This window comes from Oncorhynchus gorbuscha, linkage group LG24 (genome assembly GCF_021184085.1).
Source record: "Oncorhynchus gorbuscha isolate QuinsamMale2020 ecotype Even-year linkage group LG24, OgorEven_v1.0, whole genome shotgun sequence".
Classification (NCBI taxonomy): domain Eukaryota; kingdom Metazoa; phylum Chordata; class Actinopteri; order Salmoniformes; family Salmonidae; genus Oncorhynchus; species Oncorhynchus gorbuscha.
This window is the reverse complement of record NC_060196.1, coordinates 40,315,018-40,459,196: the sequence shown is the minus strand read 5'-3', so window position 1 is coordinate 40,459,196 and position 144,179 is coordinate 40,315,018. Positions and strand designations below refer to the sequence as shown.

General features: G+C 42.0%; 5 protein-coding genes across 9 annotated transcripts in view; 2 read left to right on the top strand and 3 right to left on the bottom strand.

Moving 5' to 3' along the window:
- The window catches only part of LOC124013345 (glucocorticoid-induced transcript 1 protein-like), an 82,301-nt gene extending 10,272 nt beyond the window's left edge, over nucleotides 1-72,029 (bottom strand). For 3 of the 4 annotated variants that reach the window (XM_046327633.1, XM_046327634.1, XM_046327636.1), the window contains exons 1-2: nucleotides 71,227-72,029; nucleotides 58,529-58,683 (exon numbers count right to left, since the gene is read on the bottom strand). In XM_046327633.1, the coding sequence (XP_046183589.1) occupies nucleotides 58,529-58,683; nucleotides 71,227-71,626 (555 nt within the window). In that variant the 5' untranslated portion in view covers nucleotides 71,627-72,029. The remainder of the gene's footprint in view (nucleotides 1-58,528; nucleotides 58,684-71,226) is intronic. The other variant, XM_046327635.1, reaches the window with a different exon arrangement.
- Nucleotides 72,030-74,916: 2,887 nt separating this feature from the next.
- Nucleotides 74,917-88,595, bottom strand: LOC124012653 (UBAP1-MVB12-associated (UMA)-domain containing protein 1-like). Of its 2 annotated transcripts, XM_046326512.1 has the most exons (5): nucleotides 88,453-88,595; nucleotides 88,045-88,147; nucleotides 84,953-84,973; nucleotides 79,903-79,988; nucleotides 74,917-77,283 (listed from the first exon to the last, which is right to left on the bottom strand). In XM_046326512.1, exons 2-5 carry the CDS (start codon nucleotides 88,127-88,129, stop codon nucleotides 76,978-76,980), a joined length of 498 nt encoding a protein of 165 aa, XP_046182468.1. In that variant the 5' UTR covers nucleotides 88,130-88,147; nucleotides 88,453-88,595; the 3' UTR covers nucleotides 74,917-76,977. The 2 variants fall into 2 exon arrangements, with proteins under 2 accessions (XP_046182468.1, XP_046182469.1); XM_046326513.1 differs by lacking the exon at nucleotides 84,953-84,973.
- A 220-nt stretch (nucleotides 88,596-88,815) lies between these two features.
- On the top strand, nucleotides 88,816-90,154 carry LOC124012654 (replication protein A 14 kDa subunit-like). The gene is made up of 4 exons (XM_046326514.1): nucleotides 88,816-89,028; nucleotides 89,201-89,275; nucleotides 89,473-89,584; nucleotides 89,924-90,154. Exons 1-4 carry the CDS (start codon nucleotides 88,933-88,935, stop codon nucleotides 90,004-90,006), a joined length of 366 nt encoding a protein of 121 aa, XP_046182470.1. The 5' UTR covers nucleotides 88,816-88,932; the 3' UTR covers nucleotides 90,007-90,154.
- Nucleotides 90,155-97,159: 7,005 nt separating this feature from the next.
- Nucleotides 97,160-135,811, top strand: col28a1a (collagen, type XXVIII, alpha 1a). Its single transcript, XM_046327084.1, has 38 exons — nucleotides 97,160-97,302; nucleotides 98,087-98,233; nucleotides 98,353-98,524; nucleotides 100,371-100,497; nucleotides 100,792-101,058; nucleotides 101,289-101,309; nucleotides 101,405-101,464; nucleotides 108,534-108,587; nucleotides 108,963-109,007; nucleotides 109,105-109,131; nucleotides 109,400-109,444; nucleotides 109,729-109,773; nucleotides 111,250-111,303; nucleotides 111,415-111,483; nucleotides 111,607-111,675; nucleotides 116,366-116,434; nucleotides 116,612-116,680; nucleotides 116,948-117,016; nucleotides 117,151-117,219; nucleotides 117,343-117,411; nucleotides 117,534-117,605; nucleotides 117,828-117,896; nucleotides 121,011-121,082; nucleotides 124,322-124,390; nucleotides 124,767-124,835; nucleotides 124,957-125,025; nucleotides 125,278-125,346; nucleotides 125,517-125,585; nucleotides 127,153-127,221; nucleotides 128,396-128,464; nucleotides 128,660-128,740; nucleotides 128,832-128,867; nucleotides 128,968-129,004; nucleotides 129,297-129,523; nucleotides 129,760-130,087; nucleotides 131,865-132,007; nucleotides 132,634-132,910; nucleotides 134,884-135,811. Exons 2-38 carry the CDS (start codon nucleotides 98,113-98,115, stop codon nucleotides 135,054-135,056), a joined length of 3,519 nt encoding a protein of 1,172 aa, XP_046183040.1. The 5' UTR covers nucleotides 97,160-97,302; nucleotides 98,087-98,112; the 3' UTR covers nucleotides 135,057-135,811.
- A 547-nt stretch (nucleotides 135,812-136,358) lies between these two features.
- Nucleotides 136,359-138,819, bottom strand: LOC124012242 (glycoprotein-N-acetylgalactosamine 3-beta-galactosyltransferase 1-like). The gene is made up of 2 exons (XM_046325716.1): nucleotides 138,163-138,819; nucleotides 136,359-136,535 (listed from the first exon to the last, which is right to left on the bottom strand). The coding sequence occupies exons 1-2, from the start codon at nucleotides 138,766-138,768 to the stop codon at nucleotides 136,359-136,361; spliced, it is 783 nt and encodes a 260-aa protein (XP_046181672.1). The 5' UTR covers nucleotides 138,769-138,819.
- Nucleotides 138,820-144,179: the final 5,360 nt, after the last annotated feature.

Genomic DNA, 144,179 nt, shown 5'->3' with positions numbered 1-144,179 from the left:
TCTGCTACTGGAGCTGAGAGAGATAAAGTAGCCCTCGCTTTGACTCTTGGTTACCCCTGGTCTGCTACTGGAGCTGAGAGAGATAAAGTAGCCCTCGCTTTGACCCTGGTTACCCCTGGTCTGCTACTGGAGCTGAGAGAGATAAAGTAGCCCTCGCTTCACACCCTGGTTACCCCTGGTCTGCTACTGGAGCTGAGAGAGATAAAGTAGCCCTAGCTTCACCCCCTGGTTACCCCTGGTCTGCTACTGGAGCTGAGAGAGATAAAGTAGCCCTAGCTTCACCCCCTGGTTACCCCTGGTCTGCTACTGGAGCTGAGAGAGAGAAAGTAGCCCTAGCTTCCCCCCCTGGTTACCTCTGGTCTGCTACTGGAGCTGAGAGAGATAAAGTAGCCCTAGCTTCCTCCCTGGTTACCCCTGGTCTGCTACTGGAGCTGAGAGAGATAAAGTAGCCCTCGCTTCGCCCCTTGGTTACCCCTGGTCTGCTACTGGAGCTGAGAGAGATAAAGTAGCCCTCGCTTCGCCCCTTGGTTACCCCTGGTCTGCTACTGGAGCTGAGAGAGATAAAGTAGCCCTCGCTTCATCCCCTGGTTACCCCTGGTCTGCTACTGGAGCTGAGAGAGATAGTCGCACCTGGTTACCCCTGGTCAGCTACTGGAGCTGAGAGAGATAAAGTAGCCCTCACTTCGCCCCTTGGTTACCCCTGGTCTGCTACTGGAGCTGAGAGAGATAAAGTAGCCCTCGCTTCGTCCCCTGGCTACCTCTGGTCTGCTACTTGAGCTGAGAGAGATAAAGTAGCCCTCGCTTCGCCCCTTGGTTACCCCTGGTCTGCTACTGGAGCTGAGAGAGATAAAGTAGCCCTCGCTTCATCCCCTGGTTACCCCTGGTCTGCTACTGGAGCTGAGAGAGATAGTCGCACCTGGTTACCCCTGGCCTTCTACTTGAGCTGAGAGAGATAAAGTAGCCCTCACTTCGCCCCTTGGTTACCCCTGGTCTGCTACTGGAGCTGAGAGAGAGAAAGTAGCCCTCGCTTCGCCCCTTGGTTACCCCTGGTCTGTTACTGGAGCTGAGAGAGAAAGTAGCCCTCGCTTCGCCCCCTGGTTACCCCTGGTCTGCTACTGGAGCTGAGAGAGAGAAAGTAGCCCTCGCTTCGCCCCTTGGTTACCCCTGGTCTGTTACTGGAGCTGAGAGAGAAAGTAGCCCTCGCTTCGCCCCTTGGTTACCCCTGGTCTGTTACTGGAGCTGAGAGAGAAAGTAGCCCTCGCTTCGCCCCCTGGTTACCCCTGGTCTGCTACTGGAGCTGAGAGAGAAAGTAGCCCTCGCTTCGCCCCCTGGTTACCCCTGGTCTGCTACTGGAGCTGAGAGAGAAAGTAGCCCTCGCTTCGCCCCCTGGTTACCCCTGGTCTGCTACTGGAGCTGAGAGAGAAAGTAGCCCTCGCTTCGCCCCCTGGTTACCCCTGGTCTGCTACTGGAGCTGAGAGAGAAAGTAGCCCTCGCTTCGCCCCCTGGTTACCCCTGGTCTGCTACTGGAGCTGAGAGAGATAAAGTAGCCCTCGCTTCGCCCCCTGGTTACCCCTGGTCTGCTACTGAAGCTGAGAGAGAGAAAGTAGCCCTCGCTTCTCCCCTTGGTTACCCCTGGTCTGTTACTGGAGCTGAGAGAGAAAGTAGCCCTCGCTTCGCCCCCTGGTTACCCCTGGTCTGCTACTGGAGCTGAGAGAGAAAGTAGCCCTCGCTTCGCCCCTTGGTTACCCCTGGTCTGTTACTGGAGCTGAGAGAGAAAGTAGCCCTCGCTTCGCCCCCTGGTTACCCCTGGTCTGCTACTGGAGCTGAGAGAGAGAAAGTAGCCCTCGCTTCGCCCCCTGGTTACCCCTGGTCTGCTACTGGAGCTGAGAGAGAGAAAGTAGCCCTCGCTTCGCCCCCTGGTTACCCCTGGTCTGTTACTGGAGCTGAGAGAGAGAAAGTAGCCCTCGCTTCGCCCCCTGGTTACCCCTGGTCTGCTACTGGAGCTGAGAGAGGAGAAAAACAGAAGGAGGAAGACAAGCGTAAAAATAAATGAGAATAAAGTAAATACAATTTTCCTAGTCGCGTACAAATAAGTTATCGCGGGTGCAGAGAAATGCTTATGGTTTTTAGCAAACAGAGCAGTAACACCTAACACTAGACACAAATCCCCCAAATAAAAAGAAATATCAGAACGAGCACAGTCTGGAATACACAGCTGAAGTCAGAAGTTTACAAACACTTTTTCAACCACTCAACAAATTTCTTGTTAACAAACTGTAGTTTTGGCAAGTCGGTTAGGACATCTACTTTGTGCGTGACAGAAGTCATTTTTACATTTGTTTACAGACAAACGTGGGTCAGATGTTTACATACACGAAGTTGACTGTGCCTTTAAACAGCTTAGGAAATGTCATGGTTTTAGAAGCTTCTGATATGCTAATTGACATCATTTGAGTCAATTGGAGGTGTACCGGTGGATGTATTTCAAGGCCTACCTTCAAACTCAGTGCCTTTTGGCTTGACATCATGGGAAAATCAAAAGAAATCCGCCAAGACCCCAGAAAAAAAAATTGTAGACCTCGACAAGTCCGGTTCATCCTTAGGAGCAATTTCCAAACGCCTGAAGGTACCACGTTCATCTGTACAAAGAATAGTACACAAGTATAAACACCATGGGACCACGAAGCCATCATACTGCTCAGGAAGGAGACTCCTTCTGTCTCCTAAATATGAATGTACTTTGGTGTGAAAATCAATCCCAGAACAACAGCAAAGGACCTTGTGAAGATGCTGGAGGAAACAGGTACAAAAGTATCTATATCCACAGTAAAAACAAGCCCTATATCGACATCAGCAAGGAAGAAGCCACTGCTCCAAAACTGCCATAAAAAAAGCCAGACCCGGTTTGCAACTGCACATGGGGACAAATATCGTACTTTTTGAAGAAATGTCCTCTGGTCTGATGAAACAAAAATAGAACTGTTTGGCCATAATGACCATCGTTATGTTCGGAGGAAAAAAGGGGAAGCTTGCAAGCCGAAGAACACCATCCCAACCGTGAAGCACGGGGGTGGCAGCATCATGTTGTGGGGGTGCTTTGCTGCAGGAGGGACTGGTGCACTTCACAAAATAGATAGCTTCATGAGGGAGGAAAATGATGTGGATATATTGAAGCAACATCTCAAGATATCAGTCAGGGTTTTAAAGCTTGGTCGCAAATGGGTCTTCTAAATGGACAATGATCCCATACTTCCAAAGTTGTGACAAAATGGCTTCAGGAAAACAAAGTCAAGGTATTGGATTGGCCGTCACAAAGCCCTGACTTCAATTCTACAGAAAATTTGTGGGCAGAAATGAAAAAGCGTGTGCGAGCAATGAGGCCTACAAACCTGACTCAGTTAGACCAGCTCTGTCAGAAGGAATGGACCAACATTCACCCAACTTATTGTGGGAAGCTTGTGGAAGGCAACCCAAAACGTTTGACCCAAGTTGAACAATTTAAAGGCAATGCTACCAAATACTAATTGAGTGTATGTAAACTTCTGACCCACTGGGAATGTGATAAAGCTGAAATGAATAATTCTCTCTACTATTATTCTGACATTTCACATTCTTAAAATAAAGTGGTGTTCCTAACTGACCAAAACAGGGTATGTTTACTAGGATTAAATGTCAGGAATTGTGAAAAACTGAGTTTAAATGTATTTGGCGTATGTAAACTTCCGACTTCAACTGTATGTGTGTGTGTGTGTGTGTGTGTGTGTGTGTGTGTGTGTGTGTGTGTGTGTGTGTGTGTGTGTGTGTGTGTGTGTGTGTGTGTGTGTGTGTGTGTGTGTGTGTGTGTGTGTGTGTGTGTGTGCGTGCGTGCGTGCGTGCGTGCGTGCATGTATGTATGTATGTATGTATGTATGTGTGTGTGTGTGTATGCATGTATGCAATGTATGTATGTATATATATTAGTGATCCACTGATCAATAGATATCCATCTACGCACACACACACACACACACACACACACACACACACACACACACACACACACACACACACACACAAAGATGTCATCAAGTGGCTACTTTCAAAAATATAAAATATATACTGATTTGTTTCACACTTTTTTGGTTACTATATGATTCCATGTGTTATTTCACAATTTTGATGTCTTCATTCTACAATGTAGAAAATAGTAAAAATAAAGAAAAACCCTTGAATGAGTAGGTGTGTCCAAGCTTTTGACTGGTACTGTATACATTTCGTTTTTTGTTGTTGCTCAGAAAACATGGAGGGCCAAATAAAACCACCCCCGGACCAACTGTTGGGGAACCCTGGTCTAGAGTGTCGAGGATAGGTGGAGGGGATATGGTCCTTAACCATCTCTCAAAAGCTCTTCATGATAACAGAAGTGGGTTCCACGGGGTGATAGTAAGTTATTTCAGTTTCCTTGGCTTTCTTGGGTACAGGAACAATGGTGGACATATGGAAGCAAGTTTGGACAACAGACTGGGATATGGAGAGATAGAATATGTCTGTAAACCCTCCAGCCAGCTGGGATGCACATGCTCTGAGTACGCAGCCTGGGATGCTGTCTGAGCGGCATCCGCTTAAAATGTCTTGCATCGCCACAGAGAGTGAGAGCTCACAGTCCTCGTGAGCGGCGGTGGCACGCGTTGGCGGCTCAGTGTTTTTCTCAAAGCAGGCAAAGGTGTTTAGGTTGTCAGGGAGAAGGACGGAGTCCACAACGTGGCTGGCTTTCCCTTCATAATCCGTAATTGTCTGGAGTCCCTGCCACATTTTTTTTTTTTAATCTACCATTATTTAAATAGGCAAGTCAGTGCAGAATGCCTATTTACAATGACGACCTACCCCGACCAAACCCGGACGACGCTGGGCCAATTGGGAGTCCCATAGGGCGGCGCACAATCATGGCCGGATGTGATGCAGCCTGGATTTGAACCAGGGACTGTAATGATGCCACTTGTACTGAGATGCAGAGCCTTAGAACGCTGCGCCACCCGTGTCAATTTTCCCAGTGACCTTGTCATGGTTAAATGCAGTGGTTCACGCTTTCAGTTTTGCGCAAATCCACAGTTTTTGGTTTGGGTAAGTTCTAATTGTCAGTGTAAACAACATCCTTTATGCACATCCTAATTTTCACAGTGTAAACAACATCCTTTATGCACACCCTAATTGTCACAGTGTAAACAACATCCTTTATGCACATCCTAATTGTCACAGTGTAAACAACATCCTTTATGCACACAGAGTCAATGTATATGTTGATTCTATTCTCAGAGACAACTCAGACCATTTCCTAGTCCACGTGATCAAAATAATCTTGAAGTATAGATTCTGATTAAGTTTCTGCCTATAGGAGGGGAGGAGCAAAATTAAGGTGTGATCTGATTTGCCGAAGGGGGGGCGGGGGAGGATCTTAGAGCCATCCCAGAAGGGGGAGTAGCAATGGTCAAGAGTGCTCGATATGCGGGTAGCACAGGAGATATGTTAATACACTATATATACACACACATAAAAGTAGGTGGACACCCCTTCAAATTAGTGGATTCGGCTATTTCAGCCACACCCCTTGCTGACAAGTGTATAAAAAATATATTATATTATTATTTTTTTAAATACAAACATATATATATTTTTAAATCGAGCAAATAGCCATGCAATCTCCACAGCAAATATTGCTAGAAGAATGGCCTTACTGATTAGCTCAGTGACTTTTAACGTGGTACCGAATTTCGGCCCTGCTAGAGCTGCCCGGTCGACTCTAAGTGCTCTTATTGTGAAGTGGAAACGTCTAGGAGCAACAACGGCTTAGCCGCGAAGTGGTAGGCCATACAAGCGCACAGAACGGGACCACAGAGTGCTGAAATGCGTAAAAATTGTCTGTCCTCGGCTGCAACACTCACTACCGAGTTTCAAACTACTTCTGGAAGCACCATCAGCACAATAAATGTTTGTCGGGAGCTTCATGAAATGGATTTCCATGGCCGAGCAGCCGCACACAAGTCTGAGATCACCATGTGCAATGCCAAGCGTCAGCTGGAGTGGTGTCAAGCTTGCCGCCATTGGACACTGGAGCAGTGGAAACGCATTCTCTGGAGTGATGAATCATGCTTAACCACCTGGACAAATCTGGGTTTGGCAGATGCCATGCCTAATCACCCAACATCCGTGCCCGACCTCACTAATGCTCGTGGCTGAATGGAAGCAAGTCCCCACAGCAATCTTCCAACATCTAGTGGAATGTCTTCCTAGAAGGGGGGGGGGGGTACAACTCCATTATAATGCCAATGATTTTGGAATGAGATGTATGTAAAACAGAGTACGTTACGGTCCCTGATGTCTCTCTGGAATGAGATCCTCACCCTGACCTTGTCTATTGTCCAAGGACTGAACGTTAGAGAGTAATATACTTGGAAGCGGTGGATGGTAATAAAAGCCTCCTGCGTCTGAATAGGAGCCCACTCCTCTTCTGGAGCAGCCCCCGGGATGAATGGAACTGCCTCGGAGAGTTCAAACAAAGGATCCAATTCAGGGAAGTCGAATTTGTGATGAGTGACCACGGATGTACTATCCAAAAGTTATTTTCGAATGCATGTAATAATGTAAGAAATGTTCTGAGAAAATAATGTAAGAAATAACAGGAACTAGAAACAGGGTGACCATGTCAGGCAGCACCACCTTGTTCATTGCCGGGCTCTTTCAACACATGGTAGGCATCAAACAGGAATTAAATGGAGTGTGTGCTGCGATAAAGAATAGGCCAACTCTGTGTGTCTGCTTGAGAGAAGGCAAAGAGAGATAATAAAAGAGTGAGAAATGGAATAAAGAGAGAGAGAGAAAATAAAATCCCAAGTCCAAGAACATTGGGAAACAACAGCTCTCCAAAATGTTTTTTGTTGTTTTTTGTGTAGAATAAGTAACCTCATTTCACCTTTTTATTTTCTGCAGTTATGCCTTCATCACAGCATCCGTGAATATATACTGTAGGGGTCAATGGAAGTGCTAGGTCTATGCTGTTGCCGGAAGAGGTAGTAAATATTGTAAAATGGTGAGTTCTTCTATTAATTTGTGGAATCTTCACATTGTTGTCTTCTGTACCCAGTTCAACACCCTCACCAAGCCAGGCAGGAAACAGAGAGAGATAGCTTTGAACATAGCCTTTTCATCTCCTCTTTAAAGAGAAGAGTACACACACACACACACACACACACACCATATCCTCTCCTCTTACAGTGGACCATGTGTGACCGCATACCGTTCCCTGCCCTGCATGTGTTCAGTCGATGAACAAACACTCCAAAGGAAATTCCAGTTTTTCCGTTGGTTAGGGTTAGGGCCGTTTGGCATATGAAAAGTGTCCTTATACCACAAGCCATAAACCTTTTTCCGATGCTGAGGACGAGAGCAGGTCCGTACAGCACATGTGGATATGTCAGATTTGTCTATGCATGTGGACAAAGGAGAAGTGGAATGGACGCGTTGGTTCATATAGTAAACCGGCTGCCAGGTTGACTCCACAGTAATATGGTTTTTGAGACGATCTAGCAATTTGGCTATGGGCTGGGCTGAGGAGGTTATTAGGTCCTGGTTGCCGAGCAGTGCAGTAAACCAGAATGTAGGAGGTCATCAGGGGCTGACACGGTCATGGTTCATGTGGGGTCGAATGACATTATGAAGGGCAGCTCAGAACAGCTGAAGATGGATTTTAAAGAACTGATTGGGTCACTACTTGACACCAGCAAATGGCCCATAATATATGGCCCTCTGCCCTCCCTAAATTGTGGCATTGAATGTTTCAGCAGACTGTTATCCCTCCACAACTGGCTACAAGACTATTGCAGCTCTGTTGACAATTTTGATACCTTCTGGAAACAAAGCTCGTATTATAAAGAGGATGGCCTCCACCCAAATCATTTGGGTTCCTGGATCCTTTCACAGCATTATAAGGCTGTGTTGAGACAATGACTTATCAACGACCCAAGTCCAGTTTATTTAATCCCTAACATTGTGTCGCTGAGTTGTCATGATGCTTCAGCAAATGTACATTATCCCAAAGGTGTTGGTGGTGTGCCCTAGCAGGAAGTTCAGTGGGCAGCCCACCCTGTACTAACATAAAATAACCAGAGGATGTCTAACTGTTTTTCTTTACTGGGAAGCTAAGCAATCAAGAATCCCAGAAAAGAGTACCAAAAAATCCCATAAAAATTAAGGTTCCTGAAATGACTGTTTTTTCTCACAAATTAAATTCATATTCTGACCATCTCTGAAACTCACTTAGATAATATTTTTGATACATGGTTATAAGATCTACAGAAAAGCCAACGGTGGAGGTGTGGCTGTTTATATTCAGAACCACATTCCTGTAAAGCTTAGAGAAGATCTCATGTTAAATACTGTTGAAGTAACATGGCTACAGGTTCATCTGCCTCACCCATTCTGGTGGGAAGTTGTTATAGATCACCAAGTGCTAACAGTCAGTATCTGGATATGATGTGAAATGCTTGATAATGTATGTGATATCAATAGACAGGTATATTTTCTGGGTGATTTGACAGGCTGCTCACTCAAGGAAAAGTTTCAAACTGTAGCTAGTGCCTGCAACCTGGTTCAGGTTATCAATCAACCTACCAAGGTAGTTACAAAAAGCACAGGAATGAAATCAACAACATGTATTGATCATATCTTTATTAATGCTGCAGAAATGTGTTTGAAAACAGTATCCAAATCCATCAGATGCAGTGATCACAATATATGTAGGAAAACCAAAGTTCCAAAGTCTGGGCCTAATAGAGTGTATAAGAGGTGTTGTTAATGTAAAGAATATTTGTTGGTCCGTGGTGTGTAATGAGGAGCAACCAGATGCTGCACTTGACACATTTATGAAATTTATTATCTCAGTTACTAATAAGGATGCATCCATGAACTAAATTACTGTAAAAAATGTTAAATCCCTGTGAATTGATGAGGAATTGAAAAACTGTATGGTTGAGAGCGATGAAGCAAAATAAATGGGAAATAGGTCTAGCTGTACAACCGATTGGCAAACGTACTGCAAATTGAGAATTCAAGTGATTAAACTCAATAAAAAGAAGAAGAAACTACACTATAAACAAAGATAAATGATAAAGATTGATAGTAAAAACTTTGGAGTAACTTAAATTAAATTTTGGGCAAAAAGGCTAACTCTGCTCCATCATTCATTGAATCAGATGGCTCACTTATTACAAAACCTACTGATCTTGCCAAAGAAAAAATAATTAATGTAGTTGGCAATATTAGCAAACTTAGGCATGACATGCCAGCAACAGACACTGCACATCCAAGTATATCTGACTAAATTATGAAAGACAAGCATTGTTTTTTGAATTCTGTAAAGTAAGTGTGGAAGAGGTGATATTTTTTGTTGTTGTCTATCAACAATGACAAGCCACTGGGGTCTAACAAATTACTGGGGATAATTAGTGGATTATACTACCACTCCTATTTGCCATATCTTCAATCAGCCTGTTACCAGCAATTTGTAAACTTTCGGGAAAAATTGTTTGACCAGATACAATGCTATTTCACAATAAACAAATTTACAGACTTTCAGCATGCTTATAGGGAAGGACATTCAACAAGCACAGCACTTACACAAATTACTTATTGAGATATTGATGATGAAAAGATTGTGGGGGCTGTTTTGTTAAACTTCAGTGCGGCTTTTGACATTATCAATCATAGTCTGTTGCTGGAAAAACGTATGTGTTATGGCTTTACACCCCCTACTATACTGTGGATAAAGAGTTACCCGTCTAACAGCACACAGAGGTTGTTGTTTAATTGGAAGCCTCTCCAACAAAATCCAGATAGACTCAGGAATTCCCCAGGGCAGCTGTCTAGGTCCATTACTTTTAAAATCTTTACTAACGACATGCCACTGGCTTTGCATAAAACCAGTGTGTCTATTGTATACGGCTGACTCAACACTTTGCACGTCAGCTAGCACAGTAACTGAAATGACTGCAACAAAGAGCTGCAGTTAGTTTCAGAATGGGTGGCAAGGAATAAGTTAGTCCTAAATATTTCAAAAACTAAAAGCATTGTATTTGGAACAAATCATTCACTAAACCTCAACTAAACGTTGTAATGAATAACATGGTTGGTCAAAACATATTAACTGCCATGGTCAAAACATATTGATACAACAGTAGCTAGGATGGGGAGAAGTCTGTCCATAACAAAGCGCTGTTCTACATTCTTAACAGCACTATCAACAATGCAGGTCCTACAGGTCCTAGTTCTGTCACACCTGGACTACTGTTCAGTCGTGTGGTCAGGTGCCACAAAGAGGGACTTGTGAAAATTGCAATTGGCTCAGAACAGGGCAGCAAGTCTGGCCCTTGGATATACAGAGAGCTAAAATTAATAATATGCATGTCAATCTCTCCTGGTTCAAAGTGGAGGAGAAATTGACTTCATTACTTGTATTTGTGAGAGGTATTGACATGTTGAAAGCACCAAGCGGTCTGTTTGAACTACTTACACACAGCTCAGACACCCATGCATACTCCACAAGACATGCCACAAGAGGTCTCTTCACAGTCCACAAGTCCAGAACAGACTATGGGAGGCGCACAGTACTACATAAAGCCATGATTACATGGAACTCTATTCCACATCAACTAACTCATGCAGGCAGTAAAATTAGATTAAAAAAACTGATAAAAATATACCATATGGACCAGCGGGGTCTGTGAAGCAACACAAACATAGGCACAGACACATTCATACAAACACACGTACACATGGACTTTGTGTTGTGGATATGTGGTAGAGTAGGGGCCTGAGGGCACACACGTATTAATATGTTGTGAAATCTGTTGTGAATGTATTGTAATGTTTAACTGTCTCAATTTTGCTGGACCCCAGGAAGAGTAGCTGCTGCCTTGACAACAGTTAAATGGGGAACCATAATAAATACAAATACAAGTAATGGGATGTCATCTCTGACTCTAACTGGCACTGGCTGCGGTGGTGTCATAACCCTGCTAGCTTGCTCTCACTGTGACTGGCTACTGCACTCAATGGTGTAAAGTCCTTAAGTAAAACGACTAAAGTACTACTTCAGTAGTTGGGGCGATCAGTATTTTACAATTTATATTTTTGACAATTTTTATTTTACTACAATCCTTATATCAATAATGTACTTTTTACGCCATACATTTTCCCCGACACCCAAAAGTACTCATTAAATTTAGAATGCTTAGAAGGACAGGAAAATGGTCCAATTCACACGCTTATGAACAGAACATCCTTGGTCATCCCTATTGCTTCTGATCTAGCAGACTCACTAAACACATATGCTTAATTTGTTCATGAAGAGTGTTGGAGTGTTCCCCTGGCTTTCCATAAATTCAATAAATAAGAAAATGGTGCCATCGGATTTGCTTAATATAAGGAATTTAAAATAATTTGTACTTTTAATTCTAATAATTAAGTTTGTCATAGCAAATACTTTTAGACTTATTTAAGTAGTATTTTACTGGGTGACTTTCACTCATTTTATTTTACTCAAGTATGACAATTGGTTACTTTTTCTACCACTGACTGCACTAGACCCAGAGCAGAAAGGATAAACTAAAGGCCAAATCTACCCCTTTAACAACCAGTTTGAGGGATCCAGAATATTGGGCTGACACTGTACAATCATGTTCAACGCAGAAAGCAGAATGTCCATTAAAAGGCCTTTTCGTCCAGTTGGGAAGTAGGTTTAACCTAGGTCAGTGAAACTGGCCCAGTACACTACCTGGACCTGCACAATCAATCTTCCACGCACTTCTACTTATTGCTCTCGGTATAATCTTAGTGCTATGTGTTTGGGCATGTCGGTCATAACCTGGAAGGATGGTGTGGGTGTTGCAGGTCACAGCACTATACAGAATAGGACCAGGAAGAAGAGGGGGGAGGGAAAAATTTCCAGTTCACAGACCCAATGGCTGAGAATTACAGAATAGAACGAGGAAAGAGTGCGGAGGGGAAGAAGGAGAAAGAAAATCAGGAGGAAGAGAAAGACATGGCGGAGGAAGGGAAAATTCCAGCCGCAGCTGGACTGGCAGCAACATGGCTCTGTACAAACAGTTGACTTCATCTGACAAGCAGAAGCCATGTGTCACTCAGACAGACAGGAGCTCACATGTTCTCCACAATGACACCTTTGTGCTTCCATGACACCTAGGGCCTACTTGGTCAATACAAAAAAGCAGGCATTTAATACAGAGAGCCAGGCTGGTTAATCTATAGCAAGGCTAGACAGGCCCGCAGCTGCGTAGGTGGTAAACGTCAAAGTGACTGGCAGAAACAGGGTGTGTAGACCTGTGAAAGAGGGCAACAGAGGCTAACTCATATCTGTGTGGGTAAGTGAATCAGTGACTGAGTAGTGTACAATCTGGATTGCCACCAGTAACTTGAAAGAGCCCACTTCCCTACGGTGATGCAACGCAGGATTCAGCCACTTCATTTGATCACATTTTTTGCTGAGAATTCTCCGGCCAGCTAATAGCCTAACCACAGATCAAGAAACATTATGGTCTAAATGTTTGAATCCTGTTGATGCAGGATTATTTTGCTGTGACAATATACGTAGTCACCTCAGTCACCTCAGTATACTGGTGCAAAACAAGCATGCTTTGCAGATCAGCAAACCAGAACTAACCAGAGCTATCAATAAACCAGAGCCAACAATAAACCAGAGCTAACAATACACCAGAGCTAACCAGAGCTATCAATAAACCAGAGCTATCAATAAACCAGAGCTGTCAATAAGCCAGAGCTAACAAGAGCTATCAATAAACCAGATCTATCAATAAACCAGATCGATCAATAAACCAGAGCTAAAAATAAACCAGAGCTAACAATAAACCAGAAATAACAATAAACCAGAAATAACAATAAACCAGAAATAACAATAAACCAGAAATAACAATAAACCAGAGCTAACAATAAACCAGAGCTAACAAGAGCTATCAAAAAAACAGAGCTAACAAGAGCTATCAATAAATCAGAGCTAACAAGAGCTATCAATAAACCAGAGCTAACAAGAGCTATCAATAAACCAGAGCTAACAAGAGCTATCAATAAACCAGAGCTAACAAGAGCTATCAATAAACCAGAGCTATCAATAAACCAGAGCTAACAAGAGCTATCAATAAACCAGAGCTATCAATAAACCAGAGCTATCAATAAACCAGAGCTATCAATAAACCAGAGCTAACAAGAGCTATCAATAAACCAGAGCTATCAATAAACCAGAGCTATCAATAAACCAGAGCTAACAATAAACCAGAGCTAACAATAAACCAGAGCTAACAATAAACCAGAGCTAACAATAAACCAGAGCTAACAATAAGCCAGAGCTAACAATAAGCCAGAGCTAACAATAAGCCAGAGCTAACCAGAGCTAACAATAAACCAGAGCTAACAATAAGCCAGAGCTAACAATAAGCCCGAGCTAACAATAAGCCAGAGCTAACCAGAGCTAACAATAAGCCAGAGCTAACAATAAACCAGAGCTAACAATAAACCAGAGCTAACAATAAGCCAGAGCTAACCAGAGCTAACAATAAACCAGAGCTAACCAGAGCTAACAATAAACCAGAGCTAACAATAAGCCAGAGCTAACAATAAGCCAGAGCTAACCAGAGCTAACAATAAACCAGAGCTAACCAGAGCTAACACTAAACCAGAGCTAACAATAAACCAGAGCTAACAATAAGCCAGAGCTAACAATAAGCCAGAGCTAACCAGAGCTAACAATAAACCAGAGCTAACAATAAACCAGAGCTAACAATAAGCCAGAGCTAACAATAAGCCAGAGCTGACAATAAGCCAGAGCTAACCAGAGCTGACAATAAGCCAGAGCTAACCAGAGCTAACAATAAGCCAGAGCTAACCAGAGCTAACAATAAGCCAGAGCTAACCAGAGCTAACAATAAACCAGAGCTAACAATAAGCCAGAGCTAACAATAAACCAGAGCTAACAATAAGCCAGAGCTAACAATAAGCCAGAGCTAACAATAAGCCAGAGCTAACAATAAGCCAGAGCTAACCAGAGCTAACAATAAACCAGAGCTAACAATAAACCAGAGCTAACAATAAGCCAGAGCTAACAATAAGCCAGAGCTAACCAGAGCTAACAATAAACCAGAGCTAACAATAAACCAGAGCTAACAATAAGCCAGAGCTAACAATAAGCCAGAGCTAACCAGAGCTAACAATAAGCCAGAGCTAACCAGAGCTAACAATAAACCAGAGCTAACAATAAGCCAGAGCTAACAATATGCCAGAGCTAACCAGAGCTAACAATAAACCAGCGCTAACAATAAACCAGAGCTAACAATAAGCCAGAGCTAACAATAAGCCAGAGCTAACAATAAGCCAGAGCTAACCAGAGCTAACAATAAGCCAGAGCTAACCAGAGCTAACAATAAACCAGAGCTAACAATAAGCCAGAGCTAACAATAAGCCAGAGCTGACAATAAGCCAGAGCTAACCAGAGCTGACAATAAGCCAGAGCTAACCAGAGCTAACAATAAGCCAGAGCTAACCAGAGCTAACAATAAGCCAGAGCTAACCAGAGCTAACAATAAACCAGAGCTAACAATAAGCCAGAGCTAACAATAAACCAGAGCTAACAATAAGCCAGAGCTAACAATAAGCCAGAGCTAACAATAAGCCAGAGCTAACAATAAGCCAGAGCTAACCAGAGCTAACAATAAACCAGAGCTAACAATAAACCAGAGCTAACAATAAACCAGAGCTAACAATAAGCCAGAGCTAACCAGAGCTAACAATAAACCAGAGCTAACAATAAACCAGAGCTAACAATAAATAAACCAGAGCTAACAATAAGCCAGAGCTAACCAGAGCTAACAATAAGCCAGAGCTAACCAGAGCTAACAATAAACCAGAGCTAACAATAAGCCAGAGCTAACAATATGCCAGAGCTAACCAGAGCTAACAATAAACCAGAGCTAACAATAAACCAGAGCTAACAATAAGCCAGAGCTAACAATAAGCCAGAGCTAACAATAAGCCAGAGCTAACCAGAGCTAACAATAAACCAGAGCTAACAATAAACCAGAGCTAACAATAAGCCAGAGCTAACAATAAGCCAGAGCTAACAATAAGCCAGAGCTAACCAGAGCTAACAATAAGCCAGAGCTAACCAGAGCTAACAATAAGCCAGAGCTAACCAGAGCTAACAATAAGCCAGAGCTAACCAGAGCTAATAATAAACCAAAGCTATCAATAAACCAGAGCTAACAATAAACCAGAGCTAACAATAAACCAGAGCTAACAATAAACCAGAGCTAACAATAAACCAGAGCTAACAATAAGCCAGAGCTAACAATAAGCCAGAGCTAACCAGAGCTAACAATAAGCCAGAGCTAACCAGAGCTAACAATAAACCAGAGCTAACAATAAGCCAGAGCTAACAATATGCCAGAGCTAACCAGAGCTAACAATAAACCAGCGCTAACAATAAACCAGAGCTAACAATAAGCCAGAGCTAACAATAAGCCAGAGCTAACAATAAGCCAGAGCTAACCAGAGCTAACAATAAGCCAGAGCTAACCAGAGCTAACAATAAGCCAGAGCTAACCAGAGCTAACAATAAGCCAGAGCTAACCAGAGCTAATAATAAACCAAAGCTATCAATAAACCAGAGCTAACAATAAACCAGAGCTAACAATAAACCAGAGCTAACAATAAACCAGAGCTAACAATAAACCAGAGCTAACAATAAACCAGAGCTATCAATAAACCAGAGCTAACAAGAGCTATCAATAAACCAGAGCTAACAAGAGCTATCAATAAACCAGAGCTAACAAGAACTATCAATAAACCAGAGCTAACAAGAGCTATCAATAAACCAGAGCCATCAATAAACCAGAGCCATCAATAAACCAGAGCCATCAATAAACCAGAGCCATCAATAAACCAGAGCCATCAATAAACCAGAGCTAACAATAAACCAGAGCTAACAATAAACCAGAAATAACAATAAACCAGAAATAACAATAAACCAGAAATAACAATAAACCAGAAATAACAATAAACCTGAAATAACAATAAACCAGAGCTAACAAGAGCTATCAATAAACCAGAGCTAACAAGAGCCATCAATAAACCAGAGCTAACAAGAGCTATCAATAAACCAGAGCTATCAATAAACCAGAGCTATCAATAAACCAGAGCTATCAATAAACCAGAGCTATCAATAAACCAGAGCTGTCAATAAACCAGAGCTGTCAATAAGCCAGAGCTAACAAGAGCTATCAATAAACCAGAGCTATCAATAAACCAGAGCTAACAATAAACCAGAGCTAACAATAAACCAGAGCTAACAAGAGCTATCAAAAACACAGAGCTAACAAGAGCTATCAATAAATCAGAGCTAACAAGAGCTATCAATAAACCAGAGCTAACAAGAGCTATCAATAAATCAGAGCTAACAAGAGCTATCAATAAACCAGAGCTAACAAGAGCTATCAATAAACCAGAGCTATCAATAAACCAGAGCTAACAATAAACCAGAGCTAACAATAAGCCAGAGCTAACAATAAGCCAGAGCTAACAATAAGCCAGAGCTAACAATAAGCCAGAGCTAACAATAAGCCAGAGCTAACAATAAGCCAGAGCTAACAATAAGCCAGAGCTAACAATAAGCCAGAGCTAACCAGAGCTAACAATAAGCCAGAGCTAACAATAAACCAGAGCTAACAATAAACCAGAGCTAACAATAAGCCAGAGCTAACCAGAGCTAACAATAAACCAGAGCTAACCAGAGCTAACAATAAACATTTAACATTTACATTTAAGTCATTTAGCAGACGCTCTTATCCAGAGCGACTTACAAATTGGTGCATTCACAATAAACCACATCCAGTGGGACAGTCAGCTAACAATAGTGCATCTAAAACTAACAATAAACCAGAGGGATTACTTAACCTATCCTAGGTATTCCTTAAAGAGGTGGGCTTTCAGGTGTCAATAAACTCCGCTGTCCTGGCGTCGTGAGGGAGTTTGTTCCACCATTGGGGGGCCAGGGCAGCGAACAGTTTTGACTGGGCTGAGCGGGAGCTGTACTTCCTCAGTGGTAGGGATAGCAGGCCAGAGGTGGATGAATAAACCTTGTTTGGGTGTAGGGCCTGATCAGAGCCTGGAGGTACTGAGGTCCGTTCCACAGCTCCGTAATAAACCATGGCTAACAATAAGCCAGAGCTAACCAGAGCTAACAATAAACCAGAGCTAACCAGAGCTAACACTAAACCAGAGCTAACAATAAACCAGAGCTAACAATAAGCCAGAGCTAACAATAAGCCAGAGCTAACCAGAGCTAACAATAAGCCAGAGCTAACCAGAGCTAACAATAAGCCAGAGCTAACCAGAGCTAACAATAAGCCAGAGCTAACCAGAGCTAACAATAAGCCAGAGCTAACCAGAGCTAACAATAAACCAGAGCTAACAATAAGCCAGAGCTAACAATAAGCCAGAGCTAACAATAAGCCAGAGCTAACCAGAGCTAACAATAAACCAGAGCTAACAATAAGCCAGAGCTAACAATAAGCCAGAGCTAACAATAAGCCAGAGCTAACAATAAGCCAGAGCTAACCAGAGCTAACAATAAGCCAGAGGTAACCAGAGCTAATAATAAACCAAAGCTATCAATAAACCAGAGCTAACAATAAACCAGAGCTAACAATAAACAAGAGCTAACAATAAACCAGAGCTAACAATAAACCAGAGCTAACAAGAGCTATCAATAAACCAGAGCTAACAAGAGCTATCAATAAACCAGAGCTAACAAGAGCTATCAATAAACCAGAGCTAACAAGAACTATCAATAAACCAGAGCTAACAAGAGCTATCAATAAACCAGAGCCATCAATAAACCAGAGCCATCAATAAACCAGAGCCAACAATAAACCAGAGCTAACAATAAACCAGAGCTAACAATAAACCAGAAATAACAATAAACCAGAAATAACAATAAACCAGAAATAACAATAAACCTGAAATAACAATAAACCAGAGCTAACAAGAGCTATCAATAAACCAGAGCTACCAATAAACCAGAGCTAACAATAAACCAGAGCTAACAATAAACCAGAGCTAACAATAAACCAGAGCTAACAATAAACCAGAGCTAACAATAAACCAGAGCTAACAAGAGCTATCAATAAACCAGAGCTATCAATAAACCAGAGCTATCAATAAACCAGAGCTAACAATAAACCAGAGCTATCAATAAACCAGAGCTATCAATAAACCAGATCTATCAATAAACCAGAGCCATTAATAAACCAGAGCCAACAATAAACCAGAGCCATCAATAAACCAGAGCCAACAAGAGTTATCAATAAACCAGAGCCAACAAGAGTTATCAATAAACCAGAGCCAACAAGAGTTATCAATAAACCAGTGCTAACAATAAACCAGAGCTAACAATAAGCCAGAGCTAAAAATAAGCCAGAGCTAAAAATAAGCCAGAGCTAACAATAAGCCAGAGCTAACAATAAGCCAGAGCTAACAATAAGCCAGAGCTAACAATAAACAAGAGCTATCAATAAACCAGAGCTATCAATAAACCAGAGCTAACAATAAACCAGAGCTAACAATAAACCAGAGCTAACAATAAACAAGAGCTATCAATAAACCAGAGCTAACAAGAGCTATCAATAAACCAGAGCTAACAATAAACCAGAGCTAACAATAAACCAGAGCTCACAATAAACCAGAGCTCACAATAAACCAGAGCCATCAATAAACCAGAGCTCACAATAAACCAGAGCTCACAATAAACCAGAGCTCACAATAAACCAAAGCTAACAAGAGCTATCAATAAACCAGAGCTATCAATAAACCAGAGCTATCAATAAACCAGAGCTATCAATAAACCAGAGCTAACAATAAACCAGAGCTAACAATAAACCAGAGCTAACAATAAACCAGAGCTAACAATAAACCAGAGCTAACAATAAACCAGAGCAAACAAGAGCTAACAATAAACCAGAGCTCACAATAAACCAGAGCTCACAATAAACCAGAGCTCACAATAAACCAGAGCTCACAATAAACCAGAGCTCACAATAAACCAGAGCTCACAATAAACCAGAGCTCACAATAAACCAGAGCTCACAATAAACCAGAGCTCACAATAAACCAGAGCTCACAATAAACCAGAGCTCACAAGAGCTATCAATAAACCAGAGCTATCAATAAACCAGAGCTAACAATAAACCAGAGCTAACAATAAACCAGAGCTAACAATAAACCAGAGCCAACAATAAACCAGAGCCAACAATAAACCAGAGCCAACAATAAACCAGAGCCAACAATAAACCAGAGCCAACAATACACCAGAGCCATCAATACACCAGAGCCATCAATACACCAGAGCCATCAATAAACCAGAGCCATCAATAAACCAGAGCCATCAATAAACCAGAGCCATCAATAAACCAGAGCTCACAATAAACCAGCTCACAATAAACCAGAGCCATCAATAAACCAGAGCTCACAATAAACCAGAGCTCACAATAAACCAGAGCTCACAATAAACCAAAGCTAACAAGAGCTATCAATAAACCAGAGCTATCAATAAACCAGAGCTAACAATAAACCAGAGCTAACAATAAACCAGAGCTATCAATAAACCAGAGCTAACAATAAACCAGAGCTAACAATAAACCAGAGCTAACAATAAACCAGAGCTAACAATAAACCAGAGCTAACAATAAACCAGAGCTAACAATAAACCAGAGCTAACAATAAACCAGAGCTAACAATAAACCAGAGCTAACAATAAACCAGAGCTAACAATAAACCAGAGCCATCAATAAACCAGAGCCATCAATAAACCAGAGCCAACAATAAACCAGAGCCAACAAGAGTTATCAATAAACCAGTGCTAACAATAAACCAGAGCTAACAATAAGCCAGAGCTAAAAATAAGCCAGAGCTAACAATAAGCCAGAGCTAACAATAAGCCAGAGCTAACAATAAGCCAGAGCTAACAATGAGCCAGAGCTAACAATAAGCCAGAGCTAACAATAAACCAGAGCTAACAATAAACCAGAGCTAACAATAAACAAGAGCTATCAATAAACCAGAGCTATCAATAAACCAGAGCTAACAATAAACAAGAGCTATCAATAAACCAGAGCTAACAAGAGCTATCAATAAACCAGAGCTAACAATAAACCAGAGCTAACAATAAACCAGAGCTCACAATAAACCAGAGCTCACAATAAACCAGCTCACAATAAACCAGAGCCATCAATAAACCAGAGCTCACAATAAACCAGAGCTCACAAGAGCTATCAATAAACCAGAGCTAACAAGAGCTATCAATAAACCAGAGCTATCAATGAACCAGAGCTATCAATAAACCAGAGCTATCAATAAACCAGAGCTATCAATAAACCAGAGCTATCAATAAACCAGAGCTGTCAATAAACCAGAGCTGTCAATAAGCCAGAGCTAAAAAGAGCTATCAATAAACCAGATCTATCAATAAACCAGATCTATCAATAAACCAGATCTATCAATAAACCAGATCTATCAATAAACCAGATCTATCAATAAACCAGAGCTAACAATAAACCAGAAATAACAATAAACCAGAAATAACAATAAACCAGAAATAACAATAAACCAGAAATAACAATAAACCAGAAATAACAATAAACCAGAAATAACAATAAACCAGAGCTAACAAGAGCTATCAAAAAAACAGAGCTAACAAGAGCTATCAATAAATCAGAGCTAACAAGAGCTATCAATAAACCAGAGCTAACAAGAGCTATCAAAAAAACAGAGCTAACAAGAGCTATCAATAAATCAGAGCTAACAAGAGCTATCAATAAACCAGAGCTAACAAGAGCTATCAATAAATCAGAGCTAACAAGAGCTATCAATAAACCAGAGCTAACAAGAGCTATCAATAAACCAGAGCTATCAATAAACCAGAGCTAACAATAAACCAGAGCTAACAATAAACCAGAGCTAACAATAAGCCAGAGCTAACAATAAGCCAGAGCTAACAATAAGCCAGAGCTAACCAGAGCTAACAATAAGCCAGAGCTAACAATAAGCCAGAGCTAACAATAAGCCAGAGCTAACCAGAGCTAACAATAAGCCAGAGCTAACAATAAACCAGAGCTAACAATAAACCAGAGCTAACAATAAGCCAGAGCTAACCAGAGCTAACAATAAACCAGAGCTAACCAGAGCTAACAATAAACCAGAGCTAACAATAAGCCAGAGCTAACCAGAGCTAACAATAAACCAGAGCTAACCAGAGCTAACACTAAACCAGAGCTAACAATAAACCAGAGCTAACAATAAGCCAGAGCTAACAATAAGCCAGAGCTAACAATAAGCCAGAGCTAACCAGAGCTAACAATAAACCAGAGCTAACAATAAACTAGAGCTAACAATAAGCCAGAGCTAACAATAAGCCAGAGCTAACAATAAGCCAGAGCTAACCAGAGCTAACAATAAGCCAGAGCTAACCAGAGCTAACAATAAGCCAGAGCTAACCAGAGCTAACAATAAGCCAGAGCTAACCAGAGCTAATAATAAACCAAAGCTATCAATAAACCAGAGCTAACAATAAACCAGAGCTAACAATAAACAAGAGCTAACAATAAACCAGAGCTAACAATAAACCAGAGCTATCAATAAACCAGAGCTAACAAGAGCTATCAATAAACCAGAGCTAACAAGAGCTATCAATAAACCAGAGCTAACAAGAACTATCAATAAACCAGAGCTAACAAGAGCTATCAATAAACCAGAGCCATCAATAAACCAGAGCCATCAATAAACCAGAGCCATCAATAAACCAGAGCCAACAATAAACCAGAGCTAACAATAAACCAGAGCTAACAATAAACCAGAGCTAACAATAAACCAGAAATAACAATAAACCAGAAATAACAATAAACCAGAGCTAACAAGAGCTATCAATAAACCAGAGCTAACAAGAGCTATCAATAAACCAGAGCTATCAATAAACCAGAGCTAACAATAAACCAGAGCTAACAATAAACCAGAGCTAACAATAAACCAGAGCTAACAATAAACCAGAGCTAACAAGAGCTATCAATAAACCAGAGCTAACAATAAGCCAGAGCTAACAATAAACCAGAGCTAATAATAACCCAGAGCTAACAATAAACCAGAGCTAACAATAAACCAGAGCAAACAAGAGCTAACAATAAACCAGAGCTAACAATAAACCAGAGCTCACAATAAACCAGAGCTCACAATAAACCAGAGCTCACAATAAACCAGAGCTCACAATAAACCAGAGCTCACAATAAACCAGAGCTCACAATAAACCAGAGCTCACAATAAACCAGAGCTCACAATAAACCAGAGCTCACAAGAGCTATCAATAAACCAGAGCTAACAATAAACCAGAGCTAACAATAAACCAGAGCTAACAATAAACCAGAGCTAACAATAAACCAGAGCCAACAATAAACCAGAGCCATCAATAAACCAGAGCCAACAATAAACCAGAGCCATCAATACACCAGAGCCATCAATACACCAGAGCCATCAATACACCAGAGCCATCAATACACCAGAGCCATCAATACACCAGAGCCATCAATACACCAGAGCCATCAATACACCAGAGCCATCAATAAACCAGAGCTCACAATAAACCAGAGCTCACAATAAACCAGAGCTCACAATAAACCAAAGCTAACAAGAGCTATCAATAAACCAGAGCTATCAATAAACCAGAGCTATCAATAAACCAGAGCTAACAATAAACCAGAGCTAACAATAAACCAGAGCTAACAATAAACCAGAGCTAACAATAAACCAGAGCTAACAATAAACCAGAGCTAACAATAAACCAGAGCTAACAATAAACCAGAGCAAACAAGAGCTCACAATAAACCAGAGCTCACAATAAACCAGAGCTCACAATAAACCAGAGCTCACAATAAACCAGAGCTCACAAGAGCTATCAATAAACCAGAGCTAACAATAAACCAGAGCTAACAATAAACCAGAGCTAACAATAAACCAGAGCTAACAATAAACCAGAGCCAACAATAAACCAGAGCCAACAATAAACCAGAGCCATCAATACACCAGAGCCATCAATACACCAGAGCCATCAATACACCAGAGCCATCAATACACCAGAGCCATCAATAAACCAGAGCCATCAATAAACCAGAGCCATCAATAAACCAGAGCCATCAATAAACCAGAGCCATCAATAAACCAGAGCTAACAATACACCAGAGCTAACAATACACCAGAGCTAACAAGAGCTATCAATAAACCAGAGCTAACAATAAACCAGAGCTAACAATAAACCAGAGCTAACAATAAACCAGAGCTAACAATAAACCAGAGCTAACAATAAACCAGAGCTAACAATAAACCAGAGCTAACAATAAACCAGAGCTAACAATAAACCAGAGCTAACAATAAACCAGAGCTAACAATAAACCAGAGCTAACAATAAACCAGAGCTATCAATAAACCAGAGCTAACAATAAACCAGAGCTATCAATAAACCAGAGCTAACAATAAACCAGAGCTAACAATAAACCAGAGCTAACAATAAACCAGAGCTAACAATAAACCAGAGCCATCAATAAACCAGAGCCATCAATAAACCAGAGCCAACAATAAACCAGAGCCAACAAGAGTTATCAATAAACCAGAGCTAACAATAAACCAGAGCTAACAATAAGCCAGAGCTAACAATAAGCCAGAGCTAACAATAAGCCAGAGCTAACAATAAACCAGAGCTAACAATAAGCCAGAGCTAACAATAAACCAGAGCTAACAATAAACCAGAGCTAACAATAAGCCAGAGCTAACAATAAGCCAGAGCTAACAATAAACCAGAGCTAACAATAAACAGAGCTATCAATAAACCAGAGCTATCAATAAACAAGAGCTATCAATAAACAAGAGCTATCAATAAACCAGAGCTAACAATAAACCAGAGCTAACAATAAACCAGAGCTAACAATAAACCAGAGCTAAATAAACCAGAGCTATCAATAAACCAGAGCTCACAATAAACCAGAGCTCACAATAAACCAGAGCTCACAATAAACCAGAGCTAACAAATAAACCAGAGCTAACAATAAACCAGAGCTATCAATAAACCAGAGCTAACAATAAACCAGAGCTAACAATAAACCAGAGCTAACAATAAACCAGAGCTCACAATAAACCAGAGCTCATCAATAAACCAGAGCTCATCAATAAACCAGAGCTCAATACAATAAACCAGAGCTCAATAAACCAGAGCTAACAATAAACCAGAGCCAACAATAAACCAGAGCCAACAATAAAATAAACCAGAGCTAACAATAAACCAGAGCTAACAATAAACCAGAGCCAACAATAAACCAGAGCCATCAATAAACCAGAGCCATCAATAAACCAGAGCCATCAATAAACCAGAGCCATCAATAAACCAGAGCCATCAATAAACCAGAGCTAACAATAAACCAGAGCCATCAATAAACCAGAGCCATCAATAAACCAGAGCTCACAATAAACCAGAGCTAACAATAAACCAGAGCTCACAATAAACCAGAGCTCACAATAAACCAGAGCTCACAATAAACCAGAGCTAACAATAAACCAGAGCCAACAATAAACAGAGCTAACACCAATAAACCAGAGCTATCAATAAACCAGAGCTATCAATAAACCAGAGCTAACAATACACCAGAGCTATCAATAAACCAGAGCCAACAATAAACCAGAGCCAACAATACAAGAAACCAGAGCTAACAATAAACCAGAGCCAACAATAAACCAGAGCCAACAATAAACCAGAGCCAACAATAAACCAGAGCCAACAATAAACCAGAGCCAACAATAAACCAGAGCCAACAATACACCAGAGCCAACAATACACCAGAGCCAACAATAACCAGAGCCAACAATACACCAGAGCCAACAATACACCAGAGCAACAATAAAGAGCCAGAGCCAACAATACACCAGAGCCAACAATACACCAGAGCCAACAATACACCAGAGCCAACAATACACCAGAGCCAACAATACAAGAGCCAACAATAAACCAGAGCCATCAATACACCAGAGCCATCAATAAACCAGAGCTCAATCAATAAAGAGCCAGAGCTAACAATAAACCAGAGCTAACAATAAACCAGAGCTAACAAGAGCTATCAATAAACCAGAGCTATCAATAAACCAGAGCTATCAATAAACCAGTGCTCACAATAAACCAGAGCTCACAATAAACCAGAGCTCACAATAAACCAGAGCTAACAAGAGCTAACAATAAACCAGAGCTCACAATAAACCAGTGCTCATAAGAGCTCACAATAAACCAGCTCAAATAAACCAGAGCTCACAATAAACCAGAGCTCAATAAACCAGAGCAATAAACCAGAGCTCAACAATAAACCAGAGCTCAACAATAAACCAGAGCTCAGAGAGCTCACAATAAACCAGAGCCAGAGCTCAATAAACCAGAGCTAACAATAAACCAGAGCTAACAATAAACCAGAGCTAACAATAAACCAGAGCTAACAATAAACCAGAGCTAACAATAAACCAGAGCCAACAATAAACCAGAGCTATCAATAAACCAGAGCCAACAATAAACCAGAGCCAACAATAAACCAGAGCCATCAATAAACCAGAGCCAACAATAAACCAGAGCTCAACAATAAACCAGAGCCAACAATAAACCAGAGCCAACAATAAACCAGAGCCAACAATAAACCAGAGCCAACAATAAACCAGAGCTAACAATAAACCAGAGCCATCAATAAACCAGAGCCAACAATAAACCAGAGCTAACAATAAACCAGAGCCATCAATAAACCAGAGCTATCAATAAACCAGAGCTCACAATAAACCAGAGCTAACAATAAACCAGAGCTAACAATAAACCAGAGCTAACAATAAACCAGAGCTAACAATAAACCAGAGCTAACAATAAACCTATCAATAAACCAGAGCTAACAATAAACCAGAGCTAACAAGAGCATCAATAAACCAGAGCTAACAATAAACCAGAGCTAACAATAAACCAGAGCTAACAATAAACCAGAGCTAACAATAAACCAGAGCTAACAATAAACCAGAGCTAAACCAGAGCAACAATAAACCAGAGCTAACAATAAACCAGAGCTAACAATAAACCAGAGCTAACAATAAACCAGAGCTATCAATAAACCAGAGCTAACAATAAACCAGAGCTCACAATAAACCAGAGCTAACAATAAACCAGAGCTAACAATAAACCAGAGCTCACAATAAACCAGAGCTCAACAATAAACCAGAGCCAACAATAAACCAGAGCCATCAATAAACCAGAGCCAACAATACACCAGAGCCATCAATAAACCAGAGCCATCAATAAACCAGAGCTCAACAATAAACCAGAGCTAACAATAAACCAGAGCTCACAAGAGCTCAATAAACCAGAGCTCTCACAATAAACCAGAGCTAACAATAAACCAGAGCTAACAATAAACCAGAGCTATCAATAAACCAGAGCCATCAATAAACCAGAGCCATCAATACACCAAGCTAACAAACCAGAGCTATCAATAAACCAGAGCTATCAATAAACCAATCAATAAACCAGAGCTATCAATAAACCAGAGCTATCAATAAACCAGAGCTAACAATAAACCAGAGCTAACAATAAACCAGAGCTCACAATAAACCAGAGCTAACAATAAACCAGAGCTCACAATAAACCAGAGCTAACAAGAAACTATCAATAAACCAGAGCTCACAATAAACCAGAGCTAACAATAAACCAGAGCTAACAATAAACCAGAGCTAACAATAAACCAGAGCTAACAATAAACCAGAGCTAACAATCAAAAACCAGAGCTAACAATAAACCAGAGCTAACAATAAACCAGAGCTAACAATAAACCAGAGCTAACAATAAACCAGAGCTAACAATAAAGAGCTGTCAATAAACCAGAGCTCAACAAACCAGAGCTATCAATAAACCAGAGCTAACAATAAACCAGAGATAACAAGAGCTATCAATAAACCAGAGCTAACAATAAACCAGAGATAACAAGAGCTATCAATAAACCAGAGCTAACAATAAACCAGAGCTATCAATAAACCAGAGCTAACAATAAACCAGAGCTCAACAATAAACCAGAGCTCAACAATAAACCAGAGCTCAACAATAAACCAGAGCTACAATAAACCAGAGCTAACAATAAACCAGAGCTAATAAACAATAAACCAGAGCTCACAATAAACCAGAGCTCACAATAAACCAGAGCTCACAATAAACCAGAGCTCAGAGCTCACAATAAACCAGAGCTAACAATAAACCAGAGCTGTCAATAAACCAGAGCTCACAATAAACCAGAGCTCATCAATAAACCAGAGCTCATCAATAAACCAGAGCTCATCAATAAACCAGAGCTATCAATAAACCAGAGCTCATCAATAAACCAGAGCTCAACAATAAACCAGAGCTCAACAACAATAAACCAGAGCTAACAATAAACCAGAGCTAACAATAAACCAGAGCTAACAATAAACCAGAGCTAACAATAAACCAGAGCCAACAATAAACCAGAGCCATCAATAAACCAGAGCCATCAATAAACCAGAGCCATCAATAAACCAGAGCCATCAATAAACCAGAGCCATCAATACACCAGAGCCATCAATAAACCAGAGCCATCAATAAACCAGAGCCATCAATAAACCAGAGCCATCAATAAACCAGAGCCATCAATAAACCAGAGCTATCAATAAACCAGAGCTAACAATAAACCAGAGCTAACAATAAACCAGAGCTAACAATAACAGAGCTAAATAAACAATAAACCAGAGCTAACAATAAACCAGAGCTAACAATAAACCAGAGCTAAATAAACCAGAGCTAACAATAAACCAGAGCTAACAATAAACCAGAGCTAACAATAAACCAGAGCTAACAATAAACCAGAGCTAACAATAAACCAGAGCTAACAATAAACCAGAGCTCAACAATAAACCAGAGCTCAACAATAAACCAGAGCTCACAATAAACCAGAGCTCACAATAAACCAGAGCTCACAATAAACCAGAGCTAACAATAAACCAGAGCTATCAATAAACCAGAGCTAACAATAAACCAGAGCTAACAATAAACCAGAGCTAACAATAAACCAGAGCTAACAATAAACCAGAGCTAACAATAAACCAGAGCCAACAATAAACCAGAGCCAACAATAAACCAGAGCCAACAATAAACCAGAGCCAACAATAAACCAGAGCCAACAATAAACCAGAGCCATCAATACACCAGAGCCATCAATACACCAGAGCCATCAATACACCAGAGCCATCAATAAACCAGGGCCATCAATAAACCAGAGCCATCAATAAACCAGAGCCATCAATAAACCAGAGCTAACAATACACCAGAGCTAACAATACACCAGAGCTAACAAGAGCTATCAATAAACCAGAGCTAACAATAAACCAGAGCTAACAATAAACCAGAGCTAACAATAAACCAGAGAACTAAACCAGAGCTAACAATAAACCAGAGCTAACAATAAACCAGAGCTAACAATAAACCAGAGCTAACAATAAACCAGAGCTAACAATAAACCAGAGCTAACAATAAACCAGAGCTAACAATAAACCAGAGCTAACAATAAACCAGAGCTATCAATAAACCAGAGCTAACAATAAACCAGAGCTATCAATAAACCAGAGCTAACAATAAACCAGAGCTAACAATAAACCAGAGCTAACAATAAACCAGAGCTAACAATAAACCAGAGCCATCAATAAACCAGAGCCAACAATAAACCAGAGCCAACAATAAACCAGAGCCAACAATAAACCAGAGCCAACAATAAACCAGAGCCAACAAGAGTTATCAATAAACCAGTGCTAACAATAAGCCAGAGCTAACAATAAGCCAGAGCTAACAATAAGCCAGAGCTAACAATAAGCCAGAGCTAACAATAAGCCAGAGCTAACAATAAGCCAGAGCTAACAATAAGCCAGAGCTAACAATAAACCAGAGCTAACAATAAACAAGAGCTATCAATAAACCAGAGCTATCAATAAACCAGAGCTAACAATAAACAAGAGCTATCAATAAACCAGAGCTAACAAGAGCTATCAATAAACCAGAGCTAACAATAAACCAGAGCTAACAATAAACCAGAGCTAACAATAAACCAGAGCTCACAATAAACCAGAGCCATCAATAAACCAGAGCTCACAATAAACCAGAGCTCACAATAAACCAGAGCTCACAATAAACCAGAGCTCACAATAAACCAAAGCTAACAAGAGCTATCAATAAACCAGAGCTAACAATAAACCAGAGCTATCAATAAACCAGAGCTAACAATAAACCAGAGCAAACAAGAGCTAACAATACACCAGGGGCCTGTTGCACAAAAGTAGAATTAAGACATCCGGGATAAATGACTCAATCAATGAAGCCAAAACATGAGGCTTAATTGGTTGCACAAAGACCAAGCCAGGATGAGCAGACACGGATTCATTAAGCCAGGTGAAACCAATCCTGGATAGAGCTCACCGCTCACTCAAATAACCCACAGATCACATATTAACTGATTTACCATGGCAACTAGAGCCGCGTACTTTTCCCCGTCGGAAGCACAAATCCTCAAGGCATACGAGAGCTAAAAGATATAATTAAGAAGAAAGGCAACACCACCACAGTGATAAAGCAAAGAGAAAAAGCAAAAGTATTGCAGACCGCCAGAATGCGTAAGTAGTGCACAATACACACTCAGCTCCGCTGAAACATCACAATTACAATTCAAATATTTAATTCACATCTCCAAAAACGCAGTTGTACTGTAATTATGAAACGGTTAAATTTTTAATTGAAATGCACTGCAGATATGAGTGAAATAAACCATCACACTGTATAAAGCTATGATAAATTATTATTAAAGCCTTACATTATTATTTAACGTTACTACGCTCAGTACGGTTTAATCTTAGCCGTTGTACTCTGCTTCTTATGTTGTCCACCGTTTTTGTGTGTTTCTCCTGCTTTCATTAATGTAAAGCTGCTTTGACAGAATGAAACAATTGTGAAAAGTGCTATATAAATAAAATTTAATTGAATAAATAGATGAGCTATAATAATAATCACTTTAATTTATATAGAAAGGACCCAAGGTCACTGCACTGCAAAAATGTCTTTCTTACTTAGTATTTTTGTCTTGTTTTCAGTAAAAAAAAAATATCTAAAAAACATCTTGAATATTTTCTTGAGCAAAATTACCTAGGAAAATAAGCAAAAAAATCTGCAGTGAAACGAGAACTTTTCTAAAATTAAGTGTTTATGGAAAAAGTAAACTTATTTCAAGAGAATTTTTATTATATTGACAGATTTTTTATTTGCTTGTTTTAAGCACACATTTACTTAAAGTTTATATTGTTTGTCTAAACTATACTTATTTTGCTAGGTCATTTAGCAAATCAAGAAAATACATCTTTATTTAAGTTTAAAAAATATATATATTTTTACTGAAAACAAGACAAAAATACCAAGTATTTTTTTGCAGTGTGACTACTTAATATTCTGGCACATCAGCATGTCTTTGTTTATGAAACCATACTGAAGTACAATTTCACGAAATGCCCCGCATCTGTCATTTTAACAACTGTCCTCCTTTAAAACAACTGGTTACAATATTATGACTTGTCTTTTTTTTCCCTCTGTGGCCCTAATATTCTATCATTTTATATATAGTCTATGGGAAACTGTAAATTATCTAATGATAGCAACATCTAAAAATCATTTTTTATCCAAAATCATTGAAATTAATGATCACAAACGTTTAAATAATGACAGTGGGTCTAGTTATATGTGATAACAATGTATAGTGAGCAGTGAAATAACTATTGGTTTCCATTTGTGGTGACTGCTGACTGACATTAGGGATGAGATTAAATAGATCCTGGAATTTAGCCTGGTCTGGAGCAGGCTAGCTCCACAGAATAAATCTCCATGGTAATTTATACCATAACATATCCTCCTGCCCCCTATCCATCTTTAGTGCAACCGGATTACGGATCAATTGAGCCAGGATCACCAAGATATCCTGGCTTAATCACTTATCCCAGTTTTGTGCAACAGGCCCCAGAGCTAACAATAAACCAGAGCTCACAATAAACCAGAGCTCACAATAAACCAGAGCTCACAATAAACCAGAGCTCACAATAAACCAGAGCTCACAATAAACCAGAGCTCACAATAAACCAGAGCTCACAATAAACCAGAGCTCACAATAAACCAGAGCTCACAAGAGCTATCAATAAACCAGAGCTAACAATAAACCAGAGCTAACAATAAACCAGAGCTAACAATAAACCAGAGCCAACAATAAACCAGAGCCAACAATAAACCAGAGCCAACAATAAACCAGAGCCAACAATAAACCAGAGCCAACAATAAACCAGAGCCAACAATAAACCAGAGCCAACAATAAACCAGAGCCAACAATAAGCCAGAGCTAACAATAAGCCAGAGCTCACAATAAGCCAGAGCTCACAATAAACCAGAGCTCACAATAAACCAGAGCTCACAATAAACCAGAGCTAACAATAAACCAGAGCTAACAAGAGCTAACAATAAACCAGAGCTATCAATAAACCAGAGCTAACAATACACCAGAGCCAACAATACACCAGAGCCAACAATACACCAGAGCCAACAATACACCAGAGCCAACAATACACCAGAGCCAACAATACACCAGAGCCAACAATACACCAGAGCCAACAATACACCAGAGCCAACAATACACCAGAGCCAACAATACACCAGAGCCAACAATACACCAGAGCCAACAATACACCAGAGCCAACAATACACCAGAGCCAACAATACACCAGAGCCAACAATACACCAGAGCCAACAATACACCAGAGCCAACAATACACCAGAGCCAACAATACACCAGAGCCAACAATACACCAGAGCCAACAATACACCAGAGCCAACAATACACCAGAGCCAACAATACACCAGAGCCAACAATACACCAGAGCCAACAATACACCAGAGCCAACAATACACCAGAGCCATCAATACACCAGAGCCATCAATACACCAGAGCTAACAATACACCAGAGCTAACAATAAACCAGAGCTAACAAGAGCTATCAATAAACCAGAGCTATCAATAAACCAGAGCTATCAATAAACCAGTGCTCACAATAAACCAGAGCTCACAATAAACCAGAGCTCACAATAAACCAGAGCTAACAAGAGCTAACAATAAACCAGAGCTCACAATAAACCAGAGCTCACAATAAACCAGTGCTCACAATAAACCAGTGCTCACAATAAACCAGTGCTCACAATAAACCAGAGCTCACAATAAACCAGTGCTCACAATAAACCAGAGCTCACAATAAACCAGAGCTCACAATAAACCAGAGCTCACAATAAACCAGAGCTCACAATAAACCAGAGCTCACAATAAACCAGAGCTCACAATAAACCAGAGCTCACAATAAACCAGAGCTCACAATAAACCAGAGCTCACAATAAACCAGAGCTCACAATAAACCAGAGCTCACAATAAACCAAAGCTCACAATAAACCAAAGCTCACAATAAACCAAAGCTCACAATAAACCAGAGCCATCAATAAACCAGAGCCATCAATAAACCAGAGCCATCAATAAACCAGAGCCATCAATAAACCAGAGCCATCAATAAACCAGAGCCAACAATAAACCAGAGCCAACAATAAACCAGAGCCAACAATAAACCAGAGCTAACAATAAACCAGAGCCATCAATAAACCAGAGCCATCAATAAACCAGAGCCATCAATAAACCAGAGGCATCAATAAACCAGAGGCATCAATAAACCAGAGCCATCAATAAACCAGAGCTCACAATAAACCAGAGCCATCAATAAACCAGAGCCATCAATAAACCAGAGCTCACAATAAACCAGAGCCAACAATAAAACAGAGCTCACAATAAACCAGAGCTCACAATAAACCAGAGCTCACAATAAACCAGAGCCAACAATAAACCAGAGCTAACAATAAACCAGAGCTAACAAGAGCGATCAATAAACCAGATCTATCAATAATCCAGAGCTATCAATAAACCAGAGCTAACAAGAGCTATCAATAAACCAGAGCTAACAATAAACCAGAGCTAACAAGAGCTATCAAGAAACCAGAGCTAACAATAAACCAGAGCTAACAATAAACCAGAACTAACAATAAACCAGAACTAACAATAAACCAGAGCCAACAATACACCAGAGCCAACAATACACCAGAGCCAACAATACACCAGAGCCAACAATACACCAGAGCCAACAATACACCAGAGCCAACAATACACCAGAGCCAACAATACACCAGAGCCAACAATACACCAGAGCCAACAATACACCAGAGCCAACAATACACCAGAGCCAACAATACACCAGAGCCAACAATACACCAGAGCCAACAATACACCAGAGCCAACAATACACCAGAGCCAACAATACACCAGAGCCAACAATACACCAGAGCCATCAATACACCAGAGCCATCAATACACCAGAGCCATCAATACACCAGAGCCATCAATACACCAGAGCCATCAATACACCAGAGCCATCAATACACCAGAGCCATCAATACACCAGAGCTAACAATACACCAGAGCTAACAATAAACCAGAGCTAACAAGAGCTATCAATAAACCAGAGCTATCAATAAACCAGTGCTCACAATAAACCAGAGCTCACAATAAACCAGAGCTCACAATAAACCAGAGCTCACAATAAACCAGAGCTAACAAGAGCTAACAATAAACCAGAGCTCACAATAAACCAGTGCTCACAATAAACCAGAGCTCACAATAAACCAGTGCTCACAATAAACCAGAGCTCACAATAAACCAGAGCTCACAATAAACCAGAGCTAACAATAAACCAGAGCTAACAATAAACCAGAGCTCACAATAAACCAGAGCTCACAATAAACCAGAGCTCACAATAAACCAGAGCTCACAATAAACCAGAGCCATCAATAAACCAGAGCTAACAATAAACCACAGATAACAAGAGCTAACAATAAACCAGAGCTAACAATAAACCAGAGATAACAAGAGCTATCAATAAACCAGAGCTAACAATAAACCAGAGCTAACAATAAACCAGAGATAACAAGAGCTATCAATAAACCAGAGCTAACAATAAACCAGAGATAACAAGAGCTATCAATAAACCAGAGCTAACAATAAACCAGAGATAACAAGAGCTATCAATAAACCAGAGCTAACAATAAACCAGAGATAACAAGAGCTATCAATAAACTAGAGCTATCAATAAACCAGAGCTATCAATAAACCAGAGCTAACAATAAACCAGAGCTAACAATAAACAAGAGCCAACAATAAACAAGAGCCAACAATAAACCAGAGCTAACAATAAACCAGAGCTAACAATAAACCAGAGCTATCAATAAACCAGAGCTATCAATAAACCAGAGCTAACAATAAACCAGAGCTCACAATAAACCAGAGCTATCAATAAACCAGAGCTCACAATAAACCAGAGCTCACAATAAACCAGAGCTCACAATAAACCAGAGCCATCAATAAACCAGAGCCATCAATAAACCAGAGCCATCAATAAACCAGAGCCATCAATAAACCAGAGCCATCAATAAACCAGAGCCATCAATAAACCAGAGCCAACAATAAACCAGAGCTAACAATAAACCAGAGCTCACAAGAGCTCACAATAAACCAGAGCTCACAATAAACCAGAGCTCACAATAAACCAGAGCTCACAATAAACCAGAGCCATCAATAAACCAGAGCCATCAATAAACCAGAGCCATCAATAAACCAGAGCCATCAATAAACCAGAGCCATCAATAAACCAGAGCCATCAATAAACCAGAGCCATCAATAAACCAGAGCCATCAATAAACCAGAGCTAACAATAAACCAGAGCTAACAATAAACCAGAGCTAACAATAAACCAGAGCTAACAATAAACCACAGATAACAAGAGCTAACAATAAACCAGAGCTAACAATAAACCAGAGATAACAAGAGCTATCAATAAACCAGAGCTAACAATAAACCAGAGCTAACAATAAACCAGAGCTAACAATAAACCACAGATAACAAGAGCTAACAATAAACCAGAGCTAACAATAAACCACAGATAACAAGAGCTAACAATAAACCAGAGATAACAAGAGCCATCAATAAACCTGAGCTAACAATAAACCAGAGCTAACAATAAACCAGAGCTAACAATTAACCAGAGCTAACAATTAACCAGAGATAACAATTAACCAGAGATAACAATTAACCAGAGATAACGTCTGCTAAATGACTTAAATGTAAATGTAACAAGAGCTATCAATAAACCAGAGCTAACAATAAACCAGAGATAACAAGAGCTATCAATAAACCAGAGCTAACAATAAACCAGAGATAACAAGAGCTATCAATAAACTAGAGCTAACAATAAACCAGAGCTATCAATAAACCAGAGCTAACAATAAACAAGAGCCAACAATAAACCAGAGCCAACAATAAACCAGAGCCAACAATAAACCAGAGCCAACAATAAACCAGAGATAACAAGAGCTATCAATAAACCAGAGCTAACAAGAGCTATCAATAAACCAGAGCTATCAATAAACCAGAGCTATCAATAAACCAGAGCCAACAATAAACCAGAGCTATCAATAAACCAGAGCCAACAATAAACCAGAGCTATCAATAAACCAGAGCCAACAATAAACCAGAGCTATCAATAAACCAGAGCCATCAATAAACCAGAGCCATCAATAAACCAGAGCTAACAATAAACAAGAGCCAACAATAAACCAGAGCCAACAATAAACAAGAGCTATCAATAAACCAGAGCCAACAATAAACCAGAGCTATCAATAAACCAGAGCTATCAATAAACCAGAGCTATCAATAAACCAGAGCTATCAATAAACCAGAGCTATCAATAAACCAGAGCTATCAATAAACCAGAGCTATCAATAAACCAGAGTTATCAATAAACCAGAGTTATCAATAAACCAGAGTTATCAATAAACCAGAGCTAACAATAAACCAGAGATAACAAGAGCTATCAATAAACCAGAGCTAACAATAAACCAGAGATAACAAGAGCTAACAATAAACCAGAGCTATCAATAAACCAGAGCTATCAATAAACCAGAGCTATCAATAAACCAGAGCTATCAATAAACCAGAGCTATCAATAAACCAGAGCTATCAATAAACCAGAGCTATCAATAAACCAGAGCTAACAATAAACCAGAGCTAACAATAAACCAGAGCTAACAATAAACCAGAGCTAACAATAAACCAGAGCTAACAATAAACCAGAGCTAACAAGAGCTAACAATAAACCAGAGCTAACAATAAACCAGAGATAACAAGAGCTATCAATAAACCAGAGCTAACAATAAACCAGAGATAACAAGAGCTAACAATAAACCAGAGCTATCAATAAACCAGAGCTATCAATAAACCAGAGCTATCAATAAACCAGAGCTATCAATAAACCAGGGCTATCAATAAACCAGAGCTAACAATAAACCAGAGCTAACAATAAACCAGAGCTAACAATAAACCAGAGCTAACAATAAACCAGAGCTAACAAGAGCTAACAATAAACCAGAGCTAACAATAAACCAGAGATAACAAGAGCTAACAATAAACCAGAGCTAACAATAAACCAGAGCTAACAATAAACCAGAGCTAACAATAAACCAGAGCTAACAAGAGCTAACAATAAACCAGAGCCAACAATAAACCAGAGCCATCAATAAACCAGAGCCATCAATAAACAAGAGCCAACAATAAACCAGAGCCAACAATAAACCAGAGCTATCAATAAACAAGAGCTATCAATAAACCAGAGCTAACAATAAACCAGAGCTAACAATAAACCAGAGCTAACAATAAACCAGAGCTAACAATAAACCAGAGCTAACAATAAACCAGAGCTAACAATAAACAAGAGCTATCAATAAACCAGAGCTAACAAGAGCTATCAATAAACCAGAGCTAACAATAAACCAGAGCCCACAATAAACCAGAGCTCACAATAAACCAGAGCTCACAATAAACCAAAGCTAACAAGAGCTATCAATAAACCAGAGCTATCAATAAACCAGAGCTATCAATAAACCAGAGCTAACAATAAACCAGAGCTAACAATAAACCAGAGCTAACAATAACCCAGAGCTAACAATAAACCAGAGCTAACAATAAACCAGAGCAAACAAGAGCCAACAATAAACCAGAGCCAACAATAAACCAGAGCCAACAATAAACCAGAGCCAACAATAAACCAGAGCCATCAATACACCAGAGCCATCAATACACCAGAGCCATCAATACACCAGAGCCATCAATACACCAGAGCCATCAATAAACCAGAGCCATCAATAAACCAGAGCTCACAATAAACCAGAGCTCACAAGAGCTCACAATAAACCAAAGCTAACAAGAGCTCACAATAAACCAAAGCTAACAAGAGCTATCAATAAACCAGAGCTAACAATAAACCAGAGCTAACAATAAACCAGAGCTAACAATAAACCAGAGCTAACAATAAACCAGAGCTAACAATAAACCAGAGCTAACAATAAACCAGAGCTCACAATAAACCAGAGCTCACAATAAACCAGAGCTCACAAGAGCTATCAATAAACCAGAGCTCACAATAAACCAAAGCTAACAAGAGCTCACAATAAACCAAAGCTAACAAGAGCTATCAATAAACCAGAGCTAACAATAAACCAGAGCTAACAATAAACCAGAGCTAACAATAAACCAGAGCTATCAATAAACCAGAGCTATCAATAAACCAGAGCTATCAATAAACCAGAGCTATCAATAAACCAGAGCTATCAATAAACCAGAGCTATCAATAAACCAGAGCTATCAATAAACCAGAGCTATCAATAAACCAGAGCTATCAATAAACCAGAGCCAACAATAAACAAGAGCTATCAATAAACTAGAGCTAACAATAAACCAGAGCTATCAATAAACCAGAGCTATCAATAAACCAGAGCTATCAATAAACAAGAGCTATCAATAAACCAAAGCCATCAATAAACAAGAGCCAACAATAAACAAGAGCCAACAATAACCCAGAGCCAACAATAACCCAGAGCCAACAATAAACCAGAGCCAACAATAAACCAGAGCCAACAATAAACCAGAGCCAACAATAAACCAGAGCCAACAATAAACCAGAGCCAACAATAAACCAGAGCCAACAATAAACCAGAGCTCACAATAAACCAGAGCTCACAATAAACCAGAGCTCACAATAAACCAGAGCTCACAATAAACCAGAGCCATCAATAAACCAGAGCCAACAATAAACCAGAGCCAACAATAAACCAGAGCTATCAATAAACCAGAGCCAACAATAAACCAGAGCCAACAATAAACCAGAGCTATCAATAAACCAGAGCTATCAATAAACCAGAGCCAACAATAAACCAGAGCTATCAATAAACCAGAGCCAACAATAAACCAGAGCTATCAATAAACCAGAGCCAACAATAAACCAGAGCTATCAATAAACCAGAGCCAACAATAAACCAGAGCCATCAATAAACCAGAGCCATCAATAAACCAGAGCCATCAATAAACCAGAGCCATCAATAAACCAGAGCTAACAATAAACAAGAGCCAACAATAAACCAGAGCCAACAATAAACAAGAGCTATCAATAAACCAGAGCCAACAATAAACCAGAGCTATCAATAAACCAGAGCTATCAATAAACCAGAGCTATCAATAAACCAGAGCTATCAATAAACCAGAGCTATCAATAAACCAGAGCTATCAATAAACCAGAGCCAACAATAAACCAGAGCCAACAATAAACCAGAGTTATCAATAAACCAGAGCTAACAATAAACCAGAGATAACAAGAGCTATCAATAAACCAGAGCTAACAATAAACCAGAGATAACAAGAGCTATCAATAAACCAGAGCTATCAATAAACCAGAGCTATCAATAAACCAGAGCTATCAATAAACCAGAGCTATCAATAAACCAGAGCTATCAATAAACCAGAGCTATCAATAAACCAGAGCTATCAATAAACCAGAGCTAACAATAAACCAGAGCTAACAATAAACCAGAGCTAACAATAAACCAGAGCTAACAATAAACCAGAGCTAACAATAAACCAGAGCTAACAAGAGCTAACAATAAACCAGAGCTAACAATAAACCAGAGATAACAAGAGCTATCAATAAACCAGAGCTAACAATAAACCAGAGATAACAAGAGCTAACAATAAACCAGAGCTATCAATAAACCAGAGCTATCAATAAACCAGAGCTATCAATAAACCAGAGCTATCAATAAACCAGGGCTATCAATAAACCAGAGCTAACAATAAACCAGAGCTAACAATAAACCAGAGCTAACAAGAGCTAACAATAAACCAGAGCTAACAAGAGCTAACAATAAACCAGAGCTAACAATAAACCAGAGATAACAAGAGCTAACAATAAACCAGAGCTAACAATAAACCAGAGCTAACAATAAACCAGAGCTAACAAGAGCTAACAATAAACCAGAGCCAACAATAAACCAGAGCCATCAATAAACCAGAGCCATCAATAAACCAGAGCTAACAATAAACCAGAGCTAACAAGAGCTAACAATAAACCAGAGCCAACAATAAACCAGAGCCATCAATAAACCAGAGCCATCAATAAACCAGAGCTAACAATAAACAAGAGCCAACAATAAACCAGAGCCAACAATAAACAAGAGCTATCAATAAACCAGAGCCAACAATAAACCAGAGCTAACAATAAACCAGAGCTAACAATAAACCAGAGCTAACAATAAACCAGAGCTAACAATAAACCAGAGCTAACAATAAACAAGAGCTATCAATAAACCAGAGCTAACAAGAGCTATCAATAAACCAGAGCTAACAATAAACCAGAGCCCACAATAAACCAGAGCTCACAATAAACCAGAGCTCACAATAAACCAAAGCTAACAAGAGCTATCAATAAACCAGAGCTATCAATAAACCAGAGCTATCAATAAACCAGAGCTAACAATAAACCAGAGCTAACAATAAACCAGAGCTAATAATAACCCAGAGCTAACAATAAACCAGAGCTAACAATAAACCAGAGCAAACAAGAGCTAACAATAAACCAGAGCTAACAATAAACCAGAGCTCACAATAAACCAGAGCTCACAATAAACCAGAGCTCACAATAAACCAGAGCTCACAATAAACCAGAGCTCACAATAAACCAGAGCTCACAATAAACCAGAGCTCACAATAAACCAGAGCTCACAAGAGCTATCAATAAACCAGAGCTAACAATAAACCAGAGCTAACAATAAACCAGAGCTAACAATAAACCAGAGCCAACAATAAACCAGAGCCAACAATAAACCAGAGCCAACAATAAACCAGAGCCAACAATAAACCAGAGCCAACAATACACCAGAGCCATCAATACACCAGAGCCATCAATACACCAGAGCCATCAATACACCAGAGCCATCAATACACCAGAGCCATCAATACACCAGAGCCATCAATACACCAGAGCCATCAATACACCAGAGCCATCAATAAACCAGAGCCATCAATAAACCAGAGCTCACAATAAACCAGAGCTCACAAGAGCTCACAATAAACCAAAGCTAACAAGAGCTCACAATAAACCAAAGCTAACAAGAGCTATCAATAAACCAGAGCTAACAATAAACCAGAGCTAACAATAAACCAGAGCTAACAATAAACCAGAGCTAACAATAAACCAGAGCTCACAATAAACCAGAGCTCACAATAAACCAGAGCTCACAAGAGCTATCAATAAACCAGAGCTAACAATAAACCAGAGCTAACAATAAACCAGAGCTAACAATAAACCAGAGCTAACAATAAGCCAGAGCTAACCAGAGCTAATAATAAACCAAAGCTATCAATAAACCAGAGCTAACAATAAACCAGAGCTAACAATAAACAAGAGCTAACAATAAACCAGAGCTAACAATAAACCAGAGCTATCAATAAACCAGAGCTAACAAGAGCTATCAATAAACCAGAGCTAAGAGCTATCAATAAACCAGAGCTAACAAGAACTATCAATAAACCAGAGCTAACAAGAGCTATCAATAAACCAGAGCCATCAATAAACCAGAGCCATCAATAAACCAGAGCCAACAATAAACCAGAGCTAACAATAAACCAGAGCTAACAATAAACCAGAGCTAACAATAAACCAGAAATAACAATAAACCAGAAATAACAATAAACCTGAAATAACAATAAACCAGAGCTAACAAGAGCTATCAATAAACCAGAGCTAACAAGAGCTATCAATAAACCAGAGCTATCAATAAACCAGAGCTAACAATAAACCAGAGCTAACAATAAACCAGAGCTAACAATAAACCAGAGCTAACAAGAGCTATCAATAAACCAGAGCTAACAATAAGCCAGAGCTAACAATAAACCAGAGCTAACAATAAACCAGAGCTAACAATAAACCAGAGCTAACAATAAACCAGAGCTAACAATAAACCAGAGCTAACAATAAACCAGAGCTAACAATAAACCAGAGCTAACAATAAACCAGAGCTAACAATAAACCACAGATAACAAGAGCTAACAATAAACCAGAGCTAACAATAAACCACAGATAACAAGAGCTAACAATAAACCAGAGATAACAAGAGCCATCAATAAACCTGAGCTAACAATAAACCAGAGCTAACAATTAACCAGAGCTAACAATTAACCAGAGATAACAATTAACCAGAGATAACAATTAACCAGAGATAACAATTAACCAGAGATAACAATTAACCAGAGATAACAATTAACCAGAGATAACGTCTGCTAAATGACTTAAATGTAAATGTAACAAGAGCTATCAATAAACCAGAGCTAACAATAAACCAGAGATAACAAGAGCTATCAATAAACCAGAGCTAACAATAAACCAGAGATAACAAGAGCTATCAATAAACTAGAGCTAACAATAAACCAGAGCTAACAATAAACAAGAGCCAACAATAAACCAGAGCCAACAATAAACCAGAGCCAACAATAAACCAGAGCCAACAATAAACCAGAGATAACAAGAGCTATCAATAAACCAGAGATAACAAGAGCTATCAATAAACCAGAGCTAACAATAAACCAGAGCTAACAATAAACCAGAGCTAACAATAAGCCAGAGCTAACCAGAGCTAATAATAAACCAAAGCTATCAATAAACCAGAGCTAACAATAAACCAGAGCTAACAATAAACAAGAGCTAACAATAAACCAGAGCTAACAATAAACCAGAGCTATCAATAAACCAGAGCTAACAAGAGCTATCAATAAACCAGAGCTAACAAGAGCTATCAATAAACCAGAGCTAACAAGAACTATCAATAAACCAGAGCTAACAAGAGCTATCAATAAACCAGAGCCATCAATAAACCAGAGCCATCAATAAACCAGAGCCAACAATAAACCACAGATAACAAGAGCTAACAATAAACCAGAGCTAACAATAAACCACAGATAACAAGAGCTAACAATAAACCAGAGATAACAAGAGCCATCAATAAACCTGAGCTAACAATAAACCAGAGCTAACAATAAACCAGAGCTAACAATTAACCAGAGCTAACAATTAACCAGAGATAACAATTAACCAGAGATAACAATTAACCAGAGATAACAATTAACCAGAGATAACGTCTGCTAAATGACTTAAATGTAAATGTAACAAGAGCTATCAATAAACCAGAGCTAACAATAAACCAGAGATAACAAGAGCTATCAATAAACCAGAGCTAACAATAAACCAGAGATAACAAGAGCTATCAATAAACTAGAGCTAACAATAAACCAGAGCTATCAATAAACCAGAGCTAACAATAAACAAGAGCCAACAATAAACCAGAGCCAACAATAAACCAGAGCCAACAATAAACCAGAGCCAACAATAAACCAGAGATAACAAGAGCTATCAATAAACCAGAGATAACAAGAGCTATCAATAAACCAGAGCTAACAATAAACAAGAGCTATCAATAAACCAGAGCTAACAATAAACAAGAGCTATCAATAAACCAGAGCTAACAAGAGCTATCAATAAACCAGAGCTAACAATAAACCAGAGCCCACAATAAACCAGAGCTCACAATAAACCAGAGCTCACAATAAACCAAAGCTAACAAGAGCTATCAATAAACCAGAGCTATCAATAAACCAGAGCTATCAATAAACCAGAGCTAACAATAAACCAGAGCTAACAATAAACCAGAGCTAACAATAAACCAGAGCTAATAATAACCCAGAGCTAACAATAAACCAGAGCTAACAATAAACCAGAGCAAACAAGAGCTAACAATAAACCAGAGCTAACAATAAACCAGAGCTCACAATAAACCAGAGCTCACAATAAACCAGAGCTCACAATAAACCAGAGCTCACAATAAACCAGAGCTCACAATAAACCAGAGCTCACAATAAACCAGAGCTCACAATAAACCAGAGCTCACAATAAACCAGAGCTAACAATAAACCAGAGCTAACAATAAACCAGAGCTAACAATAAACCAGAGCTAACAATAAACCAGAGCCAACAATAAACCAGAGCTAACAATAAACCAGAGCCAACAATAAACCAGAGCCATCAATAAACCAGAGCCATCAATAAACCAGAGCCATCAATACACCAGAGCCATCAATACACCAGAGCCATCAATACACCAGAGCCATCAATACACCAGAGCCATCAATACACCAGAGCCATCAATAAACCAGAGCCATCAATAAACCAGAGCCATCAATAAACCAGAGCTCACAATAAACCAGAGCTCACAATAAACCAGAGCTCACAATAAACCAGAGCTCACAATAAACCAAAGCTAACAAGAGCTATCAATAAACCAGAGCTATCAATAAACCAGAGCTATCAATAAACCAGAGCTAACAATAAACCAGAGCTAACAATAAACCAGAGCTAACAATAAACCAGAGCTAACAATAAACCAGAGCTAACAATAAACCAGAGCTAACAATAAACCAGAGCAAACAAGAGCTCACAATAAACCAGAGCTCACAATAAACCAGAGCTCACAATAAACCAGAGCTCACAATAAACCAGAGCTCACAATAAACCAGAGCTCACAATAAACCAGAGCTCACAAGAGCTATCAATAAACCAGAGCTAACAATAAACCAGAGCTAACAATAAACCAGAGCTAACAATAAACCAGAGCTAACAATAAACCAGAGCTAACAATAAACCAGAGCTAACAATAAACCAGAGCCAACAATAAACCAGAGCCAACAATAAACCAGAGCCAACAATAAACCAGAGCCATCAATACACCAGAGCCATCAATACACCAGAGCCATCAATAAACCAGAGCCATCAATAAACCAGAGCCATCAATAAACCAGAGCCATCAATAAACCAGAGCCATCAATACACCAGAGCCATCAATAAACCAGAGCTAACAATACACCAGAGCTAACAATACACCAGAGCTAACAAGAGCTATCAATAAACCAGAGCTAACAATAAACCAGAGCTAACAATAAACCAGAGCTAACAATAAACCAGAGCTAACAATAAACCAGAGCTAACAATAAACCAGAGCTAACAATAAACCAGAGCTAACAATAAACCAGAGCTAACAATAAACCAGAGCTAACAATAAACCAGAGCTATCAATAAACCAGAGCTATCAATAAACCAGAGCTATCAATAAACCAGAGCTAACAATAAACCAGAGCTAACAATAAACCAGAGCTAACAATAAACCAGAGCTAACAATAAACCAGAACAATAACAGAGCTAACAATAAACCAGAGCTAACAATAAACCAGAGCTAACAATAAACCAGAGCTCACAATAAACCAGAGCTCACAATAAACCAGAGCTCACAATAAACCAGAGCTCACAATAAACCAGAGCTCAATAAACCAGAGAGCAATAAACCAGAGCTAACAATAAACCAGAGCTAACAATAAACCAGAGCTAACAATAAACCAGAGCTAACAATAAACCAGAGCTAACAATAAACCAGAGCTAACAAGAGCTATCAATAAACCAGAGCTAACAATAAACCAGAGCTAACAATAAACCAGAGCTCACAATAAACCAGAGCTCACAATAAACCAGAGCTCACAATAAACCAGAGCTCACAATAAACCAGAGCTCACAAGAGCTATCAATAAACCAGAGCTAACAATAAACCAGAGCTAACAATAAACCAGAGCTAACAATAAACCAGAGCTAACAATAAACCAGAGCTAACAATAAACCAGAGCCAACAATAAACCAGAGCCAACAATAAACCAGAGCCAACAATAAACCAGAGCCAACAATAAACCAGAGCCAACAATAAACCAGAGCCAACAATAAACCAGAGCCAACAATAAACCAGAGCCAACAATAAACCAGAGCCAACAATAAACCAGAGCCAACAATAAACCAGAGCCAACAATAAGCCAGAGCCAACAATAAGCCAGAGCTAACAATAAGCCAGAGCTAACAATAAACCAGAGCTCACAATAAACCAGAGCTCACAATAAACCAGAGCTCACAATAAACCAGAGCTAACAATAAACCAGAGCTAACAAGAGCTAACAATAAACCAGAGCTATCAATAAACCAGAGCTAACAATAAACCAGAGCTAACAATAAACCAGAGCCAACAATACACCAGAGCCAACAATACACCAGAGCCAACAATACACCAGAGCCAACAATACACCAGAGCCAACAATACACAGAGCCACAATACACCAGAGCCAACAATACACCAGAGCCAACAATACACCAGAGCCAACAATACACCAGAGCCAACAATACACCAGAGCCAACAATACACCAGAGCCAACAATACACCAGAGCCAACAATACACCAGAGCCAACAATACACCAGAGCCAACAATACACCAGAGCCAACAATACACCAGAGCCAACAATACACCAGAGCCAACAATACACCAGAGCCATCAATACACCAGAGCCATCAATACACCAGAGCCATCAATACACCAGAGCCATCAATACACCAGAGCCATCAATACACCAGAGCCATCAATACACCAGAGCTAACAATACACCAGAGCTAACAATAAACCAGAGCTAACAAGAGCTATCAATAAACCAGAGCTATCAATAAACCAGAGCTATCAATAAACCAGAGCTCACAATAAACCAGTGCTCACAATAAACCAGAGCTCACAATAAACCAGAGCTCACAATAAACCAGAGCTAACAAGAGCTAACAATAAACCAGAGCTCACAATAAACCAGAGCTCACAATAAACCAGTGCTCACAATAAACCAGAGCTCACAATAAACCAGAGCTCACAATAAACCAGAGCTCACAATAAACCAGAGCTCACAATAAACCAGAGCTCACAATAAACCAGAGCTCACAATAAACCAGAGCTCACAATAAACCAGAGCTCACAATAAACCAGAGCTCACAATAAACCAGAGCTCACAATAAACCAGAGCTCACAATAAACCAAAGCTCACAATAAACCAGAGCCATCAATAAACCAGAGCCATCAATAAACCAGAGCCATCAATAAACCAGAGCCATCAATAAACCAGAGCCAACAATAAACCAGAGCCAACAATAAACCAGAGCCAACAATAAACCAGAGCCAACAATAAACCAGAGCCATCAATAAACCAGAGCCATCAATAAACCAGAGCCATCAATAAACCAGAGCCATCAATAAACCAGAGCCATCAATAAACCAGAGCCATCAATAAACCAGAGCCATCAATAAACCAGAGCCATCAATAAACCAGAGCTCACAATAAACCAGAGCCATCAATAAACCAGAGCCATCAATAAACCAGAGCTCACAATAAACCAGAGCTCACAATAAACCAGAGCTCACAATAAACCAGAGCTAACAATAAACCAGAGCTAACAAGAGCGATCAATAAACCAGATCTATCAATAATCCAGAGCTATCAATAAACCAGAGCTAACAAGAGCTATCAATAAACCAGAGCTAACAATAAACCAGAGCTAACAAGAGCTATCAAGAAACCAGAGCTAACAATAAACCAGAGCTAACAATAAACCAGAACTAACAATAAACCAGAACTATCAATAAACCAGAGCCAACAATACACCAGAGCCAACAATACACCAGAGCCAACAATACACCAGAGCCAACAATACACCAGAGCCAACAATACACCAGAGCCAACAATACACCAGAGCCAACAATACACCAGAGCCAACAATACACCAGAGCCATCAATACACCAGAGCCATCAATACACCAGAGCCAACAATACACCAGAGCCATCAATAAACCAGAGCCATCAATAAACCAGAGCCAACAATAAACCAGAGCCAACAATAAACCAGAGCCAACAATAAACCAGAGCCAACAATAAACCAGAGCTCACAATAAACCAGAGCTCACAATAAACCAGAGCTAACAAGAGCTAACAATAAACCAGAGCTCACAATAAACCAGTGCTCACAATAAACCAGTGCTCACAATAAACCAGAGCTCACAATAAACCAGTGCTCACAATAAACCAGAGCTCACAATAAACCAGAGCTCACAATAAACCAGAGCTCACAATAAACCAGAGCTCACAATAAACCAGAGCTCACAATAAACCAGAGCTCACAATAAACCAGAGCTCACAATAAACCAGAGCTCACAATAAACCAGAGCTCACAATAAACCAAAGCTCACAATAAACCAGAGCCATCAATAAACCAGAGCCATCAATAAACCAGAGCCATCAATAAACCAGAGCCATCAATAAACCAGAGCCAACAATAAACCAGAGCCAACAATAAACCAGAGCCAACAATAAACCAGAGCCAACAATAAACCAGAGCCATCAATAAACCAGAGCCATCAATAAACCAGAGCCATCAATAAACCAGAGCCATCAATAAACCAGAGCCATCAATAAACCAGAGCCATCAATAAACCAGAGCCATCAATAAACCAGAGCTCACAATAAACCAGAGCCATCAATAAACCAGAGCCATCAATAAACCAGAGCTCACAATAAACCAGAGCCAACAATAAAACAGAGCTCACAATAAACCAGAGCTACAAACCAGAGCTCACAATAAACCAGAGCTCACAATAAACCAGAGCTCAACAATAAACCAGAGCTAACAATAAACCAGAGCTAACAAGAGCGATCAATAAACCAGATCTATCAATAATCCAGAGCTATCAATAAACCAGAGCTAACAAGAGCTATCAATAAACCAGAGCTAACAATAAACCAGAGCTAACAAGAGCTATCAAGAAACCAGAGCTAACAATAAACCAGAGCTAACAATAAACCAGAACTAACAATAAACCAGAACTATCAATAAACCAGAGCCAACAATACACCAGAGCCAACAATACACCAGAGCCAACAATACACCAGAGCCAACAATACACCAGAGCCAACAATACACCAGAGCCAACAATACACCAGAGCCAACAATACACCAGAGCCAACAATACACCAGAGCCATCAATACACCAGAGCCATCAATACACCAGAGCCAACAATACACCAGAGCCATCAATACACCAGAGCCATCAATACACCAGAGCCATCAATACACCAGAGCCATCAATACACCAGAGCCATCAATACACCAGAGCTAACAATACACCAGAGCTAACAATAAACCAGAGCTAACAAGAGCTATCAATAAACCAGAGCTATCAATAAACCAGAGCTATCAATAAACCAGTGCTCACAATAAACCAGAGCTCACAATAAACCAGAGCTCACAATAAACCAGAGCTAACAAGAGCTAACAATAAACCAGAGCTCACAATAAACCAGAGCTCACAATAAACCAGTGCTCACAATAAACCAGTGCTCACAATAAACCAGAGTGCTCACAATAAACCAGTGCTCACAATAAACCAGTGCTCACAATAAACCAGAGCTCACAATAAACCAGAGCTCACAATAAACCAGAGCTCACAATAAACCAGAGCTCACAATAAACCAGAGCTGTCAATAAACCAGAGCTGTCAATAAACCAGAGCTGTCAATAAACCAGAGCTGTCAATAAACCAGAGCTGTCAATAAACCAGAGCTGTCAATAAACCAGAGCTAACAATAAACCAGAGCTCACAAGAGCTATCAATAAACCAGAGCTAACAATAAACCAGAGCTAACAATAAACCAGAGCTAACAATAAACCAGAGCTAACAATAAACCAGAGCCAACAATAAACCAGAGCCAACAATAAACCAGAGCCATCAATACACCAGAGCCATCAATACACCAGAGCCATCAATACACCAGAGCCATCAATACACCAGAGCCATCAATACACCAGAGCCATCAATACACCAGAGCCATCAATACACCAGAGCCATCAATAAACCAGAGCCATCAATAAACCAGAGCTCACAATAAACCAGAGCTCACAATAAACCAGAGCTCACAATAAACCAGAGCTCACAATAAACCAGAGCTCACAATAAACCAGAGCTCACAATAAACCAGAGCTCACAAGAGCTATCAATAAACCAGAGCTAACAATAAACCAGAGCTAACAATAAACCAGAGCTAACAATAAACCAGAGCTAACAATAAACCAGAGCTAACAATAAACCAGAGCTAACAATAAACCAGAGCTAACAATAAACCAGAGCTAACAATAAACCAGAGCCAACAATAAACCAGAGCCAACAATAAACCAGAGCCAACAATAAACCAGAGCCATCAATACACCAGAGCCATCAATACACCAGAGCCATCAATACACCAGAGCCATCAATAAACCAGAGCCATCAATAAACCAGAGCCATCAATAAACCAGAGCCATCAATAAACCAGAGCCATCAATAAACCAGAGCTAACAATACACCAGAGCTAACAATACACCAGAGCTAACAAGAGCTATCAATAAACCAGAGCTAACAATAAACCAGAGCTAACAATAAACCAGAGCTAACAATAAACCAGAGCTAACAATAAACCAGAGCTAACAATAAACCAGAGCTAACAATAAACCAGAGCTAACAATAAACCAGAGCTAACAATAAACCAGAGCTAACAATAAACCAGAGCTAACAATAAACCAGAGCTAACAATAAACCAGAGCTATCAATAAACCAGAGCTAACAATAAACCAGAGCTATCAATAACAATGCTCTACAACATCCGCACAATAAACCAGAGCTAACAATAAACCAGAGCTAACAATAAACCAGAGCTAACAATAAACCAGAGCTAACAATAAACCAGAGCTAACAATAAACCAGAGCTAACAATAAACCAGAGCCATCAATAAACCAGAGCCAACAAGAGTTATCAATAAACCAGTGCTAACAATAAACCAGAGCTAACAATAAACCAGAGCTAACAATAAGCCAGAGCTAACAATAAGCCAGAGCTAACAATAAGCCAGAGCTAACAATAAGCCAGAGCTAACAATAAGCCAGAGCTAACAATAAGCCAGAGCTAACAATAAACCAGAGCTAACAATAAACAAGAGCTAACAATAAACAAGAGCTATCAATAAACCAGAGCTATCAATAAACCAGAGCTAACAATAAACAAGAGCTATCAATAAACCAGAGCTAACAAGAGCTATCAATAAACCAGAGCTAACAATAAACCAGAGCTAACAATAAACCAGAGCTCACAATAAACCAGAGCCATCAATAAACCAGAGCTCACAATAAACCAGAGCTCACAATAAACCAGAGCTCACAATAAACCAACAAGAGCTACAATAAACCAGAGCTAACAATAAACCAGAGCTATCAATAAACCAGAGCTAACAATAAACCAGAGAAACAAGAGCTAACAATAAACCAGAGCTAACAATAAACCAGAGCAAAAACCAGAGCTCACAATAAACCAGAGCTAACAATAAACCAGAGCTCACAATAAACCAGAGCTCACAATAAACCAGAGCTCACAATAAACCAGAGCTCACAATAAACCAGAGCTCACAATAAACCAGAGCTCACAATAAACCAGAGCTCACAATAAACCAGAGCTCACAATAAACCAGAGCTAACAATAAACCAGAGCTAACAATAAACCAGAGCTAACAATAAACCAGAGCTAACAATAAACCAGAGCCAACAATAAACCAGAGCCAACAATAAACCAGAGCCAACAATAAACCAGAGCCAACAATAAACCAGAGCCAACAATAAACCAGAGCCAACAATAAACCAGAGCCAACAATAAACCAGAGCCAACAATAAACCAGAGCCAACAATAAGCCAGAGCTAACAATAAGCCAGAGCTAACAATAAACCAGAGCTCACAATAAACCAGAGCTCACAATAAACCAGAGCTCACAATAAACCAGAGCTCACAATAAACCAGAGCTGTCAATAAACCAGAGCTGTCAATAAACCAGAGCTGTCAATAAACCAGAGCTGTCAATAAACCAGAGCTGTCAATAAACCAGAGCTCACAATAAACCAGAGCTCACAATAAACCAGAGCTCACAATAAACCAGAGCTAACAATAAACCAGAGCTAACAAGAGCTAACAATAAACCAGAGCTATCAATAAACCAGAGCTAACAATACACCAGAGCTAACAATACACCAGAGCTAACAATACACCAGAGCCAACAATACACCAGAGCCAACAATACACCAGAGCCAACAATACACCAGAGCCAACAATACACCAGAGCCAACAATACACCAGAGCCAACAATACACCAGAGCCAACAATACACCAGAGCCAACAATACACCAGAGCCAACAATACACCAGAGCCAACAATACACCAGAGCCAACAATACACCAGAGCCAACAATACACCAGAGCCAACAATACACCAGAGCCAACAATACACCAGAGCCATCAATACACCAGAGCCATCAATACACCAGAGCCATCAATACACCAGAGCCATCAATACACCAGAGCCATCAATACACCAGAGCTAACAATACACCAGAGCCAACAATACACCAGAGCCAACAATACACCAGAGCCAACAATACACCAGAGCCAACAATACACCAGAGCCATCAATACACCAGAGCCATCAATACACCAGAGCCATCAATACACCAGAGCCATCAATACACCAGAGCCATCAATAACCAGAGCCATCAATACACCAGAGCTAACAATACACCAGAGCTAACAATAAACCAGAGCTCACACCAACAATAAAACAGAGCTCACAATAAACCAGAGCTCACAATAAACCAGAGCTCACAATAAACCAGAGCCAACAATAAACCAGAGCTAACAATAAACCAGAGCTAACAAGAGCGATCAATAAACCAGATCTATCAATAATCCAGAGCTATCAATAAACCAGAGCTAACAAGAGCTATCAATAAACCAGAGCTAACAATAAACCAGAGCTAACAAGAGCTATCAAGAAACCAGAGCTAACAATAAACCAGAGCTAACAATAAACCAGAACTAACAATAAACCAGAACTAACAATAAACCAGAGCCAACAATACACCAGAGCCAACAATACACAGAGCCAACAATACACCAGAGCCAACAATACACCAGAGCCAATACACCAGAGCCAACAATACACCAGAGCCAACAATACACCAGAGCCAACAATACACCAGAGCCAACAATACACCAGAGCCAACAATACAAGAGCCAACAATACAGAGCCAACAATACACCAGAGCCAACAATACACCAGAGCCAACAATACACCAGAGCCAACAATACACCAGAGCCAACAATACACCAGAGCCATCAATAACCAGAGCCATCAATACACAGAGCCATCAATACAACAGAGCCATCAATACAAGCCATAATACACCAGAGCTACACCAAGCCAACAATACACAGAGCCAACAATACACCAGAGCCAACAATACACCAGAGCCAACAATACACCAGAGCCAACAATAGAGCCAACAATACACCAGAGCCAAACACAGAGCCAACAATACACCAGAGCCAACAATACACCAGAGCCAACAATACACCAGAGCCAACAATACACCAGAGCCATCAATACACCAGAGCCATCAATACACCAGAGCCATCAATACACCAGAGCCATCAATACACCAGAGCTAACAATACACCAGAGCTAACAATAAACCAGAGCTCACACCAACAATAAAACAGAGCTCACAATAAACCAGAGCTCACAATAAACCAGAGCTCACAATAAACCAGAGCCAACAATAAACCAGAGCTAACAATAAACCAGAGCTAACAAGAGCGATCAATAAACCAGATCTATCAATAATCCAGAGCTATCAATAAACCAGAGCTAACAAGAGCTATCAATAAACCAGAGCTAACAATAAACCAGAGCTAACAAGAGCTATCAAGAAACCAGAGCTAACAAGAAACCAGAGCTAACAATAAACCAGAACTAACAATAAACCAGAACTAACAATAAACCAGAGCCAACAATACACCAGAGCCAACAATACACCAGAGCCAACAATACACCAGAGCCAACAATACACCAGAGCCAACAATACACCAGAGCCAACAATACAAGAGCCAACAATACACCAGAGCCAACAATACACCAGAGCCAACAATACACCAGAGCCAACAATACACCAGAGCCAACAATACACCAGAGCCAACAATAAAGAGCCAACAATACACCAGAGCCAACAATACACAGAGCCATAAACACCAGAGCCATCAATACACCAGAGCCATCAATACACCAGAGCCATCAATACAACAGAGCCATCAATACACAGAGCCATCAATACACCAGAGCCATCAATACACAGAGCTAACAATACACCAGAGCTAACAATAAACCAGAGCTAACAAGAGCTATCAATAAACCAGAGCTATCAATAAACCAGAGCTATCAATAAACCAGTGCTCACAATAAACCAGAGCTCACAATAAACCAGAGCTCACAATAAACCAGAGCTAACAAGAGCTAACAATAAACCAGAGCTCACAATAAACCAGTGCTCACAATAAACCAGTGCTCACAATAAACCAGAGCTCACAATAAACCAGAGCTCACAATAAACCAGAGCTCACAATAAACCAGAGCTCACAATAAACCAGAGCTCACAATAAACCAGAGCTCACAATAAACCAGAGCTCTCAATAAACCAGAGCTGTCAATAAACCAGAGCTGTCAATAAACCAGAGCTGTCAATAAACCAGAGCTGTCAATAAACCAGAGCTGTCAATAAACCAGAGCTCTCAATAAACCAGAGCTCACAATAAACCAGAGCTCACAATAAACCAGAGCTCACAATAAACCAGAGCTCTCAATAAACCAGAGCTCTCAATAAACCAGAGCTCTCAATAAACCAGAGCTCTCAATAAACCAGAGCTCTCAATAAACCAGAGCTCTCAATAAACCAGAGCTCTCAATAAACCAGAGCTCTCAATAAACCAGAGCTCTCAATAAACCAGAGCTAACAATAAACCAGAGCTAACAATAAACCAGAGCTATCAATAAACCAGAGCTATCAATAAACCAGAGCTAACAATAAACCAGAGCTATCAATAAACCAGGGCTATCAATAAACCAGAGCTATCAATAAACCAGAGCTATCAATAAACCAGAGCTAACAAGAGCTCACAATAAACCAGAGCTTACAATAAACCAGAGCTCACAATAAACCAGAGCTCGCAATAAACCAGAGCTCACAATAAACCAGAGCTCACAATAAACCAGAGCTCACAATAAACCAGAGCTCACAATAAACCAGAGCTCACAATAAACCAGAGCCATCAATAAACCAGAGCTAACAATAAACCACAGATAACAAGAGCTAACAATAAACCAGAGCTAACAATAAACCAGAGATAACAAGAGCTATCAATAAACCAGAGCTAACAATAAACCAGAGCTAACAATAAACCAGAGCTAACAATAAACCAGAGATAACAAGAGCTATCAATAAACCAGAGCTAACAATAAACCAGAGATAACAAGAGCTAACAATAAACCAGAGCTAACAATAAACCAGAGATAACAAGAGCTATCAATAAACCAGAGCTAACAATAAACCAGAGATAACAATAAACCAGAGCCAACAATAAACAAGAGCCAACAATAAACAAGAGCCAACAATAAACCAGAGCTAACAATAAACCAGAGCTATCAATAAACCAGAGCTATCAATAAACCAGAGCTATCAATAAACCAGAGCTATCAATAAACCAGAGCTATCAATAAACCAGAGCTATCAATAAACCAGAGCTATCAATAAACCAGAGCTAACAATAAACCAGAGCTAACAATAAACCAGAGCTATCAATAAACCAGAGCTATCAATAAACCAGAGCTATCAATAAACCAGAGCTAACAAGAGCTCACAATAAACCAGAGCTCACAATAAACCAGAGCCATCAATAAACCAGAGCCATCAATAAACCAGAGCCATCAATAAACCAGAGCCATCAATAAACCAGAGCCATCAATAAACCAGAGCCATCAATAAACCAGAGCCAACAATAAACCAGAGCTAACAATAAACCAGAGCTCACAAGAGCTCAAATAAACCAGAGCTCACAATAAACCAGAGCTAAATAAACCAGAGCTCACAATAAACCAGAGCCATCAATAAACCAGAGCCATCAATAAACCAGAGCCATCAATAAACCAGAGCCATCAATAAACCAGAGCCATCAATAAACCAGAGCCATCAATAAACCAGAGCCATCAATAAACCAGAGCCATCAATAAACCAGAGCCATCAATAAACCAGAGCTAACAATAAACCAGAGCTAACAATAAACCAGAGCTAACAATAAACCACAGATAACAAGAGCTAACAATAAACCAGAGCTAACAATAAACCAGAGATAACAAGAGCTATCAATAAACCAGAGCTAACAATAAACCAGAGCTAACAATAAACCACAGATAACAAGAGCTAACAATAAACCAGAGCTAACAATAAACCACAGATAACAAGAGCTAACAATAAACCAGAGCTAACAATAAACCAGAGATAACAAGAGCCATCAATAAACCTGAGCTAACAATAAACCAGAGCTAACAATAAACCAGAGCTAACAATAAACCAGAGCTAACAATTAACCAGAGCTAACAATTAACCAGAGCTAACAATTAACCAGAGCTAACAATTAACCAGAGCTAACAATTAACCAGAGATAACAATTAACCAGAGATAACAATTAACCAGAGATAACGTCTGCTAAATGACTTAAATGTAAATGTAACAAGAGCTATCAATAAACCAGAGCTAACAATAAACCAGAGATAACAAGAGCTATCAATAAACCAGAGCTAACAATAAACCAGAGATAACAAGAGCTATCAATAAACTAGAGCTAACAATAAACCAGAGCTATCAATAAACCAGAGCTAACAATAAACAAGAGCCAACAATAAACCAGAGCCAACAATAAACCAGAGCCAACAATAAACCAGAGCCAACAATAAACCAGAGCCAACAATAAACCAGAGCCAACAATAAACCAGAGATAACAAGAGCTATCAATAAACCAGAGATAACAAGAGCTATCAATAAACCAGAGCTAACAATAAACCAGAGCTAACAATAAACCAGAGCTAACAATAAACCAGAGATAACAAGAGCCATCAATAAACTAGAGCTAACAATAAACCAGAGCTATCAATAAACCAGAGCTATCAATAAACCAGAGCTATCAATAAACCAGAGCTATCAATAAACCAGAGCTATCAATAAACCAGAGCCAACAATAAACCAGAGATAACAAGAGCTATCAATAAACTAGAGCTAACAATAAACCAGAGCTAACAATAAACCAGAGCTATCAATAAACCAGAGCTATCAATAAACAAGAGCTAACAATAAACAAGAGCTAACAATAAACCAGAGCTAACAATAAACCAAAGCCAACAATAAACAAGAGCCAACAATAAACACGAGCCAACAATAACCCAGAGCCAACAATAACCCAGAGCCAACAATAACCCAGAGCCAACAATAAACCAGAGCCAACAATAAACCAGAGCCAACAATAAACCAGAGCCAACAATAAACCAGAGCTCACAATAAACCAGAGCTCACAATAAACCAGAGCTCACAATAAACCAGAGCTCACAATAAACCAGAGCCATCAATAAACCAGAGCCAACAATAAACCAGAGCCAACAATAAACCAGAGCTATCAATAAACCAGAGCCAACAATAAACCAGAGCCAACAATAAACCAGAGCTATCAATAAACCAGAGCTATCAATAAACCAGAGCCAACAATAAACCAGAGCTATCAATAAACCAGAGCCAACAATAAACCAGAGCTATCAATAAACCAGAGCCAACAATAAACCAGAGCTATCAATAAACCAGAGCCAACAATAAACCAGAGCCATCAATAAACCAGAGCCATCAATAAACCAGAGCTAACAATAAACAAGAGCCAACAATAAACCAGAGCCAACAATAAACAAGAGCTATCAATAAACCAGAGCCAACAATAAACCAGAGCTATCAATAAACCAGAGCTATCAATAAACCAGAGCTATCAATAAACCAGAGCTATCAATAAACCAGAGCTATCAATAAACCAGAGCTATCAATAAACCAGAGCTATCAATAAACCAGAGCCAACAATAAACCAGAGTTATCAATAAACCAGAGCTAACAATAAACCAGAGATAACAAGAGCTATCAATAAACCAGAGCTAACAATAAACCAGAGATAACAAGAGCTAACAATAAACCAGAGCTATCAATAAACCAGAGCTATCAATAAACCAGAGCTATCAATAAACCAGAGCTATCAATAAACCAGAGCTAACAATAAACCAGAGCTAACAATAAACCAGAGCTAACAATAAACCAGAGCTAACAATAAACCAGAGCTAACAATAAACCAGAGCTAACAAGAGCTAACAATAAACCAGAGCTAACAATAAACCAGAGATAACAAGAGCTAACAATAAACCAGAGCTAACAATAAACCAGAGCTAACAATAAACCAGAGCTAACAATAAACCAGAGCTAACAAGAGCTAACAATAAACCAGAGCTAACAATAAACCAGAGCTAACAATAAACCAGAGCTAACAAGAGCTAACAATAAACCAGAGCTAACAAGAGCTAACAATAAACCAGAGCTAACAAGAGTTATCAATAAACCAGAGCTAACAATAAACCAGAGCTAACAATAAACCAGAGCTATCCACAAACCAGAGCTAACAATAAACCAGAGCCATAAATACATCTAGTTTCTTCTAGCTGGAATATCATCCGTTCTTTCTTGTTGAATAAATGTCAATTGCACTCATCTCTCTTGGACGACCGAACAAAGCGTGACACATGAAGGGTCGGGGGACAGGAAGTGAGGAGGCCCCAACCGGAGTGGATTTCTCTTTAATACACGAAGCATAGTGTACATTCATTCATTCATCTCAGCAGGGGGTACCCAATAAAACATGAAATATAGGAGAGGAAGTAAGGGGACACCTACCTGAGTGGATTTATCTTTCATGCATGAGGGGTAGTGCACATGGTGGTCACGAGGCCACTGGCCAGTGAGGTAGGGGCCGGTGATGGTACCCAGGGAGGAAGTCCGCCGGATGGCTCCTGAGTTACGCACCTGCTGCTGGGGTTTGGACCGCTCTACTGGAATGGGAGGGGGGAAGAGACATTTTAATTGAGGAGGCTCTCAGAAGGCTCTGCCTGACCAAGTCCAATACTTTGTGTTTATAATCTATTAACAATTGATCAGATTACTATGCCAATCCACCTTCACATTCTGTACCGTCAGAAGCAATCCCCACAATCTTTTTTCTAGAGGAAATATGTGAGGATGCAGACAGACGTCATGGTGTTGTTTTCAGAGACTGCAGGTTGACTTGGTTACCCTTGGAGCAGCCGAGAGCAGCCCAGCCTGTCCTCCCTCACTGTGAGGCAAAACCTGATAAAAATAACTCACACAAATCCAAGGATCTGGGTCAAGGGTTGTGTGTTTGTTCTCGCAACACTCTCTGGTGTGAGTGCGCACGTGAGATAGAAACAACAATATTTACACCCTCCTAACCCTGTGGCCTTGTATGGGGCTAGAATTTTCAAAAGCAAAAGGCTTCAACTCACAAGGTGCTAGCTAATATATTAGGCATTTAGCAAAGTTGACCAAACAGGCCAGGTTTCTAAGAACAACATTCCAGTATGAAATGAAACAGACTTGTGCTGTATACCGTAACACCTCTGGTTTATGGAGGACTTGATCTATGCTGAAGTCTCTCATAACTAGGAAGTAAAATGTTGATATTTTTTTCCTGCGCTACAAAACCTCAATGTATGGCTATGATCGCAGGATTTGAGTGAAGCATTTGCCGTTTTTCAAAAGACCCTAGGACAGCAGTGGTGTCCTTGAGTGTACTAGGTGGACTTAGGGCAGTGGGCCCCCTTACCCTGCCCCTGAGGTGACTGACAAGCCCTGGAGGCCTTAGTGGGATCAAAGCCCACTGACAAAGGCACTGGGCAGGGTCACCTGGGGCAAATCCACTGGATTACAGGTAAACACTACTACATTCTGAGAGAAGTAACAATAAAACCTTGGCTGTGATCTGACACTGTCAAGCAGCAGTTTGCTGACCTGACAGAGCTGAGGTCTGAAGAAGAACAGGAAGTAAGAAAGAGGAAATAATATGCTGAGCTCTTTTTGAAAGATGCTGCTTGTGTTTCATCTCAGAAAGCTAAGTCAGCATGTCTGGCTTGAAGTCTTTTTCAGACTAAACAACAAGCACTGGGAAGCTTTATAATTGTTGCATTTTAACACTAGGGCTGCAAAATATATCTAATTCACATTCAAAAATCACAATATTGACGAGTAATATCCATTTCGCAAGAGACCCATATCACATGCGATATTTTGAAACTCCACTCAGCCGTGTGCAAAGTCAGTTTTTATTATACCCAAATCTTAGAATACTATATTACCGTTTCATATGATACAACCAAATTTCTCAGATCTAAAACAACCAGCTGACGCCTCTTATAAAATGTTTATGAAGAAGTCAGTTGTTTATACATTGTTAAAGAATTTAAGCAACAGCAACTAATTTCTTGTACAGTGCATTCAGAAAGTATATTACAGCCTTATCCTAAAAATGGATTTATACGTTTTTCCCTCAATCTACACACAATACCCCATAATTACAAAGAAAAAACCAGGTTTACAGAAAAATAAAAACCTGAAATATACATTTACATAAGTGTTCAGACCCTTTACTCAGAACTTTGTTGAAGCACCTTTGGCAGCGATTACACCCTCCCTCAAGTCTTTTTAGGTATGATGCTACAAGCTTGGCACACCTGTATTTGGAGAGTTTCTCCCATTCTTCTCTGCAGATTCTCTCAAGCTCTGTCAGGTTGGATGGGGAGCATTGCTGCACAGCAATTTTCAGTTCTCTCCAGAGAGGTTTGATCAAGTCCGGGCTCTGGCTGGGCCACTCAAGGACATTCAGAGATGTGTCCCAAAGCTTCACCTGCTTGGCTGTGTGCCACAGTCTGAGGTCCTGAGCAGGTTTTCGTCAAAGGATCTCTCTGTACCTTTCATCTTTCCCTCTATCCTGACTAGTCTCCCGGTCCCTGCCTCTGAACTTCCCCACAACATGATGCTGTCCCCGTAGAGGTGATGCCAGGTTTCCTCCAGAATGCTTGGCATTCAGGCCAAAGAGTTCAATTTCAGTTTCATCAGACCAGAGAGTCCTTTAGGTGCCTTATTGCAAAGTCATGTGTCTTTTACTGAGGAGTGGCTTCCTTTTGGCCACTCTACCATAAAGGCCTGATTGGTGGAGTGCTGCAAAGATGGGAGAACCTTCCAGAAGGACAACCATCTCCACAGAGGAACTTGGAGCTCTGTCAGAGTGACCATCAGGTTCTTGGTCACCTCCCTGACCAAGGCCCTTATCCCCCGATTGCTCAGTTTGGCCAGCTCTAGGAAGAGTCTTGGTTAATTCCAAACTTCTTCAATGTAAGAATGATGGAGGCCACTGTGTTCTTGGTTTTCACTCTGACATCCACTGTCAACTGTGGGACCTTATATAGACAGGTGTGTGCCTTTCCAAATAATGTCCAGTCAATTGAATTTACCACAGGTTGACTCCAATCAAGTTGTAGAAACAAATCAAGGATGATCAATGCAAACAGGATGCACCGGAGCAAAATGTTGAGGCTTATAGCATCAGGTCTGAATACTTACTTAACTAAGATGTGTTTCTTGTTTTTTTTTTATACATTTTCAAAAACAATGTTGCTCTGTCATTATGGGGTATTGTGTGTAGATTGATGAGGTAAAAAATGCATTTAATCCATTTTAGAATAAGGCTGTAACGTAAGTAAATGTGGATATAGGGAAGGGGTCTGAATACTTTCCGAATGCACTGCATGTGCCGGTCCAATAATGTCCACTTCACTTTTATGCACATATCACGTGGCAGCTGTAATCAGCCAGCTGTATCCACTACCGGGTATCACTCACCTGCTTCTCATCTGCTACTCAAATCAATTTTTATTTGTCACGTGCGCCAAATACAACAGGATACATACAACCTTACAGTGAAATGCTTACTTACAGGCTCTAACCAACAGTGCAATAAAAAAATATTAAAAAATAAAAGGTATTAGGTGAACAATAGGTAAGTAAAGAAAGAAAACAACAGTAAAAAGACTGAAAAATAACAGTATAGAGGCTATATACAGGCACCGGTTAGTCAGGCTGATTGAGGTAGTATGTACATGGTTACAGTGACTATGCATATACGATAAACAAAGAGTAGCAGTAGCATAAAAGAAGGGTTGGCAGGACACAAGGCAGATCGCCCGGGTAGCCAATGTGCGGGACACCGTTTGGTCGGGCTAATTGAGGTAGTATGTACATGAATGTATAGTTAAAGTGATCATGCATATAAGATAAACAGAGAGTAGCAGCAGTGTAAAAGAGGGGTTGGGGGGTGAGGAGGGGGGGGTGAGGGGGGCACACAATGAAAATTGTCCAGGTAGCCATTTGATTACTTGTTCAGGATTCTTATGGCTTGGGGGTAAAAACTGTTGAGAAGCCTTTTGGTCCTTGACTTGGTGCTCCGGTACCGCTTGTCATGCGGTAGTAGAGAGAACAGTCTATAACTAGGGTGGCTGGGGTCTTTGACTATTTGTAGGGCCTTCTTCTGACACCACCTGGAATAGAGGTCCTGGATGGCAGGAAGCTTAGCTCCAGTGATGTACTGGGCCGTACGCACAACACTCTGTAGTGCCTTGCGGTCAGAGGCTGAGCAGTTGCCGTACCAGGCAGTGATGCAACCAGTCAGAATAACCTTCCTGCACATCTATTCCTCCATCACTCACCTGCTTCTCTCCTTCCACTCCTCCTGTACATATATTTCTCCATCCCTCACCTGCTTCTCTCCTTCTAGTCCTCCTGTACATCTATTCCTCCATCCCTCACCTGCTTCTCTCCTTCCACTCCTCCTGTACATCTATTCCTCCATCCCTCACCTGCTTCTCTCCTTCTAGTCCTCCTGTACATCTATTCCTCCATCCCTCACCTGCTTCTCTCCTTCCAGTCCTCCTGTACATCTATTCCTCCATCCTTCACCTGCTTCTCTCCTTCTAGTCCTCCTGTACATCTATTCCTCCATCCCTTCACCTGCTTCTCTCCTTCTAGTCCTCCTGTACATCTATTCCTCCATCCCTCACCTGCTTCTCTCCTTCTAGTCCTCCTGTACATCTATTCCTCCATCCCTCACCTGCTTCTCTCCTTCTAGTCCTCCTGTACATCTATTCCTCCATCCCTCACCTGCTTCTCTCCTAGTCCTCCTGTACATCTATTCCTCCATCCTTCACCTGCTTCTCTCCTTCTAGTCCTCCTGTACATCTATTCCTCCATCCCTCACCTGCTTCTCTCCTTCTAGTCCTCCTGTACATCTATTTCTCCATCACTCACCTGCTTCTCTCCTTCCACTCCTCCTGTACATCCATTCCTCCATCCCTCACCTGCTTCTCTCCTTCTAGTCCTCCTGTACATCTATTTCTCCATCACTCACCTGCTTCTCTCCATCCACTCCACGTGCATACCTATTCCTATATCAGTTTTTAAAATCAGAAATGAACCGTGATGGTGAGTGGAGATGCAGTCCCTGATGAGTCTTCTGTTATATTTTGTACATTTGATACATTGGAGCAGAGTTTGATACATTGTGTATTTCCTCACTGATATATGAGCACAGGGCAGTCTGAGTACTGCGTGCAACAGGCATGTTTACAGCAAAGAAAACAACTTGTATCTTGACAACACTACTTCAAAGGGTTCTCCTATGTGGACAGCCGGTTCTAGATAGAGAATAAGGGTGCTAAGAGTGTAGGTCTTCCTCACACCAGCTCTACAGCCTCAGGCTGTGTCTGTAATGGTTAGATAAGTTACACTAGGATGTGACACATAGGAGATTATTGCTCATGATGAGGCTAGGTGGAACAGGTCTGGGCTCAAAACGGATCAGGTGTTCCACCGAGATGTGCAGGCTTCTCCTACGGCCTAGTAGGTAGGGCTGGGTGGTATACCGTATTTGACTATATACACCGGTATTGATGCAGGAACCGGTTTGGGTCTTTACTTGACCTTCTATAAGGGTTTGTTAAATGTGATATGCTGTAACATCCATTTGTATAGTTTCCTCCCCTAGTTGAGTCATCCCTCTCTGCTCTCTCTCCATGCCGCTTTCCACACAGACCTCGTCCCACCCAGTCACTCAAGGAGCGCATGTGTTGTTTCTTGACCACGAGACACTTGCGTTCAGTCTGCATGGTCAGTGCAGCACATGCAACGATGGTGATGACAACGATGTTGTTTCCACTTTGTGTGTGTGTGTGTGTGTGTGTAAACTAGGGGTCGGCCGATTTAAATCGGAATGGACGATTAATTAAGGCCGATTTCAAGTTTTCATAACAATTGGCCGATTTGTTTATATACATTTATTTAATCTTTATTTAACTAGGCAAGTCAGTTAAGAACATGCTCTTATTTTCAATGACGGCCTAGGAACGGTGGTTTAACTGCCTTGTTCAGGGGCAGAATGATAGATTTTTACCTTGTCAGCTCAGGGGATTCAATCTTGCAACCTTACAGTTAACTAGTCCAACGCCCTAACCACCTGCCTCTCATTGCACTCCACGAGGAGCCTGCCTGTTACGCTAATGCAGTAAGTAAAGGTAAGTTGTTAGCTACCATTAAACATGTCTTATAGAAAACAATCAATCAATCATAATCACTAGTTAACTACACATGGTTGATGATATTACTAGTTTATCTAGCGTGTCCTGCGTTGCATATAACCGATGCGGTGCGAAAAAGGACTGTCGCTGCTCCAATGTGTACCTAACCATAAACATCAATGCCTTTCTTAAACTCAATACACAGAAGTATATATTTTTAACCCTGCATATTTAGCTGAAAGAAATCCAGGTTAGCAGGCAGTATTAACCAGGTGAAATTGTGTCACTTGTCTTGCGTTCATTGCACGCAGAGTCAGGGTTTATGCAACAGTTTGGGCAGCCGGGCTCATTGCGAACTAATTTTCCAGAATTTCACGTAATTATGACATAACATTGAAGGTTGTGCAATGTAACAGGAATAATTAGACTTATGGATTCCACCCGTTTGATAAAATACGGAACGGTTCCGTATTTCACTGAAAAAATAAACGTCTTGTTTTCAAGATGATAGTTTCCGGATTCGACCATATTAATGACCTACGGCTCGTATTTGTGTGTGTTATTATTTTATAATTAAGTCTATGGTTTGTTAGAGCAGTCTGACTGAGCAATAGTAGGCAGCAGCAGGCTTGTAAGCATTCATTCAAACAGCACTTCTGTGTGTTTTGCCAGCAGTTCTTCCCTGTGCTTCAAGCACAGCCCTGTTTATGACTTCCAGCTTATCAACTCCCGAGATAAGGCTGGTGTAACCGATTGGAAATGGCTAGCTAGTTAGCGGGTTGCCCGCTAATAGCGTTTCAAGTCACTCACTCTGAGACTTGGAGTAGTTATTCCCCTTGCTCTGAATGGGTAACGCTGGTTCGAGCCCAGGTAGGGGCGAGGTGAGGGACGGAAGCTATACGTTACACTGGCAATACTAAAGTGCCTATAAGAACATCCAATAGTCAAAGGTATATGAAACACAAATGGTATATTGAGACATAGTCCTATAATAACTAAACGAAAACTTCTTACCTGGGAATATTGAAGACTCATGTTAAAAGGAACCACCAGCTTTCATATGTTCTCATGTTCTTCTTCGACACTTTTTTTGCATTATTTAAACCAAATTGAACATGTTTCATTATTTATTTGAGGCTAAATTGATTTTATTGATGTATTATATTAAGTTAAAATAAGTGTTAATTCATTATTGTTGTAATTGTCATTATTACAAATAAATAAAAATAAATTGTTAAAAATTGGCTGATTAATCGGCATCGGCTTTTTTTTGGTCCTCCAATAAATCGGTATTGAAAAATCATAATCGGTCGACCTCTAGTGTAAACATGAGTTTGTATGTGCCTCCTCATGCCTAGGCCTTTGCGTTACGTAGGCAGTCAATGACTAACAAACTGCACCAACAACCTTAGGAGAGTTCTTTCAGTCCAGCTCAGAACAAGGTTTGACCTTTTCTAAAAAGTGACATGGTATAGGGAAGAAAACGCTATACAGAACTTAGACATGTAACCAGAGAGAACCTAGAGCCTAGAGAGCTGAAAACATCTGTCACAGATACATGTCGTCTAAAACACTTCCTGTATTTTGTCATAGTTGGCAATACAAGCATTAATATCAACATTAGGGAAGGAGAAAATAAAACAGGAGTTTGATAATATCTGATAAAATGGTAGGTAAACCCCTAACGCACAAGGGGGGGGGGGGGGGCTGTAAAGGACACGCGGAAGGTTAGAAAACCAATGGCACGAGTCAGATAAAGACTAAACATATAAGCTGAACTCTCCAGGGGATCTTATCAAAATAAAGCCCAAGGGTTACAGTCAGGTTTCACAAGGTTTGGCCTAGAAGTAGAGAATTTAATGAAGGAAAGAGAGCCAACCAGACTGAACGCTGCTCTCACGAAAGAAACGTAGTCAAATCTGTTTGGTTCCCATTCTTGGCCAACCTGCAGTCAGTCTTAAAAATAATGGTTAAACAGTGCTGGAAAATGTAGAACACGATACTATTTAAAATAGGCCTACTATAAGTAATCATTTAAAATAAAATACAGTGCTAATCAGGGCCTACAACTAATGAAGCCATGACAGTTACAGGGACTGTTCTAAGCCCAACATACTTTCTCCCCAGGCCACAGGCTAACACAAATTTCCATACCATAGCCTGACACACACATAAATGCACAGTGCAACCTTCCAGTTAACCCTAAGCTGCTGAACAATGGTGAGGCATGGACCAACTATGTATCAAATACACACAAAATGATTTAGATGAAGGTGATCGATGGCAAATACCAGGGGAACAAACAGAGAAAGGAACGGTGTTGACTGACAGAGAAACTCTCCCACATCACACCAGAACAATGTTTGACGGAACGCCTTACATATGGAACACCTATCCTAACAGGAACATGTCACAGGTTTAGGCCTAGGTTACATATGGAACACCTATCCTAACAGGAACATGTCACAGGTTTAGGCCTAGGTTACATATGGAACACCTATCCCAACATGAACATGTCACAGGTTTAGGCCTAGGTTACATATGGAACACCTATCCTAACAGGAACATGTCACAGGTTTAGGCCTAGGTTACATATGGAACACCTATCCCAACATGAACATGTCACAGGTTTAGGCCTAGGTTACATATGGAACACCTATCCCAACATGAACATGTCACAGGTTTAGGCCTAGGTTACATATGGAACACCTATCCTAACAGGAACATGTCACAGGTTTAGGCCTAGGTTACATATGGAACACCTATCCTAACAGGAACATGTCACAGGTTTAGGCCTAGGTTACATATGGAACACCTATCCTAACAGGAACATGTCACAGGTTTAGGCCTAGGTTACATATGGAACACCTATCCCAACAGGAACATGTCACAGGTTTAGGCCTAGGTTACATATGGAACACCTATCCCAACATGAACATGTCACAGGTTTAGGCCTAGGTTACATATGTGAGGAAACAACAGCTTAACCATGCAATAACCATCAGTCTCAGGTCATTTAATAACCCTAATATGGTTATGGCCTCCATTTCTATAGCATATTGACTACAGCATGACCATTCACAGGTTCACATTATGTGACCACTAACAGTGTGACTAAAACAACAACTAATCTAAACATTGAATGATTCAATGAAACTGGCCAAGATAATTTTTGAAATAATGCTTTGATGATACTTGGAAATGATTGCTGATCTCTGGCCAATACATACAAACAAACTATAAAATCAGTGGCTCTGGATAAGAACTTCAGCTAAACTACTATTTTGGAAACAGAACTTCCTGCCTCTACATTGAGAGCACCCATCATCATGCCCTCAAAATATAAAGAAAAACACATATTCCCACGTTGGAACAATGCCCTGGGTGCATATGCTTTCCGGCAATTTCAATGATTCCCAGCCAGACCAAAATGTCAAAATGGAAACAATGGAAAGAATAAGTTGAAATAGCCTAACATGTGTGTCTGGTCGCAGATACAAGCATCTCTATCCAAGAGGTAGGCTTACCTTTGATGGAGAAGGCTAGGGGACACTTATTTGACAGTTGTGACAGAAAAGCATGGGATGATTCAAAATGATAGTTCTTAAATAATGGTGTAGATGAAATGACTCTCACTGTGCAGCCGAACAGCGTTGAAAGATTTCCGAAGAGTTTATTAATAATATAATACATGACCCTTAGCAGACTGTTATCCAAAGCCACCTGCAGTAGTGTGTGAATATATTTAGAGTGTGTGCAAGTGATCCCCGAAGGAATTTAACCCGCGGTCTTTGTGTTGCCAGAGTTTGAATGCACAGCATTCACACAAGATACACAATCCCTCTCCATCTGCACAAGTAACTCATTCATTCAACCCCTTACTATTTAAAGGCAAGATAAAATATTGGAGTTTGGAAGAGAGACTGGTTGTGTTCACTGTTCAAGGTGATGAGGTCACCTATTAATCAGTCATAATAGCTCTCTCATTAAGTGTGGCTGACAGTTCAGCACAGGGTCACACAAGGAATGTCACTAGCAGAACAGGCTCTTTACATGACAGATTCCTATAGAGCTGTCCAAAAGTAGTGCACTAGGTGCCATTTTGGAAGCCTGTGGCTCTGGTCAAAAGTAGTGCACTAGCTTAATATAGGACGTAGCTCACAGATTTGCAGTATGGATACTTTCATCAGGAAGTAGATGGTTGTTGTGGTGTTGTGTTCCTTTAATGCCAAGCCTATTACCGGAAGCTGCCTTGACTTTGTTTTACAGTTTCACGAGAGCAGAGTGGACTGGCTAATGAAACTGATGTGTCACACACACACTTTTCAGTGTAGTTTACAACACTCTCTCTCTCTCTCTCTCTGAAGTTATACCTGGAGAGAGTTCAAAAGAAATCCCTTGTAGTTAATGACTTCAAGTGTCAAAAGGAACGTATATTAGATTAGATAACACCTACGTAAACATATTCACTGTCCCAATGTTCATAACTTGACATGAGGGGACATGTCACAGGTTTAGGCCTAGGTTACATATGGAAGTGATCTGTCCCCCACCCCCACCTGAAGATAAAACGGTTCCATTTTCACCATGAAAGCCATTCATGCCACAGTATTCTAAATCACTCCCAGCCTGCAGTCCTCTAGAAGCCTGCTTTACAAGCAATATGCTTAAAGACCTGTAACCATAACGGCACAACTTTACAGCTTCGCCACTTCTCTCACGAATCCTCCTTTTGTACAACAAGGTATTGATTGTTCTATACATAATGGGTTATGAGCCCAGATTCAATATACTATGGAAATGCAAGCAGAAGATGTACTCTGCAGAACACCCCCACTCAAAATCAATGCCTCAACAGAATGGCCCTGTAGCAATGAGAGTTAGGCCTGTCTCTACTCCAACAGAGAACTGACAGAGTGTTAGCCAACTTCAAACAGATGGTTCTAAACACCTTCCTGTTATTTCTGGTTCATATAAGCTAGATTTCAGCTAAAGGTCATTTGTTAATAGGGCCTTTTGAGTCACGATGAATGAAAATGAATGAGACTTGTGGGACCATCACTCAACAGGGGTTCACCAAGTCTAAGGTTCTGAGAGATGACATCACCATCATCATGCTTAAAGTTGCACGATACAGTAATTGCTCCACCATTTCCTGGTTGGTAAACATCTAGTTTGCTTAATTTCAGTTTATGTAACAGAATAAGCTAGTATAGTGTAGGAAATCATTGTACCATCTAAAACAGCTGTGAAGTATATTTTCCATAAGCAAAATTATTGTTGTTTCAGCTGTTTGAAGCTGATGTACAAAACAGACACAAAAACATAACTTAGCGGGAGGCATAGAAATAACGCACATAGAACAGATCTACTGCTTCTTAGACTTGCTTTCAAGTAGAATGATAGTTATAGAACTCACATTTCTATATGAATTTGGTCAGTCAAAAAGTTACATATTGCCACTTTAAAAGGTAATATGATGGAACATCAGAATATGTCACCATGGCCTGAACACTTTCAGCAGCGACCAACCAGAGTGTGAGCAGGAAGGAATGAATAGCCTGTCTCCTAACAGACCTGTCCGTCACCCATTATCAAACAAACAACATTTATGCACAGACTAGTGCATGCTGCACAGTTACATGGAACACCTATCATAAACAGTTACATCTGAGAAATCTAGCCTTTAGAATATCATATGCTTTCTATGAGATTGTATGATAAGACGGCTCATTTTGGGGGGCTTTTACATTCTGTGCGCTGCAATTCAGAATGGGATTCAACCCAAGCCATAGGGCCAACTGTCCAATGCCCTGCACCTAAAATGTGCAGAACATCTCCATATTGCATTCATCATCTCTGGCTTGACACAGAGTAAGGTCAAGGCTTTCTAGGGGGTCTGGGTCATGGTATCCCATTGTCAAAGCAGTAGTACTACCAGCAGACAGTACTACTAGACCTGCAGAATTTGCATTGCACACCTGGGTACTGTAGTCATATTTGGGTCTCCTATTTTGAAAGAGGGTGAATAGAGACCTGGTGGCTAGAGAAATGCATTGGAATACCCTGTCTCTACCTCTTCTAGAATCCATGCAATCATAAGTGCTGGGAAAGAATAGCACTCCAAAATAGCATTTTACCTCTTTGATGGATGTATTTATCTGTCAAATATAGTACATTGCACTCTCCTGTAAGGTGTCGAATAACAGTGCAGCTTTAGAAAAAAGTATTTGCAACGGGCAGGAGCAGCACTTGCAATATAATTATCGTGTTTACGTCTCGAAATGCACTCGCCCCTGCTAGGCCTCAGTGTTGTCATAAACGAACGACCTTCCCTCGACTACGTAATTCTTTCCATTCCTTAGCACCGGCAAACAAGCGTACACTTGACAAGATACCTAAATAAATGACTATGTCACACTAATCATGATTGGTATTTAGTTAATCATTTTAACAAGTCCAATATGTGGTTGCCTTTGCCAGTATTCTAGAAATGTAACCCGTATTTAGCTTAACTGGCGCGCGCTGGCCTGGGGGTACAGTAACTGCATCATCACCATAATAATATAATAGCCACCGAGACCATACATCGAAAGCCCAAAGCAATTGTTTGAACGTTAAACAACAGTTAATATGCATGTCTGCTTTCGAAGTATCCCCTCGATGCCAATTCATTATTTGAACATGACAACATTTTGCTACTGGGTCCATAATCATTCATACGAAATACGCAATAAATTACATCATTTTCAGGGTTAGTAAGGTATGTTAGTTACTATATCTGGATAGGCTTATAAACACACAATGTTAAGCAAAATAATGTTTGCGTGCTAGTGATGCTGATGCCTCTTGCAGAGACCCCCGATCTGACCCAATTAGCTTGCTAGTTATAGCAACATATTGCATATTTAGCTTTGGAAGCAATAAATGATGAACAAGCGGGTACTACTGCACCTTTGAAAACAGGCGAGTTCGGACACTGCTCGGGTGAGCCCTTGCTGTCCGGCGGCGATCGTCTTTGCCTTACGACCAGCCTGCCCTCCACCGAGCCGTTTCCAACCGGATTCGCGAGTAGCAGCTGCGTCGGACTGCCAGGACTGTTGCAACCGGACGTCGATGTCGGTCCTGTATTGCTCGCGATTGTGAATGAAGAGGAGCAGGAGCGGGTTGGGCTGTGCTGACTTCCACGCAAGAGCTGGTACGGCACCGTGGCACGAATAGGCTGCAGCCGGATCGTGGTGGTGTTGCAGTTGCTGCAGCCGGCTGGAGAGATGGTTGGAGACCCGTCACCGCTGCGCTTGACCCTCTTTTGCTGCTGTTGGGTTGAATTGGTTGCTGATGATGCTGTCGACATGATGTTGATTGCCACAGTGCAACTCTTCCAGCCAAAAATACAAAGTAGTCTTGAATAAAACTAAAGTTACCGGAAAGTACTTTCGTTGGCTTGCTCAAGTATATAAATGTGACATATGAAAGAAAGTTGGTAACTTTCCCCCAAAAGTTAGCTGGAACATTTGTTTTTGTAAAAGTCTAGAGTAAAGTGCTTAGCTACCTACATTTTTCGCACTTTTTCTGCTACTTGTAATTTTTGAAGTGTTCGAACAAGTATGGATTCCCGAAAAACTCTCAATTAAACATCTTCATATTGAACAAAAACGACTTTAACCACGAACTGTACTTATAAAAGCGCAATCACAACATAGCTAGCTAGTTTTGTCACAATGTTGTCTGTCTTGCAACACCTTTCCTGTGTTCCTCCTCTGTCAAAACTACTGGTTGACGAATCAGGGCGTGGCAAAATCACTCACTGTAATGCTCTGATTGGTCAAAATAATACTGTAAAGTCGAGGTCATTGGCCAAATTCTAAGCATCCACCAATCGATTCATTGAAGTTTGTTGAAAATTCAACGTAGACTGCTCTCGAGATAGCTTAAAGGACAGCTCTGAGTGGCGCAGAGTTACATTGATGCGGAGTTAAGTCTTAGAGAAATGGGTTGTGCAGAATATTCCGTAAAAATAGAAAGGTTATCTGAGTTTATGTTGATAACTGCACTGTATCCCTAATGGCGAGTGAAAAACGGGGAACTCGGAAAAAATATGTTAAATCATGACGTCGGTGATCTTTAAGTCAGAAAGTCGGAGATCTAGATAGACGCAGAGTTCCCGAGTTGAATGACCAATCAAATCGATTTTTCCCCAAGCGGCTTTAGACCAGTCATCGTCATGGCATTGACAAGTTTGAGTAAATTTAAACAACCACTGCATAGTTTAAAGATTAAACTATTGTATCTAGACCCTTCCTAAAAAGCCACATATTGATGTTCAAACACCATATGTACTAAACTTGCACCATATGTATTTTCCCTATCAACAAGACAAGAATCATCACAATAGTTTACATCGTTTTTAATAGTCTGCTTTTGTACAAATTTGATCAAGTTCTTTCACCCACATTCAAACATAAGATTATGTATAGCTGATTCACAAATCAAATGCATATACAATTAAAACACAAAGAGGATACAGAACCAAAATAAAAGGCATTGGACAAGGACTGAAAAGGAAGTAAAGCTGAAGACAGGGTTCAGAATAAGGGGGTGTAAATTTGGCAGATTTACCACAAGGTAAAATGGTTTGCTTTTTAAAGTGGCATTCAAACTTCTTCAGAGGTAGACACATTTTCAAAGGACGCACAACTGCATGTTCAGAGGTTAACCAGATGTACTCTTGCATGTAACATCCTCCATAACTCTTAATATCAATTTGAAGTGACAGTACTTGCAGTGTTGGGGAGTAGTGAAGTACTGTACATGTAGTTCAACTAGTGATTTAACAACATTTTTGCAGTAGCTTGGTGGTAGTTGAACTAAATTGAAATTAAGGTAGTGTTTTCAGTAGCAAATTGCTTTTTTTGCCATTTAATGGTGTGGCTAACTACTGGAACTACATTCTACTACTATTTTCCAAAAATAAAATATGGGTGAAATAGGCAATCATCTTTATTTTTCAGCATCGGACCGCCCAAATGCTCCCTTGAATTTTGTTGTTGGATATGGATACATTTCATATTATTTTAACATCCGACTACAGCGTGATCTGTTCAAAGTAGCTTCCCCAACACGGAGTACATAATATCAGGATAACGTGCAAATACTTGACTGATGGTCAGGTATGAAAACAGAAGCAGGTAAGTAGGGCAGATAGGGAAGATAGCATGTAAAACATATCCTCTAACCCAATATGACATATAGTGCATTCTGAAAGTATTCAGACCCCTTCACATTTACTTACATTACAGCCTTATTCTAAAATGGATTAAATGCATTTTTTTCCCTCATCAATCTACACACAATCATGTCAAAGCAAAACAGGTTTAGACATTTTTTGCAAATTTACAAAAACTTAACAGAAATACCTTATTTACAAAAGTATTCAGACACTTTGCTATGAGATTTGAAATTGAGCTCTGGTGTATCCTGTTTCCTTTTATCATCCTTGAGCTGTTTCTACAACTTGATTGGAGTAAATTCAATTGATTGGACATTATTTGGAAAGGCACACACCTGTCTATATGAGGTCCCACAGTTGACAGTGCATGTCAGAGCAAAAACCAAGACATGAGGTCGAAGGAATTGTCTGTACGAGACATTATTGTGTTGAGGCACAGATCTGCAGAAAGGTACCAAAAAATGTCTACAGCATTGAAAATCCCCAAGAACACAGTGGCCTCCATCATTCTTAAATGTAAGAAGTTTGGAATTAACCAAGAGACGCTTCCTAGAGCTGACCGCCTGGCCAAACTGAGCAATCGGGGGATAGGGGCTTTAGTCAGGGAGGTGACCAATACCCCGATGGTCACTCTGACAGAGCTCCAGAACTCCTCTGTGGAGATGGGAGAACCTTCCAGAAGGACAACCATATCTGCAGCACTCCACCAATCAGGCATTTAGAGTGGCCAAAAGGAAGCCAATCCTCAGTTAAAAAAGGCACATAACAGCCTGCTTGGAGTTTGCAAAAAGGCACCTAAAGGACTCTCAGACCATGAAAAACAAGATTATCTGGTCTGATGAAACCAACACTTTTGCCTGAATGCCAAGTGTCACGTCTGGAAGAAACTTGGAACCATCCCTACAGTGAAGCATAGTGGTGGCATCAACATGCTGTGGGGATGTTTTTCAGCTGGAGGGACTGGGAGACTAGTTAGGCTCGAGAGAAAGATGAACAGAGCAAAGTACAGAGAGAACCTACATGCAAACCTGCCACAGAGTTCTCAAGACCTCAGACTGGGGCGAAGGTTCACGTTCCAACAGGACAACGACCCTAAGCACTCAGCCAAGACAACGCAGGAGTGGCTTCGGGACAAGTCTTTGAATGTCCATGAGTGGCCCAGCCAGAGCCCAGACTTGAACCCGATCGAGCATCTCAGGAGACCTGAAAATATCTGTGCAGTGATGCTCCCCATCCAACCTGACAGAGCTTGAGAGGGTCTGCAGAGAATGGGAGAAACTCCCCAAATACAGGTGTGCCAAGCTTGTAGCATCATAACCAAGAAGACTTGTAGCTGTAATCACCGCCAAAGGTGCTTCAACAAAGTACTGAGTAAAGGGTCTGAAGACTTATGTAAATGTGATGTCAGGTTTTCATTATGGGGTATTGTGTGTAGATTGAGGGGGAAAAAAACAATTGAATTACTTTTAGAACAAGGATGTAACGTAACAAAATGTGGAAAAAGTCAGGGGGTCTGAATACTTTCCGAATGCACTGTATTTCCTATGTACCAGCTACTACTAATAAAAACACAGTACTCACGATTTTACAGGTCAACCATCTTTAGAGAAACCCCCCCAGTTAAAAATGACAAGATAAATGAAAACAATCTATTGTTAATAGCAAACATGCACAACAACCACAAATTAACCACACCGTAACTAAACCCCCAAAACACATCCAAGTAAACCAAATAAACTAAGTTACTCAAACTCAAATCCACCCCAAAATACAAAGCAAACAACTGTAGCCTTCCACGCCGGTGAATAAAAAATATAAAAAAATGCTATGTTAGGTCAGTGATTGAATTACAAAGAGAGGAAGAGGCCTGGGGAAATCCACAGTATCATTTAACACAGACAGATATAAATACACTTGGTTTCCAGGTATGCACAGCAAAGGATTGTCCAGACAGGGTAAATCCCAAATATTTCATCATGTATGCAGTAGTAAGGCTGCGATTACACATGCAGCCCAATTCAGATTTTCTTGCACAATTATTGGCAAAAGAACTGATCAAAATAAAAATAAATTGGCTGTGTGTGTAAATGCAGCCTCTATGGATGATTTCACATGATGTGGAATACCACAACATGGCACTGAAAATAACAGCAACTTATGAGCCATCTTTTCAGGTTCTTGAGTGGTTGTCTTAGGGAGTTAACTCATAAGGAGTTTACTTCAAATAATAGTCCTAAAACGTATTTTAACTATATATAATTGGTATTTTCTTGCCCCCCCACATTTGTACAGCAGTCAGAGGTAACTGAACATATGTGTGTTCCCAAGATAATTTGTTCGCCAGTGTGCAATGAATGCAGTATATGTGACAGGATACCTTGAAACACTGTCAAATCTAAACTCTGCCATGAAGACTGGAGGAAACTTGGTTGGTTCAGAATAAATAACAATAAATACAACGTTTGGGAAGTTATAACACATGATGATGCGTTCATTAGAGCCATGCTGATGATGATCAAGAGAGAAAGGCCACATAAGAGTCACCATATCGAGTGAGTCCTGATAATACATGTTGAAAAATAGGGGATATATATTCTTACATTTTAAAATAGATCAAAAAGCTACACAGTTCCTCTATAGAAATGCTTATGCTACACAAACACTTTTTCCAAATGTTTTGTTAAAGCGTTCTTAACTTCATGGGCAAAAGTGAGGACAGCAGAGAGAAAACATCGTAACCAAATAAAGAATACGTGTAATTTCCTTTATAAGATTTGAAAACTATCTGAAATCTGTCTCATGCGTACATTAGTGCAAACCCAAAGGTCAATCAGCGACTTCTAAACTAACAGCAACAACAGGTGAATCTATAGACCCAGACACTGTTCAAATGAAACACAAAGCTATGATGAAGCATGCCAGTCAGACATGAAGCTAGCGCTCTTCTGATACACACCGTTCTTAAAACAGTGAACCAGCACTACTATCACAGGCGCATCAGAAAGTGATTCGCCTTGAACTAGTAGTCTACAATCTTAATGGTGGAACTCTGCAAACCCATCTACCTACATACTGTGTGTAACCTACATCACTGCCGGCAGGTGCAGTTTTGACCCCAACTGACTCACACCTGTTTTCTAACTCTGATCATCACAATAACCAGGTTCACCATTAATTATAGTACTACCATTCTCAGACAGAGCCTATAGAACTGAAACTAAACCTGAATGGTAACGAGCCAAGACAGTCCAGGGTAGTGTTCAGTAGGGCAAACGTAGCTAAACACTTAGGAAAGGAAAACAAACATGTGCCTTTCTTATTGGACAAGCCCAGGTAGTCACGTCTTGTGTCAGTACGTTTTCATCTGTTTGCTGCCCAATGAACACGACCAAGGGTTGACGTAGGGCTGGTATTGGAGGGGAGGTTGACAGATCAAAAGGTCAGCGGTCATAGTCAGCAAGTAGACTATCTACAGGTCAATGGTCACAGAGCACAGAGTTCTCCAGGGTGAAGTCGTAGGTGAAGGAGGCCAGGTTATGGTTGATGTCTTGGGGCGACATCAGCATCTCAGTGAAGAGGGGGAACCCAGGACCCCCTGTCTGCATGGCCAAAACATGGGGGGCCAGGGTGAATGGGACATCTCCTAGTAGCTCTGGGAGAGACAGTGCTGCCTCCACTATGGGCGCGGGGGGCTTCCACATAGGTCCTGGTGATGGGGCGATCGCTGAAGGTGGAGCAGGGGCTGGGGAGTGGTGGGCCTGGGTAGGTGTGGTACTGGAGGACTAAGGAGAAGAGGTGAGAAAACATCCACCATCAGACATTGCATTTAGAAACAAGTGTAGGCTACACAATGAAAAAGGAACACTTAACGTGGCTAACTTTTGTCAGACATGAAAACAGATTGATGCCGATGAGGTTTCAGAACTAGGCACCATCCATGGGAGGAAGTCACTAGGGTGCTTTCCCAAACCGTAACCTTAGCAACTCAACTAGTGTACCAGTAAGTGTACTACTAAACACAAGCAAGCGTCACACAATACAATTATTCTTGCCTGTCTACCATGATATTATACTTCTGATGACCAGGTGGCGAATCGCATCTCTGCATGTCTGGCAGACATATCAGTGTGGATGACGGATCACCACCTCAAGCTGAACTTCGGCAAGACGGAGCTGCTCTTCCTCCCGGGGAAGGACTGCCCGTTCCATGATCTCGCCATCACGGTTGACAACTCCATTGTGTCCTCCTCCCAGAGTGCTAAGAACCTTGGCGTGATCCTGGACAACACCCTGTCGTTCTCAACTAACATCAAGGCGGTGGCCCGTTCCTGTAGGTTCATGCTCTACAACATCCGCAGAGTACGACCCTGCCTCACACAGGAAGCGGCGCAGGTCCTAATCCAGGCACTTGTCATCTCCCGTCTGGATTACTGCAACTCGCTGTTGGCTGGGCTCCCTGCCTGTGCCATTAAACCCCTACAACTCATCCAGAACGCCGCAGCCCGTCTAGTGTTCAACCTTCCCAAGTTCTCTCACGTCACCCCGCTCCTCCGCTCTCTCCACTGGCTTCCAGTTGAAGCTCGCATCCGCTACAAGACCATGGTGCTTGCCTACGGAGCTGTGAGGGGAACGGCACCTCAGTACCTCCAGGCTCTGATCAGGCCCTACACCCAAATAAGGGCACTACGTTCATCCACCTCTGGCCTGCTCGCCTCCCTACCACTGAGGAAGTACAGTTCCCGCTCAGCCCAGTCAAAACTGTTCGCTGCTCTGGCTCCCCAATGGTGGAACAAACTCCCTCACGACGCCAGGACAGCGGAGTCAATCACCACCTTCCGGAGACACCTGAAACCCCACCTCTTTAAGGAATACCTAGGATAGGATAAAGTAATCCTTCTCACCCCCCTTAAAATATTTAGATGCACTATTGTAAAGTGGCTGTTCCACTGGATGTCATAAGGTGAATGCACCAATTTGTAAGTCGCTCTGGATAAGAGCGTCTGCTAAATGACTTAAATGTAAAATGTAAATATTAAAATCGGCCTACTATTTGTACTCTTCAATTGACTTATTTGATTCAAAAGGATTTGGTGTACACATAAAGTGCTTGATTGGAGACTTAAGCAGTGCTTCGGGCCTTGGAATAAAAGTCTAAATGCAGAGAAGATGTTACAGGAAATGGCTTATTCCTCTTCAATTAAGAGAGCATTCGGTTGGGACGTAACCACGGAAACGTCCTTAAAAGAGTCTGAGTGTTGGTTCTCTCAAACACAGTGGTGACGAGGACTCACTTGGGAGCATGATCAGCAAGCAGTGTGTGGTGCTTTGCTTTTTCATGACTTCTAGCACTTCACATGTAAAGTAACATTACATCCTAACCACTAATTACCTCTGTAATAACCAATACAGAACACTGTAGGTAGAGGTCCTGCCCCTGAACAGGCAGTTAACCCACTGTTCCTAGGCCGTCATTGAAAATAAGAATTTGTTCTTAACTGACTTGCCTAGTTAAATAAAGGTAAAATTAAAAATAAAATTAAAAATCCGGCCCTCCATATGTTTCATATATTGCCCATAACACAGGAGAGTGTGTGAAGCTGGACAGGTTTATATTGGTGGAGGTAGGAGTTTGTACACCATATAGGTGAAGGGTGCGCAACATGGAGGCAAAGCACTGTAGATAACACATTGAATGGGAGCCAAGCAGCAGTGCCATGTCACCATATGCAGCTTACGCTCCAACACACACACACACACACACACACACACACACACACACACACACACACACACACACACACACACACACACACACACACACACACACACACACACACACACACACACACACACACACACACACACACACACACACACACACGCCTTGATTAAACCCATAATAATGACCACAGGCGACTTCAAGGACCAACCAGATCAAACAGAGAACTAGCAGCAACACCATAGAGCTTTTCTACAGCCACCATATGTCCAGACTGCAGTCCAGACCCAGTGTAGCAGGCATGGAGCGTGCTGAATGGTAGTGGCATGTGATGGTCCTCAAGTCTCTGTGTGTGTGTGTGCAGGATCACACCCATGCCACTCAGCATCTGTCCCCAACACAGCAGCAACAGACTGTAGGCAGACTATATGAAGGCAGGATGAGCCAGTCAGTCTCACTGCTGTCTGTTTAAGTCTACAACAGTTGTGTTTCCTGGTACTGAGGACAGCATTTACGAGACAAACCACTTGGCAGTTTTGAGTAACATCGCCCAGGTTGGGTCCTAAATGACACTACATTGGCCTTTCTCCTACATAGCGTTCTAGTTTAGACCAGAGCCCATAAAGAGTGTTATACTGCATGTTCTGCATAACTCTGCCCCCTGGTTATAAAAGACAATCACCTTTGACGGTTGCACAATAACGTTACATGATGGTTTGCCGATGTTCGCGTTCTGGGTCTTCTTCCTCTGTTCTTCCACAGTTTCTCCTGGAGAGGAAAACAAAAAAGAAAGATATTCTGTCATTATACACCACGGGCCGAGGCCTGGATTCTTCATCAACATACATGTGCACGAGACCCACTACTAGCCCCATCTACAATGGCCTACTTGCCCTGTGTTCTTCAGAACAGAAGTCATTAGCCTCTTTGGGTTATTTTTTCCGTCTTCTGGGAAAGCAGGTCAATTGGGTGATTAGACGTGGTTCAACGTGCGGAGTGGCATTCTGATCACATTAATGGATTACACAGCATTAACAAAGTAAAACAGTAATACTGTTCCACAGAGCACTATGTGGATCAGAGCATGTCTGCAGCTCTCTCTGGTGTAGCCTAGCCTGTGTTCCCAACCCCATTCCTCTCTCTGGTGTAGCCTAGCCTGTGTTCCCAACCCCATTCCTCTCTCTGGTGTAGCCTAGCCTGTGTTCCCAACCCCATTCCTCTCTCTGGTGTAGCCTAGCCTGTGTTCCCAACCCCATTCCTCTCTCTGGTGGTGTTCCCAACCCTATTCCTCTCTCTGCCTAGCCTGTGTTCCCAACCCCATTCCTCCTCCCAACTCTTCCTCTCTCTGTGTAGCCTAGCCTGTGTTCCCAACCCTCTCTGGTGTATTCCCAACCCCATTCTCTCTGGTGTAGCCTAGCCTGTGTTCCCAACCCCATTCCTCTCTCTGGTGTAACCTAGCCTGTGTTCCCAACCCCATTCCTCTCTCTGGTGTAACCTAGCCTGTGTTCCCAACCCCATTCCTCTCTCTGGTGTAGCCTAGCCTGTGTTCCCAACCCCATTCCTCTCTCTGCCTGCCTGTTCCCCCCAAACCTGTGTTCCCAACCCCATTCCTCTTGGTGCATGTGTTCCCATTCCTCTCTCTGGTGTAGCCTAGTCATCTGGGGCCTGTGTTCCCAGAACTGGGCCTTAGTAACCCCATTCCTCTCTCTGGTGTAGTGTTCCCACTAATTAACTGCACATTGTCCTAGCCTGTGTTCCCAACCCCATTCCTCTCTCTGGTGTAGCCTAGCCTGTGTTCCCAACCCCATTCCTCTCTCTGGTGTAGCCTAGCCTGTCCCAACCCTCTTCTCTCTCTGGTGTAGCCTCGTGTTCCCAACCCCATTCCTCCCCCTTCCTCTGGGACTGCCTGTGTTCCCACTCCTCTTCTTCTCCTCTGTGACCATTGCCATCTCCACTCCCCTTGTCCTCTGGGACTGAACCCCATTCATTCTTCTCCTCTGTGACCATTGCCATCTCCACTCCCCTTTCCTCTGGGACTGAACTTCCTCTCTCTGGTGTATTCTTCTCCTCTGTGACCATTGCCATCTCCTCTCTCTGGTGTACTCCCTCCCAACTTCCCCTTCCCAACCCCATCTGGGACTGAACTCTTTCTTCTCCTCTGTGACCATTGCCATCTCCACTCCCCCCAACCCCCCTTCCTCTGGGACTGAACTTCCTCTCTCTGGTGTAGCCTTCTTCTCCTCTGTGACCATTGCCATCTCCACTCCCCTTTCCTCTGGGACTGAACTTCATTCTTCTCCTCTGTGACCATTGCCATCTCCACTCCCCTTTCCTCTGGGACTGAACTCTTTCTTCTCCTCTGTGACCATTGCCATCTCCACTCCCCTTTCCTCTGGGACTGAACTCATTCTTCTCCTCTGTGACCATTGCCATCTCCACTCCCCTTTCCTCTGGGACTGTTCCCAACCCCATTCCTCTCTCTGGTGTAACTCTTTCTTCTCCTCTGTGACCATTGCCATCTCCACTCCTCACTCCACTTTCCTCTGGGACTGAACTCATTCTTCTCCTCTGTGACCATTGCCATCTCCACTCCTCACTCCACTTTCCTCTGGGACTGAACTCTTTCTTCTCCTCTGTGACCATTGCCATCTCCACTCCCCTTTCCTCTGGGACTGGACTCTTTCTTCTCCTCTGTGACCATTGCCATCTCCACTCCCCTTTCCTCTGGGACTGAACTCTTTCTTCTCCTCTGTGACCATTGCCATCTCCACTCCTCACTCCACTTTCCTCTGGGACTGAACTCGTTCTTCTCCTCTGTGACCATTGCCATCTCCACTCCCCTTTCCTCTGGGACTGAACTCGTTCTGCAGCATGAAGTCATCCTCCATGATCTCACCAGATTCCTTTGATCTGAGCTCAGTGTCTCCAGTCACCCAATGTCTCTCCCCATAGAGGGTAAATGCAGAAATCATTTCCTGGTAGCTAAAATTCAAATGGTTCACTTAATTTCAGTTTGTGACAAAACAAGCACGTATAGCGTAGAGAATAATTGTACCACCTAAACCGCTGTGAAATATATTTTCCATAACCAAATATATTGTATTTTCTTTTAGCGGTTTGAAGCTTGTGTACAAAACCTAATGTAAAAGACACAAAAACTAAACTTAAAAACGGAAGCACAGAAATACTGCACATAGAACAAATGTACAGTTTCTTAGACTTGCTTTCAATGAGAATGACAGATCTATAACTTACATTGTGAATGTGAATTTTGTCAGGTCGCACAAAAAGATGTACATATTGCAGCTTTAAAATCTTTTCAAATAAAAATATTTTGTCTAGTGTCTTCTTTTCCATTATCATATTCATATTTCCATCCATGTTTGAGGCATATAAGTATGCAATATTAATTCATTCTATGCCTTGTATTTAAAGCTTTGATTTGCCCCTTTTAGTCCCACAGGTACAAAAGTTTCCACAATTTCATCACAAGATTTAGCCCACATTTCCATCCACATCTGTGAAGAAATTCTTGGCATGGTAGGTATTGTTCACCTCCAGAGCAAGTCCTCTAGGACAACAGGGGCATCTAAATAATGCCATGTAAAGTAAGCCTATGTTATGGGTCATCAGCATTGTACATGCATGGCCTTGTTTCTGGGCTCAGTCAGTTAGCCCCGCCTTCCCGTTGTCTCTCAGTCAGTATGCATACGGAGCATGCATCCGTCATCCGCTCAATAGCATGCAGGAGTTTACACCTCCCATTCACTAAATGCTTCAGGAGGAGAGGGATAACGAGGCAAAAGCAAGAATACACACACATACCTCTGCTTGATGATACAGAGGACAGGTCAGGTCAGTTGTACTTGACTTCACATTATAGTAAGGCTGCATGTTTTCACATTCAACATCATGGAAAGACTGTGTGTTTGGATAACTGTAAGTGAACCTGGACTGGCAAACATGTACTACTGTTCAAAAGTTTGGGGTCACTTAGAAATGTCCATGTTTTTGAAAGAAAAGCACCTTCGAGTGTCCATTAAAATAACATCAAATTGATCAGAAATACAGTGTAGACATTGTTAATGTTGTAAATGACTATTGTAGCTGGAAACGGCTGATTGTTTTATGGAATATCTACATAGTTGTACAGAGGCCCATTATCAGCATCCATCACTCCTGTGTTCCAATGGCACGTTGTGTTAGCTAATCCAAGTTTATCATTCTAAAAGGTTAATTGATCATTAGGAAACCCTTTTGCAATTATGTTACAGCTGAAAACTGTTGTGCTGATAAAGCAGCAATAAAACTGGCCTTCTTTAGACTAGTTGAGTATCTGGAACGTCAGCATTTGTGGGTTCGATTACAGGATCAAAATGGCCAGAAACAAAGGGCTTTCTTCTGAAACTCATCAGTCTATTCTTGTTCTGAGAAATGAAGGCTATTCCATGCAAGAAATAGACAAGAAACTGAAGAACTCATACAACGCTGTGTACTACTCCCTTCACAAAATAGAGCGCTCTGGCTCTAACCAGAATAGAAAGAGGAGTGGGAGGGCCGCGGTGAATAACTGAGCAAGAGGAAAGGTACATTAGAGTGTCTAGTTTGAGAAACAGATGCCTCACAAGTCCTCAATTGGCAGCTTAATTAAATAGTACCCGCAAAACACCAGTCTCAATGTCAACAGTGAAGAGGCGACTCCGGGATGTGAAGGTCTGAGAGTGCTTTGGTGGTGGTAAAGTGGGAGATTTGTACAGGGTAAAAGGGATCTTGAAGAAGGAAGGATATCACTCCATTTTGCAATGCCATGCCATACATACCCTGTGGACGGTGCTTAATTGGAGCCAATTTCCTCCTACAACAGGACAATGACCCAAAACACAGCTCCAAACTACACAAGAGCTATTTAGGGAAGAAGCAGTCAGCTGGTATTCTGTCTATAATGGAGTGGCCAGCACAGTCACCGGATCTCAACCCTATTGAGCTGTTGTGGGAATAGCTTGACCGTATGGTACGTAAGAAGTTTCCATCAATCCAATCACACTTGTGGGAGGTGCTTCAGGAAGCATGGGGTGAAATCTCTTCAGATTACCTCAACAGATTGACAACTAGAATGCCCAAGGTCTGCAATGCTGTAATTGCTGCAAATGGAGGATTCTTTGACGAATGCAAAGTGTGAACGACACAATTATTATTTAAATAAAAAAATCATTGTTTATTACCTAGTCAACGCCCTGACTATATTTTCCATTCATTTTACAAATCATTTCATGTATGTTTTCATGGAAAACAACGAAAGTGACCACAAACTTTTGAACGGTAGTGTGTGTGTGTGTCATATATATATATATAGAAATGTTTAAAATAAAAATGTTTTCTGAACAGTGTCAGGTCAGGAGAGAGGCCTACGGTTCTGGCTTGGATCATGTGCATCGACCTGCTCTGTGCAGTGTGGATCTTGTCAATGACATCACGTTATGTCATGATTCGTGCTGGAGTTGGGGGACCTGCTCAGAGCATAGACATGGTCAATGACACGCAGCTTGTCAGGCTAGCAGGCTTCTCGTAAACATCTTTGCCAGTGCAGAACAAACTAGCTCTAGTAATCCTGGACACTGTTAGTAGCCTCACATTTATTTTCACAATATTCTGTTAATGACCAGTGACCAATTACTAAAACACTTATGAACTCGCATGCATGATGCACGCATGCACACCCATCCTTGCATTACCTGCAATGACTTTAGGACTCCCTGGAAAACAGTGGCAATTGTTACTGAGTGACCTACTATCCTGGCACAATAAATAAAGACTTCAGACAAGGAAAAGCAACATGAGGACAAATGTTCAAATGAATGTGGTGTGGGGGTGTAGGCCTTTGAACACGATGTTAGTGAAAAAGACTCCTTGTAGACACTGACAGCCATCCAAATACAAGTGAGGCTATTGTCTGTCTGCCGGCTGGGTTAAGAGCCTGTGAAAGGGAGATGGGCTACCAGAAGAGGCACAGGCAGCTGCTCATGACTTCAGCAGTCAACCAGCACCACTCAAGAGTGTCAGCTGCAGGCAGGTGCACACACACACACACACACACACACACACACACACACTTTGAGGGACTGAAGGCCCTAGACTTGGATGACTTCATGACTTCAGAGATAATAAAACAAATCCTTTCTTATCGGATTCCATCTGACAGAATGGAGGAGAACATATTAGGTGTTACAAATTAACAGCTTAGACTGGGGAGATATTTGCCTGATGTAGGATACAAACCTTGTCAAAGGATGTTATTGTAATAGCTCATTTGCTAATCCTCTGAGGTAAAATGAGATTAGACTCCATGACTCCCTGACAAATGTGAGCCATCCCTCCATCTAGCATCAGGGGCGGATTGTTTCCCTTAAAGCCCCCATGCAGTCTTTATAAATGTTCTTTTTAAATCTGACTGTGTGTCTAATATAATTACTGTGTGTTTATTCAATTAAAATAACCCCCCCCCTGCTCTTTTTACCATTTATTTTCATTTTGCCATTGAATTGCTCAGTCTGATCATGTGGGTGTGTTGACACATATGTATATTTTTACATACAAAAAAAGCTCTTTCACTAAAAGGGCATTATAATTTTCACAATTTCAGAGTGTTATTTCGACCTTATAGTGTTGAAACATCATTGAGAAAATTGAAAATAAGACTTTTTTCACTGCACTGCCTTGCTCCTTCTTGCTCTTTCCCCAGGAGGATTTATCTTGGTCTGAATAACTAAACGTGGATGGAGGCGAGAAGGGCCACAGAAGATCAGCCTGCCAGCCACCCAATTCCCTGCCCACTGGGATTTTCCGCTAGTTCTCTCCCACAGCCCAGCCCTGGCCCGAACATACCCAGCCGGCAGGCCGCTGGCTGGGGAAGTGAAAGGGTAGTGGAGTGGCACATGATATGCCCCCTGCCATATGGACACAGACTGAGCCCCACAGATCAGCTTTGTAAGAACATCTGCTCCCTTTGGTCTGGAGCCATCAGTACCAGGAATTCTCGAAAAGTGGAAAGAGGCTGTGGTGCAGATGGCAAATGTAATGGCAGATTTCAGGGAAAGAAGTAGCTACACTTTATATTTGATACAGTTAAAACTATTTTTTTTAAATCAATAAAAAATAATCCTCACAGAAAATGATCTTTGAATATTCATTCAATGCAACGGGACAAACTAACCTAACTGTACCTCAATTGAAAGCCACTACCCCAACTCTGACTGAAGCATAGTCCTACATTGTTGGATTTGCACTCTGTAACAACATTGATTACACCCAGAGTAAATCTATGAATTTCGTTTTGGTGATTTGCCTTTTAAACTCCCTGGTTTCATCAGCTATCTGACTGATCCCTCCCTTACGACACACACACACACACACACACACACACACACACACACACACACACACACACACACACACACACACACACACACACACACACACACACACACACACACACACATTGGCATCTTTAAATCAGAGAATGTGATTAAACAGAGCACAGTCATAGGGTTTACACTAAAACATCTGTGAGCTCAGTCAGACTCTTTCTCCTTTATCTGGGAAGAAACGCTGCCTCTGAGACTGGCTCTCTTCTGTCTGCCAAGCGAAACATACAACTCCTGACCATCTGTGTCTACTGCTTCATCAAAAGCCATACCTGGGTCCAAATACTATTTGAAATCACTTTAACTACTTCTGGCGTTAGTTTTAGCCTGTCTGGAGTGCCAGATGGACAGCGTTTGCACTTTTGCGACTACTTTATTGGTTCCATAGTGCCAGTCAAGCGCAATCTAGCCCAGCTAAAGTCTTTGAAATTATTTTGAGTACTATTTGAATCCAGGTCCACCAGCAGCGCTCCCAATCAAAGCCACGGGATAAAGAGCCAATAATACTGCACTTTCCTGGTAGAGGAAAGAGGGAGATTCCTGACTAACAATAACATTTTTATTATTTTGGACTTATAATTTGAAAGGTACCCACGGAAGTTGTTTCTGCCTTTGACCTTTAAAATTGGCAGGATTTTTCTTCATAAAGCAAGTAGAAATCCTATATTATCATTTTGAACTTAATGATAAACATGTGCTAATTTGTTGTTATGACTTATCACCACGCCCATGAGCACGAGGAAACTTATTTTTTGAGCAACTCCTTATTTTCATTTCAGGTTCATTTCAATCTCGTGGAAGTGGTGAACGGCATTATTCAATGCTTTAAAATTACATGTGGACTTTTTAAGCTTATAGTATTTACTAGTGTTACAAAGTAGAGGTTCGGGATTTAGTCTTATTGACAAAAATGATTAATATATATATTTTTAAATAACAAGATAAACTAAAAATATAGACTGATGTTATTGACTGAATGTGTACAGTGCTTTGAAACATTTAAAATTCCATTTTATAATACAGTAGCACTGAACATGTCATTGTGTGCAACTCTGACACACAATCCCCACAGCATTGTTCTGGGTGATATCAATAGGCAACCAGGAGAGGCCTGGTCATTTAATTATGAAACAACAATGTTCAACCAGTAGAGCATTGTGGAATACACACATTTCATGGATTCAATAACAAATCACAGCATTACTTTATGTGTGTGTGTTCTGCCCAACTTGTTAAATGTTTGGTAAATGTGGTCGTTTCAGAACTGAGCAGAGTCTACTGAGCAATAGGACGACCTGAAACGTCAAAGTTCTGTTGAACACCTAGACTTTGAGTATCAAGCAAATACAAATGTCTGACTCTTACAAAGTCAGCAGGTTGACGTTTGATTATTTGTTTCTCACCTATTATCACGAACCCATCTGTACCACCCTCTGACGATGACTTCTTAGAAGAGTCTTTATTACGATTTCCGAAAAAACTGAACATACTGACTCCTTACTGGGTCTGCAAAGGCGAGAAAAACAAACGTTAGCAAGCATATGGCAACATCATCACGGCACTTGGAATGAGAAAATGCAAAATAAATAATGTTGTGTTTATCCTTTGGTATGTAGAATCTAGGAGTATGCCTGAAAGTTGATCACAGATCGCAATATCATAACTGAATACAAGTGAGTGACTTTCAGTTTGATTTCTTTCAACTTCTAAAGTATCAAATGTCACGTATGCTCTACTAGCTAAATGTTCTTTAGTGTCTAGTTAGCTAGCTGGTTAGCTAGGTTTTCTTCAAAACAAAGCAAATTACTTACCCAACCAGTCTTTATTTTCGTTAAAAATTCGAGTAAAGAAACATACACTTTTGTTGTTGTTAGATTATCTATGCGATTTCGTGTAGTTAGTCCTTGACCAGTGTGTTGTTGCTGTTGTCTTATCTGTTTCCGGTCATTCCTGTTCTGTAAATGGTCCGTTTAGAAACAATGTTGAGAACTATTTTATTCTAATCAGTTTTATCATGATTGTACCGCAATCTAGCGCTTTGAATCTGGTGTTTATATATTATACTCCTCTTTAAATGATTGAAGTTTTATTTATATGAAATTATCCGTGCATGTGACATTTAAATATGAATATGAGGAACGATAGTTAACATATGCTTCTGTCCGGGGAAAGAATGTAGCATAGAACAACGAGGAAACGTCGCCGTAACAAAGTATTTCCCGCGCTATCGCCTGCTTTTTCTACTCAATCGTAGCTAGAATTTCAAGTTGTGTTCCGCAAAATCTATCGAAATGGCAGTTTTCGAGTCACCAAAACCCAGAATAAACCATTCTATGCTGTCTCAATATATCAGCAGGGCGATTTGCTTCGTTGGACGTGTTGAGAAGGTAATATGTTAGTGCTGTTATTGGGCCTAACGTTAGTTCAGCACTAGAAATTGGATGGCCGTCTTGACGAAAGGGTCGCGGTGGTACACAGCCAGAAATGGCAATGAAATTATAACTAACTAGCTAGTTGGCATGACTAAATCGCAATTAATTATGTTATCGTCTATGACAGGTCCATCCAACTGGAAAATCATTCACTCTTTCGGATGGAGAAGGGAAGTGTGCATCAGTGGAACTTAACGAGCCAGTGAGTACAGTTACAAGACTTAACCAGCCAACTACAGTAGACTAGCTGAACAGTAGCTGTCTTCTAGGAATTAGAAATGAAACGATCTGACAATGACAACATGGCATCACAAAACTGAAAGTGAACATTGTACTTGAGTTTCAAAGGAATATGGCTATTAGTGCATTGCCTGATGTAACATTGTTTCTCTTTCCCAGCTTGATGAGGAGCTGAGTGGGGTGGTGGAGGTGGTTGGTGTAGTGTCCAACAAAGGGGCAATAATGGCCTCCGCATACAACATGCTCAGAGAAGACCAAGGCATTCCTTTCGGTAAGTATGTCATCTCTCCTGTGGAAAAGGGAATGTGTTCTCAAAGGTACAATCTGCAAAGTTACATCATTATACACAGTGACTTCCTCCAACAACCTCTTTAAAAAATATGCTCTCTTACCAATGTGGGCAGCGCAGCATACCTCAAGGGAGAGCACAGATTTGGGAGAAACAGTAGTGGTAGTCTTATTTGAATTATTGTTGATGATGTTGCCCCAAGGTGTGATATTGCTGAGTGAACTTTTTAACTTGCCAAAGACATTGGCTTCTCTTTGTTTTTTTTTACAGATCTATGTTTTTGCATATAATATTTGTTTTTTGTGTTTTTTTTCCTTTCAGACTTGGAGTTGTACAATGAAGCCCTGAAAGTCATCCATGAATACCCCCAGCACTATCCGTTTGAATTAGCCACCAGTGGATGAGCACTATCCACTTATTCATTCAGATCATTGTCAATGTGAACCTCAATTGTCTTGTTGCCTTTTTTATTCTATATATCTCAGTTCTAAATAGATATGTATAGTTTTTTTTCTATTTCTTTCTTTTGAAAATAAAAGCCTTTAACTTGTCTGTGTTTAGTCATTGTAACAATCTTTGTAAATAAACCTAAAATAACCTATGATAGAGTTTGAGATTATCAGCATCAACTGAACTGTGCATTATTGACATCTCAACCAAGTTACTTTCTCAGGATAATTGATATAAACTGTATTTCAAATCTGAATTGAAATGGCTGTGTTATAGTACCCTCTGTTGGTACAAATGTTCAACACAAGCTACTGTACTGCTGTAACCACACTTCTCTACCCTGCCACCAAGTGGTGAGGTGGGGACTAAAATAAGCTTCAGCAACACACTTATCAGCTAAAAGTGACGTTTCCCCACACAATAACTGAATGTAAACTTTCAAGACTTTCTGTTTCTTTTATTGTATCACAGGAATGTATTCATGGGTGGAGTTGGGATTGTGTTTATCACATTGTTTTGACAAATGCTCTCTAAATGTTTTGACAGCTATGAATGGTTCGCATTCTTGACTTAATCTGAGATATACAATTGACTGTGAACAACACTAGTGTAATATTCAAACTAATGTTCTCATCTGTAGAAGTTGCACAGACAGTATGTGCTTTTCTCAAAGGAGTTTCATTTCTCAATCGAGTCATTATATAGAAGACCTGTTTTGGGGGCTGTAGTGGAGCTGGTTGGAGAACTTCAAGTTCCTCAGTGTTCACATCACTGAGGATCTATCATGGTCCACACACCAACACAAATGTGAAGAGGGCATAACAATGCCTCTTCCCCCTCAGGAGGCTGAAAAGAACTGTCATGGGGTCTCAGATACTCAAAAAGTTAATACAGCTGGACCATTGACATAATCTTGACTGGCTGCATCACCGCTTGGTATGACAACTGCTTGGCATCCGACCACAAGGCGCTACAGAGGACAGTGGGTACGGCCCAGTACGTCACTGGGGCCGTACTACCTGCCAACCAGGACCACTCTGCTAGGCGTGGTCAGAGGAAGGGCATAAAAATAGTCAAAGACACCAGCCACCCAAGTCACAGACTGTTCTCTCTGCTACCGCACGGCAAGCGGTACCGATGCACCAAATCTCGAACCAACAGGACCCTGAACAGCTTCTAAACCCAAATCATAAGACTGCTAAATAGTTAGTTAAATAGTTAACCAAATAGCTGCCCAGACTTTCTGCATTGATGCTTGTTGCACTAGCTTTTTTGACTCATTACATACTCTGTTGCTACTGTTTATTATCTATCCTAGTCACTTTATTCCATACATATCAACGTCAATTGCTTTGTACCCCTGCACATCGACTCGGTACTGGTACCCCATGAATTGCCAGGTTATTGTTACTCATTGTGTATTTATTATAAATGTTATTACATTTTTATGTGTAAGCCGTCATTGTAAATATTATATAAATATATTATATAAAAAATAAAGACGTTTAATTAAAAAAAGGTCTATTTCACTATTTTCTCTCTGCATTGTTGTGAAGGGCCCATAAGTAAGCATTTCACTGTTAGTCTACACCTGTTGTTTATGAAGCATATGACAAATACAATTGTATTTGATTTTGAAATTAAACATTGCTTAATGGCACAAGAGCTGTAATGATTGTCTGTTAGTGGTACTATTATTTGATACGTTGCTTGCTATATTCTTCTCCTTGATTTAAAAAAATAATAATAATTTCACCTTTATTTAACCAAGTAGGCTAGTTGAGAACAAGTTCTCATTTGCAACTGCGACCTGGCCAAGATAAAGCATAGCAGTGTGAACAGACAACACAGAGTTACACATGGAGTAAACAATTAACAAGTCAATAACATAGTATAAAAAAAGGGGTGTCTATATACAATGTGTGCAAAAGGCATGAGGAGGTAGGCGAATCATTACAAATTTGCAGATTAACACTGGAGTGATACATGATCAGATGGTCATGTACAGGTAGAGATATTGGTGTGCAAAAGAGCAGAAAAGTAAATAAATAAAAACAGTGTGGGGATGAGGTAGGTGAAAATAGGTGGGCTATTTACCAATAGACTATGTACAGCTGCAGCGATCGGTTAGCTGCTCAGATAGCTGATGTTTGAAGTTGGTGAGGAAGATAAAAGTCTCCAACTTCAGCAATTTTTGCAATTCGTTCCAGTCACAGGCAGCAGAGTACTGGAACGAAAGGCGGCCAAATGAGGTGTTGGCTTTAGGGATGATCAGTGAGATACACCTGCTGGAGCGTGTGCTACGGATGGGTGTTGCCATTGTGACCAGTGAACTGAGGTAAGGCGGAGCTTTACCTAGCATGGACTTGTAGATGACCTGGAGCCAGTGGGTCTGGCGACGAATATGTAGCGAGGGCCAGCCGACTGAAAGAGAGGTTGAACAGGCTGGTAATAGCGGTTGCGACAATAGCGGCGGATAGTTTCAGAAATAGAGGGTCCAGATTGTCAAGCCCAGCTGATTTATACAGGTCCAGGTTTTGCAGCTCTTTCAGAACATCTGCTATCTGGATTTGGGTAAAGGAGAACCTGGAGAGGCTTGGGCGAGGAGCTGCGGGGGGGGCGGAGCTGTTGGCCGAGGTTGGAGTAGCCAGGCGGAAGGCATGGCCAGCCGTTGAGAAATGCTTGTTGAAGTTTTCGATAATCATGGATTTATCGGTGGTGACCGTGTTACCTAGCCTCAGTGCAGTGGGCAGCTGGGAGGAGGTGCTCTTGTTCTCCATGGACTTCACAGTGTCCCAGAACCTTTTGGAGTTGGAGCTACAGGATGCAAACTTCTGCCTGAAGAAGCTGGCCTTAGCTTTCCTGACTGACTGCGTGTATTGGTTCCTGACTTCCCTGAACAGTTGCATATCGCGGGGACTATTCGATGCTATTGCAGTCCGCCACAGGATGTTTTTGTGCTGGTCGAGGGCAGTCAGGTCTGGAGTGAACCAATGGCTGTATCTGTTCTTAGTTCGTCATTTTTTGAACGGAGCATGCTTATCTAAAATGGTGAGGAAGTTACTTTTAAAGAATGACCAGGCATCCTCAACTGACGGGATAAGGTCAATGTCCTTCCAGGATACCCGGGCCAGGTCGATTAGAAAGGCCTGCTCACAGAAGTGTTTTAGGGAGCGTTTGACAGTGATGAGGGGTGGTCGTTTGACTGCGGCTCCATAGCGGATACAGGCAATGAGGCAGTGATCGCTGAGATCCTGGTTGAAGACAGCGAAGGTGTATTTGTCACCTAACAGAACAAACTCTGAAACTAGATGGGGCGCGATCAATTCACAAATGGTGTCCAAGGCACAGCTGGGAGCTGAGAGGGGTCGGTAGCAGGCTGGCAACAGTGAGAGACTTATTTCTGGAGAGAGTAATTTTCAAAATTAGTAGTTCGAACTGTTTGGGTATGGACCTGGAAAGTATGACATTACTTTGCAGGCTATCTCTGCAGTAGACTGCAACTCCTCCCCCTTTGGCAGTTCTATCTTGACGGAAGATGTTATAGTTGGGTATGGAAATCTCTGAATTTTTGGTGGCCTTCCTGAGCCAGGATTCAGACACGGCAAAGACATCAGGGTTAGCAGAGTGTGCTTGATGGATGGGAAAGGAGAAGAGTAGCCTAGGGGAAGGCAGGACAGCTGCATATTGTGGCATATTCAAACATACTGTAGATACATAGAAGATTGTTAAGTTGCTATCCTATTCGCTTCACTGGATATCACTTCTCCCAATCAGAGACAGTCTGTCACAGAGAGGGAGAGAGAGAATCTGACTAACTCTTATTTTGTAATAGTTTGCATACCAAGGCAGACATTTCTTCAATTAACTTCATGTTGCTCTTTTTCATGAATGTAACGACTCTCCATCATACAAGATGAACTATGTTTAAAACAACCTCTTTCCCAGTTTCACATATCTATCCCAGCATCATGCCTATCAGGTACCCATCTAAAAGGCTTGATACAACCACATGAAGCACTCAAACCAGTCAAATTTTAAGCTGAAAACTGCCACGTGTTTAACAAATGATCCAATTATGGCGGATTCAGGAAAACCATATACCCGCAGGCCACTCATGTATGAGCACCCAAGGGCATAAAATTATATTTCCTGAGTTCTGCTTGCTACTGCAGATACATGTAACACTTTGAAGTCACGTTTCGTACATTTTGAGCACTTCTTTTTTATTAAACTCAACATCCAGAGTTCAGGCCGGACAAATGTAATTTTCAGTTTTAAAACCAAGCCTCGTTGGTGCTTGTACACAGGCTGCAAGGCAAATGCTGTAAAAAAAGGGAAAAGGTCACACACCAGCTTCTCTGCAGCTTCACATCTCCCTAAATGACAGGCCTTGTGGAATTTATTTAGTTCAATACCATGGATGCCACTGCAAGTCCTATCAAGGGCTTATTCATTAGAACATTTAGAATCTTGCAGATAGAACATGAAACCTTGAGAATTTTGCAGATAGAACATGGCACATTTAGAATGTTGCAGAAAGAACACAGACCTTTAGAATGTTTCCAATAGAACATGGACCCTGTTGAGCAGCACACCCCCATGTCTAGTCATAACACTATTTGGTGTTTTGGCCTCACGGATCATAGACTGTGCAAACTCCCAACTGATGGAAAGACAAGACAACCTGTGTTAGATTCCCCTTCTCTCCAGCAGAGCCTGCCGCCTCCGTGGAGTTGTTTTCTATATGGTCTAATGTTGTTTGTCAATCATTATCTCTGTTGCATGTTTACTTGCTGCACCAGGAGAGATGGCAGGAAGCCGCCCTCCAAACTCCCTGGTCGGTGGTGGCGGGGCTGGTCATCGGTCCTGCCGCCAGGCTCTGTTGGTTTAACAGCCTGGCCCAGACACCCAGCCTGAGCCCAGACACTGACTCAGTACCCACTCACACAGTGCCAGAGCATGGCTTTCACAGCACCACACTGAATAATAATAACACTACACGCCACTGAGCAGACACTTTCATCCAAATCGACTTACAGCACAGTACAGTGCATACATTTTTTTGTAAGTGTAGGCCTTTGTAAGCCCTGTGGGAATTGAAGCCACAACCTTGGATTTTAGCTAGTGTCCTGCTCTTACCAACAGAGCAACACAGGACTTCAATTCCAGCCAGGCAGTTATCAAGAAAACATTCCTTCAACATTCTCGAAAGCAGAACCTTTTGACAGGCATGTTCTGTGGTTTGACATCTTTATAGTCTACTGTGCCGTGACACAGGGTTAGTAGTGCCTGGAAGGAGAAGCATCATGATCCCTGTCACACAGTGTAGATGTAGATCACTTCCCCCCTCCAGCTAGTGAGCACCCTCCTAGGCACCCTTCAACTAGGGAACTAGGGAAGTTTATGGCCTATTCCTCAGGAGGACATTTTAAGTATTGTGAAATACAAATATTTTAGGCTACTAATGCAACTAACTCCTGTGTCCTATTGTGAATATAGGTTGGTAATTTGAGCATTTTAACAGGTCGTAATGTAGTTTAGACTGTGTTTGATAATATGTCATGAAGTTTGCTCTCTTGGGTTCCTGTGATAGTGAGTGACCTTAATGAAGTTGCTAGGTCTTTTCGTTACATCTTCAGAAAAACACATTGTGTCAACATCTGTAGTCCTTCTGGCCTGTTGCACCAAACCTGACATATCTCATGTGAAGATTGCTAACCTTTTCAGCTAGAGCGACCCCTCTTAGACACTTTTGATTTACTTCGTCTGGAATTGCCATAAAAACCCTGTCGGTCATGTCTCCTTACTGTGAGTTATAGGAAGGAGACAGGTACAGTGATGATGTTTCTTTCATATTGCAGTCATCCAGATGAGGTCTGGTACTCGCTATTCCATGAACTTGTGGGGTTGCTGCTTGGAGTGGGTCCAAGATGTTACTCAAAGGTCATTGGTCAATGATGTTTTTCTCCTATTCCTTTTCTTTAACAGATAATTCACTCCATCCCTACGCTCTTAGAAAAAAAGGTGCTGTCTAGAACCTACAAGGGTTACTTGGCTGTCCCAATAGGAGAACCCTTTGAAGAACCCTTTTTGTTTCCAGATAGAACCCTTTCCACAGAGGGTTCTACATAAAGGTTCTCCTCTGGGGACAGGCAAAAAATCATTTTGGAACCCTTTTGATGTAGATCGCTGACCTACATGTACTCCAGACCTAGGTGAAAATTGTCACCGAAACCCTTGAAGTGCACATCACTTATGTGGTTTGACCAAGATACAAGGTGGGCCAAGTTGGCACTTTTGGGATTATTACATTGGCTTCATTGTAGGCTAGTCTACCGGTCAAGCTAAATCAAGTGCACTTCCATTTTTTGGAAGGATTTGACTTATATTTGATCCAGGTCTACAGTACTCATGTGTTTTACCCCTTAAGTCATAATTAGTGCCATATTGGCCCTGTTGAGTTCTAGTAGCATGTCGGTGAGGGTTGGTGTTTGACCCAGTGGATCATGGTAGAAACTCAATCACTCTGAACATTGAACCATGCATTGTGTGCTGGATGAGTAAGTGCTCACATTAAAATCTTCAAAGATCGAGTAGTAAAACCCTTCGGGGGCGGGGGTGGGGGGTGGGGGGGGGGGGGTTGTCTGTGGGTTCAATAAGACTCAATTGCCTACAGCTATGAATGTCAACATGTACAGTAGTAGTCCCACTAAGGTTATTTATTTGATTGTAACACATGAATAACATTAGAGGTTGAGTGGGAAGGATGTTGAAGGTTGATAGGCCACAATGTGGTTTATGCATAGGGCCTATGGATAAATATTATAGACCAATAGTTGGCATTAATGATGACTGAGAAAACAAGGTGGTGGGACTGGCCTCAATATTGTAGAGTGAAACTGATTTACTATTGATGTTATCAATATGAATAATGTGCAATAACCTAAACTCATTTTCCCCCATCAATCTGATAAGAATCAGCCCTGTAGCTTTATAAAATACTGGTAAAGGGAGGCATCCCCGTGCTGTTTGACAACAGTGCGATGATAGGTGCGCTTCATAAATATTCAGTGTTCCCAGTGCAGCCCCCTCGTGCAGGTTTGAATCGATTCGAGCGGGTCGATCACCGTTGCTCTCTCTTGCTTTAGGACTAAACCGGGGATAAAAAACTCGCCCACCGGATTATGTAATTGAGACCAAATGAGCGGACTATTACTGTGATTGATTGTATTTAAATGAGAATCAAGGTAAGTTTTAATTGAATTGAAACTATGTTATGTAACACATTTGTGTCAAGTGTAGGCTATTGAACACGTAGAGAGAATATTGTGGAAGAAAATCCAATGACAATCGCATTTGTTGCATATTGTATTCCAGATTGAAATGTTTTTATTTATTTTTTAAATAGTGATAATAATGATGAGTTCGGTGTTGTCTGCGCTTTTAAATCAATCAATCCGTTGATTTGATAACATTAACTTGTTCTCCGAATAATTCTCAGGAATTATGCATTTACAATCACACATTTACAAGGAAATATTTGCGGCTAAATATTATGAATAAGGCTGGGACAAATTCAAATAACTCGATCAAGTTAAATTCATGAAATAAAATAATATTTTGTAACTAAATGGGAACATTTTCTGAAGAAAAAATTGTCTGACCATATCCTGAAAATTACTGCTGTAAAGGCAAACAGTAACTGGCAATAACTTTGGTAAAAGAAACAGATGATTTCACACAGAGAGCAGTGATTCTGGTTTCCTGGGTAGTCATTATGAAGTTACAGCTGCAGCTATTCACTCAGTGGAGGCTTCATGTACAACCTGTTATCTTTGCTTGCAAACAAACGATGATATCGCATTATCGCATTTAAAGTTGTATTATCGTGTTGCCGCCCTCTAGAGTGTACAGAAGGCATAGCACTCTTCTGTGACTAGAAGTGTGTGTGTGCGTGTGTGTCTGTTTGTGTGTCTGTGTGTGTTCTGAATTAGGAGAAGTTGTCTCAAACTCATGTTTGATTGGTTCTAGGCTGAGCTGCTGGACAAGAGATCAAGATGAGGAAGGTTGTGGAGCTGTTGCTCCTCGTGTTGGTACTAACACACACAGCCAGGGGTCAGGGCAGGAGGAGGAAGGGCCAGAGAGATGACAACCAGGTCCTCCAAAAGGAAGGGAAAAGTAAGTGTTTCATTATTTAATTAATGAATCCATTAATTCATGAATTCATGAATTCATTCACTCACCTGCAATCCTCTCCACCCTGTCCTGTCCTGTGTCCCCCCCCCCCCCCCCAATAGTTCTGATCTGCCCGGTGGAGATCATGTTCATCCTGGACAGCTCAGAGAAGGCCAAGGTGCTGTTGTTTGAGAAGCAGAAAGACTTCGTCCTGCGTTTCAGCACGCGGCTCATGCAGATCCAGGCAGCAGGTTGGAGACTGAGGTTGAGGCTGGCTGCACTGCAGTACAGCAGGTTGGTACTGTAGATGTTAGAGGGATGAGGCTGGCTGCACTGCAGTACAGTAGGTTGGTACTGTAGATGTTAGAGGGATGAGGCTGGCTGCACTGCAGTACAGCAGGTTGGTACTGTAGAGGTTAGAGGGATGAGGCTGGCTGCACTGCAGTACAGCAGGTTGGTACTGTAGAGGTTAGAGGGCTGAGGCTGGCTGCACTGAAGTACAGCAGGTTGGTACTGTAGATGTTAGAGGGATGAGGCTGGCTGCACTGCAGTACAGTAGGTTGGTACTGTAGATGTTAGAGGGATGAGGCTGGCTGCACTGCAGTACAGCAGGTTGGTACTGTAGAGGTTAGAGGGTTGAGGCTGGCTGCACTGAAGTACAGCAGGTTGGTAATGTAGAGGTTAGAGGGATGAGGCTGGCTGCACTGCAGTACAGCAGGTTGGTACTGTAGAGGTTAGAGGGATGAGCTAACAACCAGAGAGGTTCTATCCCATGGCAGCCGGGATACAAATCTGGGCGGGAGTGGGCTGGCAACCCGTGAGTTGCTGGTATTAGTATCTCACTGAAGATGTCATCTTCTGCCCTTGTGCCCTCGAGCAAGGCACTTAACTCTAACTGCTCACCATCTAACGTCTCTAGATTTAACTGCTCTCCATCTAACGTCTCTAGATTTAACTGCTCTCCATCTAACGTCTCTAGATTTAACTGCTCTCCATCTAACATCTCTAGATTGAACTTCTCTCCATCTAACGTCTCTAGATTTAACTGCTCTCCATCTAACATCTCTAGATTGAACTTCTCTCCATCTAACGTCTCTAGGTTTAACTGCTCTCCATCTAACATCTCTAGATTTAACTGCTCTCCATCTAACGTCTCTAGGTTTAACTGCTCTCCATCTAACATCTCTAGGTTTAACTGCTCTCCATCTAACTCTAGATTTAACTGCTCTCCATCTAACGTCTCTAGGTTTAACTGCTCTCCATCTAACATCTCTAGATTTAACTGCTCTCCATCTAACGTCTCTAGATTTAACTGCTCTCCATCTAACGTCTCTAGATTTAACTGCTCTCCATCTAACATCTATAGATTTAACTGCTCTCCATCTAACGTCTCTAGGTTTAACTGCTCTCCACCTAACATCTCTAGATTTAACTGCTCTCCATCTAACGTCTCTAGGTTTAACTGCTCTCCATCTAACATCTCTAGATTTAACTGCTCTCCATCTAACGTCTCTAGATTTAACTGCTCTCCATCTAACATCTCTAACTATCTAACATCTCTAGATTTAACTGCTCCACCTAACATCTCTAGATTTAACTGCTCTTCTAACATCTAACTCTAGATTTAACTCTCTATCTAACGGTTTAACTGCTCTCCATCTAACATCTCTAGATTTAACTGCTCTCCATCTAACGTCTCTAGATTTAACTGCTCTCCATCTAACGTCTCTAGATTTAACTGCTCTCCATCTAACATCTCTAGGTTTAACTGCTCTCCATCTAACATCTCTAGATTTAACTGCTCTCCATCTAACGTCTCTAGGTTTAACTGCTCTCCATCTAACATCTCTAGATTTAACTGCTCTCCATCTAACATCTCTAGATTTAACTGCTCTCCATCTAACATCTCTAGATTTAACTGCTCTCCATCTAACGTCTCTAGATTTAACTGCTCTCCATCTAACATCTCTAGATTTAACTGCTCTCCATCTAACATCTCTAGGTTTAACTGCTCTCCATCTAACATCTCTAGATTTAACTGCTCTCCATCTAACATCTCTAGATTTAACTGCTCTCCATCTAACGTCTCTAGATTTAACTGCTCTCCATCTTCTTCTTATTATTTTTCTTCTCCTCCTAGTTCTGTTTCTCTGGAGCACAACTTCCGGGACTGGCAGGATGTGGATGTGTTCCAGAGCAGAGTGGCATCCATGGTCTACATCGGACACGGAACCTACTCAGCCTACGCCATCACTAACGCTACACAGGTCTGCATATCATTATCTAGTAGCACTTTACTTGGATTGTCCCACGCAGATGGTTGATGGATGTTAAACTAACCATCAACTAACCATTCAACTAACTCTCCACTAAACCTAAACCTAACCCTAGTCTTAGCCCCAAGCCAATAGGGTTGCATATGAAAGTTTGTTGATAGTTGGATTATCCATAGAGGACTATCCCCCAAAAAAGTAAACCCAATTGAGAACAAAGTGCACCACACCAAAAAAACAAGTGTTAGACCCAATATCAAAGTACAATCAAATGATTATAACACCCAGATGTTTAGCCGTGAGACAGCGGCCAACAGCCTGAGGGTGATGTTGCTGATGACTGACGGCGTGGACCATCCCCGTAGCCCCAGTGCTGTGACCGCCGCATCCGAGGCCAAGAACCACAACATTCGTCTGTTCACCATCGGGCTGTCGGGTCTACCCAGGGATATGCCCACCAATGCCAGGTTACGTTCCATCGCCAGCGCCCCGCCACAGCAGCACGTCCTCAGCCTTACAGACAACCTGCTGGAGGATAAACTTTTCAGAGAACTGGTGAGTGGTGGTAGGAGTGAGCTGTCCTCAAGGATACCAACATGTCTTGACATTGCCATAAACTTCTAGATGTTTATGTTTTCCTTCACCCCCTAAATCCCAATTCAGGAGGGCTCACGTAGTGAGTTACCTGACCAGGATTAAAATGGCTCAATTTAAACATGTACATTACTGAGCACCTAAGTGTGTGCTATCAAAATATAAAGTGCTGTTATTTCTTGTTTTTTTAGGACACGCTTGTCAACACAGGGGTAAGTATGTCCCTTTTTCTTGTAACCATCCATTTGGAATGTAAAGATGACTATCTCTGAGGTGTCTACTCAAATGTTGCTTCCCTTGGTTCCAGTGCCCACAGCCGAAGTCCTGTCTGTGTGATAAAGGAGAAAGAGGCCCCCCTGGAAGCCCGGTGAGTCCACTTCTGTCTCATCGTCTAACCTATTCTTGTTTTTGCTCAAAAGCATCCTCTAGTAGCCAGTACATACCATACGCTATAACTCTTCTTCAGTTTTTATTTTGTTGTCCTCTTCTGTCTTTTGTCAATTCATTCAATTCAGGAAGTACACTGACGTTTTAATTCCAATTGTCGTCATTGAAAAGCACTGACTGGTTTGATGAATTGACCTCATGTGTCCAGGTTGACAGTACAGAGGAGCAGTAATCCTCAGACAGGCCTGTGTTATTGCTGACATGTTCACCAGTTGGACAACCTTGGGCTGTAAACCCCCCTACATATCCTCTTGTATGCAAACAGAGGTTTTTCCAGTAATAGCCCCCCTGTCCCTAACCCACCATAAACTGCTCAACGCCCCTGTAACACCCCTGAATACTCATAGCAGGTGCTCATAGCCAGCCGGGGCATCTGGCCTCTTTGTAGGCCTCTGTGTATACAAGAGTGGTCCTGGGCATCACATCAAAGAGTAGGAAGTGTTTCCCACACTGCAAGTGTAGCAGGCCTGTACTGTGCAAGGGGTCGAAGGGTCATGGCGTAAAATAAAAGAATAGAGTAGTGGGACTTGACTAGCAGGCCTTTTGAAGAGAGGCTTTTGGCTGGAAGCAGTGGTCAAGGATAGGAGATTAGGTGTAGGCAAACACACAGGGAGGGGATGAGCATTAGGGTGTTAGGGAGTTAACTGAGGTTATAAGGTACAGAGGCCCCTCACACTATTGAGTTAACTGAGGCTATACGGCACAGAGGCCCCTGACACTATTGAGTTATTTGAGGCTATACGGCACAGAGGCCCCTGACACTATTGAGTTATTTGAGGCTATACGGCACAGAGGCCCGTGACACTATTGAGTTAACTGAGGCTATACGGCACAGAGGCCCCTGACACTATTGAGTTATTTGAGGCTATACCGCACAGAGGCCCGTGACACTATTGAGTTATTTGAGGCTATACGGCACAGAGGCCCCTGACACTATTGAGTGGCCAACCTATTTTGCTACCTGACAACTTTACGGGTTTCACTTTTTAATTACCGTTCATATATTTATTTTTTCCTCGACTTTTTCACTCCGGACGCTTTATCTGGACACGATTCGTCAGGACCTCCAACAGCCGAAGCTAAGTAGTAACATTAACATGATGCCTTCTAATTGCAGCCGCTGTGCTCGCCTTACGGCGAGGATAGCTGTACTGCAAGCCCAGCTTCAGACGCAATCGTTAGGCAAGGGTAATTTCAGTGTAGGAAAGGATGAAACAGCGTCTGTGCCACCAGTAAGTACAGATAGTAGTATAAATCCCCTGGCACAGTCCCCGCAGCCGGACAACTTTCTCACGGTTTCTGGAAGGAAATGCTGTAGGAACGCTCAACCGGTGTCGCTCATTCAGCAGACAGAAACTTTCAACCGGTTCTCCCCATTAAGCAGCGGGTCGGTGTCAGAGGCCGAGTCTTCTCTGGTCTCTACTCCTCCCGTTACGGGGTCTGAGACGCCGAAGCTTCCCACCATTAGCTCTGACAAATTGAAAACTCTAGTCATTGGCGACTCCATTACCCGCAGTATTAGACTTAAAGCGAATCATCCAGCGATCATACACTGTTTACCCGGGGGCAGGGCTACCGACGTTAAGGCTAATCTGAAGATGGTGCTGGCTAAAGCTAAAACTGGCGAGTGTAGAGAGTATAGAGATATTGTTATCCACGTCGGCACCAACGATGTTAGGATGAAACAGTCAGAGATCACCAAGCGCAACATAGCTTCTGCGTGCATATCAGCTAGAAAGATGTGTCGGCATCGAGTAATTGTCTCTGGCCCCCTCCCAGTTAGGGGGAGTGATGAGCTCTACAGCAGAGTCTCACAACTCAATCGCTGGTTGAAAACTGTTTTCTGCCCCTCCCAAAAGATAGAATTTGTAGATAATTGGCCCTCTTTCTGGGACTCGCCCACAAACAGGACCAAGCCTGACCTGCTGAGGAGTGACGGACTCCATCCTAGCTGGAGGGGTGCTCTCATCTTATCTGCCAACATAGACAGGGCTCTAACTCCTCTAGCTCCACAATGAAATAGGGTGCAGGCCAGGCAGCAGGCTATTAGCCAGCCTGCCAGCATAGTGGAGTCTGCCACTAGCATAGTTAGTGTAGTCAGCTCAGCTATCACCATTGAGACCGTGTCTGTGCCTCGACCTGGGTTGGGCAAAACTAAACATGGCGGTGTTCGCCTTAGCAATCTCACTAGGATAAAGACCACCTCCATTCCTGTCATTACTGAAAGAGATCATGATACCTCACATCTCAAAATAGGGCTACTTAATGTTAGATCCCTTACTTCAAAGGCAATTATAGTCAATGAACTAATCACTGATCATAATCTTGATGTGATTGGCCTGACTGAAACATGGCTTAAGCCTGATGAATTTACTGTGTTAAATGAGGCCTCACCTCCTGGCTACACTAGTGACCATATCCCCGTGCATCCCGCAAAGGCGGAGGTGTTGCTAACATTTACGATAGCAAATTTCAATTTACAAAAAAAAAAAAAATGACGTTTTCGTCTTTTGAGCTTCTAGTCATGAAATCTATGCAGCCTACTCAATCACTTTTTATAGCTACTGTTTACAGGCCTCCTGGGCCATATACAGCGTTTCTCACTGAGTTCCCTGAATTCTATCAGACCTTGTAGTCATTGCAGATAATATTCTAATCTTTGGTGACTTTAATATTCACATGGAAAAGTCCACAGACCCACTCCAAAAGGCTTTTGGAGCCATCATCGACTCAGTGGGTTTTGTCCAACATGTCTCTGGACCCACTCACTCTCACAGTCATACGCTGGACCTAGTTTTGTCCCATGGAATAAATGTTGTGGATCTTAATGTTTTTCCTCATAATCCTGGACTATCAGACCACCATTTTATTACGTTTGCAATTGCAACAAATAATCTGCTCAGACCCCAACCAAGGAACATCAAAAGTCGTGCTATAAATTCACAGACAACACAAAGATTCCTTGATGCCCTTCCAGACTCCCTCTGCCTACCCAAGGACGCCAGAGGACAAAAATCCGTTAACCACCTAACTGAGGATCTCAATTTAACCTTGCGCAATACCCTAGATGCAGTTGCACCCCTAAAAACTAAAAAATGTCTCATAAGAAACTAGCTCCATGGTACACAGAAAATACCCGAGCTCTGAAGCAAGCTTCCAGAAAATTGGAACGGAAATGGCGCCACACCAAACTGGAAGTCTTCCGACTAGCTTGGAAGGATGGTACCGTGCAGTACCGAAGAGCCCTTACTGCTGCTCGATCGTCCTATTTTTCTAACTTAATTGAGGAAAATAAGAACAATCCGAAATTCCTTTTTGATACTGTGGCAAAGCTAACTAAAAAGCAGCATTCCCCAAGAGAGGATGACTTGCACTTTAGCAGTGATAAATTCATGAACTTCTTTGAGGAAAAGATTATGATTATTAGAAAGCAAATTACGGACTCCTCTTTAAACCTGCGTATTCCTCCAAACCTCAGTTGTCCTGAGTCTGCACAACTCTGCCAGGACCTAGGATCAAGAGAGACGCTCAAGTGTTTTAGTACTATATCTCTTGACACAATGATGAAAATAATCATGGCCTCTAAACCTTCAAGCTGTATACTGGACCCTATTCCAACTAAACTACTGAAAGAGCTGCTTCCTGTGCTTGGCCCTCCTATGTTGAACATAATAAACGGCTCTCTATCCACTGGATGTGTACCAAACTCACTAAAAGTGGCAGTAATAAAGCCTCTCTTGAAAAAGCCAAACCTTGACCCAGAAAATATAAAAAACTATCGGCCTATATCGAATCTTCCATTCCTCTCAAAGATTTTAGAGAAGGCTGTTGCGCAGCAACTCACTGCCTTCCTGAAGACAAACAATGTATACGAAATGCTTCAGTCTGGTTTTAGACCCCATCATAGCACTGAGACGGCACTTGTGAAGGTGGTAAATGACATTTTGATGGCATCGGACCGAGGCTCTGCATCTGTCCTCGTGCTCCTAGACCTTAGTGCTGCTTTTGATACCATCGATCACCACATTCTTTTGGAGAGATTGGAAACCCAAATTGGTCTACACGGACATGTTCTGGCCTGGTTTAGGTCTTATCTGTCGGAAAGATATCAGTTTGTCTCTGTGAATGGTTTGTCCTCTGACAAATCAACTGTACATTTCGGTGTTCCTCAAGGTTCTGTTTTAGGACCACTATTGTTTTCACTATATATTTTACCTCTTGGGGATGTTATTCGAAAACATAATGTAAACTTTCACTGCTATGCGGATGACACACAGCTGTACATTTCAATGAAACATGGTGAAGCACCAAAATTGCCCTCGCTAGAAGCATGTGTTTCAGACATAAGGAAGTGGATGGCTGCAAACTTTCTACTATTAAACTCGGACAAAACAGAGATGCTTGTTCTAGGTCCCAAGAAACAAAGAGATCTTCTGTTGAATCTGACAATTAATCTTAATGGTTGTACAGTCGTCTCAAATAAAACTGTGAAGGACCTCGGCGTTACTCTGGACCCTGATCTCTCTTTGAAGAACATATCAAGACCATTTCGAGGACAGCTTTTTTTCCATCTACGTAACATTGCAAAAATCAGAAACTTTCTGTCCAAAAATGATGCAGAAAAATTAATCCATGCTTTTGTCACTTCTAGGTTAGACTACTGCAATGCTCTATTTTCCGGCTACCCGGATAAAGCACTAAATAAACTTCAGTTAGTGCTAAATACGGCTGCTAGAATCCTGACTAGAACCAAAAAATTTGATCATATTACTCCAGTGCTAGCCTCTCTACACTGGCTTCCTGTCAAAGCAAGGGCTGATTTCAAGGTTTTACTGCTAACCTACAAAGCATTACATGGGCTTGCTCCTACCTACCTCTCTGATTTGGTCCTGCCGTACATACCTATACGTACGCTACGGTCACAAGACGCAGGCCTCCTAATTGTCCCTAGAATTTCTAAGCAAACAGCTGGAGGCAGGGCTTTCTCCTATAGAGCTCCATTTTTATGGAACGGTCTGCCTACCCATGTCAGAGACGCAAACTCGGTCTCAACCTTTAAGTCTTTACTGAAGACTCATCTCTTCAGTGGGTCATATGATTGAGTGTAGTCTGGCCCAGGAGTGGGAAGGTGAACGGAAAGGCTCTGGAGCAACGAACCGCCCTTGCTGTCTCTGCCTGGCCGGTTCCCCGTTTTCCACTGGGATTCTCTGCCTCTAACCCTGTTACGGGGCTGAGTCACTGGCTTGCTGGGGCTCTCTCGTGCCGTCCCTGGGGGGGGATGCGTCACCTGGGTGGGTTGATTCACTGTTGTGGTCGGCCTGTCTGGGTTCCCCCCCACCCCTTGGGTTGTACCGTGTCGGAGATCTTTGTGGGCTATACTCGGCCTTGTCTCAGGATGGTAAGTTGGTGGTTGAAGATTTCCCTCTAGTGGTGTGGGGGCTGTGCTTTGGCAAAGTGGGTGGGGTTATATCCTTCCTGTTTGGCCCTGTCCGGGGGTGTCCTCGGATGGGGCCACAGTGTCTCCTGACCCCTCCTGTCTCAGCCTCCAGTATTTATGCTGCAGTAGTTTATGTGTCGGGGGCTAGGGTCAGTTTGTTTATCTGGAGTACTTCTCCTGTCCTATTCGGTGTCCTGTGTAAATCTAAGTGTGCGTTCTCTAATTCTCTCCTTCTCTCTTTCTTTCTCTCTCTCGGAGGACCTGAGCCCTAGAACCATGCCCCAGGACTACCTGACATGATGACTCCTTGCTGTCCCCAGTCCACCTGGCCATGCTGCTGCTCCAGTTTCAACTGGCCTGGGCCCTAGGACCATGTCCCAGGACTACCTGACATGAGGACTCCTTGCTGTCCCCAGTCCACCTGGCCATGCTCCTGCTCCAGTTTCAACTGTTCTGCCTTACTATTATTCAACCATGCTGGTCATTTATGAACATTTGAACATCTTGGCCACGTTCTGTTATAATCTCCACCTGGCACAGCCAGAAGAGGACTGGCCACCCCACATATGCTCTCTCTAATTCTCTCTTTCTTTCTCTCTCTCGGAGGACCTGAGCCCTAGGACCGTGCCCCAGGACTACCTGACATGATGGCTCCTTGCTGTCCCCAGTCCATCTGACTGTGCTGCTGCTCCAGTTTCAACTGTTCTGCCTTATTATTATTTGACCATGCTGGTCATTTATGAACATTTGAACATCTTGGTCATGTTCTGTTATAATCTCTACCCGGCACAGCCAGAAGAGGACTGGCCACCCCACATAGCCCGGTTCCTCTCTAGGTTTCTTCCTAGGTTTTGGCCTTTCTAGGGAGTTTTTCCTAGCCACCGTGCTTTTACACCTGCATTGTTTGCTGTTTGGGGTTTTAGGCTGGGTTTCTGTACAGCACTTTGAGATATCAGCTGATGTACGAAGGGCTATATAAATAAATTTGATTTGATTTGATTTGATTTGAGTTATTTGAGGCTATACAGCACAGAGGCCCGTGACACTATTGAGTTAACTGAGGCTATACGGCACAGAGGCCCCTGACACTATTGAGTTATTTGAGGCTATACCGCACAGAGGCCCGTGACACTATTGAGTTATTTGAGGCTATATGGCACAGAGGCCCCTGACACTATTGAGTTATTTGAGGCTATACCGCACAGAGGCCCGTGACACTATTGAGTTATTTGAGGCTATACGTTACAGAGGCCCCTGACACTATTGAGTTATTTGAGGCTATACGGCACAGAGGCCCCTCACACTATTGAGTGGACTGAGGTTGTATAGGCTACCACTTAAGGTTTGAGACTGATAATACATAGAGAGGTCACAGGAAGAGCATAGACAGGGACACGCACCGAACGACCACGGTCACCTACTGTATGCACAAATCTACACACACTATGGGGATGTTATGGGAACAACCAGTGATGAAAAAGTCACATTCTGTCCAACGATCTGTCCTCTATCCTCTGATGGAATGATCTCTCCATTCCTTTGAAATCTGCAGGGGAAATCAGCCCAGCCTGGATCTGACGGTTCTCCCGGTCCAAAAGGATTTCATGTAAGTTCTTCGTTTTGTCCTGAGATAATCCCACCATGTTCATTTGTAGTGACAGAAAGAATGCAGTGTTTTAAAATATGTTGATGTTCGTTGGAATGTTTTTATATACGTTGATGTTCATTGGAATGTTTTTATACACGTTGATGTTCGTTGGAATGTTTTTATATACGTTGATGTTCGTTGGAATGTTTTTATATACGTTGATGTTCGTTGGAATGTTTTTATATACGTTGATGTTCGTTGGAATGTTTTTATATACGTTAATGTTCGTTGGAATGTTTTTATACACGTTGATGTTCGTTGGGATGTTTTTATAGACGTTGATGGATATACTATATGGATGCATTCACTGTCTGGTCTCTGGTGTCACTGTAGGGGGAACCTGGTATCAACGGAAGGCCTGGGATGGAGGGTATCGAGGTACTGTAGCATAGATGACTAAAACAATCTATACAGGTATATTGTTGAATTATAACTGATGTATAGATTTTTATTGAGGTCTCTCCTGTTGTTTTAGGGTCGACCCGGCACTAGAGGGGAAAAGGTGAGATACCAGTACTACTTGGTGACCGTAAATTAATTGTGCAAAGATAATTGACCCATGATGGATTAGATACTGAATCATAGTGAAACAGCTGGTCAAGATCCCCATGCTACCCTGACAACAAACAGTAGACTATAGTGTTTGTTCTATACTACATGCTAGCTAGATAACATCAGTTTTAATCAGTACCCTGGTCTTCTGGCACACCACGGGTTAAAACGCTCAACGCAGTCAGAATTCAGTCTTCTCTGATTAAAATGTTTTCCAGGGGGAAAGAGGCGAGTGTGGCGTCAGCGGGATGAAGGGAGATCAAGTAGGTTTTTTATGAATGACTCTCCGCTCTCTCCATGCCTCTGCTCTGTTCATTGTAAATGGCTATCCCCCCACTAACTGCTGCTCAGTGCATTCGGATGAATTTCTGACTGAGGATTAACTGCATTGTGAAAAGATAGCTACACGCTAGACTCAACAGCTTGCAAGCTTGTAACTGGGAGTGAGAGTTGCACATGTCCTTTTAAAGTTCTTGTGACTTTTGGCTGCAACCTCAATAGGCTGTTATGTCCATCTTCCCCGCCTGACTGTGACCTGTTCCCACAGGGGCCAGGCGGACCTCCAGGCCCTCGGGGACCCAGAGGAGAGCAGGTGACTCAATATAATATAATACAACTTTATTGTCCATATGTTACAGCAAACAAAATGGTCAATAAGGTGGTGGATTGGTCATTTTGGAGACATGCAGATCAATGTTTTTTTCCCAGAGGCCTCAGACAATGTTTGTTTGGTTGTCGATACAGACTTGGGGCCCTACAAAATAGATAGCCAAGTCCCAGGGATAAGTCAAAGTCATTATGTCTGTACTGCTTGTGAAACAAAAAGAAAACTCAACTTCATATCGATTCTTTCTAACACACTTTAGCACTGTACCGGGAAAATATTATATTTGACTTACCCTGGAAACTAGAGGAGGCTGGTGGGATGAGCTACAGGAAGACGGCTAATTGTAATGCTTGGAATGGAATTGATGGAATGGAGTCAAACGTGTTTTCCATATGTGTGATGTGTTTGACTCCGTTGCAATATTCCATTGCAGCCATTACCATGATCCCGTCCTCCTATAGCACTCCCCACCAGCCTCCTCTGCTGGAAACAGTAAAACAACTAGGTTTAATTGAATAAGGCCCTGAGTATCTTTAGAATCCAGTATATGTACTTGCATGTGTTCTAAATGAATGTCTTCGATTTACATACTGAGGAGAAATCCCCATGGCTTTATATATTTGGAAGAATCCCACAACCACACAATTCCCACAATCACAACCACACACAACCACACAGAATCCCACAACCACACAAAACCACACAAAATCCCACAATCACACAACGCTCTGCCCATTCATACCTGTGTGTGAATGAGTGAGTGGTCAAATTGAACGAATCCTGTGTCTACACCCCCACATCTGACCCTCCCCTGGAACCATCAGTATCTCATGGAGATGCACACTGAGTATGAAGCTCTTCTCCCAGTCTGCACTTATGGAATGTGAGTCCTGGCTTAGTCCTTATCCCGCCATAATGGAGCCTATCTAAAGCAGTCAATCCAAGCCTGCAGTTTATTATCTCCCACCAGACTATTGTCCTGCAGGATTAGTGTTTCGGCACGTTATCTACCCCCTTTAATTCCTCCTTAAACGCTTTTCACGCTCCTCCAGCGTTAGCATGACAACAGCAGTACATCACCTGAATACGGTGGTGGTTTTTAGATTCAAATTGTAGCCCTGGTCCTAGATCATGTTCCCATGGGGACTAGGGAGTACCTATGCAAATAATTGTAGAACTAAGGAGGATGAGGCTAGTGGAAACATCATTTGATTGACCACACCCTGACCCTCCAAACTATACATGATCTGTTTGTCATACGATAACATTGACCAGAGAATGTGAAACTAAAGCTTAGGTTTAACTCACACATCGCTGCTCACACGCATTTCCAATTACAAAAGAAGTTAGAGGGGGGGGGGGGGTTCTATCCAGGAAAAACTCAAAGCCCTGTGAATTTAGTCTACTGTAGACTATTTCAATTCAGGCATTGACCGAGGTGTTTTCTTGTCTCTGTGGCAGGGTCTTAGTGGAGGTCCCGGGGACCAGGGCCCTGAAGGACTTGTAGGACCCAAAGTAAGGATGACGTTAAACTTCCAATACCTCCAGAAATGTTATAGATACAAATACAGCTAAAACGTATTGGGGAAGTTGGGGTAAGGTGAATGATGCCCCTCTCTTTCCCAGGGTGACCGTGGACCTGGTGGAGTGACAGGACCTCCAGGGGATACTGGCATCGGCTTTCCAGGACCTAAAGTTAGTTTAGATATTCTTTATTTTTGGAGCCGTTACTTCTGTCATGCAATCTCTCTAGTGATCTCTCTAGTAATCCCTCTAATGATCTTTCAGACTCTAATCCTAATTTCTCCTGTATCCCAGGGCAATAAAGGAAACCAGGGAAGGCCTGGACCCACCGGTCCCTTGGGTATGGGTGAACCAGGACTGCCGGTAAGTTCACAATATTCGTTAGGTGTTATGGCTAGATACAGTTGAAGTCGGAAGTTTGCATACACCTTAGCCAAATACATTTAAACTCAGTTTTTCACAATTCCTAACATTTAATCCAAGTAAAAACTCCCTGTCTTAGGTCAGTTAGGATCACCACTTTATATTAAGAATGTGAAATATCAGAATAATTGTAGAGAGAATTAAGTATTTTAGTTTTTATTTCTTTCATCACATTTCCAGTGGGTCAGAAGTTTATATACACTCAATTAGTATTTGGTAGCATTGCCTTTAAATTGTTTAATTTGGGTCGAACATTTCGGGTAGCCTTCCACAAGCTTCCCACAATAAGTTGGGTGTTTGGCCCATTCCTCCTGACTGAGCTGGTGTAACTGAGTCAGGTTTGTAGGCCTCTTTTGTAGCACACACTTTTTCAGTTCTGCACACACATTTTCTATGGGATTGAGGTCAGGGCTTTGTGATGGCCACACCTTGACTTTGTTGTCCTTAAGCCATTTTGCCGCAACTTTGGAAGTATGATTGGGGTCATTGTCCATTTGGAAGACCCTTTTGCGACCAAGTTTTAAACTTCCTGACTGATGTCTTGATATGTTGCTTCAATATATCATCATAATTTTCCTTGAAATTATGCCATCTATTTTGTGAAGTGCACCAGTCCCTCCTGCAGCAAAGCACACCCACAACATGATGCTGCCACCCCCGTGCTTCAGGGTTGGAATGGTGGTCTTCGGCTTGCAAGCATCCCCCTTTTTCCTCCAAACATAACGATGGTCATTATGGCCATTTTAAAGTTAAAAAAACACATTTTGGAATATTTTTGTTTTACAGGGTATGATACCAAGTAGGTTTGACTGGATGTTTCCTTGCCTGATACATCTGATGATGAGACTATAAGTACAGTTGAAGTCAGAAATTAACATACACCTTAGCCAAATACATTTAAACTCAGTTTTTCACAATTCCTGACATTTAATCCAAGTAAATATTCATTGTCAGTTAGGGTCACCACTTTTTTTAAAGAATGTGAAATGTCAGAATAGTTGTAGAGAGAATGATTTATTCCGTTGGGATGGTGTTCTTCGGCTTGCAAGCCTCCCCCTTTTTCCTCCAAACATAACTATGATCATTATGGTCAAACAGTTCAATTTTTGTTTCATCAGACCAGAGGACATTTCTCCAAAAAGTACGATCTTTGTCCCAATGTGCAGTTGCAAACCGTAGTCTGACTTTTTTATGGCGGATTTGGAGCAGTGGCTTCTTCCTTGTTGAGCGGCCTTTCATGTTATGTCGATATAGGACTTATTTTACTGTGGATATAGATACTTTTGAACCTGTTTCCTCCAGCATCTTCACAAGGTCCTTTGTTGTTTTTCTGGTATTGATTTGCATTTCTCACACCAAAGTACGTTCATCTCTAGGAGACAGAACACGTCTCCTTCCTGAGCGGTATGCCGGCTGCGTGGTCCCTTGGTGTTTATACTTGCATACTATTGTTTGTACAGATGAACGTGGTACCTTCAGGCATTTGGAAATTGCACCCAAGGATGAACCAGACTTGTGGAGGTCTACAATTTTTTATCTGAGGTCTTGGTGGATTTCTTTTGATTTTCCCATGATGTCAAGCAAAGAGGCACTGAGTTTGAAGGTAGGCCTTGAAATACATCCACAGGTACACCTCCAATTGACTCAAATGAAGTCAATTAGCCTATCAGAAGTTTTTAAAGCCATGACATCATTTTCTGGAATTTTCCAAGCTGTTTAAATGGACAGTCAACATAGTGTATGTAAACTTCTGACCCACTGGAATTGTGATACAGTGAATTATATGTGAAATAATCTGTCTGTAAACAATTGTTGGAAAGATGACTAGTGTTATGTACAAAGTAGATGTCCTAACTCAACTTGCCAAAACTATAGTTTGTTTAACAAGACATTTGTGGAGTGGTTGAAAAACAAGTTTTAATGACTCCAAACTAAGTGTATGTAAACTTCGTACTTCAACTGTATGTAAGGGCCGACCTCGAACAGGAGAAGCAGGTATGGGGAGTCAGACATTTATTCGGGAACAGACATAGAACAAGACAGGAACAGCGTCAGCACACAGGAAACACGGACATATGACAACAATGCAGCAGCGGGAACAGAGCGGGGAACTGACAAATATAGGAGAGGTAATAAACAGGTGATTGAGTGAGTCCAGTATCGCTGAAGCGCTTGACGAGGAAAGGCAGGTGTGCGTAAATGATGGTGGCAGGAATGCGTAATGCAGGGCAGCCTGGCGCCCATGAGCGCCAGGGGGGAAGAGCGGGAGCAGGCGTGACAGAACCTCCCCTCTAGAGGCGCCAACCGGCATCCCACCTGGGCGAGCCGGCCGAGACATGGGTGCTGGGCAAACCGGCTGGGGGTAAACTCCCCGCGAACCGGCAGGGGTGTGGGAGCCTGGCCAACCGGTATAGAACACGATAGGAACACGGTAACACGGACATATAACAATCAATCCCGAAGCAGGGAACAGAGCTTGGGAACAGACAGATATATGGGGAAGGTAATGACACAAGTAATTGAGTCCACGTGAGTCCAATGATCGCTGATGTGTGCGACGGGTGGAAGCCAGGTGTGCGTACTGATGGTGGCTTGAGTGCATAATGCTGGGGATCCTGGTGCCCTCGAGCGCCAGGGGGAGGAAAGAGCGGGAGCAGGTGTGACATGATAACTTTCTTACGTCAACACTTGCTTGACATAGAGCCCTCTACAACTAAGCTTTCTTAGGGTCCAACAAGCTCTCTCTCCCCTTAACCTTGTTCTGAACACCTCCAAAACAAAGGTCATGTGGTTTGGTAAGAAGAATGCCTCTCCTCCCATAGGTGTTAACACAACCTCTGAGGGTAGTCACCTCATAAAATGATTTGGGAGTATGGCTAGATGGTGCACTGTCCTTTTCTCAGCACATATCAAAGCTGCAGGCTAAAGTTATATCTAGACTTGGTTTCCTCTATCGTAATCGCTCCTGTTTCACCCCCAGCTGCCAAACTAACCCTGATTCAGATGACCATCCTACCCATGCTAGATTACAGAGACATAATTTAAATATCGGCAGGTAAGGTGGCTCTCGAGCGGCTAGATGTTCTTTACCATTCGGCCATCAGATTTGCCACCAATGCTCCTTATAGGACACATCACTGTATTCTATGCTGCTCTGTAAACGGGTCATCTCTGTATACCCGTCACAAGACCCACTTTTTGATGCTTAATTATAAAACCCTCTAAGGCCTCATTCCCCCCTATCTGAGATATCTATTGCAGCCCTCATCCTCCACATACAACACCCATTCTGCTATTCACATTCTGTTAAAGGTCCCCAAAGCACACACAGCCCTGGGTCACTCCTCTTTTCAGTTCACTGCAGCTAGCGACTGGAACGAGCTGCAACAAACACTCAAACGGGACAGTTTTATCTCAATCTCTTCATTCAAAGACTCAATCATGGACACTCTAACTGACAGTTGTGGCTGCTTTGTGTGATGTATTGTTGTCTCTACCTTCTAGCCCTTATACTGTTGTCTGTGCCCAATAATGTTTGTACCATGTTTTGTGTTGCTACCATGTTGTTGTTATGTTGTGTTGCTACCATGCTGTGTTGTCATGTGTTGCTGCCTTGCTATGTTGATGTCTAGGTCTCTCTTTATGTAGTGTTGTGTTGTCTCTTGTCGTGATGTGTGTTTTGTCCTTTTGGAGGCCTTTTGGCTTTTGGTAGGCTGTCATTGTAAATAAGAATTTGTTCTGACTTGCCTAGTTAAATAAAGGTTCAATAAAAATAAAATTGTAGAATTACCCTGCAGTGTGTCAGGATATCCACTAGGTTGAGACATATTGTAGAATTACCCTGCAGTGTGTCAGGATATCCACTAGGTTGAGACATATTGTAGAATTACCCTGCAGTGTGTCAGGATATCCACTAGGTTGAGACATATTGTAGAATTACCCTGCAGTGTGTCAGGGATATCCACTAGGTTGAGACATATTGTAGAATTACCCTGCAGTGTGTCAGGATATCCACTAGGTTGAGACATATTGTAGAATTACCCTGCAGTGTGTCAGGATATCCACTAGGTTGAGACATATTGTAGAATTGTGTCAGGATATCCACTAGGTTGAGACAGTGAATTACCCTGCAGTGTGTCAGGATATCCACTAGGTTGAGACATATTGCAGAATTACCCTGCAGTGTGTCAGGATATCCACTAGGTTGAGACATATTGTAGAATTACCCTGCAGTGTGTCAGGATATCCACTAGGTTGAGACATATTGTAGAATTACCCTGCAGTGTGTCAGGGATATCCACTAGGTTGAGACATATTGTAGAATTACCCTGCAGTGTGTCAGGATATCCACTAGGTTGAGACATATTGTAGAATTACCCTGCAGTGTGTCAGGATATCCACTAGGTTGAGACATATTGTAGAATTACCCTGCAGTGTGTCAGGATATCCACTAGGTTGAGACATATTGTAGAATTACCCTGCAGTGTGTCAGGATATCCACTAGGTTGAAACATATTGTAGAATTACCCTGCAGTGTGTCAGGATATCCACTAGGTTGAGACATATTGTTAATAATTGAGCTTTGCTCTTTGCTGACGGACATTTTTATCCTCTTTATTATGTCTACTAGGGTCCATTTGGTCCTCCAGGGGTCCAGGGAACACAAGGGTTCCCAGGAGAGGGTCTACCAGGGCCTAAGGTGAGACACCGTCACTAGCTGTTCATACCACTGAATAGTCTAGCTTGGATATGTTCTGTATGTGTAGGCTATAGTGAGCTGTGCGTGAGATATGACATGTAGGAATCACATACCTTTCTTATTTATACAGTAAAGTGTGTACCTAGCTAATGGCTCAGGGTGTATTTTGTGTTTCAGGGTGACAGGGGTTACGAGGGTCCTAAGGGCACCCGTGGCACCCCGGGTTCAGGGTTGAAAGGTGACAAGGTATGTTGGCCCTAACCCTGACCCTAAACCGTCAAAATTGTCTCTCTGATGCCAAGAGGGGGGCCTTTTAAATGTTAATTCCCAGGGGCCGAAACTTGGCAAGTCCGGCCATGCACTGCAGAAGCACTGTGTTCTGATATTATGACAGTGTCCCTGATGAAGTTGCTATCATAAAAGGGGCTCAGAAGCAAAAAAAACAACATTTGGGAACCCCTGCACTAAGGGACTACCGCTTATCCCCTGATCACTTTAACCTCTGACCTCCAGGGAAACACAGGAGCTCCAGGTTTGCCAGGATTGGTGGGTTTTCCAGGTGCAGGGATCCAAGGAGAAAAGGCACGCCTATACAATTATTACATTGTTTCCACTGTGTTCCACTATTTCAATTTGTATCCAACCGACTTTCTAGTTTGTTTTATCACTCAATTATAACTAAACTGACTAATCTCTGTCCCTCTCTCTCCTTGCAGGGAGACAGTGGTCCATCTGGATCTTCCGGCCCTCGGGGGCCACCAGGGCTGGGAATAGTCGGCCCAAAGGTGGGTGGAACTAAATATGGTGGTGGGTGACCCTTACTCAAATCCAGACCATGAGGTCCGTACTACTGCTTGTTTTCATTCTTCACCTCTAATCAGGGACTGATCCAGTTGTCTTCTCCACAGGGTGACCAGGGCTTCCCAGGAGAGCATGGACCACAGGGAGAGAGAGGAGTCGGGGAGCCAGGGTCAAAGGTGAGTTAATGGCAAAGGTCCCCAATGAAACATACAACACCGGATATTATGTACATTCACTATATGTACAGCTGAGATGAGCAGGTGTTGAATGTGAGTGTCTGGTCTTTGGTCTTCTCCAGGGTGAACCAGGACCTGACGGATCTTCTGGGATACCTGGTATACCCGGGGAAGATGGAGCGGTCGGACCTAAGGTAAGCAAGGGGTCAAAGGAGGTCAAAGTTCATTGGGCCCCATTGTATATTTACTAGAGTTTAAAGTAAGGAATGATTTGCTCTAAAGTTTAAGTCATCTTTATTCGTCCAACTGCTTTAAAATGCACACGCAAACGCACAGAGCACAGACATTTGAAATAGTTCATTTGCTAACTTGTTCATTGTCTGCATTTTCATATTCTCCTTGGTGTCTTGAAACAGGGTGAGATTGGTTTACCAGGACTGCGAGGGACAGAGGGTGAGCCTGGGAAAGGAATTCCTGGAGAAAAGGTAGAGTTCTTTTTTTGAAGGTTTTGGATATAAAATGTTTACCCAGACAACCACCCACAGTCCTATAGAAACCTTTGGCACTGTAGTGCTGGCATACCTACATACACCTACGTTAAACACAGGATTACCTGCATCCAGTATAGGAGTCCGACCGATTATTAAACTCCACCTTAAGCAATACAGGAGAGGACTTCCTGAATGGTCAACCTTCAAAGTACAGGACAGACAAATATTGCGCTGGGCCTTAAATCAAATCAAATCAAATCAAATGTTATTTGTCACATACACATGGTTAGCAGATGTTAATGCGAGTGTAGCGAAATGCTTGTGCTTCTAGTTCCGACAATGCAGTGATAACCAACAAGTAATCTAACTAACAATTCCAAAACTACTGTCTTATACACAGTGTAAGGGGATAAAGAATATGTACATAAGGATATATGAATGAGTGATGGTACAGGGCAGCATACAGTAGATGGTATCGAGTACAGTATATACATATGAGGTGAGTATGTAGACAAAGTAAACAAAGTGGCATAGTTAAAGTGGCTAGTGATACATGTATTACATAAGGATGCAGTCGATGATATAGAGTACAGTATATACGTATGCATATGAGATGAATAATGTAGGGTAAGTAACATTATATAAGGTAGCATTGTTTAAAGTGGCTAGTGATATATTTACATAATTTCCCATCAATTCCCATTATTAAAGTGGCTGGAGTTGGGTCAGTGTCAATGACAGTGTGTTGGCAGCAGCCACTCAATGTTAGTGGTGGCTGTTTAACAGTCTGATGGCCTTGAGATAGAAGCTGTTTTTCAGTCTCTCGGTCCCAGCTTTGATGCACCTGTACTGACCTCGCCTTCTGGATGATAGCGGGGTGAATAGGCAGTGGCTCAGGTGGTTGATGTCCTTGATGATCTTTATGGCCTTCCTGTAACATCGGGTGGTGTAGGTGTCCTGGCGGGCAGGTAGTTTGCCCCCGGTGATGCGTTGTGCAGACCTCACTACCCTCTGGAGAGCCTTACGGTTGAGGGCGGAGCAGTTGCTGTACCAGGCGGTGATACAGCCCGCCAGGATGCTCTCGATTGTGCATCTTTAGAAGTTTGTGAGTGCTTTTGGTGACAAGCCGAATTTCTTCAGCCTCCTGGGGTTGAAGAGGCGCTGCTGCGCCTTCTTCACGACGCTGTCAGTGTGAGTGGACCAATTCAGTTTGTCTGTGATGTGTATGCCGAGGAACTTAAAACTTGCTACCCTCTCCACTACTGTTCCATCGATGTGGATAGGGGGGTGTTCCCTCTGCTGTTTCCTGAAGTCCACAATCATCTCCTTAGTTTTGTTGACGTTGAGTGTGAGGTTATTTTCCTGACACCACACTCCGAGGGCCCTCACCTCCTTCCTGTAGGCCGTCTCGTCGTTGTTGGTAATCAAGCCTACCACTGTTGTGTCATCCGCAAACTTGATGATTGAGTTGGAGGCGTGCGTGGCCACACAGTCGTGGGTGAACAGGGAGTACAGGAGAGGGCTCAGAACGCACCCTTGTGGGGCCCCCGTGTTGAGGATCAGCGGGGAGGAGATGTTGTTGCCTACCCTCACCACCTGGGGGCGGCCCGTCAGGAAGTCCAGTACCCAGTTGCACAGGGCGGGGTCTAGACCCAGGGTCTCGAGCTTGATGACGAGCTTGGAGGGTACTATGGTGTTGAATGCCGAGCTGTAGTCGATGAACAGCATTCTCACATAGGTATTCCTCTTGTCCAGGTGGGTTAGGGCAGTGTGCAGTGTGGTTGAGATTGCGTCGTCTGTGGACCTATTTGGGCGGTAAGCAAATTGGAGTGGGTCTAGGGTGTCAGGTAGGGTGGAGGTGATATGGTCCTTGACTAGTCTCTCAAAGCACTTCATGATGACGGAAGTGAGTGCTACGGGGCGGTAGTCGTTTAGCTCAGTTACATTAGCTTTCTTGGGAACAGGAACAATGGTGGCCCTCTTGAAGCATGTGGGAACAGCAGACTGGTATAGGGATTGATTGAATATGTCCGTAAACACACCGGCCAGCTGGTCTGCACATGCTCTGAGGGCGCGGCTGGGGATGTCGTCTGGGCCTGCAGCCTTGCGAGGGTTAACACGTTTAAATGTCTTACTCACCTTGGCTGCAGTGAAGGAGAGACCGCATGTTTTTGTTGCAGCCCGTGTCAGTGGCACTGTATTGTCCTCAAAGCGGGCAAAAAAAGTTATTTAGTCTGCCTGGGAGCAAGACATCCTGGTCCGTGACTGGGCTGGGTTTCTTCTTGTAGTCCGTGATTGACTGTAGACCCTGCCACATGCCTCTTGTGTCTGAGCCGTTGAATTGAGATTCTACTTTGTCTCTGTACTGACGCTTAGCTTGTTTAATAGCCTTGCGGAGGGAATAGCTGCATTGTTTATATTCGGTCATGTTACCAGACACCTTGCCCTGATTAAAAGCAGTGGTTCGCGCTTTCAGTTTCACGCGAATGCTGCCATCAATCCACGGTTTCTGGTTAGGGAATGTTTTTATCGTTGCTATGGGAACGACATCTTCAACGCACGTTCTAATGAACTCGCACACCGAATCAGCGTATTCGTCAATATTTTTATCTGACGCAATAGGAAACATGTCCCAGTCCACGTGATGGACTGGGACATGTTTACACAATTGAGTTGAGTAAGTTTACCTGTCAAAGGGTGTGACAACAGAGAAATCTTCATCATTACCGCCATATTAAACATGCCGTATAGATCAGGCTGGATGAATAAACATTTACTGAAAAATTTCACAAAGTCTTTATCCAATACAACTAGACTCCCTGACCGGTGCTTCACCTTTGAAAAGCAAATTCCAAGCAAGATTATACATCAAAATATAATAAGATATGAATGGCACCTGCATTGGAAACGGAAGTGCAAACACAGTATTGCTGCATTCCAGAGAATCCTGACAGTGGTCGCACCCCAAATAGCACCCTATTCCCTATATAGTGCACTACTTTAGACCATAGCTCTATGGTATGCACATCATAGGTTGGTACATACTTTCTATGTCTTTGTATCTACATATCATTTTTTGAATGATTTCACTTGTGTTTTTATCTACAGGGTGATCGAGGTGACCGGGGGGTGAGGGGACTACCAGGAACAACAGGGCCCGTGGGACCTGCAGGAGCCAAGGTATGTTAAAGCCACACTTCTTAGTTTGTGCATAGCCTTAAAAAGTTGCACTCTCATCGAACAAGGTGTAATTTCAAAATGTGGTTGCCCATCAGCAATCAGTCAATTAGCCCATGTCAGCTGACATGTTTTAGATTGGTAAGTTAGTCTAGTGGCCAGATATCTAAACTTGTAGTATACATGGTCAAATTACACCGATTGATCATCAGTCATATTAAAAAATGCAAACATTTGTCTCCACCCTATGACAAAAATGTGTAGAATTACAGGAAATTAGCTGTAAAACTGCCCATTTTCTTTCCTCCCCATGGCAAAATGTGTAGAATTGACGCAAACTTGCTTTAAAATGGCAACATTGTCTCTACATCCCATGGCAAAATGTTTTTTTTTTGTGGACACCACCCCCATCATCCCTGCTGTAGTTAGTTAGATGTTAGGGAAGGTCAGGGTTCAAGTTACACAAATGGAATGCTGCTTGGAATTCTTTAACCTCATATTCAGTCTGGGTGGTATTCTGATTTGAGATCTTCACGCATTTTTAAGTAAGTCTCCCATTGACATCAAGGATGTCTGAGTTGTACCTATCTCAACACTCAATCAGGCCCTCTATGCAAACGCTTGCCCAAATTCCCAATATGTGCTCTGTTTCCTCAATGGTTCCCATAAGCATTGACAAGAAGCCAGCAACCATTGTGTTCCATCACTACATTTTACAGCCTGGTCTCATAGACTAGACGGAACTTAGTAAAGTAAATCTGGGGACACTCAAATTAGTATGATATGTTATGTTTGGTATGGTTACAGAAGAAAGAAGGTTACTTAAAGCAAAAACAAAAGGAGGATGGTTGGTCGTAGTGGATCAGTCAGTGCATAACGAGAACATCTAGCAACCCAAAGGTTGCGTGTTCGAATCTCATTTAGCATTTTAGCTAATTAGCAACCTTAACCCTTTAGCCTAACTCCTAACCTTAACCCTAACTCCTCGCCTAGCTAATGTTAGCCAGCTAGCTAATGTTGTCGTTATCCACCTAGCCACCCAGCTAACGTTAACCACAACAAATTGGAATTTGTAACATATCATAGGAATTGTAAGTTGGAACATATTATACTAAATGGATGATGGACATCCACAAATTAATACATACCATACGAAACGTAACATATCGTACTATACCGAACAAAAATATAAATAAAGTGTTGGTCCCAGATTTGATGAGATGAAATTAAAGTTTTCAGAAATGTTCCATTTGCACAAAAAGCTTATTTCTCTCAAATTTTGTGCACAAAGTTGTTTACATTGTGCACAATGTTAGTCTTTGCTTGGTAAAGCCCCGCCTTATCTCAGCTCACTGGTCACCATAGCAACACACACCCATAGCACGCACTCCAGCAGGTACATTGCACTGGTCATCCCCAAAGCCAACACTTCCTTTGGCCGCCTTTCCTTCCAGTTCTCTGCTGCCAATGACTGGAACGAATTGCAAAAATCTCTGGAGCTGGAGTCTTATATCTCCCTCTCTAACTTTAAGCATCAGCTGCCTGAGCAGCTTACCGATCACTGTACCTGTACAATCTGTAAATAGCACATCCGACTACCTCATCCCCATAATTTGACTTACCCTCTTGCTCTTTTGTACCCATATCTCTACTTGCACATCATCATCTGCACATCTATCACTCCAGGATTAATGCTAAATTGTAATTATTTTTGCCTCTAGGGCATATTTATTGACTACCTCCCTACTCTTCTACATTTGCACACACTGTACATAGATTTTTCTATTTTTCTTTTGTGTTATTGACTGTACGTTTGTTTATGTGTAACTCTGTGATGATGTTTAAATGACATCGCTGTAGTGATCAGTTCTCCTTTGCCAAGATAATCCATCCACCTGACAGGTGTGGCATAACAAGAAGCTGATTAAAAGCCATGATCATTACACAGTTGCACCTTGTGCTGGGGACAATAAAATGACACTAAAATGTACCGTTTTTTTCACACAACTCAATGCCACAGATGTCTCAAGTTTTTAGTGAGCGTGCAATTAGCATGCTGACTGCAGGAATGTCCACCAGTGCTATTGCCAGAGAATTTAATGTTCATTTCTCTACTATAAGCCACTTGCAACGTTGTTTTTTTGGCTGTATGTCCAACCGGCCTCACAAATGCAGAACACATTTGCAACCACGCCAGCCCAGGACCTCCACATCCGACTTCTTCACATGTGGGATTGTCTGAGACCAGCCAGCCAGACAGCTGATGAAACTGAGGAGTATTTCTGTCTGTGATAAAGCCCTTTTGTGGGGAAAAACTGATTCTGATTGTCTGGGCCTCGCTCCACATTGGGTGCACCCATGCCCAGTCATGTGAAATCCATAGATTAGGGCATAATTTATTTATTTAAATTGACTGATTTCCTTATATGAACTCTAAGTCAGTAAAATTGTTGAAATTGTTGCATGTTGCGTTTATATTTTTGTTCAGTATATCTGGGGTGTCTAGGATTTACGTACAAAATAATATCAAATACTCTCAGACCAGGTTGCATTTTAGTGTCATCAATTTGCATCAAGTCACTTCCTTACAATGCAGTTTGTTTTACTATCAATGTTTGCCTTCATGGCATAATTCTCAGATTTCAAAGCACAGCAGGCGGCAGGTTTCCTAGTGTTTAGAGCATTGGCCTAGTAACCGAAAGGTTGCAAGATCGAATCCCCGAGCTGACATGGTAAAAATCTGTTGTTCTGCCCCTGAACAAGGCAGTTAACCCACTGTTCCTAGACCATCATTGAAAATATGAATTTGTTCTTAACTAACTTGCCTAGTTAAATAAATATTTTTTTTAAAGAAGTATTGCTTATGTTACATTACAAACTATTTGAGTTACTACTTTATTGGGGCTGTTGTATAAAATGGTTTGATTAAGGATAAAGAAGACAGATGAACAATATGCTTTATAACGACACCAGTAAGCTCTCCCACCCATAACTGTATTTTACATCTCTTTTAGGCTTGTTTACCATATGAGAGGTCTTTTTTAACAAAACATTTATAATGACAATATCAGTAAACTCCCATTAGGCTCCTTTACAGTAGATTTGGCTCATAATATGACTGCTGGTTCAACTTATCAGCGGAACTGGTTGTGTGTGTTTGCTGTAGTTACCTGGCTATTGTTTGTTTGTCATCCGTGAGGTTCACGGTGTCATGTATCTCACGTCTCTGTTCTTCTGGTCAGGGAGAGCCTGGCAGTTTTGGAATGATGGGTCTACCAGGTTCTCCTGGCAAGGGCCTACCTGGGTCAAAGGTAAGTGGTAAACACACACACACACACACACACACACACACACACACACACACACACACACACACACACACACACACACACACACACACACACACACACACACACACACACACACACACACACACACACACACACACACACACACACACACACACACACACACACAGCATAGTGTCTTAAAGATATCAGCTCTTGACCTGTGTTGGACACCATGGTCCCCTGGGCGCCACAAGCCCGGTAAACTAAAGCTTAGCCATTGACTCTAGGAACTCATTCAAGTCTTCAGGTCTCAGATAAAGTGACTACTGAGTAACACACCCATGCATGTAATGCTCTGTCATACACAGCACTAAAACCGTATGGTCCACATTGACAGGGTGACCTCGGACCAGTGGGGCAGTCTGGGCCTGTAGGAGACCCTGGAGTGGGCATCGCTGGGTCGACGGTAACCTCAACGGACAGTTAGAACATGGCCTAGCTTTATTACATTATTGCCAAGGTTTTGGCAGCAAGCTAGTACTACAATGAGACATGTTTTTCTGTGTGTGTGTTTCTCTCCCATTCAGGGGGAGAGGGGGAACCCTGGACCTGTTGGACCACCAGGGTTGAAGGGAGACGGCTACACAGGACCTCAGGTGGGACTATTGATGTTGCTAGTTATTTAAAAACCCTAGTCTAGTTCGCCAGCCCTGTATCTCTGTATTTGAAGTTACTTGCAGATGTGTGGGAAATATATATAATATAATATAAAAACTGCACACTCCGTTTGCCAGTATCACTTGTTTATTAAGTTACATAGCATCCTCATAGCCTTCATAAGAGATTTAGTATGCATTGAAAATTAAATCCCAACACATGAACCCAGTCTTGTTCTTCTTGGTAAACAGGGCCTCCCAGGGTTGCCAGGGCAACCAGGTGAGTTGGGACCTGAAGGGAAAGGATTACCTGGCCCTAAGGTAAGCGCTGAACTTACCTTATACACACAATGTTAACTCTAATCCTTCACACAACGAATCACAGTTTTACAGGCACGGTTTTACACTCTCTCTCTCTATCTCTCATGAGTGTATATACTGCACTGTATGTGTACAATGAAACATTAATTCATATTATGTTTGTGTTTCAGGGTGGCAGAGGTTCATCAGGACTTCCAGGGCCAACAGGACCTCCTGGCATTGGTCTGCTGGGACTTAAGGTCAGTGATGACTGGAAACACAGGATTAGTCCAGAAACAGCCTGCATCCCGTTACTCCTACCCCCTACCGCGTAGCCCCTACCCCCCTGCCCCTATCTCCGTTACCCCCTAACCCCTACCCCCTACCGCGTAGCCCCTACCCCCCTGCCCCTACCCTTTACCCCCTAACCCCTACCGCGTAGCCCCTACCCCCTGCCCTTACCCTTTACCCCTTAACCCCTACCCCCTACCGCATAGCCCCTACCCTTTACCCCCTACCCCCTAGCCTAGCCCCTACCCTTTAAATCAAATCAAATGTATTTATATAGCCCTTCGTACATCAGCTGATATCTCAAAGTGCTGTACAGAAACCCAGCCTAAAACCCCAAACAGCAAGCAATGCAGGTGTAGAAGCACGGTGGCTAGGAAAAACTCCCTAGAAAGGCCAAAACCTAGGAAGAAACCCAGAGAGGAACCCGGCTATGTGGGGTGGCCAGTCCACTTCTGGCTGTGCCGGGTGGAGATTATAACAGAACATGGCCAAGATGTTCAAATGTTCATAAATGACCAGCATGGTCGAATAATAACAAGGCAGAACAGTTGAAACTGGAGCAGCAGCACAGTCAGGTGGACCGGGGACAGCAAGGAGTCATCATGTCAGGTAGTCCTGGGGCATGGTCCTAGGGCTCAGGTCAGTTGAAACTGGAGCAGCAGCATGGCCAGGTGGACTGGGGACAGCAAGGAGTCATCATGTCAGGTAGTCCTGGGGTATGGTCCTAGGGCTCAGGTCCTCCGAGAGAGAGAGAGAAAGAAAGAAGGAGAGAATTAGAGAACGCACACTTAGATTCACACAGGACACCGAATAGGACAGGACAAGTACTCCAGATATAACAAACTGACCCTAGCCCCCCGACACAAACTACTGCAGCATAAATACTAAAGGCTGAGACAGGAGGGGACAGGAGACACTGTGGCCCCATCCGAGGACACCCCCGGACAGGGCCAAACAGGAAGGATATAACCCCACCCACTTTGCCAAAGCACAGCCCCCACACCACTAGAGGGATATCTTCAACCACCAATTTACCATCCTGAGACAAGGCTGAGTATAGCCCACAAAGATCTCCGCCACGGCACAGCCCAAGGGGGGCGCCAACCCAGACAGGATGACCACAACAGTGAATCAATCCACTCAGGTGACGCACCCCCTGCAGGGACGGCATGAGAGAGCCCCAGTAAGCCAGTGACTCAGCCCCTGTAATAGGGTTAGAGGCAGAGAATAACCCCTAACCCCTACCCTCTAGCCTAGCCCCTATCCTTTACCCCCTAGCTCCTACCCCCAACCCTCTATCCTTTAACCCCTACCCCCTACCGCCCCCTACCCCCCTGCCCCTACCCTTTACCCCCTAACCCCTACCCCCTAGCCTAGCCCCAGCCCCCGGCATAGATCCTTCATCTGCTGTAGATCTTTTTGTAGACACCTTTTGTCAACATCTCTTGTTTCTTTTCAATGCCAGTGTACTTTTAATTAAGGTTTATTTTTGAAAATTGTAATGTGGAACTGAACTAATGTTTGTGTCTTTTGCAGGGTTCTGTGGGTCAGCCAGGTCCACCTGGTCTGTCAGGAATCACAGGAGAGGGCATCCAGGGGCCCAAGGTAGGGGCTCATTATCACGCTGGACTGGCCTGAGATAGTGATCATAATGATAATGGTGTGATATTTATATCATGACACAAGGTGAGACCCAGATGCAGACACAGGAGGCAGATGGTTGGAGTCTTACAATGTTTATTAATCCTAAAGGGGTAGGCAAGAGAATGGTCGTGGACAGGCAACAGGTCAAAACCAGATCAGAGTCCAGACGAAGTGGCAGACAGGCTCATGGTCAAGGCAGGCAGAAAGGTCAGGCAGGCGGGTACAGAGTCCAGAAACAGGCAATGGTCAAAACAGGGAGGACTAGAAAAAGGAGAATAGCAAAAAGCAGGAGAACGGGGAAACCGCTGGTTCACTTTGAAAACATACAAGATGAACTGGCACAGAGAGACAGGAAGCACAGGGATAAATACACTGGGGAAAATAAGCGACACCTGGAGGGGATGGAGACAATCACAGGGACAGGTGAAACAGATCAGGGCGTGACGATTTATTGGATACTTATGTCATAGTGACAATCTGTCAACTGCAATTCTAATTAAATGCCAATGTAATTATAGTGCAGTATGTCATTCATGGCCCCAGAAACAAAAGACTGTGCTATGTTCAAGTGGGGAACCACAGGTAATAGGGCATTGGGCCACCACGTGCCAACAGAACAGCTTCAATGCACCTTGGCATAGATTCTATACTGGTCTGGAACTCTATTGGAGGGATGCAACACCATTCTTCCCCAAGAAATTCCATTTTGTTGATGGTGGTGAAAAAACGCTCTCTGAGGCGCAGCTTCAGAATCTCCGAAACCATTCAATTGGGTTGAGATCTGGTGACTGACACACACCCTTTAAACCCCCTATGCTTCTTCTAGCCATGGTAGCCAAGACATTGAGCAACTGTGTATTTATACATGACCCTAAGCATGATTGGATGTTGTAATTGCTTAATTAACTCAGGAACCACACCTGTGTGGAAGCACATTGCTTTCAATATACTTTTACTCAAGTGTTTATTTTATTTTGGCAGCTACCTGTATGTTCAGAGGGAAATTGGTTTTGGTACTATCAATCTGACATGGTACAATATTCTGTGTGCTGCTGTATACAGTATTGTGAGCTGTTTTAACATTAGCAATGATTAATCATACTAATCATTAGTCTTGTCTTTTTTCGACATTCAGGGAGAGCCTGGGTTCGAGGGGCCAAAGGGCCCCCGGGGGCCTCCAGGGGACGGCTTTCCAGGAGAAAAGGTACAAACTTAACCAATGCTTTTGATCCCTGCAGGAATTGAACCAGCAACTTGAGCCACACAGGACTGTAACTGCCAAACACACACAGACTGGTTCAATGCCAACATTAACACACAACCATTTGCTGTTCAATATAAATGTTGATTGTTGTTGTTGATGTTCTTAACGATACTGTTGTCATATTACTGTACACAGGGAGACAGGGGGATTCTTGGAGATCGTGGGAAGAAAGGAGACAAGGGAGAATTTGGAGAGTCAGGATCTATAGGACCCATGGTATGATAGTCTTCTGGTCCCATCATGGTCATAAAATAACGTGTCATGGTTAATTTATATGTTGATCGCTAACCTGTGTTCAAATTTGCAGGGGAAATCCGGTGAGAAGGGGGATCCTGGCTTGACAGTGAGTAGAGCACAAAATCCATACGGTTTCATAATGGCACCTTTGTTATGTCTCTCAACCATATTTTAATATCTTAAATGTTTTCCTCTTCCACCCACAGAGAGAGGAAGTCATCAGAATTATCAGGGAAAGTTGTGGTGAGTTAAAACAGCTCATTGAGTATTCATACCTACAGAACATAAACACCATTGTTAAAGTGTTAGCCAACATTTGCACAGAGCTCCCTGGAAAACAGTGGCAATTGTTATTATTGCTGGACAATCCTTTGCTAAATAAATAAACATGAATAAATCAAATGTGCTTCTGTTTGCTCTTTGGGTTCTAGGCCAGGTTACTGTAAAACACTATGTGACAACTGCGGATGTAAAAATGACTTTTTAAATACATTTGATTGATTGATACAGACTGTCTCTATGTTTATGTTCTCAGGCTGTGGTGTGAAGTGCAGAGAGAGTCCTCTGGAGCTGGTGTTTGTGATTGACAGCTCAGAGAGCGTTGGACCGGAGAACTTCGAGGTGGTCAAGGACTTTGTGAACACCCTGATTGACCGTGTATCTGTGAACCGCGAGGCCAGCAGGATCGGTGTGGTCCTCTACAGTCATGTGGACATAGTGGTGGTCAGTCTGACGCAGCAGTCCAGCCAGAACGACGTCAAGGTCAGTAGTATTGAAGCAGATGAGTACCTGTCACATACTGGGTTCGAATCCCGGGTCTCCTGCATGTCACAACTGTATTAGCCCTCTGAGCTAAAGCCTAGACATTCTTGAAGCAGATCTGTGTTTATTCTGCTGTATCCTTTTTCTGTCTGATGTTAATTACACTCACTCTTTCATCCCCTGGTATGTCTATCATCTATTTATATCTATCTGTCTGTCTGTGTAATTTCTGTCAGGCTGAGGTGAGGAAAATGCCATACCTGGGCGAGGGCACCTTTACGGGTAGTGCCATTGGGAGAGCCAACCAGCTGTTCCAGGCCTCGCGGCCCGGTGTGCGTAAAGTTGCCGTGTTACTAACCGATGGGCAGGCAGACCGACGTGACGCAGTGCAGCCCGAGGAAGCTGCCAGGGAGGCCCACACCGCCGGCATTGAGATGTTTGTCATCGGCGTGGTGAATAAGAAAGACCCGCTGTACGCAGAGTTCCAATCTGAGATGATCGCTATCGCCTCCGACCCAGACGAGGAACACATGTACCTGATCGATGACTTCATGCTGCTGCCCAGTATGTGGTTCTAGATGAAGTTCAAGACTCTAGATGAAGTTGTAGTATCTAGAAGCTATTGTAGACTCAAGATGCTATTGTAGACTCTAGATGCAATTGTAGACTCTAGATGCAATTGTAGACTCGAGATGAAGTGCTAGACTCTAGATGAAGTGCTAGACTCTAGATGAAGTGCTAGACTCTAGATGAAGTGCTAGACTCTGCCTAGTATATGGTTCTAGTTCGGTTTTATTTACATCCACAGTCATAGAAGTCAATACAAAATTAAATCCATGTGAATGGCATCGGCCTATCTAAATACATATGCTTAAATTGATAAAAGAACAGACAACAGATCTATTCTAACAACTCTACTGACGAGCCCCATTAAGGGGTTTGTGAAGGAGATATCTTGATTTCTGTAGATCGGCACGGAACAGTGCCAAATTGCTTTATAACAATAACGTGATAATGCTATAACTTTTATATATAAATAGAATATTTCAAATGTAAGTATTTGAGTATAAACAAACAGTGTGAAAATGCATTGCACAAAACGCTGTCACTACAGTTGCAGTATTGTAAAGTCTTTAAGTGTGATAGATCATGTTTCATCACATCCCAACTATGCTCACTGCATGGCCTGTTTAAAAAGGACATTAGGGAAAATGTCACCCTTATTCGTGATGGCTGCCATCACTGCCATCACTGCCATCACTGCCATCACTGCCATCACTGCCATCACTGCCATCACTGCCATCACTGCCATCACTGCCATCACTGCCATCACTGCCATCACTGCCATCACTGCCATCACTGCCATCACTGCCATCACTGCCATCACTGCCATCACTGCATCACTGCCATCACTGCATCACTGCCATCACTGCCATCACTGCCATCACTGCCATCACTGCCATCACTGCCATCACTGCATCACTGCCATCACTGCCATCACTGCCATCACTGCCATCACTGCATCACTGCCATCACTGCCATCACTGCCATCACTGCATCACTGCCATCACTGCCATCACTGCATCACTGCCATCACTGCCATCACTGCCATCACTGCCATCAGATACTTTAAAGAACGGCTGCCTTTAAAAAGCAACAAATCCGTTTGAAGACGTTCTGTGTCAATGATATAAGTCAGAAACAGTTATTCTAGTGTCAAAATTGACTAAAGAGTCAAAATAGGATAATTTTGGTCATAAAGTCAGTCTCGTCTAAAACAGAGCATAGACAGTGAGACAGACCTGCCCAGCAGCTTCGAATTGGTTTACATAAGACAACATGTCACACATTTAACTTGAGAAATACTGCACCAAACACCTTAATTAGATGTCAATTTGTGCAACATCCTCGGCAAAAAATTCAAAATGAATTACAGATTTCTTGAGTTACTGTATCTTAGCTGCATTCTGCAGATTTTGAGGAGGGCTTCCACGTATACAGTGTTTTATAGGGGACAAATATCATTAACCAAATGCAGAATCGGTCAGAAAACACACCTCCAAGACTGAAATCTAATTTTTCTAATGAGCAACAGAAAGACACATGTGCCAATCGACGTGTTCAGTCGCTCTTTAAAGTTTAAACCAAAGGTTATATACATGACCAAGTGGTGGAGTTCCCACACACTAGCTAGAGAAACAGGCCAGTGACATTCTATTATGACTGGTGATGATTGTTCTGTGTTTTGAAACTCCCTAGATGACTATTTAATCCTTTAATAGCTTGAAATGAACTTGATTGAGGTTGATTACAGTCTTTTAAACTGTCTGTCTTGGCACAGCCCTGGAGAGTACGCTGCTCAGCCAGATCTGTGAGCACAACGGTGGAACCCTCTTCATCCACAACCCCATACCCACCCTTGAGGTTTACAGAGAAGTCCCAGACAGGGGGGGCATACCCAACTTTGAGGACGATTACAGAAGAGTAAGATAAAACACTTTTAGGACTTACGGGATGAAGGAAAAAGGAAACCACACACTGCTCTTGATCGTATCACGGATATTTAATAAGCTTACGTATCGTCAGAGCTTTCTCTTTCTCTGACGAAGGCCGTGAGGCCAATACGTAAGCTTATTAAATAGCAGTGATACTATCAAGAGCAGTGTGCGGTTTCCTTTTTCATCTTGTTCAACTGTTGCCATGCACCTGCAAATAATATTGCTCAGATGTGCGAGTGCCTTTTGAATTTTGTAGGACTTACGGGAGGAACATACTAAGACACTTAAGACGAACAAATGGAAAAAAACACATTAAAGTAGACGTTACAGACAATGGCCAAAACCACATGAAAGTAGACATTTCACATGATCATACCAATACACTAATTACACGCTAACAAACTCTAACAAACTATGTATTACACTCTAACATGTATTACACTTTAATAAACCCTCCTCTAACAACCTACACTCTAACAAACTACATAGGGCTGTAAATAGCTGCGTAAGACTCTAACATCCAGTCTTTTACCATGACTGCTGCAGTGATCACTATGTCTGGAATGCGTAGTCATTTGATATTTCTTCCTCTGTATATTTCTCCCTCTCCAGCCTGGACCACCAATATTTGAGAATGAGAGCCCTCCCTCCTCATGGGCCCCAGAATCCCCTGGCTTCAACGAGAATGAAATCGACACTGGCAAGACATCGGTCTTCGAGGTACCCCTGAACAAGCTCCCAGACGTCATGACCGCAGCATCAGGGGGCCAAGGGGGGAAGCAGCAATCCCCTGTTATCTCTATGGTGGGACCCCAGACCCCCCAGACACCCACCAACTGGCAGTACATCCCCAAGACCACCCAGCCTCTGCCAGACATCATTGTACCAGGTGAGTCTCTTTTATTTTAATGGCCATTTGAGAAATTACATTATGTAGGATACATCTCCAACTGTACAAACAATTGATTGGGAAACATTTCCTCATTATTCCTTTGAATTTTTTGGTCTATGGTATTTATTTATCCTTTATTTAACTAGGAAAGTCGGTTAAGAACAAATTCTTATTTACAATGACGACCTAGGAACAGTGGGTTAACTGCCTTGTCTGGGGCAGAACGACAGATTTTTACCTTGTCAGCACGGGGATTCGGTCTAGCAACCTTTGGGTTACTAGTCCAACGCTCTAGCCACTAGGCTACCTGCCTAGTCCAACGCTCTAACCACTAGGCTACCTGCCTAGTCCAACGCTCTAACCACTAGGCTACCTGTCTAGTCCAACGCTCTAACCACTAGGCTACCTGCCTCGTCCAACGCTCTAAGCACTAGGCTACCTGCCTAGTCCAACACTCTAAGCACTAGGCTACCTGCCTAGTCCAACGCTCTAACCACTAGGCTACCTGCCTAGTCCAACGCTCTAACCACTAGGCTACCTGCCTAGTCCAACGCTCTAACCACTAGGCTACCTGCCTAGTCCAACGCTCTAACCACTAGGCTACCTGCCTAGTCCAACGCTCTAACCACTAGGCTACCTGCCTAGTCCAACGCTCTAACCACTAGGCTACCTGCCTAGTCTAACGCTCTAACCACTAGGCTACCTGCCTAGTCCAACGCTCTAAGCACTAGGCTACCTGCCTAGTCCAACGCTCTAACCACTAGGCCTGCCTAGTCCAACACTCTAACCTGCCTAGTCCAACACTCTAACCACTAGGCTACCTGCCTAGTCCAACACTCTAACCACTAGGCTACCTGCCTAGTCCAACACTCTAACCACTAGGCTACCTGCCTAGTCCAACACTCTAACCACTAGGCTACCTGCCTAGTCCAACACTCTAACCACTAGGCTACCTGCCTAGTCCAACACTCTAACCACTAGGCTACCTGCCTAGTCCAACACTCTAACCACTAGGCTACCTGCCTAGTCCAACGCTCTAACCACTAGGCTACCTGCCTAGTCCAACGCTCTAACCACTAGGCTACCTGCCTCGTCCAACGCTCTAACCACTAGGCTACCTGCCTCGTCCAACACTCTAACCACTAGGCTACCTGCCTAGTCCAACACTCTAACCACGAGGCTACCTGCTGTTACCTGGTAGACACAGATCTGTTTACTTGTTCAGGATTGTCACATCTTTAACAAACAGATGTATTAACCCATTTGTCTCTCTGTTAGTCTATGTGTGTTGAAGTATAAAGTCCTGTAAGTATTTATAAAACAATTGTAATGCTTTATAACTTGTTATTAGGATGAAGAAGCCTTTATAAAGTATTACAAAAACTGAAGAGAAGAGATGAGAAGAGAATCATTAGATCATTTGTTTTGGTGCTGTCCATATGTGGTTGTTTTTGGTCGCAGCTTCAGGAATGGCTGCTGGGTGATTTTAAAAAGTCATAGTCAATCGATCAATAATATAATAATACTCTTAGCAAAAATGTCTATCTTTAATGTAGAATGAGAACTTTTCTGAAACATCACAGTACAGTTAAAATATATGGCAAATAGAAATCATAACCTAATGGTGTTCAGAGATAGATGGGAGGGTTGAGTGGAGCTGAAGGATGGGACTCAAAACAAACAAAAGATAACTATTGTAAAATATACTGTGACCGTAAAATGTATTTAGTATGTATAATCTGGAAGGAGAAGCCTTAGAGTTGTTGTCTATTAGTTTACTCCAATTAGTGGAGGGATGGTAGGGTTAGGGGAAAATAATAAAGGAAAAAATATATGTATGGGGATTGTAAATGATGCAGACGATTACATTGATGGAAGCTACAATCTATCTGCAATATTAAAGCTGATCTACCCCCTAAACATGAATAAATCAATGAAACAGTATGACAAAAACCTCTTGTCTGTTCCAGTGGTGGGGTGCAGACAGCCGTTGGACCCTGGGCCGTGTCGTCAGTATGTGGTCAGGTGGTACTACGACCCGGAAGCCAACTCCTGCGCCCAGTTCTGGTACGGAGGTTGCCAGGGTAACGGAAACCAGTTTGAGTCGGAGGCCGGGTGCAGGAGCGTTTGCGTCCGCACGTAACAGACAGTTGTGCTTTGTTTAAAGAGAGAAGGGCCGTGTGCAAATTCCCCAATGATAATGTCAGAGGGATGCACTGAGGACATGGGCTCCTATCTACCTATGGCTGCGTCCCAATTCTCCTGAGGATGGGGAGTGTGTAAGTGCATACTTCGCAGAAGGGTGGAGAATCGGGACATGGGCTTTCTATCAGTTACAGTTCGACCAAAGCTCAGGCGAACGACAGCACTGCTACACTGATGCTCCAGAGAGGACCTGTATGCTGTCTCTTTATTTCTGTGTTCTTTATGTAGTCTGTGAACCAGCCCCTGTACTGTACAAATGTTCAACCTGTTTACGTTGTGTCTATTTTCACACACCATTGTGTTGCTTCAAATAATTGTCCAATAAAAAGAGACCTTAATAACTTCCAAACCATAAACCCTGTGATCTGAACAGATTCTCACAGGTCAGGATTCTCATGACATAATGACATATCTACTGTATGTGTGTTGTATTTAGGCCAGTTCTATCTCCGTTTCATCTTTTGCTAACAAACTGAGTGTTAAATATCGTGCTCGACCTCCAGAAATCTGTAGAAGACATGAAGTAGATACTTCTATTTTCATATTAACAAACTACCATGTTAACCTTTGTTTTACTGTAAGTTGTAAAAAATGAACACTTGGCTGTAAAATATATTTTTGTTTAATATTGTACAACAAAAGCAAAGAAGGAAATGTGAAGCTCACACAACAGAATAAACGTGTTTGTTTTAATTTACATTTACATTTAAGTCATTTAGCAGACGCTCTTATCCAGAGCGACTTACAAAATAAATATATAATAAAATAAAACATTGAGTGCTTAAATCATAAGCACTTTCAGCTACAATAAGTATCATATGTACTATTGAATGACATAAACAGGGGAAATGACTGACACTTGTGGTCAGTATTACAAACCTATAGTTAAAGGCAGTCTGGAAGATTCCCTGCTTCTCAAATCAGATTTGATTAATGATATACAATAAATAGCAAATGCCTTATGAGCTTACTAAAACTGTCTCACCCTTTCACAATAACTCTAGAGCTTCATTGTTAATATAGTTGCGGTCATTCGAGTCGTTGTAAACAAACCATGTATCGTTTCAAAACATGTTTAAAACTACCGTGTCGATGAATTTGAGAGTGGTTACAGTCCCCAGTCTCATCGCTCAGCATACCAAACAAAGTGGCAGGGGTCAGCTGTTGTTTCTGGCATTTAAACATTACACAGTCATACATACTTTCTTCAGTGCAGTAGTCTGTCTGTGTTATCTCTGTGTTAGGCAGAGACAGGTGTGGGTGTGTTACTCTCACTTTCAGTTCCTGCAGAATCAGGGTTGTACCTGTACTGGTATCCGTAGGGCCGTAGGTTATAGGTCAGATATTCCAGCATGTACATCTGTACATTGTAGATGTAGTGAAAGGATATGGTGTGATCTGAACAACATTCTGGACCCTGGGAGACAGAAAGGCTGTATTAAGCCTGTGTAAAACTTTATACGCTGAACAAAAATATAAACCCAACATGGAATCATTTCAAAGATTTTACTGAGTTACAATTCATATAAGGAAATCAGTCAATTGAAATAAATAAAGCCATAATCTATGGATTTCACATGACTGGTGTTGGATTCAGGGTGATACTTTGAACATTGTTATACTCAGAGGTATAGGAACATAGGTTACAAAAGAGACATGAGGGGAGCCATAAAGAAGCTTGGGAGGGGCTGAGTGCAGGGAAAACGATCGCATGTGACAGCACTGATAAGGGGAGAAACCGCTTAAGGCTCATATCACTTAGCTCCCTGATTAGCAAGAATGATGCAATGTTTAGAGACGAGGAGGAGACGCCACCCAAAGCGGGGTATGAATAATACCACGGGGGAAGCCATGTCTTTGTCTGAATTACAGCAGTATCGACCCTTTGGGAAGAATAGAACTTGGTTAAGCTTCTCTGGTGTCCGTGGAGTCATTTACTCTTAAAGATTAGAACCTAACACTGGGAATGCAGATATCCATCTGTTGGTCACTGATACCCTAAAAAAAAGGAGCGTGGGTCAGAAAACCAGTCAGTATCTGGTATGACCACCGTTAGCCTCATGCAGCACGACACATCTCCTTCACATGGAGTTGATCAGGCTGTTGATTGTGGCCTGTGGAAGGTTGTCCCACTCCTCTTCAATGGCTGTGTGAAGTTGCTGCATATTGGTGGGAAGTGGAACACGCTGTCGTACATGCCAGTCGATCCAGAGCATCCCAAACATGCTCAATGGGGGACATGTCTGGTGAGTATGCAGGCCCTGGAAGAACTGGGACATTTTCAGCTTCCAGGAATTGTGTACAGATTCTCGTGACATGGGACTGCATTATCATGCTGAAACATGAGGTGATAGCGGCAGATGACTGGCACGACAATAGGCCTCATGATCTCGTCACGGTATCTCTGTGCATTTAAATTGACATCAATAAAATGCAATTGTGTTCATTGTCCATAGCTTATGCCTGCCCATACCATAACCCCACCATAGGGCACTCTGTTCAAAATGTTGACATCAGCAAACCACTCGCCCACACAACCCCATACACGCTGTCTGCCATCTGCCAGGTACAGTTGAAACTGGAGTTCATCCGGGAAGAGCACACTTCTCCAGAGTGCCAGTGGGCATTGAAGGTGAGCAATTATCCACTGAAGTCGGTCACGACGCTGAACCACAGTCAGGTCAAGACCCTGGTGAGGACGACGTGCATGCAGATGAGCTTCCCTGAGACGGTTTCTGACAGTTTGTGAAGAAATTCTTTGGTTGTGCATCAGCTATCCCTGTGGCTGGTCTCAGACGATCCCGCAGGTGAAGAAGCCAGATATGGTGGTCCTGGGCTGGCATGGTTACGTGTGGTCTGCGGTTTACGGTTTGCGGTTTACGTCAGTCATTACACTGTGAATGCCAAACCCTAAGCACCTATGACAACTCTCCTATACTACACATGATTGAGAGCATCACAACCACACAGAGAGTTGAGAATAGAATAGAATGGTATGAGTGTACTTGTAAGTGAACAGTTGATTAGGGGTAGGGTATGCTTACCTCTCTGGGTTTGTAGTAGTCATACAAGAGAAACCAAGGCCGTTTACTGGGTGGCTTTTTGATCAGGTACTTGTCTGGTGGGTAGGGATGAAACGTCTGCCTTCCCTTCACATCTCTGGAGTCTCCCGGCTCCACACCCATTGTCTCCATACACTTCCCCAGAGCCATGTCTTCTATGATGGAAAAGTGGGTACATTTCGCCATGTCGAATCCCTCGATGAACCTTCTGACGGCTTCTTTACTGAGGACATAGCCGGCTCCACCACTCATGTAACCCTGGTGGACGAACGGGCGGAACCTTCTCCCAAAGTATACAGGCTTCTCCGGGTCCTGTTTGGACAAGGTGTAGCGGAGGTTTTCGATGACCACGAACGTGTCATCATCAGCTTTGAGGACCCAGTCATAGTCGTTGCGGTGGTGTTGGTAGATGTACTGGAAGGCTCTGATGGTCTTCCAGTAGAGCTGGTCTCGTCCCTCGGTTACGTTGAGCCCCACTGTGGGGAATTCTGTCTCCACTGAACTCATGTAGAGGATTTTGTTGCATCGGTTGGCCCAGGTGGCCCGGATGTGTTTGGTTCTAGACTCCAGGTTCTTAGGTCCAGTCATGATCCAACATAGCAGACGCACCTTCTGGGACAGGTTGGCAGCAACACTCCTGTTCTCATCTAAAAGAGATAATTTAAAGATAATTAATGAAAATTGTGGTCATTTAGCACAGTGGTTCCTAAACTGAGAGGACGCCCCCCTCCCCCCGAACTGAGTCCGGCTTTCAACTTACTTTTTAAAGTTGTAATAGTAGAATGCACAAGGTGCAATTTCGAAATTGAGTAGTTTTCCTCAGTGTGTGGATTGTTTGGGGTCAATTCCATTTCAATTTCAGTCAGTTCAGGGAGTACAATTCAATTCCAACTCCAATTCCAATTATCTTCCAATGCTTTTCAATTAGGACACTTTTATTGGAATTGGTATTTCATTTACTTTCTGAATTGCCTGGAATTGAAATGGAATTGACCCAAACCCTGATATGTGTCCTCTATATGGGAATCAAACACCTAGTGTTTCCAGCACTGTGCTTTCTAACCTCTTGGAACCACAATGCTTTCAGGAGTATTAGATGTTTTACGATTCACTCACACACATCCAATACAACTCCAGGGTAACAAAAACACTACTTATACTGAGACGTAAGGCTGGATTGCACTTGCACTGAGTGTACAAAACATTAAGAACACCTTTCTAATATTGAGTTGCACCCTCACAATGTAGTGTAGATTTCACATACAAACATTATACTGTACTTCCGAATTCAGAATCAAATATGCGTCCCAAAAATACCATGGTAGCTGTGGTAGAACGTTTATTTTGATTGGCAATTTTCTGCATTCATCAGAGTGCCATCAGGTAGCCTGGTTTCAAATCAAATCATATTAGTCACATGTGCCGAATACAACAGAATACAACTTACAATTAAATGTTTACTTACAAGCCTCTAACCAACAATGCAGTTTAACAATTGACAATAACAATAGCGAGACTATATACAGGGGGTACCGGTACAGAGTCAATGTGCTGGGGCACCGGTTAGTTGAGGTAATTGAGGTAATATGTACATGTAGGTAGTGTTATTAAAGTGACTATGCATAGATAATAATAGAGAGCAGCAGCAGTGTAAAAGAGGGGGAGCAATGCAAATAGTCTGGGTAGCCATTTGATTAGATGTTCAGGAGTCTTATGGCTTGGGGTAGAAGCTGTTTAGAAGCCTCTTGGACATAGACTTGGCACTCCGGTACCGCTTGCCGTGCTGTAGTAGAGAGAACAGTCTATGACTAGGGTGGCTGGAGTCTTTGACATTTTTAGGGCCTTCTTCTGACACCGCCTGGTATAGAGGTCCTGGATGGCAGGAAGCTTGGCCCCAGTGATGTACTGGGCCATACACACTACCCTCTGTTGTGACGTGCGGTCGGATGCCGAGCAGTTGACATACCAGGCAGTGATGCAACCAGTGGTGCAGCTGTAGAACCTAGAGGACCCATGCCAAATCTTTTCAGTCTCCTGAGGGGGAATAGGTTTTGTCGTGCCCTCTTCACGACTGTCTTGGTGGGCTTGGACCATGTTAGTTTGTTGCTTTGACCATGTTAGTTTGTTGCTTGGACCATGTTAGTTTGTTGCTTGGACCATGTTAGTTTGTTGCTTGGACCATGTTAGTTTGTTGCTTGGACCATGTTAGTTTGTTGCTTGAACCATGTTAGTTTGTTGCTTGGACCATGTTAGTTTGTTGCTTGGACCATGTTAGTTTGTTGCTTGAACCATGTTAGTTTGTTGCTTGGACCATGTTAGTTTGTTGCTTGGACCATGTTAGTTTGTTGCTTGAACCATGTTAGTTTGTTGCTTGAACCATGTTAGTTTGTTGCTTGGACCATGTTAGTTTGTTGCTTGGACCATGTTAGTTTGTTGCTTTGACCATGTTAGTTTGTTGCTTGGACCATGTTAGTTTGTTGCTTGAACCATGTTAGTTTGTTGCTTGAACCATGTTAGTTTGTTGCTTGGACCATGTTAGTTTGTTGCTTGGACCATGTTAGTTTGTTGCTTGAACCATGTTAGTTTGTTGCTTGAACCATGTTAGTTTGTTGCTTGGACCATGTTAGTTTGTTGCTTGAACCATGTTAGTTTGTTGCTTGGACCATGTTAGTTTGTTGCTTGGACCATGTTAGTTTGTTGCTTGGACCATGTTAGTTTGTTGCTTTGACCATGTTAGTTTGTTGCTTGGACCATGTTAGTTTGCTGCTCCACTCCAGCACCGTTTATGAGAATGGGGGAATGCTCTGTCCTTCTTTTCCTGTAGTCCACAATCATCTCCTTTGTCTTGATCACATTGAGGGAGAGGTTGTTATCCTGGCACCACACGACCAGGTCTCTGACCTCCTCCCTATAGGCTGTCTCGTCGTTGTCGGTGATCAGGCCTACCAGTCTTGTGTCATTGGCATACTTAATGTTGGTGTTGCAGTTGTGCCTGGCCATTGTGTCATGAGTGAACAGGGAGTACAGGAGGGGACTAAGCACATACTCCTGAGGGGCCCCTGTGTTGAGGATCAGCATGGTGGATGTGTTGTTACCTACCCTTACCACCTGGGGGCGGCCCGTCAGGAAGTCCAGGATCCAGTTGCAGAGGGAGGTGTTTTGTCCCAGGGTCCTTACCTTAGTGATGAGCTTTGAGGGCATTATGGTGTTGAACGCTGAGCTGTATTCAATGAAAAGCATTCTCACATAGGTGTTCCTTTTGTCCAGGTGGGAAAGGGCAGTGTGGAGTGCAATAGAGATTGCATAATCTGTGGGTCTGTTAGGGCGGTATGCAAATTGGAGTGGGTCTAGGGTTTCTGGAATAATGGTGTTGATGTGAGCCATGATCAGCCTTTCAAAGCACTTCATGGCTACAGACGTGAGCGAGACGGGTCAGTAGTCATTTAGGCAGATTACCTTAGTGTTCTTGGGTACAGGGACTCTGGACGGTCTGCTTAAAACATGTTGGTATTACAGACTCGGACAGGGAGAGGTTGAAAATGTCAGTGAAGACACTTTCCAGTTGGTCAGCGCATGCTAGAGGGTACACGAGGCTCGTGTCATCTGGTAGGCTCGTGTCACTGGGCAGCTCTCGGCTGCGCTTCTCTTTGTAGTCTGTAATGGTTGCAAGCCCTGTCACATCTGACGAGCTTCGGAGCTGGTGTAGTATGATTCGATCTTAGTCCCGTATTGACACGTTACCTTTTTGATGGTTCGTCGGAGGGCATAGCGGGATTTCTTCTAAGCTTCCGGGTTAGAGTCCCGCTCCTTGAAAGCGGCAGCTCTAGCCTTTAGCTCAGTGCGGATGTTGCCTGTAATCCACGGCTTCTGGTTGGGGTTTGTACATACAGTCTCTGTGGGGACGACGTCATCGATGCACTTATTGATGAAGCCAATGACTGATGTGGTGTACTCTTCAATGCCATAGGAAGAATTCGGGAACATATTCCAGTCGGTGCTAGCAAAACAGTCCTGTTGCTTAGCATCTGCTTCATCTGACCACTTTTTTATTTACTGAGTCATTGGTGCTTCCTGCTTTAATTTTAGCTTGTAAGCAGGAATCAGGAGGATAGAATTACGGTCAGATTTGCCAAATGGAGGGTGAGGGAGAGCTTTGTATGCATTTCTGTGTGTGGAGTCAAGGTGGTCTAGAGTTTTTCCCTCTGTTTGCACATTCAACATACTGATAGAAATTTGGTAAAACAGATTTAAGTTTCCCTGCATTGAAGTCCCCGGCCACTAAGAGCACCGCCTCTGGATGAGCGTTTTCCTGTTTGCTTCTGGCCTTATACAGCTCATTCAATGCGATCTTAGTGCCAGCATCGGTCTGTGGTGGTATGTAGACAGCTAATAAAGATACAGGTAGATAGTGTGGTCTACAGCTTATCATGAGATACTCTACATCAGGCGAGCAAAACCGTGAGACTTCCTTAGACATCGTGCACCAGCTGTTGTTTACATATATGCATAGGCCCCCCACTCCTTGTCTTACCAGATGCCGCAGATCTATCCTGCCGATACAAGGTATAACCATCCAGCTGTATGTTGATAATATAGTCGTTCAGCCACGACTCCGTGAAGCATAAGATATCACAGTTTTTATGTAACCATATAAGGGATCATAGCTTTCACCTGGATTCACAAAGTCAGTTTGTCATTGAAAGAGCAGGTGTTCATAATGTTTTGTACACTCACTGTACACCTCCATATTAAGAGGAAAGAGACCCAATAACCTAGTTGTTTCAATTAAATTATTTTTTTATAACTGAATGATATTACATTGTAATAAAAAATATATATTATCAATAATAAGTAATAAGTCAATTACCTGAGTGCATGTGTCTTGGAACCCCCCTGTTATACTGAACTCCATTGGAGTTACCCAGAAGGAAAACAGCTGGGTCTACAGTGCTAGGGTCTGAGTAAACAATGTATAGGATAGACAGAAATCCTATACACAGCCCAGACACAAAGAATACAGTTGAAAGATTGATCCTCATTCCCCTCTCCTTCAGATCAAACCCTGTGAGTGATACAAATATGAAGGAGAAGTGAGTTTGGGCAGATGAACAAAGACGTGTTACTTCAAACTTGTTAAAATAATATGCAAACATGCAAATATACTGTATACAGTATACAACTAACATTAATTGTGCTATTACTTTCAAGATCAGCTTACAAGGGGGAAAAGTCTTTGAAAAAGAATGCGTTGTAATAATGGATCTCAACCAAAATCATTGTTGGTTTTAAAGTTACAAAAACACGTTTGAATATTTTAATAATTATATTAGCTTACCTGTTCACACAAAAATGTATTGAAATATTGGTATTATTCTCCTCTGATTGTGGAAAAATGGAGCTGTCGGGAATAATGGATTTGCTCGAGGTGTGAAAAAAGTTGAACCCAAGCAGAAGGCGAACAACTTCTATATTTAATTATAAAAAAAAAAAACAATATACAGACACATGAATATGGGGAGACAGACTCGTTCTTCTGAAAGGTTCATAGCAATCTGCAAACCTCCTCAAGGGCAGGCAGGCATAAATACTCGTGATTATCTGTTTGTTCTCCAAGTGTTCCGGGACCCTGGTCAAAACAATGTAGCGTAGTTTAATATTGCATCGGGTTTAGTAGGCTAAACATTTGAACATCTTGCTTGAGAGTCACCCTGGCTGGATTACAGCTAAGGGCCCGATTACCAAGTTACCAGGTTCTGCTTTATGGTGACCTCTGACCTTAGAGAGGTTACCCAGAAGTACCAATTGGGGAAAAACATTCTTAACATTCTCTTTGGAGAAGAGACTATTTTCCTCCATTCCATCAGGGCATTTCAATCAGTGGCAGAACGAAAGCAGCTTCCAAGAACCCCAAAACCCTTCCTGAAAAGGAAGAATGATATAAGGAAGGTAAACATACTTAATTGGATATAATTGAGGGGGATATCCTATACAGCATTAAC

Excerpts from the sequence above, each read along its gene's own strand:
- col28a1a (XM_046327084.1), top strand. The coding sequence starts at position 98,113 with ATGAGGAAGGTTGTGGAGCTGTTGCTCCTCGTGTTGGTACTAACACAC. Across the intron at positions 111,676-116,365 it reads TGGGTGAACCAGGACTGCCG|GGTCCATTTGGTCCTCCAGG; the intron begins GTAAGTTCACAA and ends TATGTCTACTAG. Across the intron at positions 132,008-132,633 it reads TTGAGGACGATTACAGAAGA|CCTGGACCACCAATATTTGA; the intron begins GTAAGATAAAAC and ends CTCCCTCTCCAG.
- LOC124012242 (XM_046325716.1), bottom strand. The coding sequence starts at position 138,768 with ATGACTGGACCTAAGAACCTGGAGTCTAGAACCAAACACATCCGGGCC. Across the intron at positions 136,536-138,162 it reads ACTACTACAAACCCAGAGAG|GGTCCAGAATGTTGTTCAGA; the intron begins GTAAGCATACCC and ends TCTGTCTCCCAG.
- LOC124012653 (XM_046326512.1), bottom strand. The coding sequence starts at position 88,129 with ATGTTCAGTTTTTTCGGAAATCGTAATAAAGACTCTTCTAAGAAGTCA. Across the intron at positions 79,989-84,952 it reads GAGTCCTAAAGTCATTGCAG|GAGAAACTGTGGAAGAACAG; the intron begins GTAATGCAAGGA and ends TTTCCTCTCCAG. Across the intron at positions 77,284-79,902 it reads TTATTGTGCAACCGTCAAAG|TCCTCCAGTACCACACCTAC; the intron begins GTGATTGTCTTT and ends TCTTCTCCTTAG.
- LOC124012654 (XM_046326514.1), top strand. The coding sequence starts at position 88,933 with ATGGCAGTTTTCGAGTCACCAAAACCCAGAATAAACCATTCTATGCTG. Across the intron at positions 89,276-89,472 it reads CAGTGGAACTTAACGAGCCA|CTTGATGAGGAGCTGAGTGG; the intron begins GTGAGTACAGTT and ends TCTCTTTCCCAG. Across the intron at positions 89,585-89,923 it reads AGACCAAGGCATTCCTTTCG|ACTTGGAGTTGTACAATGAA; the intron begins GTAAGTATGTCA and ends TTTTCCTTTCAG.